The sequence below is a fragment of the Carcharhinus amblyrhynchos genome, chromosome 26 (assembly GCF_965287045.1).
Source record: "Carcharhinus amblyrhynchos chromosome 26, sCarAmb.v2.hapA, whole genome shotgun sequence".
NCBI classification, from domain to species: Eukaryota; Metazoa; Chordata; class Chondrichthyes; order Carcharhiniformes; family Carcharhinidae; genus Carcharhinus; species Carcharhinus amblyrhynchos.
Window position 1 is genome coordinate 29,610,135 of NC_137349.1, and position 107,695 is coordinate 29,717,829.

The following is a 107,695-nucleotide window of genomic DNA, read 5'->3' on the forward strand; positions in this document are numbered from 1 at the left end:
AGGAAACCGGAGCACGTGGAGGAAACCCACGGAGACATGGGGTGAATGTGCAGACTCTGCGCAGACAGTGACCCAAGCCAGGAATTGCACCCATGGTGCTATGAGGCAGCAGTGCTAACCACTGTACCACCATGCCACACTTAATTATTGTTAAATTGCCTTAACTATTAAAATGTATTTTAATAATCCAGGGGTTAAATTCTAGCAATGATTTGATTTGATTTTGATGTAGTATTTGAGTAGATTTATTACTGCAACATTAATATATCTTTCCCAGTGAACTGAAATCTAACAAAACCAGCTGTCTAATAGAAGTGGATGATTCCCTGAACCTGGCAGCAACTCTCAAGGTTAAATTTATAAGTTTAAAAGGATGAAGCTTCTCTGATTCTTTTTACAGAGGCGTTGAAAGTGTGTTCTTTATATTCGCTTGCATGGTCTCCCTATTGAATAACTTAACACTCAAACCCTTGTCCTAAATTACCAATGCTTGGTTGTCCTCTCTCCACTAAACCTCCTCCCATTCTCCGTCCCTCTTTGACGTCCCCACGGCTTGGATATGTCCCTCGCTCCGTAGTCCTCTGAAACTTAGTTTCATCTCTCTGTAAATTTGCTTACTTCTTGGCCCACTTCCTAAATCTTCTGCTGCACACACATCTTTCTAAGCTCTGTGAAGCACCTTGTGACAGTTTATAACATTAACCAGGTCAATAACCAGAGGTCACAGATTTAAAATCATTGGCAAAAGATCTCAAAGGGAGATGAGGAGAAATTCTTTCACTCAGAGAGTTGCCAGGACTTGGAATATTCCACCGGAAAAGCTGCTGGGAGCTGAGCCTGTTGATAATTTTAAAAGGGAGTTGGACCATTCCTTGAAGATGATGGTCACATGGGGTTTCCAACAGCAGACATGTGGGACTGAGCAAAGACACAGTTGGACAAATAGCTTCTTTCTGAGCTGCACATTTCCGCAATATTTTTCTATGCTTGTAAACACATTGGATTTTCAGACTCTGTCATCAATAGGACTGTAATAACTCAGGAAGCCTGACTGGAAAGGAACATAGTTTATTACAGAATGCAAAGTAAAATCACTACTGTGGCGTACTCAAGCTAGTCCCTGTCTGGGATTACAGTTCAGCAGGCCCAGTCCTGGGCCTGCCTTATAAAAAACTCAGGTAATAAGTTCCAGCCTTGCCTGTTACCAGGGAAATTTATATTCAGCTAGCCCTATAGGGAGATCAATCAGTGATCCCCATGGGCCTTGTGGAAGTTGTCACACCCTTTCCCCTCCACTCACCCCAGCTGAATCCGAGGATTCCCCCTCACTCCGATGGCTTTGAGGCCTTCTCCATCTCTTTGCCATCACTTGTAGGATCTAGTCATGGAGTGTATAATGGATAAGTGGACACCTCTTTATGAAGAGTGTCGAAGAGACACTGCAGGGGGCTTGTTCTCAGTGGCAATCTCTGACCGGGTGTCACCACCGCTGTTTCCATGTCCGAGCCAGAATCTTCATCGTCCAAATGACTGGCTCTTTTTTAGCGGGCAGAGTTTATCACCCACAAGCCTGTGCCCATGTCCAGAGAAACAGTTGCATTTGCGAGGGGTCCCTGTGACAGAGGTGATTCCACATGCTTCTTTAAGGTCTCCTCCGTGGTTTTTACTTTATAAGACATAGAACATAGAACATTACAGCGCAGAACAGGCCCTTCAGCCCACGATGTTGCGCCGACCAGTTAAAAAAAAACAATGACTCACTAATCTAAACCAATCCCTTTTCGTCCATAAACCTATCCACGGATCTCTTAAACGCCCCCAAACTAGGCGCATTTACAACCGCAGCAGGCAGGGCATTCCAATCCCTCACCACCCTCTGGGTAAAGAACCTACCCCTGACATCCGTCCTATAACTACCCCCCCTTAATTTAAAGCCATGCCCCCTCGTGCTAGCTTTCTCCATCCGAGGAAAAAGGCTATCACTATCCACCCTATCTAAACCTCTAATCATCTTATATGTTTCAATAAGATCCCCTCTTAGCCGCCTTCTTTCTAGCGAAAACAACCCCAAATCCCTCAGTCTCTCCTCATAGGACCTCCCCTCCATACCAGGCAACATCCTGGTAAACCTCCTCTGCACCCTCTCCAAAGCCTCCACATCCTTCCTGTAATGTGGGGACCAGAACTGCACACAGTACTCCAAGTGCGGCCGCACCAGAGTTGTGTACAGTTGCAACATGGCACTGTGACTCCTAAATTCAATCTCCCTACCAATAAACGCCAAGACACCGTATGCCTTCTTAACAACCTTATCTACTTGATTCCCAGCTTTCAGGGATCTATGTACACATACACCTAGATCCCTCTGTTCATCCACACTATTCAAAGTCCTCCCATTAGCCCTATACTCAACACATCTGTTATTCCTACCAAAGTGAATCACCTCACACTTCTCCGCATTAAACTCCATCCGCCACCTCTCGGCCCAGCTCTGCAACCTGTCTAAGTCTCCCTGCAAACTATGACACCCTTCCTCACAATCTACCACACCTCCGACTTTGGTGTCATCAGCAAATTTACTAATCCACCCAGCTATACCCTCATCCAGATCATTAATAAAAATTACAAACAGCAGTGGCCCCAAAACAGATCTCTGAGGCACACCACTCGTAACTGAACTCCATGACAAATACTTACCATCAACCACCACCCTCTGTCTCCTATGGATCCTATTTTCTTGAGAATAACTCCTGGAATCCATGGAGAGTTTTCGCTGAAGTTCCTCATATGAACCGTATCTCCTGGTTTGAAGTAATGGACATTGACCTGGACATGGGACAACCTCTTGACCTCCCCACAAGATGATGCTAACTTCAGTACTCAACTCCGGATACTTAGAGAGATAAGGTTTCAAGTCTTCTGTAGGACACCCTTATGGTCTACCATCCATCACCTAATATGATGTGACGTAGTTTCACTGATGTAGGGTCCTTTCACTAATGTAGGGTCCATGCCTGGATTTGCTTGGTGGATATTGGCAGAGTGTCCATGAAGTTCAGAGTAATGATGATTTAATCCATCTTTGGAGGAGAAGGTAGGTTGGGGGGTGGCAACAGGCAGCTCAAGACATCTGCATTGGCAATACATCTCCCTGGAAGATGTTCTAAGGTATATTCATAGGCACCTAATAGCAGTGCCCTGTGATAAAACCCAGGTCAGAAACTCCAAGGTGTTTGATGAAGTTAGCCTAGACATTAGGTTTTACATTTGAATTTGACATTGGTGAGTATAAGATGTTTCACTCCAAATATGATTCAAGTGAGCCACTGGGAAGATTTTATCAAACAAAATTTATTTAAGAATAATTAGAATATAACGAAGAATTAGCATAACTTTTACCAGTTACGAAACTTGAATGTGACACAGTATAACGATTATAACTTTGCCACCATGCCACCTAATAATAGGTGGCATAGTGGCACAATGGTTAGTACTGCTGCCTCTCAGTGCCAGGGACCCAGGTTCCGTTCTGGCCTCAGGTCACTGCTTGTATGGACTTTACTCATTCTCTCCGTAGCTGCATGGGTTTCCTCCTGCAGTCTAAAGATGTGCGCGTTAGGTTGATTGGCTATGCTAAATTGACTCTACTGTGAGGGGAATCAGCGGGGTAAATGTGTGGCGTTATGGGAATAGGGACTGGGTGTGATTGTGGTTGGTGCAGACTCAATGGGCTGAATAGCCTCTTCTGCACTGCAGCGTTCTATGATTCTATGAACTCCTAACAGCTAGCTGTCTCTGTTGTTCCAAGGTAAAGCCAGATTCCACCCCCTTCTTCACATTTATGCTCATGTGATGCTGGATTTTCAGCTTTGTAACACCTATGGACAGAAATCCAAGCCAGCTGTTTTCCCAGAAGGATATATCTTCAAAAGAGCCAAACTTTCAAGAGGTAAACTTAAACTAAAATAACCAGACAGAGAACAGAAACTCCAACTCCAGAGAAAGAGGGGAGAAAACATTGCTGTCCCTCTCAGATTTGAAAAATGAAACTAAAAACTGGTCTCTTCTGTGCAGCATAGGGGTTCCTAGCCTCATGATATACCCTATCAATCACCCCCAATCAAGTTCCATTCTACAATCCCGAGGGACCATTAAAATCACAGAACACGCCATTAATTCAGATTAAAACAACCATAATGTTAATTATATGCTTTAGTAACAATAAAGGACATCTGCTACAGACAACACGATGCCAACAAAATTCCCAGGACTGCTAAAACATCCTGCAGAGAAACATGATTAAAATGCATTTCTTAAAGGCACAGTATCGTCACATACTTTCTTGAGGTCCAAATTTGGTTCAGCCAAAAACTTCCTTTTGGGTCACAATATTATTAATTCCACATATTAAACGATCCCTTAACAGTTCCCAAAGTGCAGACCCCATACTCAGTGTTCCGTCAATTTCTGCAGTCTCGCCAAGAATGCAGTGACTGGTTGCCCAGGCAGTCTAGTTGCTGTGTTAAACCAGTGTTACATTATAACAGGCTGTTTAAGGTCACAGTGGTCCGATACTGTGTATACCAATTCATCAAAAGATTTTAAATCCAGGGCTGCAGGCTAGGTTAAACTTTTTATAGTGCTGAAAGTCAGGGGCTCACAAGCGGTCAGGAGGTGAGAAGCACAGGATCACTGAAAACTACAATGCAGAAGGAGACCATTCAGCCCATTGATCCTGCACCGACAACAATCCCATCCAGGCTCTATCCCCCTACCCGCACTTATTTACCCTGCTAACCCTTCCCATAGTATTGGTCAATTTAGCATGGCCAATCCACCTAACCCACACATCTTTGGACTATGGGAGGAAACTAGAACACCCAGAGAAACCCCATGCAGATACAGGGAGAATGTGCAAACTCCACATAGACAGTGACCCAAGGCTGGAAATGAACCCAGGTCCCTGGCGCTGTGAGGCAGCAGTGCTAACCACTGTGCCACCATGCTGCCCACTGCTGGCTTTCTGCCAGTTGTCCCTTTCTATCCCATTTGCATGGAAGAAATACCACATTCTTTCTGCATACTGGAGCCAATCTTTCACACCCACATCATAAGTTTCCAGTTTCCCAAACAGCAGCATTTTCAGTATCTCCCCATCACTGTCTTACCAGGTTCATTGAAACACAAGGCTGTCTGAAACTTGTCTTGTTCCTCGTTGCCAATGTAATGGCTCAGGAAGCCCGACGAGAAAGGAACTTAAGTTTATTACAGAATGCAAAGTTAAACCAATGCTGTGGTGTACACTCATTACCGTTTAGCAGGTCCAGTCCTGGGCCTGCCTTACAAAAAGCTCAGGTAATGAGGTGCAACTGGGCAGGCCCACTGCCTATTACTCATTCTCAATGAGCCCTACAGGGAGATCGATCAACGATTCTCCATGGACCTCATGGGCGTTATCACAGTGATGATAAAGCCCTACCCAAAGTCAACAGACCTTTGGCTGCTCTCGAAATTTTCCAGTCCCACCATGCTGCTTTCCGTCCCTGGGGATGGAAAATCCTGGAATATTTAAATTTACATGAATAATTGGGACCAAATCGATATTAGATTTTACATTGAGCTAATAAATGCCTTGAGTGGAGTAAAAAGAGCAAATAAAGATTAGGTTAGTACAACAACAATGACATGTATTTCAACAGCACCTTCAACAGAATGAAATGTCCCAAGGATCATTATAAAACAAAGTATGGCATTGAGTCAGATAAGACTATATTAGGTCATGTGACTAAAAGTTTGGTTAAAGAGATGGTTTTTAAGAAATGCCTTAAAGACGGATGGCGAGGCAGAGAGGCTCAGGAATGTGGGGAGGATATTCCAGAGGTTGGGACCCTAGAAACTGAGGGACCACCAATAGTGGAGGAATTAAAACTGGGAATGAACAAGAGTGGGGAGGAAATGGTCTCATGTTTTTTCACTAGACTATTAATCCAGAAATGCATTTAATGTTCTGGGGACCCAGCTTTGAATCCCACCGTGGTAGATGTTAGAATTTGAATTCAATAAAAATATCTGGAATCAAGAATCTACTATCATAGAATCCCACAGTCCAGAAGGAGGCCATTCAGCCCATCGAGTCTGCGCTGACCACAATCCCACCCAGACTCCTATTGCCATAACCCCATGCATTTATCCAGCTCGTCCCCTGACACTATGGGGCAATTTAGCATGGCTAATCCCCCTAACCCGCATATCTTTGGATTGTGGGAGGAAACCAGAGCACCCAGAGGAAGCCCACGTAGACAAAGGGAGAATGTGCAAACTCCACACAGACAATGACCTAAGCCCGGCATTGAACCTGGGTCCCTGGTGCTATGAGGCAGCAGTGCTAACCACTGTGCCAACATGCCACCGCAAATGATGACCATAAAACCATGGTCGATTGTCGGATTAACCCATCTGGTTCACTAATGTCCTTTAGGGAAGGAAATCTGCCATCCTTACCTGGTCTGGCCTACCTGTGACTCCAGAGCCACAGCAATGTGGTTGACTCTCAACTGCCCTCCAGCAATAAAAGGGCCAGCGACGCCCATGTCCCACAAATGAATAAAAAGAAGCCCAGAATTAGTGGATTGTGGAGATTTCAGAGCATTGCAGGAGTGGAAGAGATGGCAGAGATAGGGAGGGATGAGGTCATGGAGGGATTTGAAAAGGAGGATGAGAATTTTACATTCAAGATGTCACCTGACTGGAAGCCAATGTAGTTCAGCGAGCACACGGTTGATAGAGAGGTGGGACTTACTGCAACATGGGAGGCAGAGATTTGATTGACCTCATGTTTAAGAGAGGTGAATGTGGAAGAGTTCAGGGGTGCATTGGGATAGTTGAGTCTCGCGGTGACAGAGGCAACGGATGAAATAATGAGAGTTTCAAGGGAATTGGAGACCAGTGCGGAGTTAAGCAGAATGACAGGGATTGTGGAGTGGAGTAGCAGACCTGGGTATAATTGGAGAGGAGTAATACAGGGATTAGACGGAAAGTTAATCATGATTTGAATGTCTGAGATGAATATGAGTGCTGATTGCAATCTAAGCTCTTGTCGCACTAATCCTTGTACATAAAGAATACAAGATTGTTTTCAATGAAAGAACAAAAAGAGCTTATTTGCCTGGCAGCATTATTATTACATGAAGTTACATGGTTGTGGATGAAATTTCCGATATTGTTCCAATTATAGGGCCCTAATCCCAGTTGTCTATCAAAAATAAAACAGTATTTTTATTTAATCCCAGCTCGACTCGGAGGCAGGGGAAGAGGGACCGTTAGATCAGGAAAATGCCGCAGAAGATGAGGTTGCATAGTGGCACAGTGGTTAACACTGCTGCCTCACAGCACCAGGGACCTGGGTTCGATTCCTGGCTTGGGTCACTGCCTGTGCGGACTCCTCACGTTTTCCCCGTGCCTGCGTAGGTTTCCTCCGGATGCTCCGGTTTCCCCCCACAATCCGAAAGATGTGTGGGTTAGATGAATCAGCCAGGCTATATTTTCCTCGGTGTACCCGAACAGGTGCTGGAGTGTGGCGCCTAGGGGATTTCAACACTAACTTCATTGCAGTGTTAATGTAAGCCTAGTAGAGACACTAATAAATAAAAAAAAGTAGAGAAGTTATAGTAATTTATGGCCCAGTTTCCACACAATGAAAATGATCTCAGGTCGCTCTGGGACAGGTGCTATGATATAACAGTTACTGTTATTCCATCTGCTCCTTCCCCACTTCATTCCAGTTTTGTTTTATTTGTTCATACGATGTGGGCGTCACTGGCTGGTCTAGCATTTACTGCCCATCCCTAATTGCCCTTGAACTGACTGGCTTGCTCGACCATTAACAGAAGGCATTTAAGAGTCAGCCACATTGCTGTGGATCTGGAGTCAAATATAGGCCAGACCTGGCAGATTTCCTTCCCTAAAGGACATTAGTGAACCAGTTGGATTTTTAAAGTTTAAAGTTTATTTATTAGTGTCACAAGTAGGCTTACATTAACATGGCAATGAAGTTACTGTAAAAATCGTCTAGTTGCCACACTCTGGCACTTGTTCAGGTACACTGAGGGGGAATTTAGCATGGCCAGTGCACCTAACCAGGATGTCTTTTGGACTGTGGGGGGAAACCGGAGCACCTGGGGGAAACCCACACAGACATGGAGAGAATGTACAAACTCCACACAGACAGTGACCCAAGCCAGGAATCGAACCTGGGTCCTTGGCGCTGTGAGGCAGCAGTGCTAACCACTGCATCACCGTGCCACTCACATGGCAACGATTTCAGATATTTATTGAATTCAAATTTCACCATCTACTCTGGTGGCATCCAAACCCAGATGCGCAGAGCGTTACTCTGGATTTCTAGATTACTAGTCAGTGACAATACCACCACACCACTCTTTCCACTTAGACATTTCAGTCTTGGGCCAATTTCTCTCCCTTTCCTCTTCCAAAGCTCCCTGACTCTCCGTGGGGATACAGGGCCCACAGCGCCCTCTGCTGCCTCACTCAATCATCCATTGTTCAGGTGAGCCCAGTAGGGAAAGGAATTGTTAACCAGAGATTCCAACCCTTGGCCTGTGATTCAAAATCACTGAAACTGACTTCCAAAAAAGAGATATACTGCAACCTTTATGACAATGATGGGCTCTGCAGCCTTTAAATGTGAACCATTTTCAGGGGGGTGTGGTGTTCCCTTCAGTTCTGCATCCAGATTTCAGCATTATCCAGGTTAATCAGCTAAGCCAGCGGAGACAAGGGGGGGAATTCAGGTGAGTTACGCTCAAACCCACTCACACTTTGGTGTTTTCACGAATAGCAAAGGTGCCAGTACTGAGCCCTGCGGCACACCACTAGTCACAGACCTCCACCTAGAAAAAGACTCTTCCATTACGACCCTCTGTCTCCTGTTCTCAATCCATCTAGCTACCTGTCCTTGTATCCCAAGGTAAGTCCATTCAAAAGTCTGACAGCAGCAGGGAAGAAGCTGTTCTTGAGTCAGTTGGTATGTGACTTCAGACTTTTGTATCTTTTTCCTGAAGGAAGAAGGTGGAAGAGAGAATGTCATGGCGTCCTTAATAAGGCTGGCTGCTTTGCCGAGGCAGTGGGAAGTATAGACAAAGTCAATGGATTGGAGGCTGGTTTGCGTGATGGATTGGGCTACATTCACACCTTTTGTAGTTTCTTGCAGTCTTGAGCAGAGCAGGAGCCGTACCAAGCCGTGATGCAACCAGAAAGAATGCTATTTATGGTGCATCTGTAAAAGTTGGTGAGAGTCATAGCTGACATGCCAAGTTTCCTTAGTCTTCTAAGAAAGTAGAGGAGTTGGTGGGCTTTCTTAATTATAGTGTCAGCATGGAGGGACCAGGACAGGTTGTTGGTGATCTGAACATCTAAAAACTTGAAGCTCTTGACCTTTTTACTTCGTTCCTATTTATGTAGACAAGGGCAAGTTCTTCTTTACATTTTCTGAAGTCAATGACAATATCCTTTGTTTTATTGACATTGAGGGAGAGATTATTGTTGCCACACCAGCTCACCAGATTCCTCTATCTCACTCTGTCTCATCATTGTTTGAGATCCGACCCACTATGGTGGTGTCGTTAGCAAACTTGAAAATCGAATTGGATGGGAATTTGGCTGCACAATCATAGGTGTATAAGGAGTATAGCAGGGGGCTGAGAACACTGCCTTGTGGGGCACTGGTGTTGTGATGATTGTGGAGGAGGTGGTGTTGCCTATCCTTACTAACTGTGGTCTGTGAGTTAGGAAGTTTAGGATCCAGTCACAGAGGGAGGTGCCGAGACCCAGATCATGGAGTTTGGAGATGAATTTTGTGGGAATAATAGTGTAGAAGGCTGAGCTGCAATCAATGAATAGGAGTCTGACATTGGTGTCCTTGTTACCTAAGTGATCCAGGGTGAGTGCAGGGCCAGAGAAATGGCGTCTGCTGTGGACCTGTTGCAGCAGTAGGCAAACTGTCGTGGATCCAGGTAGTCCGGGAAGCTGGAGTTGATTCGTGCCATGACTAACCTTTCGAAGCACTTCATAATAATGGATGTCAGAGCCACCGATTGATAGCCATTAAGGCACTCTGCTTGGTTTTTCTTAGGTACCAAGATGATGGTCACCTTCTTGAAGCAGATAGGGACCCCAGATTGTTGTAAAGAGAGGTTGAAGATGTCTGTGAGTACCTCTGCCAGCTGATCCGCGCAGGATCTGAGCGCTCATCCAGCTACCCCTCCAGGCCAGTTGCTTTCCGTGGGTTGACCTTCAAGAAAGCTGCTCTGACATCTGCAATGGTGACCCGAGATACAGGTTCATCCAGGGCTTCTAGGATGGAGAGCATGCTCTCGCTGACCTCTTGTTCAAAACAGGCGTAGAATGCATTGAACTTATCCGGGAGGGATGCGTTGGAGCTGGTGATTTTACATGCCTTCATCTTGTAGCCTGTTACGTCTTGCAGACCTTGCCATAGTCAGCAGGGGTCAGTGTGGCTAGCCTGGGACTCTAGCTTGGTCTGGTATTGTCTTTTGGCAGATCTCATTGAGACGTATAAGATGATGAATGGGGTGGATAGGATAGAGGTGGAGAGACTCTTCCCACTCAGAAAGGACAGTAGGACAAGGGGGCACAGCCTCAAGATAAAGGGGGGGCAGTTTAGAACGGAGTTGAGGAGGAACTTCTTCACTCAAAGGGTGGTGAATCTCTGGAATTCTCTGCCCGTTGAAGTGGTGGAGGCTACCTCGCTAAATGTTTTAAAGACGCGGGTTGATGGGTTTTTGATAAGAGAGGGGATTAAGGGTTATGGGGAGAGGGCGCGAATGTGGAGCTGAGCCACAACAGATCAGCCATGATCTTATTGAATGGCGGGGCAGGCTCGAGGGGCCAGATGGCCTACTCCTGCTCCTATTTCTTATGTTCTTATGTATCTAAGGCAACACGATAGCTCAATGACTATCACTGTTTGCTGTGCAGATACATGGACCCAGGTTGGATCTCCAACTTGGGTTGGTGTCTGTGGGAGTTTGCACATTCTCCCCGTGCTTGCGTGGGTTTTCTCCGGGTGCTCCGGTTTCCTCCCACACCCCAAAAATGTGCTTTTAGGCTGATCGGTGTTAACAAATTGTCCCTAAATTAGACCTCCCTTAATCTGACACACATATAATTCTCTAAATTTGCACACCTTTATTGTGGAGTCCAAGAGACATAGACAAAAGTCACAGGTAGAAGAAGGATTGGAATGAGGCACTCACTGAATGTTAAAATGGCGGTGCGGGCTTATTGGGCCGAAGGGCCTGTTTCCTGTGCTGTGTTGTTCTTTGTTCTTTGTTCTTTGTATCTGGATTTCCTGTGTAGGTCAGTGTCACCTGTCTTGAACGCCTCAGACCTGGTCTTCAGCAGGCAGTGGATATCCCTGTTCATCCATGGTTTCCGATTGGAAACACACGGATTTGCTTCTTTGACACACAGTCTTCTACACAATTACTAATGAAGTTACTGTAGTGGCGAACTCACTCAGGCAGTGGTGATTTAAATACTGTTATGCCCAGGAAGTCTATTTGGTCCTTATGTATTGTTGTTTTGATTGGTGGTGGTTGTTTAGTGTGTTGTGAAGTTCTCCATTTCTGCCTCGGTGTGTGTCCATACTCCCCAGATATCGTCTAGCTATCTGTAACAATGTAACAGTGTTTTGGGGCATTTCTTAAATGCACTGTTCTCCCATTCTGCTATGTAGATGTTTGTATATGTTGATGCAAACTTTTACCCTTGGCTGTCCTCTTGACCTGTAGGAGTACTTGTTATTGAATTCAAAATCATTTCTAGTCAGTCCCAAGTGCAGTATTTGAATCATTATCTCATCGGCTCTGTCTCCCTGGGGGATCCTTTTCTTACTGCCCCAATTCCCCTATCTGTCTCTATGTTTGTGTCAAGACTCTCAATGTCCATTGTGAACAAAAGGCTGTTTAACTGGGTTGTCAGAGAGTTTACTAAAGTGGAAGGTGTCTTTGATGTAACTTGGGTGTTTCCTTGATATTGGATTCAGGAGGTAGTTGATATATTCTGTAAGACTCACTGCCACAGTCTGATACTATGGGTCTGCCCGCAATACTGTTCTATGTACCATCCATGTGTCTGGGTATTTGTGCATTTTTGGGAGCATGTAGAAGACCCTGGGGCATGGCTGCTGGCCTGCTAGATATTTCCTTTGTCTTTTGTTGATTTTTTTGTCTGCTAATAGTTGATTGAGGATGTTCCCTCTGATTTGCCTGGTTTTGGGATAGATAGACCTGTTTAGTTGGTCACAGTGTTCCCTGTTGTACAGTTGCTTATGTGCCTCCAGTAGATATTGCTGTCTGTCTATATTGACAATGTTGCTACCTTTGTCTGCCAGTTTTATTATTATGTTCCTGTTCTCTCTGTGTTCCCTTATGGCCTTTCTGTTTTAGTGAGATTTGGTTTATTTTTCAATTCATAGAATCATACAGTGCAGAAAGTGGCCATTTGGCCCATCGAGTCTGCACTGACCACAATCCCACCCAGGCCCTATTCCCATAACCCCTTGCATTTACCCTAGCTAGTCCTCCTTACACTAAAGGTCAATTTAACATGGCCAATCCACCTAACCTGCACAACTTTGGAGTCTGGGAAGAAACCGAAATACCTGGAGGAAACCCACGCAGACACAGGGAGAACGTGCAAACTCCACACAGACAGTGAACCAAGCGGGAATCGAACCCGGGTTCCTGATGCTGTGAGGCAGTAGTGTTAACCACTGCGCCATCGGGCCACTCTTGTGGGATCCTTGCTGTTTTCACCGATGTTGCTGCAATGAATTCTAGTGTCTCCATACTTGTCCTTGGGGGGGGGGTTTCCATGTGGATTTTGGTGTGAATAGGGATCTGTCCAACTCTTCCCCTTCAAAATAGCCTGCTAGTTTTATTTTTCTGTAGAAATCTTTGAGATCTCCCTCCATTTGACTGGGTTTCAGCTTTGCTGTGGGTACATAGGAAAGACCCTTCTCTAAGGTCCTTCTTTGTGCTTCTGTCAGCTGGAAGATGGTGCTCAGATTTATGACTGTCTTGCCTTGCTGAGGGGATGTGTTATCCTTGGTTGCATGTTCCTCTGCTCGGCCTTCTATGTGCTTTAGTTTAAAGCCTTCAACGATCTTGAGATCGTGTGTTGGGCTGTGGCTTCTGTCCAGTGTGTGTTATCCCACCCCACCATAAAGAGTTTATTGCTGAGTGTTGCTATGTGGTCCTGTGTATTTATGAATTTATTTATCTCTAGTGTGATTGCGTCCTCTTTAGGAAGGTCCCTACTGTAGTTCAAGGCTACTGGTAAAATACGGGCATTGAGGAATCTTACCTGGGCCATTCTTAGGAATGTTTGTAGCTGTTTTGTTGCTGTTGAACCCTTTTGGCTCCTGTTGTTGATACATACTGATATGATGAGTGTTTTCACATGTGATTGGGGATGGAGTTTCTCCAGGATTGCCTGGGCATGTGTGAATTTTGCCTCCGGGAAGCTGTCTATTTGTGTTGCCCCACTGGGGCAATGGTCAACCCTGCTCAGGTTTGAGTCTCCTGTGACTATTATGGGTTTTATTGGCGTGAGGATTCAGTCTCTGTTTTGTGTTTGGGTGTCTTGTTATTACTGCCTAGTGAGTTCTGAGCATTCTTGTTTGGTTGCATGTTGGTGTTCCCTCTATATGCTGTTCCTGTGGGGAGGAGGGGGGCCGTCAAGTGTGTTTTCCCCCTAGCCCTGTATTGTTTGTCCCCCTTTTGTCCTCCCCTTGCTGGGGTGAGCTGGTGTGGTTATCTTCTGTCGTCTCCACCTGGTCCCTTCCCTGGGAGTCCTCCTTGGAGGGTGTTGGGCTGCTGCCTGCCCCCGGGGTTGTGTTATTCTGTTTTTCCATGTCTCTAGAATCCTCCCTGCTGCTTTGTAGATTTGGAGTTGTGGGTGTTGTATTTTGCGTTACACTCCTGTACCAACTAGTTTTTGTTCTCCATTGTGTTTTGGGTCTGGTATCCGTGCTCCTGTTTATGGTGTCGCATGTGTCCCTGTTTTCTCTTCTGGGGGTCAGTGTGTTGCTGTTTGGTTTTGGTCCGGTTGGATTGATTTCCTGTGTGTTGTTGTGTGATGGGGTGGGGATATTCCTGTTACCCTGTTTTGGCTCCGGAGTGTTGGATTGCCATCTATCTGTTCCTTTCCCCCTTTCCTGTTCCTCCTCTGTCCAGTCATCTGTTTCCTTTATCTCTGCCCTTCCCTTGGTTCTAAATTGTCAGTAGTTTTTTTTAAATCATCACTTTAAATAGTTCATCCCTGGTGACATTTGGGGCTTCCTTTTCTCATTGGGTCGCCTCTCTTTCCCCCTCTGGAGTTTGGGTTTCCTGGATATCTGCTGTTTCCCTTGTGGGTTCCTGTAATTTTGGCCTCTAACTTGGTTATGTTTCTGTCTGTTTTTCTGTTCTACCCAGGGTCTTTATTCGGGAGATTGAGGGTTGTGGTTGTTTCTCTGGAGGCTAGGTGGGGTGGGTTCTGTGTTTTCCCAGCCCCGTGTTGTTGTCCTCTGTTTGTTTTTGCACAATGGGCTGTTGGGGTGTTCTTGTTTTGGTGGATGGTCAATGATGCCATATTTTCATCCCCACTGTCTGTTTCATCCATATACCTGTTTTGCCATGTTCCTCATGTTTCCCTGGTTGGTGTTCCATTTTGTTGGTGTGACTCGGTGTTGTGTCACTCCCCGTGTTAACCATGATTTGTATGTCCATGCTGCACCCCGTTCTACTGTTGTTAATGGCCGTCTCCTTGTGTATTGTGTTGCTTCCTGTGCCCCCCCACCCCCCACTTCCATTGTGCCTCTTTGTGTTGTGCTGCCCCAATCTTTATTTCTTTTACCCGTATCTGTTGGATGTGTCCCCCGATTCTCTGTAGTGTTGTGTGTGTGTGTGGCCCCGTTCCCCATATTTCACCTAATTCTGTGTTTAAGACCTCTTCTGTGGGGTCTGTCCTTACTGTCCCTTCCCATTCTTTGCTCCATCTTTCTAGATTATTTTCATATTGGGACTTTAGGATCTCCATGATGCATCTTGTCCAATTTTCTGCATTTATTTTTAAATGTTTCTCTGTGTCCTTTGTTATGTCTGCTAGCTTAATCACTGTCATTAGGTATTTTGTTATTTTTCTGATTCCCCTGGGGCTCTCTGGTTCTGTTTCAAGGTGTACTAGGTGGCGTGCTACCTGGGTCATTTTGTGCACTATTTTTACTCCTGTTTCAAACTCATCTTTGCCCCGTTTTGTTTCTTGTGTTCCTTCCCTGTAACCTGTGCTGGTTTGGCTTCTACTGGGGTTTGTGTTTGTCCATGTTGGGGTCTCGCTCTGTGTTGAGCTGTACAGGTTCCATGGTCTATCCATTAAGTTTTCCTGGAGGTCTGTATTTTATTCCCATGGAGCTTATGTTCATGTTTCCCCAAAGTTCCGGGTTGCCTAATAGGGTGTCCCACGTCCCTTTGTTCATCGTGTAGAGATGCCAGCATTGGACAAGGGTAAACACAGTAAGAAGCCTCACAACACCAGGTTAGAGTCCAAGCAGTTTATTTGATAGTAATCTTACAAGCTTTCGGAAACGGTGTTCCTTCGTCAGGTGTGTGGAAGATTCTGATCAGATTACTATCAAATAAACTGGTTGGACTCTAACCTGGTGTTGTGAGACTTCTTCCTTTGTTCATCCCCTTACTTTTCGATGTTCTTCTGCCCATTTCCGGGTTGTTCCCTATTGTGTTCCCTGAATTCCGATATATTGAATAAGCCCCATTCCCCCTCACTTCCTTCCCCTGTGTCTCCCATGTTTTGGTGTTCCCTTGTCCCTGTGTGGTTGGGTTGTTGCTGCCTCTTCCATCTACGCTTCCCCTGGAATCCCCTGTATTCATCCTGATGATGCTATCTTTGGTGTACAGGTTGGGATCCCCCTGTCCTGAGCTATTGTCCTTGTATTTCTTATCTTCTGTTCCTCCACTAGTCCTCCAACGTTCTATCCTGTCATCTCTGTACTAGAACATAAGAACATAAGAAATGGGAGCAGGAGGAGGCCATCTAGCCCTTCGAGCCTGCCACGCCATTCAATAAGATCATGGCTGATCTGAAGTGGATCAGTTCCACTTCCCCGTTTTCTCCCCATAACCCTTAATTCCCCTGTCTGTCAAAAACCTATCTACCTGTGACTTAAATATATTCAGCGAGGCAGCCTCCATCATTTCAATGGGCAGAGAATTCCAGAGACTCACCACCCTCTGAGTGAAGAAGTTCCTCCTCAACTCTGTTCTAAACTGCACCCCCCCCCCCTCCTTATTTTGAGGCTGTGCCCTCTAGTTCTGCTATCCTTTCTAAGCGGGAAGAATCTCTCTATCTCTACCCTATCTAGCCCCTTCACTATCTTGTAAGTCTCTATAAGATCCCCTCTCAGCCTTCTAAACTCCAACGAGTACAGACCCAGTCTATTTAATCTCTCTCCATAAGCTAATCCCCTCATGTCCGGTATCAGCCTGGTGAACCTTCTCTGTACTCTCTCCAAGGCCAATATATCCTTTCGCAAATACAGGGACCAAAACTGCACACAGTACTCCAGCTGCGGCCTTACCAGTGCCCTGTACAGTTGCAGCAAGACCTCCCTGCTTTTATATTCTATCCCCCTCACTATAAAGGCCAGCATCCCATTCGCCTTCTTGATTACCTGCTGCACCTGCAGGCTGGGTTTGGTTCCACCCATTAGTCTCCCATGTCCATTTCGGGGAATAGTTTGGTGTACTGGGCTCTTGTTCTACCCCTCTGTAGCCTTATCCCTTCTTCTGCAGTCCCTCCCTGGTGCCCAGGTCTGTTTTTGCTGTTGGTTTGATATGGTGGGACGGTACCATATTTATTATGTCCCATATATATTGGTGTATCTTGTTGTGAGAGGGTTGGATGCGGGTACAGAAGAGGGAGGAAGAAAGAAATTAGGATTACTTATTGGGGGGGGGGGTGTTTAAATCCAATGTTGAGTGTTTTGGAGTTCATTTTGAGGGAGGAGAAAAGAAAGGATGGTCAGACATTTAGATTTCGTTAGACCAGATTCTGTTTGCTAGTTATGATGAATTCCCCTTTTGATAAGGGTCTCTTGATCGTAAACCTTGGATTATTTGCTGCAGGCGTTTACATTGCCCGAAACCTATCCAACATTGATTTGATGGCACCCCAGCCAGTGGCGTGAGTGAAATTAAGATGCTGGGAATCTAATAATAGCTGGGAGTCCACCATCATCACTGCTATGCTGTAACTTTCTATACTACAATCAAAACCACTGCACCATAGTTGTATGCCAGCTGTGTCTTACAGAAACAGAAAGCGAATTGATGTACAGAATTAACTGGCTTAGCTCATTGTTCTCCGGAGCATTGAACCTGGTGGCTGTGGCTGTGGTGAGTGGCTGATTTAAAGTGAAAACCGCTTTTTTCCTGTACTTCCGGTTCTCGGGGCTTGTTAGAGTGTAGTTTACTTCCGTACCGGAAGTTAGGCCAGGGGATTGTCGTTAAGGGGGAGCGGGGGGTATAAAAAAGGGGTAGCAGTATAGAGCGGGCAGCGTCGGGAGCGGGCAGCGGAGTGAGTGGGAACTGAGTGAGAAGGGCTTTGGCTTGCTGGGCTTAGGCTACTGCAGGCTTGGAGAAGGTGAGTGACAGATTCCTACCTTGGGCACTTACAGGAGGTTGGGACATGGTAGGGAATATAGGGAGGAATGTAAGTTGCGTCCGGTGCCACATGTGGGAGTTCCTGGTGGTGTCACGGGTCCCCAAGGTACACATCTGCAGTAAATGTTTAGAACTGCAGCGATTGAGGGCCCGGATCAGGCAACTCGAGGGGCGCCTGGAAGATGCGTTTCTAGTTAGGGAGAATGAGGAGATAATGGCTGGGAAACATGAGCAGGAGGAGGTCTCAAGGGCGGAAGAGAAGGGAGGATGGACGACTGTTAGGAGGGGAAAGAGGAAGAAGAAGAGTAGTCAGGGTCCCCCGGCCTCCCCGGAGGCCCCCCAAGGTTCGTCGGCAGGGGCACAGAAAAATAGGAAGGAAGGGGAGACTGATTTAGAGGGACGGAAAGGGTCTGGTAAGGTGATAGTGGTAGGGGATGGGAGGGTCCGAGGGATTGATAGGAGGTTCTGTGGGCAAGGGCGCGACTCCAGGATGGTGGTCTGCCTCCCTGGAGCAGGGGTAAAAGATATAATGGAAAGGGTAGAGGGAATTTTGAAAGGGGAGGGGACCCAGGCAGAGGTCATAGTACACGTAGGGGAAGGGGATATAGGAAGGAGGAGTAGGGGAGAGGTCCGTAGGCAATTTAGGGAGTTGGGGGCCAAACTAAAGGGCAGGACCTCTAGGGTGGCACTGTCTGGGTTGCTGCCCAGTATGAGCAGGGCTAAGAATGACGAGATCATGCAGTTGAATGCATGGTTGAGGGACTGGTGTAGGGTAGAGGGGTTTACTTATGTAGATCATTGGGAGGTGTTTAGGAGAGAAAGGCAACTGTACAGGAGGGGTGGGGAGGATTTGAACGGGAGGGGGACTAGTGTCTTAGCAGGGAGGTTAGCTGGGGTGTTCAGGAATGATTTAAACTAATAGGGAGGGGGGGTGGGGAGGTGGCTGGGAGAGAGACGGGTGAAAGGAAAATTATAAGGGAGAAGGTGGTTCCGAGGGACATTTGTGGGTTGAACTGTGTCTGTTTCAATGCTAGGAGTGTGGCAGGGAAAACGGATGAGCTTAGGGCCTTGATGTTTCTGAGGCAGTTGGATGTGGTGGCTGTAACGGAGACGTGGTTACGGGAAGGGCAGGACTGGCAGCTGAATGTTCCTGGGTACAGGTGTTTTAGGTGTGACAGAGGAGGGTTGAAGAGAGGTGGAGGGGTGGCACTGTTAGTCAAGGAAAACATCACAATAGTGCAGAGGGAGGGCGATATGGAAGAGATAGGGATTGAGTCGCTGTGGGTGGAGTTGAGGAATAAAAAGGGAGAGATCACACTGCTAGGGGTGTACTATAGGCCACCCAACAGCCCAAAGTCAGTGGAGGAGGGAATTTGCAGGGGCATTTTGGACAGGTGCAGAAAGAATAGAGTGGTTGTAGTGGGTGATTTTAATTTTCCCGGAGTGAATTGGAGGGGGCCTAGAGCTGGGGGTACGGAGGGAGAGGAGTTTGTGAAATGTGTTATGGAAGGGTCGCTAGAACAGTATGTAACTTGCCCGACTAGGGGAGGGGCTATACTGGATTTAGTGTTGGGAAACGAGCCAGGGCAGGTGGGTGAGGTAGAGGTAGGCGAACATGTGGCGAACAGTGACCACAAGTCCGTCTACTTTAGGATAAAAATGGAAAGGGACGAGTGCCGTCCAAGCGGGAGTGTGCTGAACTGGGGAAAGGCGAGCTATGGCAGGATTAGGAGGGAGCTGCAGCAAACTGACTGGGAGGGACTGTTAGCTGGCAAGTCCACGGTTGGCAAGTGGGAGGCTTTTAGGGACAAAATGAAATGGTTGCAGGGGAGGTTTGTTCCGGTTAAGCGAAAGGATGGGAAAGGTAGGATTAGAGAGCCGTGGATTACGGGGGATATTGAAGACTTGGTTAGGAAGAAGAGGGAGGCGTATGATAGGTCAAAACAAATGGGTACGGAGTGTGCGCTGGAGGAATATAGAGAGAGTAGGAGGGAGCTAAAAAGGGGAATTAGAAGGGCGAAGAGAGGGCATGAGATGGCTTTGGCCGGTAGGATTAAGGATAATCCTAAGGCATTTTATTCCTATATTAGAGGCAAGAGAGTAGTTAGAGGGAAAATTGGTCCTCTTAGGGACAAGAGTGGAGAGTTGTGTATTGAGTCGGAGGGAATGGGGGAGCTCCTGAATGAATACTTTGCGTCGGTATTCACGAAGGAGAGGGGTTCGGAATCGTGCGGTCTCTTGGAGGGAGCGGAGGTTCAGTTGCAGGATATAGTTATTACGAGAGAGGAAGTGCTAGGGCTTTTAGGTAGCGTAAGGACGGATAAAGCTCCGGGGCCTGATGGTATTTATCCCAGGCTGCTTAGGGAGGCGAAAGATGAAATTGCTGGGCCTCTGGCGCACATCTTTGTCTCTTCTTTGGACACAGGTGAGGTCCCAGAAGACTGGAGGGTAGCAAATGTGGTCCCGTTGTTCAAAAAAGGTAGTAGGGATAACCCTGGGAATTATAGGCCAGTGAGTTTGACGTCGGTGGTAGGGAAGTTAATGGAAAAAATACTTAGGGGTAGGATGTATGAGCATTTGGAGCGTTGCGATCTGATTAGGGATACGCAACATGGCTTTGTTAGAGGGAGGTCTTGCCTTACGAATCTGGTGGAATTCTTTGAGGAGGTGACAAGAACGGTTGACGATGGGAGAGCCGTTGATGTCATCTACATGGATTTCAGTAAGGCGTTTGACAAAGTCCCTCACGGTAGGCTGGTAGAAAAGGTTAAGGCGCATGGGATACGAGGCCAGGCAGTTAGGTGGATTGAGAACTGGTTGGGAAATAGGAGACAGAGGGTAGTTGTGGAGGGTACCTTGTCGGGCTGGAGGCCAGTGACCAGTGGTGTGCCGCAGGGCTCGGTACTGGGACCTCTCCTCTTTGTAGTCTACATAAATGACTTAGAAGAGGGAGTAGGTGGTGTGATCAGCAAGTTTGCTGATGACACCAAGATGGCAGGGTTGGCGGGTACAGAACTGGATTGTCAGGTGATACAACAGGATATAGATAGGTTGGTGCAGTGGGCAGATAGGTGGCAGATGGCATTTAATCCTGACAAATGCGAGGTGATGCATTTTGGAAGGAATAATGCAGAGAGGAGTTATGTGATAAAAGGTAGGCCGATTAGGAGTATAGGTGTACAGAGAGACCTGGGAGTGCAGGTCCACAAATCCATGAAGGTTGTGTCACAAGTGGATAACGTTGTTAGGAAGGCTTATGGGATGTTAGCCTTTATAGGAAGGGGCTTAGAGTATAAAAGCTGCCGTCTAATGCTTCAGTTATACAGAACGTTGGTTAGACCGCATTTGGAGTACTGCGTCCAGTTCTGGTCACCTTATTACCGGAAGGACGTGGAGTCTCTGGAAAGGGTGCAGAGGAGGTTTACCAGGATGTTGCCTGGCATGGGGGGACTGGGTTACGAGGAGAGACTGAAGAGACTGGGGCTATTCTCCTTGGAAAGAAGGAGATTGAGAGGGGACATGATAGAGGTATATAAGATACTGAAGGGAATAGATAGAGTTAATAGTGAGAGACTGCTCCCTAGACTGGGTACGAACACAAGAGGTCATCAATTAAGGGTGAGGGGGGGGAGGTATAATTTGGAGGTAAGAGGAAGGTTCTTTACACAGAGAGTTGTGGGGGTCTGGAATGCGCTACCGAGTAGGGTGGTGGAGGCAGGCACGTTGGACTCGTTTAAGATGCAGTTAGATAGGCATATGAGTGAAACGGGAATGGAGGGATATGGTAGGGGCTATTAAATAGGGTAAACCTCGGGAGACACCGGAAGGGCAGGCTGTATAACTAATATGTTTTGTCTTTATTCCACAGGTGGAGGTCCACCTCGTGTCAAGCGAGGGGCATGCACACGGCGGGTTGTGCGTGGGCTGCTCTTGGAAGTCCAGGAGTGGCCTAGTACTTCATGTCGGTGTGTGTGCTTGAACAAGCGCCAAGCTTGATCCTGGACCGATAGACGGGCTCCACAACAGCTCAGTGACTAGCACTGCTAGCTGTGCAGATACATGGATTTGGGCCTGTGTCTGTGGGAGTTTGCGCATTCTCCCTGTGGTTGCGTGGGTTTCCTCCGGGCGCTCCGGTTTCCTCCCACACCCCAAAGATGTGCTCTTAGGCTAATTGGTTTCCACCAAATTGACACTATTTCTTCCCTGAATCTGACTGAGTAGGGTCCCATTCGTAGACATGCAGGGTAGAATAGGTGTAGGGCGATGCGGCGGCGCGGGCTCGTTGGGCCGAAGGGCCTGTTTCCCGTGCTGGGTTGTTCTTTGTTCTTTGTTCTTATCCTCTTTAAAATAATCACCTTTCTTGGGAGGGGGGGGGGTTCTTTTTTTTAACCTGACAATGAGTCACCTTGTGTCCAGAGTTCTTTCCGTAACTCAAAATGATTCAGGGAATCTGGAAATGACCAATTTTTAGGCAGCCCCTTTTGTTAGTTGTAACGAGTCAATCTCTGTCCAGGTTTCTCCCATTTTTCTCACACCAATCTTTGAGCCTCATTAGTCATCTCTCTAATGTTATGCCAATTGGCAAATGGCCCAGGTTATTTTTGATTTGGTTTGATTTATTATTGTCACATTAGCATACAGTTGAAAGTATTGTTTCTTGCGCAGTATACAAAGCATACCGTCCATAGAGAAGGAAAGGCGAGGGTGCAGAATGTTGTGTTACAGTCATAGCTAGGGTGTAGAGAAAGATTAACTTAATGCAAGGTAAGTCCATTCAAAAGTCTGACAGCAGCAGTGAAGCTGTTCTTGAGTTGGTTGGTGGGTGACCTCGGACTTTAGTATCTTTTTCCAGACTGAAGAAAGTGGAAGAGAGAATATCTGGGGTTCTTAATTATGCTGGCTGTTTTTCCGAGACAGCAGGAAGTGTAGGCAGAGTCAATGGATGGGAGGCTGGTTTGCGTGATGGACTGGGCTACATTCACAACTTTTTGTAGTTTCTTATGCCTCTGGATTATGTCTTTATCAAGTTATAACATCTTAATAGAAAAAGCTTTAATTTATTGCAAACACAGGGTTACTCAATTACATCAGCATTTAACAAAATACTGAGAAGGCATGTTTACAGCAAGTGTCCACAGAGGTACAAATCTGCTCCCAAAGTACAATGCAGAGAAGAACCATCATGCTTTCATATATCACCTCATGACCTCATATTGTTCAAACTACTTTGCAGTCAATTTCAATAATGTTGAAGTGCAGCCCCCATTGTAAGACAAGAAATAGAAAGTACTGAATGAGAAAAGGCCATACAGTCCTTCAGGACCTTCTCACCTCAGAGCCCAGTTACAGTCCATCACATCAGAGTCTCTACCACCTTAGTTTCAAGTCCAAAATGAAAGCTATCTATCAAAAGTTTCGAATCCCTTGTTTCTTGTGAGGGTTAGTATGATATTGACTGTGATTGTGTGACAGTGACTGTGATTGTGTGACAGTGACTGTGATTGTGTGATATTGAACTGTGACAGGCAGTGTGATATTGACTGTGATAGTGTGATATTGAACTGTGAGAGACAATGTGATATTGACTGTGACGTGATTGTGATATGTTGTTTTAATGCTGTTTGTAACATGCTCTTGATTCAGTGTAGTAACAGCAACTTCTAGTCTCATCCAGTAATATGTAGAATTCAGCTCTATTGTGATATGAAGAGTGACTGGACAGATGAATGGAATGTGTTGAACCTGGCTGGGAAGCGTCAGACTGTGAATAGTGGAATCCAACAAGAAACAAGGGGTTTTCTTTTTATTCTTTGATATATAATTTGTAATTCTTCACTGGGTGCTGCTGTTAACCTCAAGCATAAAATCCCAGAGATGATTCATCTCAAAATGTTATTTCAAGAGGAGGCACAGAGGCCACTTGAACCAATTCAAACCATCTTTGCTTCATGCATATTCTGATTTCCTTCCTTCCTTATCCAGTTTGTCCTTGAGTTTTTTAAATGTGGGACGCTTCCCAGGATCATATTCCCAGCAGGATTTCATCATGTTGTACACCGAGATGGGACACTTCTCTGGACAGTCCATCCGATATCCTTTCTCTACCTTGTCTGACAGGTCCGTCAGTGACTGCAAACAAACAGGCAGAGGGGTAAGCATTGGCACTTCAACAATAGTGCATATCTGGAAAACTAGACTCGCAAAAGACGTTTTAAAGTCAGGATTGCCACCAAGGGTTCAGCGCGTCATGAGATTGATCTACCAGTTAAAGTCAATTGATAATGTAAGAATATTTATGACGATAAAGAGCCATTACAGTGAACAGTGAAATCCAGAATTCTTGGGCCAGGGACACCAAGATCAGTGGAAGGCTCTCCCAATCCCCATCCAGTTAGCACTGCTGCCTCACAGCGCCGTGGACCTGGGTTCAATTCCCAGCTTGGGTCACTATCTATGCAGAGTCTGCACAGTCTCCCCATGTCTGCATGGTTTCCTCCAGCTGTTCCAGTTTCCTCCCACAGTCTGAAAGAAACCTGGTTACGTGCAACCGGCCATGCTAAATTCTCCCTCAGTGTACCCGAACAGGCGCCGGAGTGTAGTGACTAGGCGGTTTTCACAGTAACTTCGTTGCCGTATTAACGTACGCCTACTCGTGACAATAATAAATAAACTTTAACTCTAAAACAATTCCATCACAACTAAAGTATAAATGTGCAATAAGATGCTTGAAGAAATAGGCCCGTCAATTTTTATACACATTAGTAATAAAGCAAATCCAAATGCAATGAACTGTGCTTAAATTAAACAGCTGATTTTTTTTTGAGTAGAATTACATTGAACATACAACAGAGAAACAGGTCATTCAACCTAACTACTTTATGACAGTCTTTATCCTTCATTCTAGCCTCCTTCCATCCTTACTCATCCAGCTTTACCAGCTCATTCCCTCGCATCCTTATTTAAGTTCCTCTTAAAGACACACAAAGAAGCAACATACTGCGTGCAGATGGCATCTGAAACAGGAACACAGGATGCTGTTAAAAAGCAGCAGTGTCCGTTTGGCTCCATGTTCTGATCAGGGGCCAAATGGATTCGGTTTTCTCTCCCTACAGATACTGCCAGACCTGCTGTGTTTTTCCAGCATTCTTTGTTCCCCTTAAATTCATCTGTTTTCTTTCTCTCAACCATTCTTTGTGGTAGTGAGTTCCACATTGTCGCCACTCTTTTGGGCAAAGAAGTTTCTTCTGAATTCCCTATTGGATTTCTTGGTGACTATTTTATATTGATGACACCTAGTTTTGCTCTTCCCTACTGGTAGAAACATTCTCTTCTCTGTGCCTGATCTATAAAAATCTTTCAGAATTTTAAATACCTCTATTAGCTCTTTCTCTTTTCATGAAAAAAGATGCAACCTGTTCACCCTTTCTTGGTTGGTATAACCTTGCAGTCATCACCTGTTAATAAATCTTTTTTGCACACACTCCAGCGTCTCTACACTGATCAAAATCGCACACAAAACTTCAAAGGATGCCTGAAATAAAGTTTCGTGCAAGATTAGCATTACTTCCCTACGTTTCAATTTTAGCTGTTTCGAACCAAACCCCAATGATTTTTGATTTGCTTTATTATTGTCACATGTATTGGGATATAGTGAAAGGTGTTATTTCTTGCGTACTCTCCAGATAAAGCACACCATTTGTGGAGAAAATAGGGGAGAAGGAAAGATTCATAGAATCCCTACAGTGCAGAAGGAGACCATTCAGCTCATCGAGTCTGCACCAACCACAAACCCACCCAAATCCTACTCCTGTAACCCCACATATTCACCTGCTAATTCCGACACTAGGGTCAATTTAGCATGGCCAATCAACCTGACCCGCACATCTTTGAACAGGGTGCAGAATGTAGTGTTACAGTCATAGCTAGGATGTAGAGAAAAATTGGCTTAATATATGGTAGGTCCATTCAAAAGTATGATGGCAGCAGAGAAGAAGCTGTTCTTGAGTCAGTTGGTACATGATCTCAGATCATTTTGTATCTTTTTCCTGACAGAAGAAGGTGAAAGAGAAAATGTCCGGGTTGCGTGGACTCCTTGATTATGTTGGCTGCTTTGCAAGGCAGCAGGAAGCGTGGACAGAGTCAATGGATGGGAGGCTGGACTATGTTCATGACCTTTTGTAGTTCCTTGCGGTCTTAGTCAGAGCAGGAGCCATTTCAAGCTGTGATACAACAAGGATGCTTTCTATGTTGCATCTGTAAAAGTTGTTGAGTCATAGCAGACATGCCAAATTTCCTTAGCCTCCTAAGAAAGCATTTGTTCATGTCTTATTGACATGTGTCACTATTTTAATGATTTGGGTATTGGTAGTCCCAAGTCCATTTGTTCCATTACCCCACTTAGATTCTTATTTTCAAAATAAAGTGACACCTTATTTTTCTTACTCAATATCTCACACTTATCCACGTTGAAATTTGTTTGTCAACAACAAAATAAAACCGCTCGCTACCTGACTGGAAAATCTGCAATAGCCATCACCTGTTATATCACAGCAAGGATGTACTAATTAATTCTAATTCTCAACAAACTATTTCAACTGCAGTCTTTTCTGTGTAGAACAGTCAGCCGATATATCAGCCCAGTGCACCATGTCATGAAGTGACAATGATAATAACTTGTTCGTTATCAGATACTTATGTCGACTCCTCGAATTTAACAGAGGAAGATTTTATTTGAGGGAGGAACCAGTCACGGTGTCATTGGGCTTGCATTAATGTACACCAGAATGGGAGGTGCCAATCAGAATGCCTTCAGTTTTAAAGATTCTTTGCACTAAGTGCAGCACTAAGTGTGGGGGTGAGGGGGTGGCACAGCTTCCTGTAGAAACTCAGCCCTTCCAGCGTGACCACATCTGCATAACGTGTTAACCTCTAGTTATGACTCTGGAAAGAGCTATTCCAATTTAGCAAGTAATTAAGTGTCACATGAGGATAAAGCGAGGAGGGGATAATGGAGGATTATGGGCAGGAAGTTTTATTTCCACGGCAACAGTGTTGCCAAGGGCGTCTCGAGACGAGGGCAGGCAGTGTGAGAGCCAGTAAGGATCGAGCACATTTGGCACTGGTTTTTAACCCTTTAGTGGCTACTGGGGTCATTAGCAACATTCACCATTCCAACACACAGTATGTGCTCGGGGATGGACATGGCTGTGAGGGAATTGGGTGTGAAATGTCTTTGACTGAGATGGAATTATAGGGAATTGGGTTCTTATCTGAAAAGGAAGATTGTGCAGGGTTACCAAGGGGAGGTGGGAGAAAGGCATTATTTGATGAGCCGGGGCAGTCATGATGGGCCAAATGGCCTCCTTCTGCACTGTAATAATGTTGACAGGAGCTTTTGCCTGCCTGATTCTTTTTCTTCCGGTTGAAGTGGAGAAGCAAACAGAGCGTAAGTGATTAAAAATCCAGAATGAAAGAGAACTTGCTGGGATTGTGCACCAGGTCAGAGAGCAACTGAAATAAAAACGGAGGTCGGAATATCAAATGGAGATCCTTCAGTAAAGGGGATGAACCTCATTTCCATCATTCCAGTCTCATATACTCTTGGTACACAAGGAGTTGGAGAAAGGATGCAGTCCAGTTAGAAAGAAAGGCAAGTTACAGACCATATCCCTCAAATCTCTGTAAACATTTAAAGTACAAGACAGATTGGGTTTATAAAGAGCAGCATCAGAGTGAGTGTCCTCCAGATAGAATGGACAGCCTGAGTGTTTCTCTAATGAACTGCCTCTCCCAAAGCCCTGATTCTAATTTGACCCACCCAGGAGGAACAGGGCATGTTTGGGTTGAACTCCACTCCCTCTTATGCTGTTTTGACATCAATGCAGTATTAAAATGGGACTGGGTGTAAAATGGAACAAGTCAATAAAGGTAGGAAAAAAAATGCAGCAAGTACTCAGCAGGTCAGACTGCAGAGAGAAAAACAGTTAATATCAGAACTGCAGCCTTGTCTGTTTCTGTCACAAATCTGCAACACCCCCAATATTTTACTTACTTTTATATTCTATATTCCTGCCAATGAAGGAGAGCATTCCATATGCCTTCTTTACAACCTTGACTACTTAAACTGTGTACTTGCAGGTCAAGATCTCTCACTTCATCTACCCATTTTAGTATAATCCCATTTATTATGTATTCTCTACAACTGTTTGGCCTCCCTAAGTGCACTACCTCACACTTGTTGGTGTTCAAATCCACCTGCCATTCCATCAACCCATCAATATTTTTTTGAGATTATAACTATCCAGTACTCGGCTAATCTTTGCGTCATCTGCAAATTTCTCAATCGTGACCCCACATGTTCACATCGTAATTGTTCATATATAACACAAACAGTAAGGGTCCCAACACCAAGCCATGTGGAAAACAAAACAACTTTCCATTCGCTAGGGCGTCCATTGACCTTTAACTCTTTGTTTCCTGTTTTTAAACCAACTTTTTATCCAGTTTGCCACATTACCCCGACATCCCATGGGCATGTGGGACCTTGTCAAACACCTTGCTAAAATCCATATACACAACATCTACTGCATTACCTTCATCAACCCTCCTTGTCACTTCCTCAAAGAATTCAATCAAATTTGTGAGGCAAGACCTTTCTTTAACAGATCCATGCTGACCATCCCCGACAAGTCTGTGCCTTTCTATGTGTCAGTTAATTCTATCTTTCAGGATTGATTCTCCTAACTTGTCCACGGTCGATGTAAGGATAACTGGCCTATAATTGTTTGCCATTTCTTCGACCCCCTTTTAAAACAATAGAACTACATTAGCATTTACAAGGCCACGCCAGCCATTGTTTATACTTTTATAAATAAGAACGATTTATACACTTGATTTGCTTTGAATGAGTCCCATAAAGTCACGAAACCTCTTATTTCCGAAACACTGGGCCTCTTTGCGCCATTCACTCACCAGCTGAAACTCCGACCCGGAACGTTGCTATGGGGAACAGTTGCTACGGCCCACCGGCAGCACACGGCGCATCCGAGCTAATATCCAGAAACCGGAAAGCTGTTATTGAAAGCCTGATGATGAGGCTGCAATTTGCCGGTGAGAATGCTGTCAGGCCCCGCAGGCTAAACTCCCAGTGATTATAATGGAATCTTTCGAGCTCGTGGCCTGAATCCTTTTTGCTTGGCCAGCGAGGGGGAACAGGCGCTGTGGAGCACCGGCAGAGGTCGGAGTGCATCTGGATGAACGTCTAAACTCTTGGGAAAGGAGTCGCGATTTGCCGGTAAAAATGCCACCTGGTCCCACTGCCGGAAGCAATCCCCCCTTTTAACGTTGGTCCCATGGGGAAATCAGATCTGGCTGATGACTAGGGGTGGCACAGTGGTTAGCACTGCTGACTCACAGTGCCAGGGACCCAGGTTCGATTCCCAGCTCGGGTCACTGTCTGTGCGAAGTCTGCACGTTCTCCCCGTGTCTGCATGAGTTTCCTCCGGGTACTCCAGTTTCCTCCCACAGTCCGTGGTTAGGTGCATCGGCCATGCTAAATTCTCCCTCAGTGTCCCTGCACAGGTGCCGGAGTGTGGTGACTAGGGGGATTTGCACAGTAACTTCATTGCAGTGTTAATGTAAGCCTACTTGTGACACTAATAAATAAACTTTATGTTTCGATTTACGATGTGGCTTCCGGGAACCAATTGCGCCGTAAGTCCGAGCGAGGACTGCCATGACTTGATTCACGATTAGACTTTGCACTGATTTGGTTTGCGAATTAATAGAAACTCTGTTTGGTCCCAAGAATGTAACAAATAATTGTCGCAGGAAGTCGAGGGGGACCGGGATTGAACAGCGGAAGACACTGAGACTGAGGTCTATCGCATCCCAGGCAGCCTGCGGGCCGAGGACTCGGTTATAGTTTCAATGAGAATCATGTCAACAGTAAACAAAATCTGAAGAGTGATTGACTGTTCAAAACGCACTCACCAGTTTTGGATAGGGAGCTCGGCCATAAGAAAACAGCTCCCACAGCAGAATTCCATAACTCCAGACATCTGATTTGGTGGAGAATTTCTGTCAGAAGGAATAAGGAAACTTGTTATAGACATTCCCGCCTGGGTAATTACACGTGTAATAAGCTTAACACATTGGGAAAAGACAGGCCAGTGGGCCCTTCACTCTCTCTCTCTCTCTCCCTCAATGGGGTGGCGACAGACTGACACTTTAGTAATAAGGCCTACAGGGTTTTAAATGGCCAATTCAATCAGAGGGTGAGATAGAGTTACCAAAGTCCCTGGTAGCTGTCACACCAATGGCTCTGTGACAGCCTAAACCAAACCTGTCCACACACAATAGTTCAATGGAATAGGAGAGGCACAGGGGAAGAGTTAGGATATCTCACATCTGACTGTAATTTAGAGGAAATCCTAGATTAAGTCAGTTGAAAAGGTTTGAACAGATTGAAGTGTAATGACAGTGAATTTAAGTGCCAGTATTGTGCCCCACTCCCCCACCCCCCAAGCTGCTGAGCAAACAGGGGACTCTCAGTGACTATTTCCAATGCTCTTAAAGTCACTAAACAAGTTTCTCCAGCTCGAGCTAAGGTGCAACTCAGTCATTCGCTGAAGCTGGAATGATAATTGGCTCTGGTTCTCTCCTGAGGGCACTGAAATGTGCTGGAGTGGGTAGACTTACCTCAACACTGGCTACCTGTTTGCATCTTGCCCAGCTGGGTTGGAAAGTGCCTCTGTGTTTGTGTGTGCATATGTGTGTGTGTGAGACTGAGTGAGAGAGTGAGTGATTGAGTGTGTGTGTGAGCATGTGTGTGTGTGAGCATGTGTGCAAGTGTGTGCGTGTGAGCATGTGTGCAAGTGTGTGCGTGTGAGCATGTGTGCAAGTGTGTGCATGTGAGCATGTGTGCAAGTGTGTGCGTGTGAGCATGTGTGCAAGTGTGTGCGTGTGAGCATGTGTGCAAGTGTGTGCGTGTGAGCATGTGTGCAAGTGTGTGCGTGTGAGCATGTGTGCAAATGTGTGCAAGTGTGCACGTGTGTGCATGTGTGCATGTGTGCATGTGTGCATGTGTGCATGTGTGCATGTGTGCATGTGTGCATGTGTGCATGTGTGCAAGTGTGCAAGTGTGCAAGTGTGCACGTGTGTGCATGTGTGCAAGTGTGCACGTGTGTGCGTGCATGCATGTGTGCAAGTGTTGGAGTGTGCGTGTGCATGTGTATCCATGTGCATGTGTGTGTATGTTGTATGTGTGTGAAACAGCTATGAGGTGGCACAAGTTCAAATGAAGCTAAAATGCTTCTCAACGGCCCAATATTCTGATAACACTCACTTTCCGGGTATAGAGTGGTGAGTGAGGTGAGGTACCAGAGAGTGGTCCGTGTAAGGAATGGTGTCCCCCCCCCCCAGAAGAAGTTGGACAGATTTTAATTTTCATGGGATGTGGCCATCATTGGCAAGGCCAGCATTCGTTCCCATCCCTAATTGCCCCTGAAATATGTAAGGGTAGCTGTCCTTCCTCAGTGTCTTGTCTGAGTAGCTTATTGAACTGTTTTAAGATGTCTGCCTCCAGAGGCAGCTTCACAGCACAGTCACAACTAGAGAAAGCCAGATGTGACAATCAACCTGGTGACATCTCAAAACCCAAATATCCCCCATTTCATTTCAAATAAGATATACAAACAAACCCCATTACTGTGTGTCCAGAGACATATGTAAGCCCGATAGAATGTTCCAATATTTGATGGGAGCTTCCTGGTCACCTTTACTGAGACTAACTTTCAATTCTGGTTTTATTCGTTCATTAAATTCACGTTCCACCACCAACCAGGGTAGTATTTGAACCCCTGGGCAGAATTTTCCAACCTCACCCCAAAACTGGAAAATCCAGCCTGAGGTCAACGGACCTCCCCCACCTAACCCACCCCCTCTCCTGCTACGATTCCCATGGGAGGCAGGATAGGAAAATTGCATTCCTTATCTCCAGAGCATCAGTCTAGGCCTCTGGATTGCTAGTCCACTACGTCACTGTTTACATGAGGGAGATGTTCCTTTACTGGCCAGGTGACAGCTAACTACCAGTCCTATTACGGGGGCGTGTAATGGGTAGTTTGGATGAATCTTACTGTTCAATCCGCACTCCAGCACTTACGTGATGTTTCAGTGCCTCAGGTGCTGTCCATTTCACTGGCAGTTTAGCCTGGTCTCGAGCACTGGACACCCCTTTAGCCAGACCAAAGTCGCTCACTTTGGCGACGCAGTCGTCTGCGATCAGAATGTTCCGGGCTGCCAAGTCTCGATGAACAAGCTTCTTCGATTCCAGGTACTCCATCCCCTCACAGATGTCGCTACAGTAACAAACAGCAGAGAAATGTGAGCCACTGCGAGAAGGGCAAAGACTAATATCTGACATTCCCCTCATGGTGCTGTTGATGGAAAGCATTCCTGGTGGAGTTTAGCAGTGGGGGGGGAAAACAGCAGGCTGGTTCTCTTTCTGGTGCTTGCTGGTTGACTTCAGCCAGGACTGAGTTAGAGGTGCTACAATTGGCCTCAGTGCCCCTAGTTTAAAGGAGGAGACTGGGAGATGGAAGCAGGATGAGAGAGAGTTAGCCAATTCTCCCATTCTGAGACTGTGGGAGTGGTTATGAAAGCTGAGCTGTGGGAGGCAGAATGAAGCTGTGATTCCCCCCATGGTTAACCAGCTTAGAGTCCAGGCTCCCACAACTGGACCCTCTGTGAACTATGGAATATTGAGCTGCAGCCGATCTTCACCTATTCTCCACTGAAGTTCACAACCGTCTGGAGCAAGGAGCAACTCAGGAAATGACATTTATCACTGTGGGCCAGCTGACCTTTGATCTCTGTGGGATGACCCTTGACCTCTGTGGGCTGACCCTTGACCTTTGTGAGCTGAGCCTGACCTCTGTGGGCTAGCGAGAGGATTTACCAATCCTCTGCTGTGGAGTTTCCATGATTTATAGATTAAATTGCTTACAGTTGCAGTATTAAAGAAATGCAGTGCTTTTCATTCGTGTTTTCTGGCTACTTTCCTTCATTAGTTATAAAGATATTGCAGATATCTGCTGTTGGGGTGCTTAGAGATGGGAGGTCATGTGACAAAGCCTCCCAGGAATATGTCCAGCTGAGCTGACCTTTGCCCTGACTCCTGACCTCTACCTTGGGATAACCCTCAGGCCTTTAATAACAGGCCCACACAGCAGGCCTTTATCCTGAGCTGTCCTCCCAGGTCATTGGGTCAGAAATAAAAGCCAAAGCCACGACATTGAGCTGTGAAATGAAATATTAGTGATGCAGAAGATGCTGGAAATTTCCAGCAAATCAGGATAGCATAACTGTAAAGAAAGGAAACATTTTTATACCTCGGGCCCTTACAGATCTGGCTGTTCTACGTGTTCAGCTTTGGGCCTGGGACAAGCCTCACAAACTATAAACTCAACATGAGTTTGGAGGAAGGATGGGCAGTTTAGAAAAACACTTTCAAATAAAGCTGGAGAAGGTTGGTGAGCATTACGGTGTCTCCTTAAGTTGGATCTCTTCAAATACCAAGTCCTAGTTCACAAAACGGATTGCGACAAAACAATTATTAATCATTAGTGGTAATTAGCTGGAACAAGCACTGGGCAGAGTAAACCGAGTAACATCTGGCATTGGGCTGATGTGTAGATTGGAGTCCATTCACCCTCACAATTTAGACACGTTTAGGTGTTGCTAAATGCTAGTTGATGAGTTATAGGATCCTGTAAATGTGGGGCTACCTGAATTTGAATATCCCAGAGATGGAGGACAGTACAAAAGTTTCTTGTGTGAACACAGTACAGACCATCCACAGGAGGTTCCCTATAGGCCCGGAACATCTGTTCCTCAGAGGGTGCATACCAGGGACTACCCCACAGGAAACAGCAAAGGACCTCCACCCACTCATTCCCACCCCCACCCCCACCCCGCATTCCCCCCCCCCCCCCAGAAGTCTGCATGCAAGGACAGCATGGGAATTATCAAAGAAAATAGAAGCAGAAATAGGCAATTCAGCCCTTCGAGCCTGCTCTGCCATTCATTTTGATCATGGCTGATCATCAAATTCAATATCCTGATAACCCCCCCAAATCCCTTGATCCCTTTAGCCCCAAGAGCTATATCTAATTTCTTTTTAAAATCACACAACGTTTTGGCCTCAACTACTTTCTGTGGAAGTGAATTCCACACATTCACCACCCTCTGGGTGAAGAAATTTCACCTCACCTCCGTCCTAAAAGGTTTACCCCTTATCCTCAAACGATGGCCCCTAGTTCTGGACTCCCCCCCCGACTATCAGGAACATTCTTTCTGAATCTACCCTGCCTAATCCTGTTAGAATTCTTATAAGTTCGATCCTCTCTCACTCTTCTAAATTCCAGTGAATACAATCCTAACCAACTTAGTTAGAATGTTTAAACTTCCAATCGGCAGTTACCCTGCACCAAGAACCTCTAAATATTCTGATTTAAATCAGAGATTTTGATTGCTTTTGATTCTTCTGAAGATTCTTTTGAAGATTCTTTTGAATCTCTGGAATTCTCTGCCCGTTGAAGTGGTGGAGGCTGCCTCGCTAAATATTTTTAAGACGCGGGTTGATGGGTTTTTGATGAGAGAGGGGATTAAGGGTTATGGGGAGAGGGCGGGAATGTGGAACTGAGCCACGACAGATCAGCCATGATCTTATTGAATGGCGGGGCAGGCTCGAAGGGCTAGTTGGCCTACTCCTGCTCCTATTTCTTATGTTCTTATGTTCCACTCTCACTGGCAGCAGTGGCAGGCCGTGAATGACTGGAGAATTCTGGCCAGTTTCTCTGTCTGGGCAAGGGTCTTATTTCCACATGATGGTGGCCTACACAGGCATTGTTCAAATCAGGAGCTCACCCATGTCCGATCACTCTTGTTGGCTCTACAGCCGGCTAGTGAGATCCCCGTTTCCTCTGCAGCCTCTCAAGCCTTTTGTTTTACAGCTGAGATGTTAAACTGAGGCCATATTGGCCTTCTCGGGTAGAGTTAACTACCTCAGATGGCACCATTTTATAGAGGAAAGGAGTTCTTGCTAAAGTCCAGATTAATATTTATCCCTCAGTCAGCATCACTACAAACAGGAGACCTGGTCATGATTACACAGCAGTTACACTTTCTAAGTGTCATTGGCCGTCAAGTGCTTTGGGATATTCTGTGGCTGTGAAAGGTGCTATATAAACGCAAGTCTTTCTTTTTAGAAAATTTCAGTGAATCCTTTCCATGACTATATATCATTGCTGTTACAACAAGCTCTGATCTGTGCGCACACACACTCCATGCTGGGTGGATGCACTGGGGACTGGGGCATTTTATCGATCCCTTTCATCACATTTTGTTTTGTTGTTTTAAGTTACGTTTGAGATTCTGTTTGCTTTGATGCAGCAATGGGCAACAGGGTAGCACAGTGGTTAGCACTGCTGCCTCACAGCACCAGGGAGCTGGGTTCGATTCCTGGCTTGGGTCATTGTCAGTGTGGAGTCTGCATATTCTCCCCATGTCTGCATGGGCTTCCCCCGGGTGCTCCAGTTTCCTCCCAGAAAGATGTGCTGGTTAGATGCATTGTCCATGCTAAATTCTCCCTCAGTGTAGAGGGAGCGTTACTCTGTATCTAACCCCTGTGCTGCTCCTGTCCTGTGAATGTTTGATGGGGACAGTGTAGAGGGAGCTCCACTCTGTATCTAACCCCGTGCTGTACCTGTCCTGGGTGTATTTGATGGGGAACAGTGTAGAGGGAGCTTTACTCTGTATCTAACCCCATGCCGTATCTGTCCTGGGAGTGTTTGATTGGGGACAGTGTAGAGGGAGCTTTACTCTGTATCTAACCCCGTGCTGTACCTGTCCTGGGAGTGTTTGATTGGGGACAGTGTAGAGGGAGCTTTACTCTGTATCTAACCCCGTGGTGTACCTGTCCTGGGAGTGTTTGATTGGGGACAGTGTAGAGGGAGCTTTACTCTGTATCTAACCCCGTGCTGTACCTGTCCTGGGAGTGTTTGATTGGGGACAGTGTAGAGGGAGCTTTACTCTGTATCTAACCCCGTGCTGTACCTGTCCTGGGAGTGTTTGATTGGGGACAGTGTAGAGGGAGCTTTACTCTGTATCTAACCCCGTGCTGTACCTGTCCTGGGAGTGTTTGATTGGGGACAGTGTAGAGGGAGCTTTACTCTGTATCTAACCCCGTGGTGTACCTGTCCTGGGAGTGTTTGATTGGGGACAGTGTAGAGGGAGCTTTACTCTGTATCTAACCCCGTGCTGTACCTGTCCTGGGAGTGTTTGATTGGGGACAGTGTAGAGGGAGCTTTACTCCGTATCTAACCCCATGCTGTACCTGTCCTGGGAGTGTTTGATTGGGGACAGTGTAGAGGGAGCTTTACTCTGTATCTAACCCCGTGCTGTACCTGTCCTGGGAGTGTTTGATTGGGGACAGTGTAGAGGGAGCTTTACTCTGGCTGGAGTGTGGCGATTAGGGGATTCCCAAAGTAACTTCATTGTGATGTTAATGTAAGTCTACTTGTGACACATGTTTATTAATAAATAAACTTTTAAAAACTTATCCCTTTAAGGAGCTGCATTTTAGTTTATCCCACATTATTTAGTTCACGAAAAGCACACTCCAGCTGTAAGCCAGCTAACGTCCTGTATAAATTCTGTGCCTCTGTATTGAAAGGAGCTTTACTGTCTTCCCCAATGTCTTGCTATTTCAGTCTGACAGACGCTGACCAATACCACACAGAGTAGGACCGAGACTTGGCTCTATCCCTGCTCCCTGGGGCGCAGACGAGGAACCCATGGGTGCTGAGTACTGACAGCTGTACCTAGGCAGGAGCCAGTGCCCTCTTCAATGGGGAGAACATAATAAGAACATAAGAAATAGGAGCAGGAGTAGGCCATCTAGCCCTTCGAGCCTGCCCCGCCATTCAATAAGATCATGGCTGATCTGTAGTGGATCAGTTCCACTTTCTGGAACTGAAGCATCTTATGCTTACCCTAACCAAATTAAAAGTGCAAAACTTATGATCAGGTGGGCTTCATGGACAACAGTGGTTCAAGAAAGTGGCTCACTGTTACCTACCGAGGCAAATTAGAATGGCCAACAAATGCTGGCCTTGACACTGCCGTGACAGAGCAGATTTACACTGTACCAAACTTTTTGATAGCTCCAGATGCTCAAAAGGATCATTTTATTCTACAATCATTCTATTTTAACTGAAAATAAAATTCAGATTTCTTATTCCTGACTCTCATCACAGGGATTCACAATGAACTGATTCTTCACATTAAGTTGCACACATTGATGTTTTTGTGCAACTCTGATGCTCATTTGTAGGTCTCCGAATACAGTTTAAAAAGATGAGATTTTAAGACACATCAACTCAGAGAGATGCTTTATGATGATATCTGTTGCATAATATCATTTTGAAGTAATTATACCAGAGAAGTCCTTTTATTGGTCCTCAAGTGGCTTAAATGGGATTTGTTTATTTTTACTTTGGCATCTTTTATGACTCTGCATTGTTAGAAGGAAGACCGGTTGGTAGGTCATTGGTTCTGGCTGAACATTTTAGACCTATTTGTTTAGGGCTACACATTATTATAGTTGTTTTGTTTTTGTTTGTAATTGACTGGTTTGGTTTCAAGAATGCTTTTGATAAATCTAATGGCAGTCACTCTGGTATATCGCAAGATAGAATGGCATCCCAGCGCGGTAACATCTTCAAAGCTTTGTACACAGAACACAACATCTTTTTAATATGTTAAATATTTTCCTTATTACCTTTAATCTGAAAGGAATTTAGAATGGGTAGAACTGAGGAGCAGAAAAAGAGTTGGGACTCACAGGCCAAACTGGATCAGCTGCTTCAGCGTGACGACTGACCTTCCTCGTGTTCTCAAATAGTTGACGAGGTTACCCTGGAAAGCAGAATGTTTGCAGAAGGTGAAACTTTCTGACCAGCCTTTTATCTTATTCCAGAACCTTGCTGGACACAAACTTGCTGCCTCATTTCCTTAGGGCGGCACAGTGGTTAGCACTGCTGCCTCAAAGGGACCTGGGTTTGAAACCAGTTTGGGTCACTGTCTGTGTGGCATTTGCACATTCACCCTGTGTCTGTGAGGGTTTCCTCCGGGTGGCCGGTGGATGTGGTCTTTCTTGATTTTCAGAAGGTGTTTGACAAGGTACCTCACAAGAGGTTATTGCAGAAGGTCAGGGGACATGGAGTTGGGGGTAGGGTGTTAGCGTGGATAGAGGATTGGTTGTCAAATAGGAGGCAGAGAGTGGGGGTCAACGGGTGCTATTCGGATTGGTGGATGGTGACTAGTGGAGTGCTCCAGGGGTCGGTGCTGGGGCCTCAGCTATTTACCATTTATATAGATGATCTGGAGGAGGGAACCGAGTATAGGGTGTCGAAATTTGCTGACGACACCAAGATTGGTGGAACGGCAAATTGTGCGGAGGGTGTGGAGAGTCTACAGAAGGATCTAGATAGGCTGGGCGAATGGGCCAGGAACTGGCAAATGGAATTTAATGTTGGCAAGTGTGAGGTGGTCCACTTTGGTAGGAATAATGGTAGGAAGGATTATTACTTACATGGCGAAAAATTGCAGCAGGCGACGGTGCAGAGGGACCTCGGGGTCCTTGTGCATGAGTCGCAAAAACCCAGCTTGCAGGTGCAGCAGGTGGTCAGGAAGGCGAATGGGATGCTGGCCTTCATAGCGAGGGGGATTGAATATAAACGTAGGGAGGTCTTGCTGCAGCTGTATAGGGCATTGGTGAGGCCGCAGCTGGAGTACTGTGTGCAGTTTTGGGCGCCGTACTTACGCAAGGATATTTTGGCCTTGGAGGGAGTGCAGAGGAGGTTTACTAGGCTGATGCCGGAGTTGAGGGGGTTGAGCTATGAGGAGAGGCTGAATAAATTAGGCTTGTACTCGTTAGAGTTTAGAAGAATGAGGGGAGATCTCATTGAGACGTATAAGATGATGAATGGGATGGATAGGATAGAGGTGGAGAGGCTCTTCCTGCTCAGAAAGGACAGTAGGACTAGGGGGCACAGCCTCAAGATAAAGGGGGGGGCGGTTTAAAACGGAGTTGAGGAGGAACTTCTTCACTCAAAGGGTGGTGAATCTCTGGAATTCTCTGCCCGTTGAAGTGGTGGAGGCTGCCTCGCTAAATATTTTTAAGACGCGGGTTGATGGGTTTTTGATAAGAGAGGGGATTAAGGGTTATGGGGAGAGGGTGGGAATGTGGAACTGAGCCACGACAGATCAGCCATGATCTTATTGAATGCCGGGGCAGGCTCGAAGGGCTAGATGGCCTACTCCTGCTCCTATTTCTTATGTTCTTATGTTCCTCCCACAGTCCAAAGATGTGCGGGTTAGTTGGATTGGCCACGCTAAATTGCCCCTTAGTGTCAGGAGGATTAGGTAGGGTAAATGCATGGGGTTATGGGGATTGTGGTCAGTGTAGACTTGATGGGCTGAATTGCCTCCTTCTGCACTGTAGGATTCCATGATTCTTATGTTACAATATTTCAGTGGCTCTGAAGCACTTTTGGACATGAGAAAAGTGATGAAAATATAAGTTTTCTCTTTGCTGGGAATTCTAGGAAGTTTTTTTTCCCCTGGTTCTGGATAACAGTTTTGGGGAGAGGCCTGTGGGGAGCTCCTGGTAATGTTGTCATTAGGTTGTAGAGTGCAGAACACACATCAGAAATGGAGCCGTTAGTGTGAGAGAGTACTCCCGTTCACTACAAGTGCTTTAATTGGCCAATGCTTGAAACTTGGACCAAGATTTATCAGCCCCTCCCACCCAACCAGATATTCCAATCCAGCCGAAGAAAACGGCAATTTAAATGGCCCACTGTGGCGGGGGGGGGGGGGGGGGCGACTGTGATGTAAAATCCTGGGGGAGAGTTTTCCTGTCCCGCCCACCACGGGAGTGGGCGTGGGGCAGGGGCAGGGGCAGACCAGGCAAAGGTCAGTTGATCTTGGGCAGGGTTGTCCAGTTTTGGGGTGACAGTCCCGCCCCGCAGGTGTACTAAGCACATGCCACCCATTCGAAGAGGGAATTCAAAAAAGGATTCAGATAAGATGCCATTAGATTGAAAAATAACAAATATAACTCCTTTATTCAAAACGGGAGGGAGGTAGAATTCAGGAATCTATAGGCCAGTTAGTTTAATATCTGACATCAGGAAAACATTCAAAGCTATTATTAAAGGTATTTTAGCAGGGCATTTAGAAAAATTCACAGAAGTCAGGCAGAGTCAACATGGCTTTGTGAAAGAGAAATCATGTTTAACCAATTTATTGGAGCTCTTTAAGGGGGTAACATGTGGTTAAAGGGGAATCAGTGGATGTACAGTATTTAGATTTCCAGAAGGCCTTTGATGAATTATCTCATTAATGATTATGGCAGAGAGTAAAAGATCATCGTGTAGGGGCTAATATTTTGGCATAAGTGGGAAGATTGGTTAGTTAATGGGAAACCTGCCCTCCTGTCCCCACCATGGTGATCACCCGTTCAGTCCCAATTGGTCCCTGAAGCCAGATGACCCTCTTAGTCTGTGTCATCCTTAAAGGGACAATCACCACAGATGGTTTGTCACTCTGAGTGTGACTGTATTTCAAAAGTATTTCCTTGGCTGTGAAGTACATAGGGATGTCCTGAGATTACAAAAGGCGCCAAATTAATAAACATATTCATAACCAAGGCTCCATCTGCCTGCTCAGGTTGATACGAAAGATCATACAATCCCTACAATGCAGAAGGAGGCCATTCAGCCCATCGAGCCTGCATCGATGACAATTGTATCCAGGCCCTATCCCCGTAACCCCTGACACTGAGGATAATTTAGCACAGCCAATCAACCTAACCAGCACATTTTTGAACTGTGGGAGGAAACCGGAGCGACCCACACAGACACGGGGAGAATGTACAAACTCCAGACAAACAGTGGCAAAATTGAACTCATGTCCCTGGCGTTGTAAGGCACAGTGCTAGCCACTGTGCCACCATGCTCCCCCCCTGCCCCCCAGCAATATTTTGAAGAAGGGGAGGGAGTAATCCCCAATGTCCTGTGAAATATGCATCCCTCAATCGGCATCACATTCATCTGGTCGTTATCCCACTGCTGTTTTTGGGAGGGATTTTTTTTGCACACATTTTATTGCTATGTTTCCAACATTTCAACATTGATTGGTCGTTAAAGCACTTTGTGTCATCTGGTAGTGGTAAAAGCCGCTACATAAATGCAAGTCTTTAATCCGGGCATCACTGGCCAAGGCCTGTATTTATTGCCCATCCCTAATTGCCCTTAACCTGAGTGGCTTGTGAGGCCATTTCAGAGCCAACCACATCGCTGCGGCTCCAGAATCACATGTAGGCCAGACCTGGACAAGACAGCAGATTTCCTCCCCTAAAGAATCAGATGGGTTGTTATAACAATGGCTTCATGGTCACCATTATACATTGAATACCAGATTTTTATTGAATTTAAATTTCACCATCTGCCCTGGATTCGAACTCAGGTTCCTGGATCTTTACTCTGGGCCTCTGGATTACTAGTCCAGTGACAATGCCAGTACTCCACTGACTCCCCAACAGAAAACAGGACAAGTAGGGTGAAACTTTTTAAGATTTGTTTTTAATTCCTTCCCAGAATAGTCCTTTATGTTTTGGTTATTTGGGGTGACCATTAATTCCTTTCTGATGTTTTGTTGGAGATGTTACTATGCTGGGTCACAGTGGCAGAGTACAGTGCCACAGAGAATCGAACACAGGGCCCAGTGTACAAATCACAAGGCTTATAAGGATTTCGAGGCAGGCGACGAGAGAAATACAGAGCAAGAGAATGAACGCTTTACAATAAATACGGTCATACCTTGGCCATGAACTCAGTTACAATGTACAATCCATTATCCACCACAACACCCAACAATCTCACCAGGTTCCTGTGTTGTAGTTTCCTGCATTTAAAAAAAGAAATGAACTAAGACAGTGAAATCCATCCATGTGAAGTCAGTCCACTCTCTGGCAATTTCATTTTTTTTTTTACACACCCAGTTTACCCTCCTCCTTCTCTTACTTAACCCCCTCAGTTGGCCTCACTGGGGTTTGGCTGCATGGATGCCAGGCTCTCTCCAGCGCCTCACCCAGATAGCCATCCTTCCTCTGTCTGCGCTGGAACAGAGTTAGCGGGAGGTTTGATCTTGAAATGAAAACGAAATACTGCGGATGCTGAAGATTTGAATTAAAAGCAGAAAGTGCTGGGCGCACAACTGAGAAGTGGGTATCACACACATGCACATGCACACACATATACACACACACAAGCCATGTACATACACATGTACACACACAAATAAGTCATGCACACGCACATGTATATGCACACATACATACATGCTTATGCATACACACGCAAGCAAGCCATGTACATGCCCATGTACATGCACACACACATATGTACATGCACATGTACACATATGCACACGCACACGCTTAATGCATACACAGTTGAATATACGCACTCACCCAGTGCGATATTAAACCATGTAGACCAGGAAGGTTCCGGATTCAAATTCTAGTCTGTGCTGAGTTAACTGGTCTTAGCTTGGAAACTACAATTGGTTTCTGTGTAAGAGAAGGGCAGGAAGTGAGTCAAGGGCCAGCATCCTCCGATGGAAGTAACAGCGAATGTTCATGTGTTTGCCATCATTGTGCGCCAGCACCCAGAGGAAACCCCAATGTGACACCCATGGGGTAATTAGGCTGGAATTTCAAAATTCCAGGTAACGAAGTGACATGCTCCCTCCCAGAATCCTTCTGATCCCACAATATTCACCCGGCCACCGGAGACTTGGGCGGGAAACCCTGGACTTGCTCAGAAATTTCCACCATCCTGCCTAGAAGTGGTGCAGGCTTGGAGGGCCGAAGGGCCTGTTCCTGTGCTGTACCGTTCTTTGTCCTTTAGAACTTTAAATAACAGATGTGAGGTGATTTGCTTCACAACAGGGAGAGTCTTTCTCTTTACAGAATGTATTTAAAAGCATTCTTTACTAATTCTTCCAGGACTGAAGGCATCAGATGAAACATTCCTGCCCTTCGTTACTGGAAAATAGGCTTTTAAAATATTATTTATTCAATTAAAACCAACAGGTTAGCTTCAAGATCAGAGCCCCGTGAGGATGTGGAGGCTGGTTTCAAAAAGCTCGGATAATGGGGGTGGGGAGGGGGAGAAGGGAGAGGCCAGATTCCGGGGCAGATATAAACCCACCAGAGTGCCAACACTATTTGGCAAGGTCAGGAATCCCGGAGCTCTGCAACCGAGCATGTTTCATGCCAACCGTATGTCCTCAATGGGTTGTACTGTATATTATTGGGAAAATACTGTACAATATGGGACTGTCCTCCTCAGAGAGAAGGCGGCTAAGAGAGAGGAGTTCAAATCACGATGGGACTGGCTGGAATAGATAGGAAGAAACTATATTTACTTGTACAAGGATTGGGAATGGAACGGCACAGATTTGAAGTGGTTTGCAAAAGAAGCAGATGAGATGTGAGAAAAAGCATTGAGATTGGGCTGGTGAAAGGTCAGGGTTGAACTTGGTTACGGTTCTCCCAGAGTTCTTCCTGCGATCGTTCGCCATCTCCACCCAGATAGAATGGCCTCTCAGATAGAAACCCCGTGTCTGAGCTCGATGCACCTTCCCACGCTCCACCCCTCGCCCACTCCGATTCCCATGGCGGGTGAGTCGGTAAAATTCTGGCCAGTGCATTCACCCGGGTACTGGTGGGAAGCCCAGGGAAACCCCTCTGTCAGCAATAAAGCAAAATACTGCAGATACTGGGGATCAGGAATAAAGGCAGAAAGCGCTGGAATATTTCAACAGGTCTGAGAGCAATCCGTGGCGAGAGATGTTTCAGATTCATTTGCAGCACTGAACTTCGAAACCTTGCTTGGGCGGCACAGTGATTAGCACTGCTGCCTCACAACGCCAGGGACCCAGGTTCGATTCCCGGCTTGAGCCTGTGTGAAGTCTGCACATTCTCCCCATATCTGCGCAGGTTTCCACCCACAATCCAAAAGACGTGCTGGTTAGGTTCATTGGCCATGCTAAATTCTCCCTCAGCGTACCCAAACAGGCACCAGAGTGTAGCAACTAATGGATTTTCACAGTAACTTATTCGCAGTGTTAATGCAAACCTACTTGAGTCACTAATAAATAAACTTATAACTTACCACCTGAGGAAACTTTTTAAATACAGGGACTATTGCTCCACCTGGTGGCCACATTACAAAACTGCAAACTCACATAGTGACCTCCAAAAATCTCAAAAAAGGCTTGCATTTCTACAGCACTTTTCCTGACTGCAGGACGTCTCAAAGAGCTTTGCAGGCAATTAAGTACTTTTGAGGTGTTGCAATTCAGGAACTACAGCAGCCAAGTTGCACACCACAAACAACAACATGATCACGACCAGCTGACCTGCTGTTCAGGGAAAAAATATTGTTTGTGACCCTGGGGATAGCTCCCCTGCACTTCTCTGAGAGAGTGCCATGGGATCTTTTACCCAAGCAGGGTGGCATACGGCAGTGGTGGAGGGGGGGGTGGGTCTAAATTTTAATGCGAAAGACACCACTCACCGTAAAAGTTGCTCTCCCCTTTGAGGGGGAGAGCTGACTGGTGGCGATTTAATCTGAGGACCACCACACCTCAGCCTGCACGGGAATTGAACCCACGCTGTTGGTCATCAATCTGCATCACGAATTAACCGTCCAGCCAACTGAGCTAACCGACTCCCCAGTGCTGTACTGGAGCATCAGTCTCTGCAGTGAGATCTCAACTCAGAAGTAAAAGTGCTGTCAAATTGGCCAGGGGTTGAGTACAACAGGAATAACTCGTGTCTACGTTGCACATTTAACTTAATAAAGTCTTGCAGGACATCTAACTGGAGGGTTGTGAATCAGAAGTCAAATAAGGAGATATTAGGTCAGTGTAATGACCTCATCGAGGCCCGTGAGGTGGGCCTCTTGGAGTACGAGCTCCCTGATTGAGGTAATGACGGTGTGTCTAATCAGGGAGCCTCACCTGTACACATAACGGGGGGGCGGGGGCGTCAGGGTTACTGCCATTCCGGATTCTGGCTTTGTACCTGAAGCACTCTTGGGAGTGGAGTTAAATTTGTAAATAAAGAGTACCTGGTGAAGGGCCACCGGCCTCTGAGGAGTTATTTCAGTCAGGTATTCAAAAGCTGGGTCAAAGAGGTAAGTTTTAAGGAGAGTCCAACAGGAGAAAAGAGGCAGGTGGAGAGGTTTACTGGAGGAATCACATCTTAAAGCTTTGGGAGTTAAAGGCACAGTGGCCTTGACACATGGGCCAAGAACCTGCCTCTTTCTGTGCTGTAAAACCCTATGACAATTGTGGACCAAAATTGGGCATATTTAAGAGACCAAATTTAGAGGAGCAATGATATCGTGGAGGAGTGTGGGCCTGTAGGAGATTACAGGGCCAGAGAGGGGGGCCTTACTCAGCTGGGATCAGCGAGCACAGGGATGAAGGATGAATAGGATTTTGTGAAAACAAACTCCTGGGAAGCAGAGTTTGGGATGAGCTCAGGCTTATTGAGGGGAGCATGAAGCGGCTGACATTGGAATAGTCATATCTGGAGGTAACAAAGAAGGAATGAGAGTTTCAGATGGAGATGAATTGAGGCAAGGGTAGGGTCAGGCGATATTAAGAAGGCGGAGGTAGGCAGTCTTAGTGATGGTGCGAATCTGTGGTGAGTCCAGCTTAGATATTCGGGCCAGCACTTTCCAGTCCCGAATTCCCACCTGCAGTCAGTGGACATTCAGCTCGCCCTTCAAATTTTCCAACCCTCCCACGACAATTCCTGACTGGAAAATCCCAGCCCTAGTCTGTGCTGAGTTAACTGATCTCATCCAGAGTATGGGGCAAAACTAGGGGCACCAGGGCCCAGGGGATTGAGATGGGCTCTCCCGCCCGATTGCAATGCAATAACCCACCTCTGGAAAGGTTGGGGCGCAGAAAGGGGAAATAATTGGATAAAAGTTGTGGCTCACGCATGTCGATAACACCCGGAGAACTACACTTACGTCATCACGGAGGTCTCCTCTAGGAAAGACTGAGCCATGACATCACATTTAATGTTCTTCACGGCCACTTTCTGCCCCATGTATTCAGCACAAAACACAGCTACAAAAAACACAAAACTCTGATTAGTTTGGGCTCCGCTGAGCTGCGTTGCACCCAAAAATTACCGCAGAGTTTTGACTTACGACATCAAAAGAGCGAGGAAATTGAGAAGAAACAGCAGACAGTAAACAGGACGCAGAGCTGTTACCCAGAGCAGCAAAAGCTTGCTTTTATGTGGTGACTCCCATGCAGAACAATGTTGCAAAACACTTCACAGCGGCTTAAAGGAAAGTAGATGTTAAACTCAAGGAAAGATGACTAAATAGTTGGTCGATGTGATGGGTACTAAGGAGTTTGTTAAAGGAGGAGTGAGATGGGCAGCACAGTGGTTAGCACTGCTGCCTCACGGTGCCAGGGACCCAGGTTGAATCCCCGGCTTGGGTCACTGTCTGTGTGGAGTCCACATGTTCTGCTCGCGTCCACATGGTTTCCTCCGGGTGCTCTGATTTCCTCCCACGCTCCGAAACACGTCCTGGTTACCTGCATTGGCTATGCTAAATTCTCTCTCAGTATACCCAAACAAGCGCCGGAGTGTGGTGACTAGAGGATTATCACAGTAACTTCATTGCAGTGTTACTATGAACCTATTTCTAATTTAAAAAAACTTCTTTAAACAGAGATGTTTCGGAACTAATTTCAGAGATTGAGAAAGGATATTAGCTGTGACGATTGGAATCTGTATGGGTGGAGCTAAGGAACACCAAGGGGCAAAAACATTACTAGGGGTTGTATATCGATGCCCCAAACTGTACTGGTGATGATAGGGATGGCATTTAACACGACATTGGAGATGCATGAGATAAAGGAACATCTGTATATAGACTGGACAAATCAAATGAGTCACAATAGTACAGTGAATGTCTATGGGATGGTTTTCTGGATCAATGTATTGAGGAATCAACTGGAGAACAAGCCATTCTAGACTGGGTGTTGTGTAATGAGAAAGGAATAATTGGCAACCTAGTTGTGCAAGGCCCGTTGGGGATGAGTGATCATAACATCGTAGAATTCTCTATTAAGACAGAGAGTGACATCATTGATTCTGAGATTAAGGTCTGAATCTTAATGAAGGAAACTACGAAGATATGAGGCACAAGTTGGCTATGAAGGATTGAGGAACATTACTTTGAGAGATGATGGTGGATAGGCGATGGCAAACTTTCAAAGAGCGCATGGGTGAAATGCAACAATTGTTTATTCCTGTCAGTCGCAAATATAAAATTGGAAAAGGTGGCCAGGCCATGGCTGATGAAGGAAATTAGAGATAGTATTAGATCCCAGGCAGAGGCATACAAATTGGCCAGAAAAAACAGCAGATCTGAGGATTGGGAGCACTTTAGATTCAGCAAAGGAGGACCAAGGGTTTGATCAAGGAGGGGAAAATAGAATATGGGAATGAGCTTGCGGGAACATAGAAACTGACTGCTGTAGGAATGTGAAGAGGAAAAGATTGATTAGAACGGAGTTGAGGAGGAACTTCTTCACTCAAAGGGTGGTGAATCTCTGGAATTCTCTGCCCGTTGAAGTGGTGGAGGCTGCCTCGCTAAATATTTTTAAGAAGCGGGTTGATGGGTTTTTGATAAGAGAGGGGATTAAGGGTTATGGGGAGAGGGCGGGAAAGTGGAACTGAGCCACGACAGATCAGCCATGATCTTATTGAATGGCGGGGCAGGCTCGAAGGGCCAGATGGCCTACTCCTGCTCCTATTTCTTATGTTCTTATGTTCTTATGTAAGTTCCTTACAGTCAGAAACAGGGGAATGTACAACAGGGAACAAAGAAATGGCAGATCAATTAAATATATACTTTGATTCTATTTTCACAACGGAGCACACAAATAACATCCCAGAAGTGTGAGAGAACTACCACTGTGCTCATATCATGACTACTACGGTGGCACAGTAGTTAGCACTGCATCCTGTTTACTGGGCGGCACTGCTGCTTCACAGCTCCAGGGACCTGGGTTCGATTCCCAGCTTGGGTCACCATCTGTGTGAAGTTTGCACATTCTCCTCGTGTCTGCATGGGTTTCCTCCGGTTTTCTCCCACAGTCCAAAGATGTGCGGGATAGATTGATTGGCCGTGCTAAAATTACTCCTTAGTGTCCTGAGATGCGTAGGTTAGAGGGATTAGCGGATAAATATGTAGGGACATGGGGGTAGGGCCTGGGTGGGATTGTGGTCGGTGCAGACTCAATAGGCCAAATGGCCTCTTTCTGCACTGTAGGGTTTTTATGAGAATACAGGGTTTAGTGAGAGGGAGGAACTGAAGGAAATCGGTAGGAGGAGAGAAATGGTGTTGGAGCAATTGATGGGATTGAAGGCTGATAAATCCCCAGATCCTATTAACCTAAATTATCAGGGGTGGCACACTGGTTAGCACTGCTGCCTCACAATGCCAAGGACCAGGGTTCGATTCCTGGCTTGGGTCACTGTGTGGAGTTTGCATGTTCTCCTGTGTCGGCATGGATTTTCTCTGGGTGCTCCGCTCTCCTCACACATTCTGAAAGACGTGCCGGTTAGGGTGCATTGACCCGAACGGATGCTCGAGTGTGGTGACGAGGGGATTTTCACAGTAACTTCATTGCAGTGTTAATGTAAGCCTTACTTGTGACTAATAAATAAACTTTAACCTAAAACACCAGAGTACTTAAGGAAGTGGCCCTACAAATAGTGGATACATCGATGGTCACTTTCAAAGACTCTGGGGGAAGTTTTCCCGTCCCACCAGCCACAGGAGTCGTAGCAGGCAAGGGGGCAGACCATGCGAAGCTCCGTTGACTTTAGGCAGGATTTTCTGGTTTTAGGGTGAGCACAGCCAGAAAATCCCGCCCTCTATAGACTCTAGAACAGTTCCCGCAGATTGGAGGGTAACAAACATAACCAAACTATTTCAAAAGGAAGGTAATGTGAAAACAGGGAATTATAGACCAGTCGGCCTGACATCAGTAGAGAAAATGCTAGAATTCATTACAAAAGAATTAGTAGCAGAAAACAGTGGCAGGATTGGACTGAGTCAGAACGGATTTACGAAAGGGAAATCATGCTTGACAAATCTACTAAATCTTTCGAGGATGCAACTAGTGGAACTGATACGGTGGAGCAGTGGATGTGGTTTATTCGAACTCTCAGAAGGATTTCAACAAGGTCCATGTAAGAGATTAGCGTGTAAAATCAAAGCGCGTGGAGTCGGGGATATTGTATTGAGATGGATGGAAAACTGGTTGGCAAACAGGGAACAAAAAATAAGCAGGTCATTTTCCGAATGGCAGGAGTCACTATTGGGGTTCTGCAGGGATCAGTGCTAGGATCTAACTATTCACAATATTCGGGAATGATTTAAGATGAGGGAACTAAATCTCCAAATTTGCAGTTGACACAAAGCTGGGTGGAAGGGTGAGCTGTGAGGAGGATGCAGAGATACTTCAGTGTGATTTGGACAGGTTGAGTGAGTGGGCAAATGCACGGCAGATGCAGTTTAATGTGAATAATTGTGAGGTTATCCACTTTGGCAGCAAAAATAGGAACGAAGGTTATTATCTGAATGCTTGTAGATTGAGAGAGGGGAATGTGCAGTGAGACCTGAGTGTCCTTGTACACCAGTCCGTGAAAGTAAGCATGCAGGTGCAGCAGGCAGTAAAGAAGACAAATGGTACGTTGGCCTTCATGGCAAGAGGATTGGGTACAGAAGTAGGGATGTCTTGCTGCAATTATACAGGACCTTGGGGAGGCCACACCTGGAATGTTGTGTGCAGTTTTAGTCTCCTTATCTGAGGAAGGATGCTCTTGCAATGGAGAGAGTGCAGCGGAGGTTTACCAGCCTAATTCCTGGGATGGTGGGACTGACGTATGGGGAGAAATTGAGTCGCTTAGGATTGTATTTGCTGGAGTTCAGAAGAATGAAGGGAGATCTCGTAGAAACCTATAAAACTTCAACAGGACTATACAGGATAGATGCAGGAAGGATGTTCCCGCTGGTATGGGAGCCCAGAACCAGGGGTCACAGTCTGACGATATGGGGTAGACTGTTTAGGAATGAAATGAGGAGAGATTTCTTCATCCAGAGAGTGATGAGCCTGTGAAATTCTTTAGCACAGAAAAGTAGCTGAGGCCAAAACAGTACGTTTTCAAGAAGTTAGACATAGTTCTTCGGGCTAAAGGAATCAAAGCACATTTGGTGGGGGGGGGTGGGGGGGAACGCAGAGGAGAGCAGGAACAAGTTACTGAGTTGGATGATCAGCCATGATTAGAATGAATGGTGGAGCACCTCACAGGGCCGAATGGCCTCTTCCTGGTCCTACTTTGTTATGTTTCTATGAGCCTGAGCCAGGTAAAAGTGATTTCCAATTGCTGGACAAAGAGGTGTGCAAGAAGTAGGAGTAGCGAAGAGTTCTGAGGGAACCTTTGTTGGTTGGTCAATGGCAAAGATAGGGAAGAACAAGTCATGATAATAAAGAGAAAGAGCAAACTTTAAATATAGGATATAGGATAGCAGGCAACACAGGGAGAGTGAGGATAACACCATGTGCAAATGGAACTTGGAGCTGGATTTTATGTGGTGGGGGGGCAGGGGCATACGGCTTGTCCTCATAACTCCCTCAAAACTGGAAGGAAAGTCAGTTCCAAACTGACCGACTAAATAAGATCACCCACAACCACAACACGCACCAGACAGCCGAAACAAACTCAGGGTCGGCCTTATGTTCTGCAGCTCAGTGAGAGTAAGTCCAACCCTCTCAGACTGGCATCTAGTCTGATTGGCTGGCTCCTCCTGCTGTCCCAGCTGCACCAGAGCTCAATAGTGGTCAAGGGTGGAACTGCAAGGAGGCCCACAGAGATCAAAGATGGACAGCAGACCCAGGAAAGTCCTAGGGTGGGGTTGAATTGGGCACCGTGAGGAGGGTGGGGAGAGGAGGATGGGGGGAGCAGGGGATCTGATTTTGAAGGGCAGGCAGGGAGGTACAATGAAGGAGTAACATTTTGGGAACTGCACACAGGACATACTCCAAATGATGTGTTCACAGTTCCTTTCCACCTTCTTCTCAAGCAACTGGAGTACTGCATGCAGTTCAGGCCACCACATTATGGGAAGGATGTGATTGAACTGGAGAGGGTTCAGAGGAGATTCACCAGGATGCCTGGGCTGGAGGGACTATGAGGAGAGATTGGATAGGCTGGAAATGTTGTCCTTGAAGCAGCTAAGTTGAGAGGGGACCTGATACAGATGGATAAGATTATGAGGAGCATAGAAAAGGTGGATATGAAGGCAGAATTTCCTTTTGTACAGGAGTCAATAACCAGGGGCAGAGACGTAAGGTAAGAGTGACAAGCTCAGGGAAGAAACCTACTGCATTGAATAGGAACCCAGAAATAAGTTTGCTTATGCAGGAACAGACCTGAAAATGAGGCAATTCCTGCAAGCCTATTGACCTACGTTTAGAAACTTCAATAAATTCTCTTGTGAATAAATGGTTGGTGTTGTCCTGTTGGAGGTTGGTGGTGGGGATGGAACTAGATAGTTGCACACTCACTGTCATCACAGCAAACTGGACTCTGAATCAGTGTGGACTGCTGTATTGTAATCATGGAGAGGTTTCTAGTGGATATAGTGGGTGGCATGGTGGCACAGTGGTTAGCACTGCTGCCTCACGACTCCAAGAGTCCGGGTTCGGTTCCTGGCTTGGGTCATTGTCTGTGCAGAATTTACACATTCTCTGTGTCAGCACGGGTTTCCTCCAGTTTGCTCCCACAGTCCAAAGATGTACAGGTTAGGTGCATTGGCCGTGTTAAGTTACCCCTTAGTGTCCAAGGATGCATAGATGAGAGGGATTAGCAGAGTAAATATGTGGGATTACGGGGATAGGGCCTGGGTGGAATTGTGGTCGGTGCAGACCTGATAACCTCCTTCTGCGCTGTAGGGTTTCTATGTTTCTGTATAGACCCATGACAGAAAACTGCCTTCTGTTTGCCATTAACTCCCGATATAATTTAAACTGCCCCACAGAGGCCCAGGGACAACGGGTGTGGAAAATGGGTAACTTAAATGGACACTCTTGTGATTGGGGTGAAGAGTGTTGATGCATCAGTGCAGAGGATGCTTCACCCTATTTTTAAACCACGCTGTGCCCGCAATGGGAGTGAAACACCGTGGGGTGGTCTTTACTCTGCATCTAACCAATCACTGGGTGTAGTCAATGGGGAATGCATTCCCACCGTGAATGGAAATGACCAACGGGGCAGTGTGGAGGCAGTTTTACTGTGCATCTAACCCACGCTGTGACATCGGTTCCCTGAAATGAGGCTATGTCTTGTTTCCCAGCTCCAACACCCTCTGTCTGAATGAGAGTAAAACCCATCCACAAACAGACAATTAAAAGATTGGAAATGAACGGATTCAACACTCACCTCCGAATTCCCCTTCCCCTATCTTATCTCCTAATGTTAGTTGCTGCATGTTAAGCAGCCAGCCCGCTGAAAGAAAACAAGGAACAACATCAACAGCGGAGAATGTTTGTCTAACCCACCGTTACTGCAAAGCAGAACATAGAACCTGGTCTCGTGCATTTGTGATGGTGAATCATACTGAACAGATGAGTCCCATCTTAAATCCTGATCATTGCTGTTAGCCGATCTCAGCTGGTTTGTCAAGGGGACATTAACAGCTGACTTCATCACCCCGGGATTTAAAATGGAAACAAAACAAAAATAAAAGTGGCTCCGTGGTTAACACTGCTGCCTCACAGCGCCAGGAACCCGGCTTCAATTCCGGCCTCGGGTCACTGTCTGTGTGGAGTTTGCACATTCTCCCCGTGCCTGCATGGGCTTCCTCCAGGTGCTCCAGTTCCCTCCCACAGACCAAAGATGTGTGGGTTAGGTGGATTGGCCATGCTTAATTGCCCTTAGCGTCAGGGGAATTAGCAGGGTAAATACATGTGGTTACAGAGATAGAGCTTGGGTGGGATTGTTGTCACTTTGGATCGATGCGGGCAGCGCAGTGGCACAGTGGTACAGTGGTTAACACAACTGCTTCACAGTGCCAGGGCACGGGGTTCGATTCCCAGCTTGGGTCACTGTATGGCATTTTCCCTGTGTCTATCTGGGTTTCCTCTGGTTCCTCCCACAGTCCAAGGATATGCGGGTTAGATGGATTGGCTGTGCTAATCTGCCCCTTAGCGTCAAGGGAATTAGCTAGGATAAATGCATGGCATTATGGGAATATGGCCTGGGTAGGATTGTGGTCAGTGCAGACTCAATGGGCCAAATGGCCTCCTTGTGCACTGTTAGGGATATTCTATGAAGTCAGTGGTTGATAAAGTAACTCTAAGTCATTATGCAGTGAGGTATGCTGCATAGTGCTTGTGCTTTTTATTCATTGATGGGATGTGGGTGTGGGCTAGGCCAGCATTTATTGCCCATTCATAACTGACCTTGAGAATGTGATGGTACTCTGCCTTCTTAAACCGCTGCAGTCGGTGCATTGCAGTGCTGTTAGGGAGGGGGATCCGGGATTGGGACCGAATGACAGTGAAGGAACAGCAATTTATTTTCAAGTAAGCCTGGTGAGCGGCTTGGAGGGAATCTTCCTGGTGTTGGTATTCCCATGTGTCTGCTGGCCTTGTCCTTCTAGATGGCTGTGGTCATGGATTTGGGAGGTGCAATTATAAGTGATCAAAAGGCAGCTGGTAACAGTGGTACTGTTGTCCAGTTGTAGTATGGCCTGGGTTTTCACAGAGTTATGGAGAATCTGTGCGGGGTGCGGGGACAATGGATCTCAAAGTCCTGTTCCTGTTATCAACTGATCCTATTTTCATCGGTAGGAGAATGGCAGGGGGAGCATGACTCACACATGGGGAAGTCAGAACCCGACAAGGCCATTTGAACTTGGTGCTGAATTCAAACAGACTCCATTTTCACTGGGGTTAGGACCTTATCATACAGTGTATCATGTCTGTTTTTTTTAAAGACTACAAGTGCTCAGAAAACATGGATATAATATTGGAACGGTAAAGTTGTCAAGTTATTTAAATCCCCTGCCCTTTACATTTTGGAAAGAAACACAGCCTCCCTGTGTCTCTAAGCTGAAAAATATCAGTGATTTGAGTTTCAATCGATGCTTATTGACATAATTGCTATCATCATGGTATTATTACTGCTTGCTGCTTGGTATTACTGCTTGGGATTTTAAGGTTTTGGGATGAACGAGGCCACAAGATCCCTCCCAAGCTCAATGGATCTTTCCATGCTCCACCCCTTGCCCGCTCTGATTGTCGTGGCGGACAGGACAGTAAAATTCTGGCCTTTGACTGCTTCCACAGCCTATCATTTTCATAGTGAGGGAGCTGTATATTTACAGTTTGATTGACAGCCCCAAGAGATTATTAAAGGATTAGTTGTTTGATATGGGCTTATGAATACAAATGTTTGTTTTATAATATAGTGAATGTGTTTTTATCAACTGGAGTATTTTTTTTCATATAGTGAAGCCTATAATAGAGATTTAGAACTTTATTTATTACACCTCAGTGTGGCTCCTGAGGTTTGCCGTGATAGATGTTGGGTGATTTGAGAGTGTAAGGGCAAAAGGTGGTGGGTGGGGAAATGGAACAGAACAGAGCGGAGACTCACTCATTCTGTAACTTCCAGACTAAGCCAAAGAGCTACACCTTTACGGAAATGGAATGGAATAAAACATCCTGTAAGTGTGAAGGACCCCATGCAGGTATGTGTGTCAGTGTGCTCACTTTCAATTGCTTACATTTTGAGAGCTCTTCTGCAGCTGACTTTGTGCCTTCCTTAAGTTTGGGTTTTGTTAATCTGGTGATAAGTCCACATGCATCTTTCGTGTAATGCTAAAAAAGAGGGCAAAAAAGAGCAAATTAAAATTTGGGGCTCTTTAATAAATGGGCTGTGCAGCCGTTTTGTTGAGATATTCAACCCGTACAGATAAGCAGTCACAATGATGAGTACCACCCAGTATACCAAGACCACGATGTGTACAAAGCAGTGGCACCTGTATGCGCCTCATTTATCATTATTTATTTTGTTCTTTGAAAGCAAAAGATGATGTATGTTCATTAAAAGTTCAAAATCAGTTATCTCGAAATGCAGAATGAGAGGCCATTCAGCCCATCATGATTATGAATCTATGCCTGTTATGGACTGAGGACAAACAGTACGTTCCCTGCAGCCTGGATCTAACTCATGGCGGTGGGGGGGAGGGAGGGGTTTATCCCACTTTGCTGCACCTGGTGTGGTTGGCACCAATCTGGGAAAATAGTGCAGGCCTAAAAATCAACTTTCTGCCCGGAACAAACAGTCTGCAATTGTCCTGTTCTTCCCTACTGAAGTGAATTGATGGGTGTGAGGTTGATTAGCATGTCCTCACAGATCCGGATAATGCAAGTACCCCATCCCTTGAACGTACAATCTTGCCGGAGGCTAGGATTCAGCTGTCCCCAAGCCAGCTGCCGGGCCTTGGGATTTGATCATCCCAAGGCTGGTGGAGATGCATCAGGAAACCCGGGGATCTGTGGATGGGCTCTCAGCAACCATGCTACAACTGCAAGGCTGTTTAGGGGAGTCAAACAGAGTGCAGTTGCAGGAAGTGGTGCCGACACAGCATGCGAACTAGGCCAACACTGCAAGGGTGACAACCACAGTGGAAAGTCTGCCTCAGGGATCTGTCCTAGTGAGTGACAGGGTTCAGGCCATCCTGGAGACACTGTGGGTCACAGGCGAGGGTGTTGCTGGCAGCCAGGGGGCACAGCTTTCAATGGCCACGGGTGTCGGGTGCTGTGGGAGACACTGCTTACCATGGCTGGGAGTCTCGCCTGCCCTCTGGAGACACAGCAGGCCATGGCTGTGAGCCTCAACAATCTAGCTGAGGGATTCCAGAGCCTGGCTCACTCACAGAACGCTGTAGCAGAGGGGCTCCAGAGTCTCAGAGGCACAGGGCCGAGGGATCACAGACCATGGGGCAAAGGCGTGTGGGCCTCGAGGACTGGCATAGCCAGGTGATGCCAGAGCTTCTGGAGCTCAGTTCAGTCGCCCTGGCATCCCATGGAGTGTCCTTGGGGCCTCTGGGCACCACAGGGGAAGAGGAAGGGCTCGAGCCCATGCTGGGGTCTTCCAACCAGGAGATCCCAGATATCCCGAAACCTTCCAATTCCCTCCTTCCTCACACCGGGGCATCTCAGGGCCAGCAAGATGCAGAGGGGCACCGAAACAGTACCATCCTCAAGTCAACCAGGCCCCTCAATTGCCCCACAAACGTGTGTCCCCAACCCTTACAGCTACATGGGCCACACCTGCAGGACACTCTGAGGCCTACGCTAATGAGAGATCCATGAACCATTTTCCATTTGTTTCCTTTTCTCTTATATTTCATTTCTGCCTTGCACTTAAACAAAATCTGGCATAACATATGGCCAGGCATCTTGATTTATTTTCAGTTTGACACCTGGATGTAAAAGTGGAATTGAAATTAGACAGTTTCTATAATGGCTGGCTGGCCACAACATCAGCTTATGACCGGGTGCTGAACTGAGAATTTATCACATTGTCTTCTTTCCTCTTTGCGACAAGATGAATTGCTGTGCACCAACCAACTTGACCCTTTAGTTCTAGAACCAGCAGTAATGAATATCCCACTTTCTACAAACTAACTAACTGTGTCCGGTAAAATGTACAAAACAGCCCAATCAGGTTGTTCCTACCAGAGGGATGTAAGAGCCAAAAGCTACAATATAGTAGCTTTACTAAGGGAGGATTGTGCTCAGTGATAGACCCCTTGTGCACAGTGCTTGGGCTCACACCTGAAGAAGGGCCTTGAAATTCTAGCCCAGCTGGAGACTTCAGAAAATTGGAAGGAAAGTTGCCCAGAGCATAAAATACCCAATAGCCAACTTCCAGTCTAAATTTAAACAACAACAACAACAATGTCAACACTCTATTAAGTTCAGTTTATTTATTATTAGTCACAAGTAGGTTTACATGAATATTACAATGAAGTTACTGTGAAAATCCCCTAGTCGCCACACTCCAGCGTCAGTTTGAGTACACTGAGGGAGACTTCAGCGTGGCTAGTGCACCAAACCAGCAGTCTTTTGGACTATGGGAGAAAACTGGAGCACCCGGAGGAAACCCACGCATACATAGAGAGACCGTGCAAACTCCACACAGACAGTGACCCAAGCCAGGAATCGAACCCAGGTCCCTGGAGCTGTGAGGCAGCAGTGCTAACCACTGTGCTACTGTGCCACTCAACAGTTTGATACAGAGGCTGTAAATATAGCAAGCACAGCCGAAATTAATACATTTTCAGCATTTTTCCCAGGCAAAAATTTTTTTGTTCTACCACATCAACTTTAAAAAGTCTCCTGGAAAACAAGTTAACTTCCTTTTTTCACATCCCAGTGCGCCTCCTGCGCCAATATCAATTCACAATAGAGCTCAGGGCTATTTTTGAACTTCCTCTGTGTTACTTTGTTTAACGATAATGTTGAAATACTTCCCATTTCTTTACACCCTGAGACCAGTAAAGTTTCCATTACCCTCAAGGTGCCAAAAGCAGATATACCAAATTTGGAGATGGGGAATTGGCACAACTAATTAATCCTGCAACATTATTTGTCTTAAAGTTTGAGTTGTAGCAAAAATTGTAAATATGCAGTTTACCCTTCTTAGGGTTTATAAACTGAGGTTCTGGACCCTGTAATTTGCACATTTTCATATTTACCACAATAGTTTGATACAGAGGCTGTAAACATTATTTACCGTAAGAAGTCTCACAACACCAAAGCCCAACAGGTTTATTTGGAGCAAACACCACTAGCTTTCGGAAGTGGTTGTTCCTTTGTCAGGTGGGTGGGAGCTCTTATCACAAACAGGGCATTCAAAGACACAGATTCAATTTACATGAATAATGATTGGAATGTGAGTCTTTGCAGCTAATCAAGTCTTAAAGGTACAGACAATGTGAGTGGAGAGAGCATTAAGCACAGGTTAATGAGATGTGTATCATTTCCAGATAGGAAAGTTAGTGAGATTTTCCAAGTCCAGGCAAATCAGGGGGTTACAGATAGTGTGACATGAACCCAAGATGCCGGTTGAGGCCGTCCTCATGTGTGCAGAACTTGGCTATCAGTCTCTGCTCAGAGACTCTGCGCTGTCGTGTATCGTGAAGCCCACCTTGGACTACGCTTACCCGAAGATCAGAGGCCAAATGCCTGTGACCGCTGAAGTGTTCATCACCAGAAAGAGAAGTCTTGCCTGGTGATTGTATGGTACGTTAGGGAGACTATGCAGACGCTACAACAACAGATGGATGAACACTGCTCGACAATCACCAGGCAAGACTGTTCTCTTCCTGTTGGGGAACACTTCAGCGGTCACAGGCATTCGGCCTCTGATCTTTGGGTAAGTGTTCCCCAAGGCGGCCTTCACAACACACAACAGCGCAGAGTCGCTGAGCAGAGACTGATAGCCAAGTTCCGCACACATAAGGACGGCCTCAACCGGGATCTTGGGTTCATGTCACACTATCTGTAACCCCCCAAAACTTGTCTGGACTTGGAAAATCTCACTAACTTTCCTATCTGGCAATGATACACATCTCATTAACCTGTGCATAATACTCTCTACACTCACATTGTCTGTACCTTTAAGACTTGATTAGCTGCAAAGACTCACATTCCAATCATTATTCACATAAATTGAGTTTGTGTGATTTAACTGTGATTATCTTTGGCATTCTAGGTCACAGTGAGTTGAAGCCTGGCCGATGGTCCTGCAGGGTATGCAGAACCTTAGTCTGGCAGAAGATTGTTCTGCAAGGAATTCAACTAGCTGAGAATCGCCATTATTCTGTACCGGAAGTCCCTTAGGGGAGCGTAAGAAACTTTGACTTTGTGATATGCACTCGGCCGAGCATGCATTCACACCTATCAAGGTACAGAAAACCCACCGAGACCTCAAGCCCAGGCGATTGGCTAGGAGGTGAGACAAATTAATTTACCGTACCTGGTGCAAGGCATCGGATGGTTGATGGTGCCGCGACCCGCTCCTGATGTCTCTTGCCCAGATGATGACTATTTGAAATAAATGGCCGGTTTGTGTCTTTAAATTTAAATTTAAATTTGTGTCTTTGTGCCCTGTTTGTGATCAGAACTCCCACTCACCTGATGAAGGAACAGCCTGGTCCGAAAGCTAGAGGCGTTTGCTACAAATAAACCTGTTGGACTTTAACCTGGTGTTGTGAGACTTCTTACTGTGTTTACCCCAGTCCAACGTCGGCATCTCCACATCATAACATTATTTAGCACCAGGGCCACTGGGTTCAATTGTGGCCTTGGGTCAATGTCTGTGCAGAATCTGCAATTTCCCCCACTGCCTGTGTGGATTTCCTCCGGGTGCTCTGGTTTCCTCCCACAGCCCAAAGACGTATGGGTTAGGTGGACTGGCCATGCTAAATTGACCGTTAGTGTCAGGGGGATTAGCAGAGTAAATGCATGGGGTAATGGGGATAGGGTCTGGGTGGCATTATTGGCAGTGCAGACTCGGTGGGCCAAGTGGCCTCCTTCTGCACTGTAGGGATTCTTTCCTCCAATTGCCGTACATCTGGTTTTGTGTCTAAACCAAATGGGGTTTAATTTTGATTTTGGACAACAATATGTTGGATGTTTCCATGGCTGGCCCACTTGGCACTTCTGACTGAAGATGGTTGTAAATGCTTTTGGCTTTGTTTTTTGCACTGATGTGCTGGGCTCCCCCATCATTTGGAAAGGGTATATTTGTGGAACACCCTTCCTCCCATTTGTTGCATAATTGTCCATCACTAATCACGACTATATGTGGCAGGGCTGTAGAGATTTGAACTGATTTATTGGTTATGTGAATGAAATATAGATACTACCTTTGAATCATTACAAAATTAGCAATTGTTCATTGAATATAATCTTCAAATTTTATTTTTTCACAGGATGTGTCAAATCCATCGTTTGTTGCCTGTCCTAACTTACCCTTGAACTGAATATGTCAGAGGGTAATTAAGAGTCAAGCATAGGTGTCCTATGTAAGTCAGAGCTGATTAAAGTGGCAGCTTTCCTTCCCTAAAAAAAATTACTGAATTAGATGGGTCTTTACAACAATCGATGATAGTTTCATGGTTACCATTACTGAGACTAGTTTTAAATTCTAGATTTGCTAATTGAATTACATTCCACCAACTGCTCTGGTGGGACTTGAACCCATGTGGGATTATTAATCCAGTGACATTACCATTATACCATCATTGCCACTATCTGCACTATCAGAGGGAAAATCAGAGTGCTGGTCCGTGCTATTCTGCGATAATGAATTTACTTGAAGGTTCAATTCTGGTTGCCACACTACCATAGAAGGATATGGAGACCTTGGAGAGGGTGCAGAAAAGATTTACCAGGGTTTTGTCTGGTCTGGAGGGCATTAGCTATGAAGAAAGGTTGGAGAAACGTGATTTGTTCTCCTAGAATGTTGAGGGGTGACCTGATAGAAGTCTACAAGACTATGAGGGGCATGGACAGAGTGGATAGTCAGAAGCTTTTTTCCCAGCATGGAAAGGTCAATGACCACAGGGCATAGGTTTAAGGGGCAAGGTTTAAAGGAAATGTACGAGGCAAGTTTATTTTTTAGAAAGGGAATGGTGGGTGCCTGGAACTTGCTGCTGGGGGAGGTATTGGAAGCAGATACGATAGTGGCTTTTAAGGGGAGTCTTGATAAATGCATGAATAGAATGAGAATAGAAGGATATGGTCCCTAGAAAAGTAGGGGGTTTTAGTTCAGTTGAGCAACATGGTCGGTGCAGGCTTGGAGGGCTGAAGGGCCTGTTCCTGCGCTATAATTTTCTTTGTTCTTTGTTCTCTCTTTCCATCATGGCAACTTTAACAAAGGTTTAATGGAAAATTCCAAATTCGCACCTTACATCTTTGATCCAAAGGTTTCACTATTTCAAGTCTGCCAAAAGTAATTTTGCCAATGTCTTTTGAAAGAATATTGTCAGGAGTTCCCCTAGGTTTCGGTTGGTTAGGAAGCCTGGCACTGAGATTATAGATCAGGGAAGTCCTAGTTTACTCTCTGTTGTTGAGTTAGCTGATCACAGGAATGGAGTGGGAGCTGCTACATCTGGCACCATCATCTCGAGATTAGACAGGAGACATAAGGTGAAGGTTGGATCAGCATTGGCTGTAATGCCTTCCCTTGTTGATCTGCCCATCAAAATGCACTGTTTAAGTTTATAAGACCATAAGAAATAGGAACAGGAGTAGGCTGCTCAGCCCCTTGAGCCTGCTCCGGCATTCAATTAGAATCATGGCTAATCTGATATTCCTCATGTCCATTTTCCTGCCATTTTCCTGATTAAGAATCTATCTCAGCCTTAAATGTACACAAGGACTTCACCCTCACAGTCCTCTATGGCAAGGAGTTCTAAAGACTCACAACACTCAGAGAATAAATTCCTCCTCATCTCAGCCTTGAGTTAGCACCCCTTTATTCTGAGACTATGCCCTCTGGTCCTAGACTCTCCCAAGAAGGGAAACTGTCTCTTAGCATTTATCCTGTCAAGGCCCCTTAAGAATCCTGTATGTTTCAATTAGATCACTTCTCATTCTTCTTAAATTCCAATGAGTAGAGTCCCAACTTGCTTAACTTTTGCTCATAGGACAATCCCTCTATACCTGGGGTCATTCAAATGAACCTTCTCTGAACTGCCTGCAATTAAATATCTTCCCTTAAATAAGGGGACCAAAGCATGGTGGCACAATGGTTAGCACTGCTGCCTCACAGCGCCAGGGGTCCAGGTTCAATTCCTGGCTTGGGTCATTGTCTGTGTGGAGTTTGCATGTTCTCCACGTGTCTGCGTGGGTTGCCTCTGGATGCTCCTGTTTCGTCTCAGTCCAGAAAATATGCTGGTTAGATGCATTGGCTGTACTAAATTCTCCCTAAATTCACCAAAACAGGTGCCAGAGTGTGGCAACTAAGGGATTTTCACAGTAACTTCATTGCAATGTTAATGTAAGACTACTTGTGACACTAATAAATAAAACTGCTCCCAGTACTCCAGATGTGGCCTCATCAGTACCTTGTACAGTCGCAGCAAGATTTCCCTACTCTTATACTCCAATGCCATTGAATTAAGGGCCAACATTCTATTAGCCTTCCAGTTTACCTGCTGTACCTGTGTGCTAGCTTTCTGTGCTTTGTGCACAAGTACCCCAAGTGCCTTTGTGTTGCAATTTTCTGCAGGTGGACTTATGCATAAAGAAGATCTACTTGGACAAGGTTGCAGGTAGTCATGCAATTCTTCCCACCACAGGTCCATATAAGGAGAGGGAAAAATGGTATTTTTGTACCCTTTGATTTCAGACCACCTGCTTTCCATAACTTTTCACTGTGCGATGAACAGAAACTGAATAGCTCACCTCAATGAGTTCGATAAGGTTGTAAAAATAGTTTTCTTCATCGATGGTTAGCTTATTGTCTTTGTAAATGACGCGATAGTGACTGATTTCCTCTTGTGAGCTGACGCACAATACATAATCACCAGGATGTCGAACGGATTCACGCACCAGGAAAAGACCATCTTCCGTGGGCTGGAGTACCCTTACTGCATCTTCACCACTGATCTTCCCGTGGAACCACCTCGCAAATCAAGTGAAGACCAATGTTGGTGAAATATTCAAGATATTTCCAAGGTCCCCTCTCCCCTTGGGCAATGCTTTCAATTCCCCACAACCCCAGTAAAGCTAACAACTTTTCAAAACTTCCCCAATTCTTCTCAACTTCATCCCTAGGTGTTTATCTTTTTTGCCTGTTTTGTGTGCCCTTCTCCTGAAGGCTTTGACGCAGGGATGTTCCACAAGGCCAGCAATACTTGAATGCCCCACTCAAATGACTATTCTTCATGTATAAACCCAAACCAAGAGTGCTAACAAGCTATTCAACCATGGGGAGATGGGGAGGTGAGGGGACCTTGGCAGATGCACAACATGCAGGTAGATCTTGGTTTTGTGTGATAATGTGAAATGGCAGATAGCAAATCAGCAACATGTTTTAATCTCTTCCAACTTTTATATTCATAGGTTTATTTCCACTATTTTCACACAAAGAAAAGATCTACCTCATGTACTGTCCTGCAGGAATCACTGGAAAACAATAAAGTGTAGGAATTGTTGATGCATTTCCTCTGCAACCATAGATCCTTGAGGTCAATTATAGTACGCTATTGGGCCCGACTTTAATATAAAATCAATATAATGCAGAATGAGATCATTCAGCCCATCAAGTCTGCACCAACCACAACCCTACGCAGCCCCTATCCCCATAGCACCATGTATTTATCATGCTATCCCCCTGATACTAAGGGCAGTTTAGCATGGCCAATCAACCTAACCCACGCAAGTTGGACTGTGGGACGAAACTGGACCACCCAAATGAAACCCACGCAGACACAGGGAGAACGTGTAAACTCCACACAGACTGTGACCCAAGCTGAGAATTGAACCCAGGTCCCTGGTGCGGTGAGGCAGCAGTGCTAAATCAATGCAAACTTTTAGGTTTTACAAGATGTCTGCTGAAGCATTCCAACAGGGTGAGAAGGTACATTTGATATTGGGAAACAGAGAAGATGACTTCCATTTCCTATGTGTGTCAGTGGGGTTTGGGGGGGGATGCAGGAAGGAGGTAGGGCTGTCTGAAGTCCATTCAATGCAGTTGGAGAGAAGTCTGATCAATGTTTGAAGACAGGCTTCAACTACATTGACTCGGCCATCTGTTAATGCTAATCATGGGTTCAGCCTTAGCTCAGGTGAGACAGTCTTACCCGTGAGTCAGAAAATCATGGTTCCAAGACTCGAGCACATAACCTAAGCTAACACTTGAATGCTGATGGAATGCTACACTGGTGGAGACGGCACCTTCAAACTGATGGCCTGGTGGACACCCCATAGGAGATTAGCAGAGGGATCTTCCTGACCAACATTCATCTCTCCGACAAGAACAGAAGATGCTGGAAAATCACGGCAGGTTAGAGCTGCTCTGACAAAGGGCCATCCAGACTCGAAACGTTGGCTCTATTCCCTCCTCACTGATGCTTTGACCTGCTGAGATTTTCCAGCATTTTCTGTTTTTGTTTCAGATTCCAGCATCCACAGTATTTTGCGTTTATCTCCGAAACTGGGAAAGATACTTACGGCATCAGACTGAGTTTAGGGTCAATACGAATGGCCTCACGCTCACGGAGATTACTTCTGGATATCAGACCTTCCTCCTCGGTCTTGTTGTTTTTTGCTCTGTACCAACCCTTATTCTGCGTGCAACAGAAGAGATTGAGCTTGAAAACCAATGGACCTTGATCCTTCCCTACCTCCTGTCGCCTCACAACTGTCCCCATTCACTCCTACCCATTGCTTTTGTTTCTCTATCTGGTTATCAGGTACAGATAAAGTGGAGTGGATGCTTCCTCTTGTAGGGCATTCAAGGATGAGCGGTCATAGTCCTAGGATAAGGGGTAGCAAATTTAAAACAGAGTTGAGGAGAAACTACTTTTCCCAAAGGGTTGTGAATCTGTGGAATTTGCTACTCAGAAGTGTGGTGGATGCTGGGACAGTGAGTAAATTTAAGGAGGAGTTAGGCAGATTTTTAATTAGTAACAGGTTGAAGGGTTATGGGGAGAAGTAATACATCAGCCATGATCGAATGGTGGAGCAGACTCGATGGGCTGAATGGCCTAATTCTACTCCTACATCTTATGAACTTAACACTACCTTGGTCAACTCTCAACTTTTCCCTTACTCCTGCAAATTTCCCAATTCTTCTTCCCACACAGTCTTCCTCCACCCTGCTCCCCATCACCATCATCCTTGCAATTTGAAAATTAACTTATCCCACCAAGCAGGGCACATGTGAATAGAAGATGAGGGGGTAAGAATGGGGACAGTTAGAATCGTATCATCCCTACAGTGCAAAAGGAGGCCATTTGGCCCATTGAGTCTGCGCCTACAAAACTCCCACCCAGACCCAATCCCCATAACCGCACCTATTTACCCAGCTAATCCCCCTGACACTAAGGGACAGTTCAACATGGTCAGTCAGCTTAACCTGCACATCTTTGGAGTGTGGGAGGAACCCGGAGCACCTGAAGGCAGCCCACCCAGACATGAGAAAACGCCATGCAGACATTGACCCGAAACCAGATTTGAACCTGGATCCCTGACGCTGTGAGGCAGCAGTGCTAACCATTCTTCTGCCCAATAAGAGAGTTGGCACATGGGTAATTGATGAGTTGATTAAGATGCCGTTTGGAATCTGTGCCATATGAAGGAGGGGGATGGGGAAAGACAGAGAATTTATAAGGCAGGAAACTATGTGTTCCTCAGTCATTAAATTTTTCTAGAATAGTGTTCTTGAAAAGAGCAAAGTTTAAGAGTGAAACATCCACTCGCATGGCGACAAGGTGGCATGTCACATTCTTCGCATGCCAAATAATGAAATAACTCCCTCCTGAACAGGGAACAAGACATGAGCGGATAACACAAACATACTCACGTTAACAACCTCAATAATGGTCAGGATATCTCCCTTGTGAAATGATAGTTCATCTTTCTTTGATGTTTTGTGGTCACACTTAGCTATACATTGTGTTCCAGGATTCCAACCTTTCTGCAGAAACAAAATAAGAAAGTAATTTGGAACAACAGAATTACTAAATGTAATTGAAGAAGTGAATAAGAGAAACTCGTTCACACTGTGACGTGTGGGAAGGAAATGGCCTCTTGCCAACTTATTTGTCAGAGGTCAGCATTTTCCATTGAAAGGTTCACCACCATGTCCAGAGCAAGCAATGTTCAATGAATTTAAGGTCAGTACTTGGCTGATCATAAAATCCTTACATTGCAGAAGAAAGCCATTCGGCCCATCAAGTCTGCACCAACCATAATCCCACCCAGGCCCTATCCCCGAAACACCATGCATTTACCCTAGCTAGTCCTCCTCATAGTAAGGGGCAATTTAGCACAGACAATCCATCTAACCGCACATCTTTGGACTGTGGGAGGAAACCAGAGCACCTGGGGGAAACCCATACAGACACAGTGGAGGGTGCTGCTGATCCCAGCAGAACCCCTCACCCCACCTCCCCACAAATGGACCTTGGTTACAAAAGGAAGAAAATAAATCAGCCCGGGTCCCCGCTGATGATTGCTCTCCAGTGACCCCTTAAACAAAATGAAAGTGTGTGGACATCTTCTGTGATGCAACCTGCTTCTGAATAGCTTGTCAACACTCAAGACTAATACATAAATAGCGGCTGAAGTGCTGGAGGCACTTCTGACACCATGTGCTAAAGAAGGAATCAACAGGAATGGGGTTGGGCAGTGAGGCATGGGAGTGATCCAAACATCCAGTGGTCTCATCCAAAACTGTACATCAGTATTTACAATTCAGAAAGATATAGATGTGAGGGAACTTGGGGAAATAAATATTGATGTCTTGAAGAGTGTATATATTACAGAGAAGGAGGTGCCTGAAGTCTTAAAGTGCATCAAGGTAGATAAATCCCCAAGATCCAATGAAGTGTATCCCAGGAGACTGTGGGAAGCTAGGGAGGAAATTGCAGATCCCCTAGCAGAGATACTTGAATCATCGGTAGTCACGGGGAGGTGCCTGAAGATTAGAGGGTGGCAAATGTTGTGTCTTTGTTTAAGAAGGGCTGCAGGAAAAAGCCTGGGAACTACAGGCCAGTGAGCCTAATGTCTGTAGTGGGTAAGTTGTTAGAAGGTATTCTGAGAAACAGGCTCTACGGCATTTAGAGAGGTAAGGACTGATTAGAGACAGTCAGCATAGCTTTGTGAGTGGAAAATCATGTCTCACAAATTTGACTGACGTCTTTGAAGGGGTAACCAAGAAGGTAGATGAGGCCAGTGCAGTCATGTTGTCTACATGGACTTTTGCAAACCTTTGACAAAGTATCACATGCTAAGTTTTTGCATCAGGTTCGATATCATGGGATCCAGGGTGAGGTAGCCAATAGGATACAAAATTGGTTTGATGACAGAAGCCAGAGGGTGGTTGTAGAAGGTTGTTTTTCAGATTGGAGGCCTGTGACTAGTGGTGTGCCTCAGCGATTTATATTAATGATTTGGATGAGAATTTGGGAGGCAATGGTTACTAAGTTTGCAGATGAGCCAAGATTGGTGGCATAGTGGACAGTGAAGAAGGTTGTCTAGGATTGCAACAGGATCTTGATCCTTTGGGCCAGTGAATAGCAGATGGAGTTTAATTTAGATAAGTGCAAGGTGATGCATTTTGGTAGAATGAATCAGAGCAGGACTTATTATAGAAAGGATATTAATAAACTAGAAAGAGTCCAGAAAAGAATTTCTAGGATGGTACTGGGTCTTGATGGTTTGAGATATAAGGTGAGGCCGAATAGACTGGGACTTTTTTCCCTGGAGCATAGGAGGCTTGGGGTGATCTTTTAGAGGTCTACAAAATAATGAGGGACATAGATAAAGTAGATAATCTACCTTTTCCCAAAGGTAGGGGAGTCTAAAACTATAGGGCATAGGTTTAAGATGAGAGGGGAGAGATACAAAAGGGTTCAGAAGGGCAATTTTTCACACAGAGGGTGGTGAATGTCTGGAACGAGCTGCCAGAGGTAGTAATAGTAGAGGTGAGTACAATTTTGTCTTTTAAAAAGCATTTAGAGAGTTACATGGGTAAGACGGCTACAGAGTGATATGGGCCAAATGCGGGCAATTGGTACAAGCCTAATGGTAAACACTGGGTGGCATGGAAAAGTTGGGCCGAACGGCCTGTTTCCATGCTGTAAACTTCTAGGACTCTCTGACTCCATTCACTAATCTCAACATCAGAAGCCGCTGTCAATAAATGGGGCCATGAAGCTTTCGGATTGTGGTACAAAATGCAATTGATTTACTAACATTCTGCAGGAATGAAATCTTGTCATTCTCACCCTGTCCGACCTAGATCTGACCTCAATCACACACAAATCCACTGGGTCTTAGCCGTCCTGTTAAGTGGCTGAGTTAGCCACATGTTCGTATCAAATGACTCCGTGCAGTGGTTCAAGAGGCACCACCAGCTCTTTCTCAGGGTGACACATGAGCAATAAACTCTGTCCTTTCCAATGGTGCTAATATACAAACTGTCTTGGAAACGAAAACACTGTTAAATCTCACTGGGAGATGTGGGGGAGGGGATTGGAAATGGGGAAGTAGAAAAGTGGAGGGGGGGGTGGAGTTGAATGGGGGGGTGGAAAGGGAGGGGGAAGTGGGGAATGGGGGGATGGAATAGGGCAGTGGCTAGAGGCACAATTCCAGTCAGTTCCCTCTGTCCAGTTTTCAGAGCTGCAGGAGGTATTGGAGATCGGGCGTGTACCTTTCCCCCTCTCACTAGCCCTGGGTCACTGAGGATGATTTGTAATCGGCCAAACTCCATCACTGCTGATGTCTATGGGAGCAAACCAGGAACCGTGTTGATCTATGTTAGCCGACGCCCTGAGCAGGAAATAAAACTACAGAATACTGGAAATACTCAGCAAGTTTGCAGAGAGAGTACAGAATTAATGAGTTAGTGACTTTACTACAGAACTGGGAGTGCTTCAAAATGTAATTTTTTAAAACCAGTCAGGGAACTGTGGAGGGTAGGGGTGTGTAGGACATGGGGGGAGGGTTAGGGGCATGGGGGCGGCATAATGGAAGGGACAGGGAGGGCATAGGGCATGGGAGGGGTGTGATGGAGGGAACGGGGGGGCCGGCGTATGGCATGGGGGTAATGTGAGGTATAGGGGGTGGAGGGGACAGGGATGGGGGGTATGATGGAGGGGACGGGTGTGTAGGGCATGGGGGAGTACTGTGGTGGCAGGGCCAGGGGGTGATAGAGCATGGGAGGGGTTGATGGAGGGAACCGGGGGGGGCGGCGTATGGCATGGGGGTAATGTGAGGTATAGGGGGTGGAGGGGACGGGGATGGATGGGGATGGGGGGTATGATGGAGGGGACGGGTGTGTAGGGCATGGGGGAGTACCGTGGCGGAGGGGCCGGGGGGTGATAGAGGATGGGAGGGGTTGATGGATGGGAGGAAGGGTGTAGTGTACGGAGGGGGTGATGGAGGGGACAGGGTGTAGGGCATGGGTGGGCCCTGGTGGAGGAGACAGGGAGAGTGTAGGGCATGTGGGGGGGATGATGGAGGGGACAGGGGGGGTGTAGGACATGGAGAGGGGCCATGATGGAGGGATGGGGGTTGTAGTGCATGTGGGGGGTTGATGGAGGGGACAGGGGAGTGCAGGGCATGGGGGAGGTTGATGGAGGAGACAGGGAGGATGTAGGGCATGGGGGTGTGTGGTGGTGGGGACAAAGGGTAAATACTGTGGTGGAAAGCAGAGAAATTACATGACAAATACTGGAAAGCAAGAAGCAAATAGAGCAAGCGAGGAAACAAAAGATGGCTTTCAGGGGCATATCCATGGGTGGCACGGTAGCACAGTGGTTAGCGCTGCTGCTTCACAGCTCCAGGGTCCTGGGTTCGATTCCCGGCTCGAGTCACTGTCTGTGTGGAGTTTGCACATTCTCCTCGTGTCTGCGTGGGTTTCCTCCGGGTACTCCGGTTTCCTCCCACAGTCCAAAAATGTGCGGGTTAGGTTGATTGGCCATGCTAAGAAATTGCCCCTTAGTGTTTAGGGATGCATAGGTTAGAGGGATTAGTGGGTATAATATGTAGGGATATGGGGGTACAGCCTGGGTGGGATTGTGTCCAGTGCAGACTTGATGGGCTGAAGGGCCTCTTTCTGCACTGTAGGGTACTATGAACTATAAATGGGAGAGCAGAATCAAGACCAACAGTTGCTATCCAAAAATAAAGAAGGGGCTGGGCTTACAAACTGAAATTGCTGAAATTTGGTGGCACAGTGGCTAGCGCTGACCCTTCACAGCGCCAGGGACCTAGGTTCAATTCCAGCATCAGGTCACTGTCTACTTGGAGTTTGCACATTCTCCTCGTGTCTGCATGGGTTTCCTCCGGGTGCTCCGGTTTCCTCCCACAGTCCAAAGATGTGCGGGTTAGGTGGATTGGCCATTCTAACGTGCCCCTTAGTGTCAGGGGATAACAGGACAAATACATGGGGTTCAGGAGATTGGGTGGAATTGTTGTCAGTGCAGACTCAATGGGCCAAATGGTCTCCTTCTGCATCGTATGATTCTAAGCGTTGAGTTTGGGAGGCAGTACAGTGCCTAATGGAATTGCGAGGTGTTGGTCTTTCAGGTTCTCTGAACTTCATTGGAACAATGCAGCAGGCCAAGGATAGAGAGGTCAGCGTGAGAATAAAATGGAGAACCGAAATGAAATGATAGGTGTTCAGGGGGTTCCAAGTCACTCTTCAGAACTGAACGAAGGTAGTTTGCAAAGTGGACACTCAATCTATGTTTGGCTCCCCCACTATGCAGGAAACTACAGCGTGAGCAACATTTACAGTAATCTAGCTGGAAGGAAGTATAAATTAAACACTCTTTAAATATACCAAATTACAAGAAATTCTCTTCTTAAGTCCAAAGTATCTCCATAGTACAGGAGAGGTAGAGGGACAATGTGAAGTTGCTGTGAAAATCCCCCCAGTCGCCACACTCCGGTGCCTGTTCCGGCACACTGAGGGAGAATTTAACATGGCCTAATGAAGCCATACACCTAATCAGCGTGTCTTTCAGCCTGTGGGAGGGAACTGGAGCACCAGGAGGAATCCCACGCAGACACGGGGAGAATGTGCAGACTGCACACAGACAGTGACCCAAGCTGGGAATGAGCCCAGGTTCCTCATGCTGTGAGGCAGCAATGCTAGGCACTGTGCCACCCAGTAGATGGGAATGAATTTAAGTGCTGACACCTTACATCGATAACCAGTTTATGTAAATGGCTGCATTCCCATGATAATTTGTTGAAGTTAAACGAACATTGCAAGAATGTGTGAGGGGAGGCCACTTTATTCAGAACTCAAATCCTCTTCCTCCCCCAGATTTCACATGCACATATTCCAGAAAACATTGCAAATGATCCTCCTCTCTTCCTGCTCACAGGTTTGCTGTGTCCCTCAACACTGAAGACGCTGCAAAATTCTTAACCGCAACTCACCAATGCCATTTCAGGTCGCCCGTCTCCTCATGGACCTGCTCGAAGTGCTGAAGAATGATTTTTTCCTGATGGAACAAAGAAGATTGCAGTGAGGGAGCAGAGGATCATCAGTTCTTAACAACAGTCAGGACATCTCCTCCTTACAAGATTTGCACTAATTGCCATTATGAGGTGGACCAAGTACCAGCCACACAATGTGGCACTGTGCAACCACACATAGAAAACAGCAGACCAGACAATGCAAGCCATGGGAGCTAAGGTCAAATGGCTTACAGATGGCACCCAAGCAGCTCTGGTGGCACAGGTGATAAATGCACTGATTTGTGTGATACTTCGTCAGTCAGGCAAGGAGGGGGGGGGGGGGGCGGTCTTCAGTCTGAACCCCGTGTTGGCTGATTTCACCCAAGACTGCATGAGGGTCTCCAAGTATTTGCCCTAAACTGGCTGGAACTTGCCTGTTTCAGTTAATATCATTCATTCTGAAGCTTTCTGTGCCAATGTATTTGAGCCATGTTTGTAGCGGGGAAATAGGTTTCCGCCCTCATAAACATTTTTCCGTCTGCACTGAGCAGATAAAGAAAAGATGCATTGAGCTGCCACCTTATCAAAACCATGTCAAGAACGAGAACACAAGAAATAGGAGCAGGAGAAGACCACATGGATCATCAAGCCCGTTCTGCCATTCAACACACCCCGGGACGATCTGGGACCTCAGCTCCGTGTGCCCGCCTGCTCCAAAACTCCCTGAGAGACCTAAAATCTGTCAGAGTTTAATGTGAAGCACCCACAACCCTTTGGGGTAGAGAACTCCAAAGATTCACAACCCTTTGAGTGAAATAATTTTTTCTCATCTCGGTCCTAAATAATTGGCCCTTTATCCCGAGACTGTGCCTCCCGCTACTTTTTTTTAATTGATTTGTGGGATATGGGGACTGCTGGCTAGGTCAGTATTTACAGACCATCTCTAACTTCCTTGAGAAGGTGGTCATGGTGAGCAGCGTTCCTGAACCGCTGCAGGCCCTGTGGTCTAGATACACCCACACTGCTGTTAGGATTCCCCAATCAGTGTCCACCACATCAAACCCCTTCAGAGTTTTGTAGATTTCGATGAGACTATCTCTCATTCATCTAAACCCCATAGAATATAAATCCAGTTTACTCAGTCCCTGATCCTAGGGATTAATCTAGTGAGCCTTTGCTGTACTGCCTCCAAAGCAAGTATATCCTTTCGTAAGCGTGGAGACTAAAACTGCACACAGCATTCCAGATGTGATCCCATCAAAACCCTGTACAATTCGAGCAAGACTTCTTTATTCATGCATTCCAATCCCCTAACAGTAAATATTTGCATGCTGCACCTGCCCGCTAACACACTCTGTTCCTTGTTCAAGCAAAGCAAGTCTCTGTGAAACTGAACATTTACAAAGTTTCACAATTTAAAAAAAAACTACTTTGTATTCTGTCAAGGTGTGTAGTATCATAGAATCCCTACAATGCAGAAGGAAGCCATTCGGCCCATCAAATCCGCACTGACACTCTGACAGAGTATCCCATCCAGGCCCTCTCCACCACTCCATCCCTGTAACCCCCATACATTTCCCATGGCTAACCTACTCTAACCTACTCATTTTGGAACTTTAAGGGGCAATTTACCATGGCCAATCTACCTAATGTGCACATTTTTGGAGTGTGGGAGGAAACCGGAACACCCAGAGGAAACCCATGCAGGCACAGGGAGAATGTGCAAACTCCACACAAACAGTGACCCAAGCCAGAATTGAATCCAGGTCCCTGGGGCTGTGAGGCAGCAGTGCTAGCCACTGTGTCATCATATAATGTGGCATTACTTTGAAGCAGATTGGACAGTTGTATATGGGCAAAATCAGCAACTATTTTGTACTCATCAAATTGCAAAAGATATTATTGGGGCAAATGATCATGTTGGTTTTTAGAAGGAATATTGGCTGGGCCCTTGGGAGAACTCCCCGCTCTTTCTTGAATCGTGCCATAAGATCTTTTACATCTACATGGCCAACTTAAACTTTGGGTTTTGCTTTACTGCCCTAGTTATTGCCTTAACTGAAGAATAGTGTCTACATTGGAGTACCCAACTAGATGATGTACTCAAGTTAAATAAAGCAAAGTTAAAATGTCTATTTCTTAGTCACAAGTAGGCTTACATTCATGCTGCAATGAAGTTACTGTGAAAATCCCCTACTCACCACATCCTGGCACCTGTTTGGCTACTGAGGGAGAATTTAGCATGGCCAATGCATGTAACCTGCACACCTTTTGGGCTGAGGGAGGAAACCGGAGCACCCAGAGGAAACCCACGCAGACACAGGGAGAACGTGAAAGGTAATGTCGCCATAATCCCAAATGATCATAGGCTGCTTTCCCCTTTGAGAAGGAGAGCTGATTGGTGGTGATTTAACCTTAACGTCACCATACCTCAGGCAGGGGGCAGGGCTAAGAAGGGTCATGAATTACTTCAGCCAGCATGGGAATGAACCCACACTGTTGGTATCACTCTGCATCACGAACCAGCTGTCCAGCCAACTGAACTAACCAACCGCCAAGTGCTAATCAACACTGAACTTGAGGTGAGGGAACTTCCAATGAGGGCGTTGCTATGGTGCAATCTGTAAGAATACAGATATGTTTTTTTCATTAATCTAATACTAAACAGGTACAGAAGAGTTCATGTTACAGAACTGGGTTGAAATGTAATGCTTTCAAATCCTGTCCTTTCCCCTCAAAGACACTAATAACATTGAAAAGGATGAATTTAAGGGCTGGAGTCATTGTCCTGAAAGGATAGGCACAGATATGTTATTCAATAAATAAGTTAGTTTCAGCTAAAAGGGGTTGAAGTTAAAAACACACAGGAAAGGATTGTAGAAATAATTTAGATGCTGAAGAGGTGGCTATAGGCATAAGATGAAATGTAGACTGTTGCCTATGAAGCTTTGAGATGAATATTTTGAAACAATAATAAATAAAGTTAATTATCAGATGTGTTAATTGTAGAAACGCTGGGTTTCCAAACACTGACAAGGACTTGTAACAAACAATACTTCATTCACAGGCTGAGCAATAACTCCAAGATTACTCTGCCCACAATCTCAGGGAGAATCATAGAATCTACAGTGCAGAAGGAGGCCATTTGGCCCATCAATGACAACAATCCCACTCAGCTGCTTCCTATTCCCGTAACCCCACATATTTACCCTTCTAATCCCCCTGACACTAAGGGGTAATTTAACACTGCCAATCAACCTAACCCACACATCTTTGGTCTATGGGAGGAAACTGGAGTACCCACAGGAAACCCACGCAGATATGGGGAGAAGGTGCAAACTCCACACAGACATGACCCGAGGCCGGAACTGAACTACAGGTATGATTCTACAGTCCCTGGTGCTATGAGGCAGCAGTGCTAACCACTGTGCTGCCCCTTAGAACACCCTCACCCCTGCCACATGACCCTTTCTTGTAGCCTCCTCGTCATATCATCACATGACCACTCACTCTGCAATAAAGTTTCCAGCTTTATGAGTCTAGTGAAATGATAAGGAAAGAATTATCTGAACAAAAGTATTTTTCAACAAAAGAGTATGCTTTAAATCAGACGTACAGTTGACAGAAAGTGGGTTCTCTCCAATGGAGCATGTGTCATCGTGAAATGTGTTCCCCCTGGGTATTTTGAAAAACTGATATTTAATTTGTGGAATCAATGAATCTGTGCCCACCTCTGTAACTTATACCTTTCTTTATATTGTTAGGGACCAGATCAGAAACTCCAAAAGTATATTATGAAGTTAGCCTAGACCCCAACTTTATTTATCTTGGCACTGATGCCAGCATAAGATGCTTCACTCCAGGTGTAATTCTACTGAGCCACTAGATAAGTTTTTATTTAATCAAACTTCATTTAAGAACACAGAATGCTACGAAAAGAATTTGCATGACTTTTACCAATTAAAATACTCAAATATGACAAAGTATAATTCTTAACAGCTAACTATCTCTATAGTTCCAATAAAAGCAATATTCCCATAGACGTAAATCCTACTTAAGAACCAGTTAGCACCAAAAAGAGATATGCTCATATCGATGCTAGTTTTCTAGCCTTTTAACCCCTCTGGACAGACACAGAAAGACACCTGCCTTCTGATTCCCATAAAGCAATTTCCAGAGAAGATATATCCTCCAACAGCAGAACTTCAGATAAATAAATCTAGTTTCTAGCAGATCCCAATCTCCTGACTCCAGGGAGAGGAAGAGTTACTTCTCTATGCAGTCTCCAAGGAGCAACTGACTTGATTTCTCTGTGTAAATCCAGTCCTACCCAGTCATTAGACTTCACTTGTCAATCAACCTAATCAAATCCCACTCTGAAAAGCCCCAGGGAAAACACTAAAATAACAACACTGCATTATATCAGATTCAAACAAATATTTTAGCAATTATGACCAATTATGCTGCTGCAGTAACAACAGAGCTGTTGAATGTAAACAAAATGGAACTGATGATAAAACAAACTGCTAAAACAGGTCCTGCGCAAGAAACATAACCCAAATGCATTTTTAAAGGCACAGTTTCATCACAATATACAATTACCTAGAAATATTAGCACATATACAGACTATTTGGCCCAACTGCTCGTGGCTGGAGTTTATGCTTCTCACAAGCCTCTGCTCACATTATTTCATTTCACCCTATCAAAGTATAATTCTGAATAGCTCTCTATCTCGATAGTTCCAATTTAAGCAATATTCCCACAGACATAAAACATACTTCAGAACCAATTAGCATCAAAAAGAGATATGCTCACCAGGATGCTGGTTTTCTAGCCGTTTATCACTTTTTTTTCTTATGAGGAAGGGTTAAGATGCAGGACATCACCAATAGCAGAACAAGAGAGACGTGGTCAGACAATGCCAAGCTTAGGTTTAAAATATTGATAAGGAAAGGAAGTTAAGAGGCCCGTGGGTTTGAGGTATTCTGAAATCATTAACTAGAACAGGGAACCACAGGCTGAGTCTATATTTCACAAGAAATGAGGATTAGAGCACTTAGAGCTTGGGAGAAATAAGAACAAAAAAGCCACGAGGAGGTCTGACCTCACTAGTGTTGAGACTAACTACATGTGAGAGAGATCTAATTATTTAATCAGTCCAACAAACAACATGACTTCAAATAAATCGGAAATAATAATTGCAAGAAAAACTTCTAAGTAAACCATGGGAGGGCAAAGAAGGTTGAAATAACAAAACTAATTACTTCCCTTATTTCAGTATAATGGAGCTCTAATCTTTCCTGCACTCTATGAGAATGACATACATATACACAGGGAGAAGCGCAACACCAGCCTGGAATGTGCTTCCAACAGGAAATGTTATCTCGCCACAGAAGGCAGACACAAAGGCTTCTGGCAGATGCTTCTTTGGAACACAATTAGCATCAAAACCTGGCCACAAGTCACGTAGCATCCAGAGCTGTGCCACTGAATGCCAGAGCACATGACTTCCGAGCATGTCTTAAAAAAACGTAGGTCTGCAATAAGGTACAGAAAGCGCTAGGCATCGGAAATTAAACACAGAAAATGCACAGCAGGACAAGGGGATAAAGGTGTATGGACCCCATACTGTTGAAAATACAACCCTGCCTGCCCAGCCAGCCTTGCCCAACTCCAGTTACTGACCTAGTTTATGCTGTATTCTCAGCTTCTCCCTTTCTTTCCTCCTGCGCAGGGGATTTAGTGGAAGTAGAGTGTGGTGATTGACCCTTTCAGGGCAACACAGCAGAGTAATGGTCACAAGGCCCTGTGTGACTAATGGGGACTCTGGGTGTGGACTCATCCCATGGAGAAAGGTTCCTAGGCAGAGAAACATTTTGGGAGCTAGCTACAGCCACGAGGCTGCTGTACAGTGCTTATTAATAGATACATTCTCTGTTCTCTAATGAAAGGGTATTTTTACATAGAATTGGAGAAAGTTAGTTTCAATGCTATGAAGCTGTTGCTGTGGGTGGGACAGGTTTGTCTCGAGGGAGAGGTGGAGAGAATTTGACTGAACTATTCCCTTTCTAAGCTGCAATTATCACTACCCACCCTGTACCATCAACACCCACCTGCCCTCCAGCCCCACGTCCTCACATCTTGTTTTTCTTTTCCTAAGACCCCAGAATTGGAGAAACCCTCACCTCCTTCAGCTTTTCACTCCTCTTACAATCAATACACAGACTCTTAAATTTCAATTCAGAAGCCAGGAAACCACAGCTTCCTGGCTCAAATCAGCGATGTGTGCGTCAATGCAGCAAAATATCAGAAGTTGATCAATTGTTTCAAAAGAGCAACCATTTCATAACTGCCTTGGACGAACGCAAAAGAGAACTGAGTGGGCTGAACTGAAGGTCAATTGGAAGTGCAGTTATAGCACAGGATGACTATCATTTATATTAGAGAGGAAAGGTGGAAAGAAAGAACGTCCAATTGTATAGCACCTTTCCGAATATCCCAAAGTGCTCCATAGCCAGTTAAATGCTTTGGAAATGTTGTGTCATAATCATCATTGGCTGGCCCTCATTTGGAGGGTGACATCTACCCAGGGTCATGTGTTTCTGCCTTGGATCGTCACATGACTCATCAGGCTGATCCTTGACATGCAAATCTTCGGGCATATGGGGCAGCATGTCGCAAGTGGTAGTGGAATCCAGATGCAGGATTTGGCTCCTTTTCTCTGCCACCATTCTTTCTCATCATTGTGAGATTGTTGCTCGTTAATTTTTTTTGTTTATTTATTAGTGTCACAAGTAATGGGGCAGCATGGTGGCACAGTGGTTAGCACTGCTGTCTCACAGCGTGGGTTTGTGCGGGTTAGGTTGATTCATAGAGTCATTGAGAGTAACAGCATGGAAACAGGCCGTTTGGCCCACCTTGTCCATGCTGCCGTTTTTTTTTAAACCCCTAAGCTAATCTCAATTGCCCGCATTTGGCCCATATCCCTCTGTACCCAGTTTACCTATGTAACTGTCTAAATGCTTTTTAAAAAACAAAATTGTACCATCTTTACAACTACCTCTGGCAGCTTGTTCCACACACCCACCACACTGTGTGTGAAAAAATTGCCCCTCTGGACACTTTTGTACCTCTCCCCTCTCATCTTAAACCTATGCCCTCTAGTTTTAGACTCTTCTACCTTTGGGAAAAGATATTGACTATCAAGCTGATCTATGCCCCTCATTATTTTATAGACCTCTATAAGATCACCCCTCAGCGTTCTATGCTCCAGAGAAAAAAGTCCCAGTCTATCCAACCTCTCCATATAACTCAAACCATCAAATCCGGGTAGAACATACAGCACAAACAGACTCTTCGGCCTACAAGTTGCGCTGATCATATCCCTACCTACTAGGCCTACCTATAACCCTCAATCCAATTAAATCCCATGTACTCATCCAGAAGTCTCTTAAAACGCCCCAGCGAGTTTGCCTCCACCACCACCGACAGCAGCCAATTCCACTCACCCACCACCGTCTGAGTGAAGGTAGCATCCTAGTAAATCTTTTCTGCACTCTTTCTAGTTTAAAAATATCCTTTCTATAATAGAGTGAACTGAACTATACACAGTATTCCAAAATGTGGCCATACCAATGTCTTGTACAACTTCAACAAGGCGTCCCAACTCCTATATTCAATGTTTGGCCAATGATTGGCCATGCTAAATTTACCCTTGTGTCGGGGGGTTAGCAGAGTAAATGAAGATTGCGGGAATAGGGCCTGGTAGGATTGTAGTTAATACAGACTCCTTCTGTACTGCAGGGATTCTATTCTATTCCATTCTAAGTAGAATTACATTAACACTGCAATGAAGTTACTGTGAAAATCTCCTGGTTGCCACACTCCAGCGCCTGTTTGGCTACACAGAGAGAATTCAGCACAGATAATCCACTTAACCAGCACGTCTTTTGGGCTGAGAGGGGAAACTGGAGGAAACCCATGCGACATGGGGAGAATGTGCAGACACCTCACAGATAGTGACCGGGAATCGAACCTGGGTCCCTGGCACTATAAGGCAGCAGTGCTAACTACTGTGCCACCATGCCACCTGTTGCATGTTCCTTTCAGCCATTAACATCAAGGCTGTGTGCTTCGAGGGAGATTCAGAGTGTCTTTGAATTGTTCTCTTTTGCCTTGCCAGGTATGCTGACCATTAGAGAATTAAGCAAACAGCATTTAACAAGGGAAGTGGTCAACTGACCACAAGGACACAGAGTCCTGTCCAAAGTCATTTTGCAAGACTTTCACCAGAACGCTTTGTGGAGTTGGCTTCATGAGGGACACTGGATTTGTTCGATGGTCCTCCCATTGACTCCAGAGGAAATGGCAGAGACGTTGATGATACGATTTCTCTTGTGATTTTATGTGTTGCTGAAACTCAGTCCGGGCCTCAGTGTGGCACAAGAGCAGTGACAACAACTGCTCTGTACATTAGGACTTCCACTGAGTTGTGGAGGTCTTTGTTGTTGAGCACGCACTCCCAGAGTTTGAAGAAGGCTGGATTGTCGTGTTGGATCTCTTCGATCATGGTAGGCCTTTTGAGACGTGCCTGCTAAGGGTAGGAAATGGTCCAGATATTCCAGATTCTCCCCCTCAATATAAATGGAAGGCGGAATATTTGGCTGACCAGATATGTGTTAATATTTGAGTTTTGTTTTGGCAACACATTGGGTCCGATTGTCTGTGTGCAGAATTAGAGAGATTGGGAGTGGCTTACAAATCTGGTGCAGAGTGGGCAATGACACCATGAATCACATAATCACGTACGTCTCTTGTGGTCACTTTAGTGGGTAGAGGAGACTGAGGTTAAAGAGTTTTCTGGAAGGTGCTTATTACTCCACCAGAGGACAGCTGAACTTTGATGAAGTAGCCACCGTCAGCTAGATTGTAAATAGCATGGCGGCTTTCACGCAACATCTCTTGACTCCGATCTGCATCTGGAAGGTTTGCTTCAGATCTGCCACTCAAGACAGTTGTAGTCATGAAATAATTGCAGCTTTGAGATGAAGCTTTTTAGACTTCCAAATCGCTGAACCTCATGATTTACTGAATCAAATGGTTTGGTTGGGTCAATGAAAGTTTATTTATTAGCGTCACAAGTAGGCTTACATTATTAACACTGCAATGAAGTTACTGTGAACATCCCCAAGTCACCACCCTCTGGCGCCTGTTCAGGTACACTGTGGGAGAATTTAGCATGGCCAACACACCTAACCAGCACGTCTTTTGCACCGTGAGAGGAAACCAGAGGACCTGGAGGAAGCCCACGCAGACATGCGAAAACATGCAGACTCCGCACAGACAGCGACCCAAGCCAGGGATTGAACCCAAGTCCTTGGCGCTGCAGGATAGCAGTGCTAATCACTGTGCCACTATGCTGCCCAATGCAATGAAGAATTCCTGATGTTGCTCTCAATATTTTTCTTGGATTTGTCTGGCAATAAAGACCACATCAAAGGTTCCTCAGGAAGGCGTTAAGCCAAACTGTGTCTCTGGGAGAATTTCTTCAGCCGCAGGAAGTAGACAATTCAGGAGAAGGTGTGACAGGACTTTTCCTGCTAAGAAATACCTCAAAAGTTTCCACAACAAGATTTCTCTTCCCACGATAGTTACAAATGTCGCATCCCTGAAGTTGTTGGAATGTGGATGGGAAAAAAGAAGAAAATTATTTTTCCTCTGAATCTGAAGGGCAGGAGCATGGAGACTTGAGGTGAGCAAATGTCTGTCCTTTTTGAAGAGCTGGGATACCTTCAGGGCCACAGACTTTGTTGTTTTTCACCTGTTTGATTACCTGTTGCAGCTCTCCCACCATGTGGTACAGGGGATTAAGCTGGAGGGAAGAAGTTAGTGCTCTGGATGCATGGTTGAGGAGTTGCTTAAAGTCTTCTTTTCAGTGGTGACAGATGGCACTGCTATCCTTAACAAAAGTACCACCCTCTGAGCAAAGAGGATTCTGCCCAGTTGACCCAGGTCTTTAGATAGTCCTCGTGGCTTCAAAACAGTTTTGCATGTCCTGATGGTCAGCATTTTGCTAGATCTCTCCGACTTTCTCTTCCCACCGCCCCCGTCCTTTCTCATCTTTGCCTTTGGTCGTCAGCCTTGATTTTTTTGGAGTGCTGCCTTCTTGATTTGCGACCTTGGGGGGTTGTTCTGCAGGGAAGGCTATTTATTCTGGTCCAGGAAGTCACATATTTAAGAAGAAGGAACTTTGAAGACAACCTCAGTTGGATCCCCGGGATCATAATGGAAAAAAAAAACAGGGCCTGTGTCTTATAAAGTCCGTGTGCAGAGCAAAATAGTCAGAAATACTTGGACTGTCTCAGGAGTAAGGAGCCCATGTCAGTGCAGGCCTCATCACCATGGGGAGTGACAATTGTCAGTATCAATCCACAACTGGAAGCTGACCCCACGCCTGTCCCTCCGAGTAATGAGGACACAGAAGCGGAAGATAGCAGCGCCCAACTATAGTGAGACCTCAAGAGAGCTGGGGTTGATGGCTTTATAATGCTCCTTTCGGAAGCGAAGGTCTTCAATCTGCTTCACAACCTCTGATCCTGTCTCCACTCAACCCCAGACCAATTGCCAGGTGGCAGAGAAGCTCCCCACCCACCACCATCTCCCCTGCCAGGACTATGGAGGAAGAAATGAACTTGAAGGGGGAGGGATGTTCTGATAGCCATGGGGGATCATCAACAGATCTCCCTCTGGGTCTTGTTAAATATGAAATTCCCTGTGAGGTGAGGGGGGGCTTGTCCATTAGGGAAGGAGCTGCGCAGGGGGTTTATAGCTTGCTGGCTCCACTCAAGCCAGCAGTTGATAGACTCACGGCTGACCTGTACACTGTAACCATTGAACAGCACTTGACTACCATTATAAATAAATGGTGATTGGTGATTGAGGACTGGCCTCAGTAGGATTATTATGAAAATGCAACAGTCATTTGTGTAGTTTCCAGTTTCCACAACAGAAAATTATTTATATTGCCAGCTAATCAGTTTGAGTGATGCTGGTTGAGGGATAGTTAACCAAGAAATCTTCTTTCCCTTTTCAAATGATACTATGGAATTTTTCACATCTGCCACAGAGAGCAAATAGAGGTTATTTAAATGTCACCCCAAAAGCTGCAGCCCTGATAGTGCTGCACTCCCTCAGAGTGAGTCAGTCCCTCTATAATGCCTACTGGCCTTTTCAGCCTGAATTCTGTCCAATGCCTATCTATGTGGAGTTTGCACATTCTCCCCATGTCTGCATGGGTTTCCTCTGGGTGCTCCGGTTTCCTCCCACACGCTGTGTCCCGATGAATGGGTGGATGATGCTAAGTAAATTGCTCTGTGTGAAATCTGAATCATTCTTTCGGGGTTGCAACGATTTTCATCCACAAGGCTGTAAAGTTCTGATCATCCACTTCTCCATTTGCCTCACTGTGGAGAACATGTGTTTATTTTTACAGTTAACCTCTGCAGTTTCATGTCCCTCTGACGCATCTTCACTCCTCTCACTTCAACCTCCTGATCCAAATTTAATTCCCCTCCCACTGTTGGCTATGCCTTTAGCTGCTTGGGCCCCAAGCTCTGGGATTCCCCTCGCTCATGTTCTCCGCCTCTTGGTATTCCATCTTTCAGGCACTTCCGAACGCCAAGTGCTCAGTCATTTGCCCTAATACATGGCTTGATGTTATATTTCAATTGGGATTTTCCAGCTTGATCTGCCGCTGCAATCAGAGATTCCCGCCTGAAGTCAACAGTCCTTTTGGCGGTCTGTCAAACTTTCCACCTTGCCCGCGATGATTCCCACAGCAGGCAGGACCAGCCTTTGCCAGTGCCTCCCGTGAAGAGCCTTAGGATGCTTTGTTACATTGAAGGTGCTACGTAAGTGGAAGCTGTTGTTCTTGTTATGGTGCCTTTTAAATACAAGTTGTTGCTATTGTGGGAAGCAGAGTGTTGGCAAATTGTATTACAGAATCACAACTTAGTGACCACAAAACGCTGAAGCAGCTGATCAGAGGTGTCTGATTGCACATTTTAGTTTTTGATCCTAACCGTTTCATTGTAAAAATAATGAACAGTTGTACAGAAACTGTTTAAACTTTTCAGATCCTATTGTGCCAAGGTGGCAGGTGCACGTTACAGCTCACACAAGGAGTTTGAGTCACTGTGCTCTTTTTACCTGCACATTGTAGTCTGGAGCTGCAGTGGTTGTGTCACCAACATTATTTCCATCGCATGGCTGACTAGGCATCACTTTTGCTTTTACCGTGGTTAGCACTGCTGCCTCACAGTGCCAGGGACTCAGTTTCGATTCCTGGCTTGGGTCACTGTCTATATGGAATTTGCATGTTCTCCCCATGTCTGCGTGGGTTTCTTCCGGGTGCTCCAATTTCCTCCCACAGTCCAAATGACATGCTGGTTAGATAGATGCACTGGCCATGCTAAATTCTCCCTCAGTGTACTGGAACAGGCGCCAGATTGTGGTGACTAGGCGATTTTCACAGTAACTTCATTGCAGTGTTAATGTAAGCCTACTTGTGACACTAATAAATCAATTTTAAAACTTTAACTTGTTTTGGAAGGATTTGCACGTTGATAGTCAAACTGTTTGGCCCTGTCATGCACATACCTTCCTTGGCCTTCATATCCTGAAATGGGACTTAAACCCACAATTTCTGACTCAGAGGCAGCGATACCACCCACTGCATCACAAGACCTCCTCTTAGCGTGCCTTCACATCAGCAGGAATTTCCCTCAGGCAGATCCTCTGAATGTCACGTCAAGAGAATCAATGGAATCTCCGTTTCTGGTTTGTCTCGGGAACTTTGATCATCGTCAGTCAAAGTTATGGCAAACTCTGTGCCTTGTCTGAAAACTCACAACCTCTGCCATCTAGAAGGACAAAGACAATGAAAATCCACCTCCTGGAGGTTCTCCTCCAAGTCACTCACCATCCTGACTTGAAAATATATCACCGTTCCTTCACTGTCACTGGGTTAAAATCCTGTAAATATAACAGCAGTATAGGTCTACCTACATCACAGGGACTGCAGCTTTTCACCACCATCTACTAATGGGCTATTAGGAATGGGCAATAAATGCTGGCCTAGCCAGCAACACCCACATCCCACAAGTGAATTTAAAAAAGTAAAAATTAACATGAACGGAAGGGGAAAAGAATGCTTCATTCTAAAAGTTACCTTTTACTGTGAATTCTCTTCCAGATATTTGTACACAGCAATCTCCCACAAGCAGCAAATGTAAATGAGACTAGCCAATCGGTTTTTGTGGTGTTAGTGGAGGGATGAACATTGGCCAGTTCACCAGGGGAGCTCAAAATAGGCTCCTAAATTGAGACAAATGAAATTAAAATTTTGAAAATGTTCCTTGGTACATTTTAAAAATGAAACGGACTGCCGCTGATAATATACAACAGCCAGGATTTGTCTTGGGAGAGATCACATTTTGATGTGTGATCTATTTGTTTTAAATTGGGACTTAGGTTTGTACTTGCACTTATCCCTAGTACCGAAGAAAAAAAACACAAGGGGGATGTTTGGTTTTCAAGTGTGACTTTGAATCAAGTATTCAGAGATCACAGGTCAGATTGATCCACAGATTACAGATCAAACTGATCTACTAATCACAGGCCTGACTGAACGACTGACCACAGGTCTAACTGATCCACTGACCACAGGTGTAACTGATCCACTGATCATGTATCGAACTGATCTATCGATCAGAGGTTTAACTGATCCACTCACGGATCATTTATCAAACTGATCTATCAATCACAGGTTGAACTGATCCACTGATCACAGGTGAATGTGAGCCACTGATCACAGGTCTAACTAATGCATTGGCCATTGGAACTGGCGGTAACAAAGCTTTGTGGAGCTGCATTCCACGAAGATGTTGGGAAGTTTAAACCCTGCACTGGTTTTTCTGTTGCTGACAACTGAATGTGAGCTGAGTGTGTGTCGCCACACACTTTCAGAACTTCCCCCATTTCCCACACTATCAGCTGCTGCGATCGAAGGAAAGGGAAAACTAAAGGAGGTGAGGAATTCCACATTTTAATGATAAAACACAGCCAGAGGCAATGGCTACTGCTGAAGAGTTATACTGGTGATCACTATTAGACTGGATTAGCCACACCTAAATGTTGATTCATAGAATCCTACAGTGCAGAAGGAGGCCATTTGGCCCATCAAGCCTGCACCAATAACAATCCCAGCCGCGCCCTATCCCCCTAATTTCACATATCTACACCGCTAATTCTCTAACCTAAGCATACTGGGACACTTAGGGGCAATTTAGCATGGCCAATGTGCCTAATTTGCAATATGTGAGTTAGATTGATTGGCCATGCTAAATTGACCCTAGTGTCAGGGTACGCACGTGGGGTTAAAAGAATAGGGCCTGGATGGGATTGTGGTTGGTGCAGACTCAATGGGCTGAATGGCCTCCATTTGCACTGTAGGAATTCTATGGATTCTATCCATAGGAGGGAAACTGAAGCACCCAGAAGAAACACACGCAGACACGGGGAGAACGTACAAACTCTACACAGTGACCCAAGCCAGGAATCGAACCCAGGTCTTTGGAGCTGTGAGGCAGCAGTGCTAACCACTGTGTCACCATCCCGCCCTGATTGTGGGAAGCCCAAAGTGGAAAAATGTTGGTGACTCATCGAGTAGCACAACAAACCAGCAAAATAAGTAAAAGGCTGGGCCAGATCACTGTGGGAGTGACAGGAGATTGTGAGAACCAGAAATGATTGCATGAAGTTCCACAGAGAGCAAAACCACCACCTCCCCAAATGTTGATCCTGTATCTTTATCACCCTACAGTGTTCCTGTATCTCCACATTGCCCTCATTATCCTCAGTATCTGCTGTTCTAACCCATTGAGCAAGCCCTTCCAGTCCTGCCGAAGATGATCCCCTCCCCCCAACCCACGGCAGGCTCCCCGGTGATGAAACAGGCGGGTCACCAAAAATGCCGTAGACGTCGGTGGGACCAGTGGCTAATGTTGAGTTGTCTTCGCTGCCAGCAGACATGCTGAGGGGTGAGGGATTGTGAGGTGGGGGGGGGGAGGCACGGTGTGTGTGAGGGGGTGGAATCCAACCCATTGTTTCTGTGGAATTCCTCATCTCCTTCAGCTTTCCCACCTTATATAATTGCATGGGCTTCTTAAAATCTAACTGCTGCGGTTCCTCTTCCCGTACCTATGGAACATGTAGCTGATAAATTAAGATTACAAAGGGTTATCAATAAACTACGTGAATGGGCAAAACTGTGCCACATGGATTTCAATCTAAAAACAAGAGTGAGGTTATTCATTTTGGACCAAAAAAGGATCGATCAGGGTATTTTCTTGATGTTATGATGTTAAATACAGTAGCTGTCCGAAGCGCCATGGACGTTCAGGTGCATAGATTTTTAAAACGGGGAGGCGATGGCCTAGTGGTATTATCGCTAGCCTATTAATCCAAAAACTCAACTAATGTTCTGGGGACCCGGGTTCGAATCCTGCTACAGCAGACGGCGGAATTTGAATTCAATTAAAAAATATCTGGAATTAAGGACCTGCTGATGATCATGAAGCCATTGTTGATTGTCAGAAAACCCATCTAGTTCACTAATGTCCTTTAGGTGAGGAAATCTGCCATCCTTACCTGGTCTGGCCCACATATGACTCACAGCAATGTGGTTGAATCTCAACTGCTCTTGGGCAATTAGGGATGGGCAATAAATGCTGATGAGCCAGTGACGCCCATGCCCCACGAATGAATACAAGTGCGAAAAATAATCAAGAAGGCAAATGAGATGCTGATCTTTATATCGAGAGGACTGGAGTATAAGAATGCAGAGGTTATGCTGCAGCTATACAAAACCCTGGTTAGACTCCACTTGGAGTTACTGTGAGCACATCGGGGCACCACACCATAGGAAGGATATATTGGCCTTGGAGGGAGTGCAGCGTAGATTTACAAGGATGATACCTGGACATCAGGGGTTTAATTATGAGGAGAGATTATACAAATTAGGCCTGTTTTTCTGGAATTTAGAAGGTTAAGGGGTGATCTCTTATTCAAGGCACTAACAGGAAAAGACAGAACATAAGAACATAAGAAATAGGAGCAGGAGTAGGCCATCCAGCCCCTCGAGCCTGCCCCGCCATTCAATAAGATCATGGCTGATCTGTCGTGGCTCAGTTCCACATTCCCGCCCTCTCCCCATAACCCTTAATCCCCTCGCTTATCAAAAACCCATCAACCCGCTTCTTAAAAATATTTAGCGAGGCAGCCTCCACCACTTCAACGGGCAGAGAATTCCAGAGATTCACCACCCTTTGAGTGAAGAAGTTCCTCCTCAACTCTGTTCTAAACCACCCCCCCTTTATCTTGAGGCTGTGCCCCCTAGTCCTACTGTCCTTTCTGAGCAGGAAGAGCCTCTCCACCTCTATCCTATCCATCCCATTCAACATCTTATACATCTCAATGAGATCTCCCCTCATTCTTCTAAACTCTAACGAGTACAAGCCTAGTTCATTCAGCCTCTCCTCATAGCTCAACCCCCTCAACTCCGGAATCAGCCTAGTAAACCTCCTCTGCACTCCCTCCAAGGCCAAAATATCCTTGCATAAGTGCTGCGACCAAAACTGCACACAGTACTCCAGCTGCGGCCTCACCAGCGCCCTATACAGCTGCAGCAAGACCTCCCTACTTTTATATTCAATCCCCCTCGCTATGAAGGCCAGCATCCCATTCGCCTCCCTGACCACCTGCTGCACCTGCAGGCTGGGTTTTTGTGACTCCTGCACAAGGACCCCAAGGTCCCTCTGCACCGTCACATGCTGCAATTTTTCGCCACGTAAGTAATAGTCCTTCCTACCACTATTCTAGGGTAGATAGAGACAGGATATTTCCAGGAGATTCTAGAACTAGAGGGTACAGTCTAAACGTTATGGCCAAAATGTTCAGAAGAGATGTTTGGAAGCACTCCTGCACGCAAAGCATGCAGATAAATTTGTGTGAAGCAAAGAAAGGTATTAAGGGACATGGACCAAAGGCAGGTATATGGAGTTAGGCCACAGCTCAGCCATGATCTCACTGGGGGGAATGGTGTAACAGGTTCGTTGGGCTGAATGGCCTATTCTTGTTCCTATGTACCCAGTGGTGCACAAGGCAAATTTTGATCTGTTCCCATGGTGAGGCTTTTCCAGCAACAGGTTGCTAGCCTGTTGTCAGAGTCTTATAGCTTGAGAGGCACAACCCTACATCCAGCATGGCCGACAACGAGACTCTCCCTCTCATACCACCTGCCATTGGCACGTGTTGGAAGCATTTTGCAGGCTGATATTCAACCTATTAGGATCGTACCTTCCTTCACCATCAGGTCCTGGGGTGGGACTTGAATCCAGAGCTTCTTGTTCAGAGGCAAGGACATTACCCACTGCACCACAAAGACCTCCTTAACAGAATCATGGAATCCCTACAGTGCAGGAGGCGGCCATTTGGCCGATCGAGTGTGCACTGCCCACAATCTCACCCAGGCCCTAACCTCATAACCCCATGCATTTACCCTACCTAGTCCCTCTGATACTAAGGATGCCCAATCCAGCTACCCCGCATATCTTCGCACTGTGGGAGGAAACTGGAGCGCCCTGAAGAAACTCACGCAGACACGGGGAAAATGTGCAGACTCCACACAGACAGTGACCTAAACCGGGAATTGAAATCTGGGTCCGTGACGCTGTGAGGGCAGCAGCGCTAACCGCTGTGCCAGCGTGCCACCTGTAAATCCAACAACAGTCTATCTAAAATCATTGCTTCCTGATTTGGCTCCTCTATCATTGTGTAGCAATATCCTGCATTAATGAGCTTTTGGCCCCTGTTCAATGAGCAGAAACGCTTCTCACTTGAGACAAGTAAATAAAATTATGTTTACTTAGGGAGCAGGGACAGGGAGGTACTGGATGGCAGCAAAATTACTGAGGAAAAGGACAAGACAAAACATAGAAAAGGGAAAACCAAGGCTGGCAACACTTCAGGTAAAAATAACGCTTGTGAAAAATTAACTTGGACAGAGAAGGCGAGCATCTCAAATGAGGGCATTACAAAGTTGAAGAGATTCTTCTAATGGGAGGAGCTGAGTCCCTTCCAATAAGGAAGGCACTGATCCGTTGGGACTGTGCGGAGCAGGATTAGATTTGTAAAGTTGACTGTAAACACACAATTAGGAGTCTTCACTGTTTAGTCATGCTGTTGAAACTCAGACATTGCAGAATTTGTTCTGGAAATAGAATATTTATAGAAACCCATAATTAGCAGTGGTAGAAATGATCAGCAAGCAGTTGAATCCAGGCTGAACAAGCCAAGGTACTGTGCAAAATGGTATGTTTAAGAAGCAAGTTGTGTACAAAGGTGCCTAAAATCAAGTTGCGATTTTCACCCTTCTCTTACTGTCAGATTAGATTATTGAGAATCTAAGAGCACCATTTCCTTTCCTAATTGCTTGTTGTGCCTGTCTATTAATTAGCTGTGATTTGTAGACGGAGACACGCAGGACCCTGGGAATAGTAACAATTCCCAGTCCCTTACCCTTTTAACAACATTCTGCTGTTCTGTTTTACCTAGCAGGGTGGCTAACTTCACACTTCTCCACCTTGTATTCCATCTACTACAGTCTTACCCATTCAGTTGACCGGTCTCTATCTCTGGTCTGCACTCCAGGACATTGGTGAGGACACACCTCGAGTATTATGTACAGTGTCAGTGTCCTTATCTGAGGAAGGATGTCCTTACCATAGAGGAAGTGCAGCGAAGATTTGCCAGGCTAATTCCTGAGATGGCAGGTCTGTCATTTGCGGACTGACTAAATTGGTTAGGATTATGTTCATTGGAGTTTAGAAGAGTTAGCGGGGACCTCATAGAAACTTATAAAATTCTAACAGGGCTTGGCAGGGTAGACTCAGAAAGAATTTCCCAATGGTGGGGGAGTCCAGAACTAAGGGTCATAGTTTGAGGATAGGGGTAAACCTTTTAGAACTGTGGTGAGGAGAAGTTTTTTCACCCAGAGGGTGGTGGATCTGTGGAATTCACTACCACAAAGTATTAACACCAAAATATGGCATGATTTCAAGAAGAAATTAGATACAGCTTTGCGGCTAAAGGGATCAAAGGATATGGGGGGAAAGGGAGATCTGGATATTGAATTTGATGATCAGCCATGATCAAAATGAATGGCGGTGCAGGCTAAAAGAGCTGAATGGCCTACTCTTGTTCCTATTTTCTGCTTCTTGACCATTGCAGCCTTTTTATGTCCCCTTCACATCTTACTTTCTCAAGAAAATTCTGAGTTCAAACGCCACTGACTGATAGCCTCTGACTCTCCCAATCTGATGCTGAGGGAATGCTGCACTATCAGAAATGCTGGGTGGGATATCTAACATGAGGGAGATGATGGCATTGTGGTATTGTCACTGGACAAGTAATCCAAAGACCCAGGATAATTCTCTGGAGACCTGGGTTCGAACCCCACCATGGCAGATGGTAAAATTTGAATTCAATGAAAATCTGGAATTAAAAGTCTAATAATGACCATGAAACCATTGTCGATTATCATAAAAACCCATCTGGTTCACTAATTCCCTTTAAGGAAGGAAATCTGTCATCCTTACCCAATCTGACCAACGTATGACTTCAGAGCCACAGCAATGTGACTGACATTTCGTTGTTATAGTTAACCTCGCCTCTCAGTTCAAGAGCAATTAGGGATAGACAATAAATGCTGGCCCAGCCAGCAATGCCCACATCCCATGAATAAATTAACAATAAATTTATCCCTCTACGAACATTACTAAAGAAAAACTAAATGACTTGGTCATTATTTCTGCTGTTTACAGCACTGTGCTTTGCACATTCCCCTTTCTTACTTTACATTAGTAAATACTTCTCGCAAGTCTTCCTTTATTCTTTAACAATGACAAAAGTCATGAATGCATTATTTAGGGACATCACAGACCCATATTCCCACAAATCAATTCCTGCCTCCCAGATGACCTGGATCCACTACAGTTTGCCTACTGTCGCAACAGGTCCACAGCAGACGCTATTTCCCTGGCCCTGCATTCAACCCTGGAATACCTAGATAACAAGGACATCTATGTCAGACTCCTATTTATTGACTACAGCTCAACCTTCAACACTATTATTCCCACAAAACTCATCTCCAAACTCCGTGGCCTGGGCCTCAGCACCTCCCTATGCGACTGGATCCTGAACTTCCTAATGCACAGACCACAATCAGCAAAAATAGGCAACAACACCTCCTTTACGATCGTCCTCAACATCGGTGCCCCACAAGGTTGTGTTCTCAGATCCCGAATATACTCCTTATATACCTATGTGTGGCCAAATTCCCCTCCAGTTCAATTTTCAAGTTTGCTGACGACACCACCATAGTGGGTCAGGTCTCAAACAATGACAAGACAGAGTACAGGAATGAGATAGAGAATCTGGTGAACTGGTGCGGCAACAATAATCTCTGTCTCTCAATGTCAACAAAATGAAAGAGATTGTCATCAACTTCAGGAAGCATAAAGGAGAATATGCCCCTGTCTACATCAATGGGGATGAAGTAGAAAGGGTCAAGAGCTTCAAGTTTTTAGGTATCTAGATCATCAACAGTCTGTCCTGGTCCCCCCATGCCGACACATTAATTAAGGAAAGCCCACCAACGCCTCCACTTTCTCAGAAGACCGAGGAAACTTGGCCTGTCAGCTCCGACTCTCACCAACTTTTACAGATGCACCATAGAAAGCATTCTTTCTGGTTGTATCACAGCTTGGTATGGCTCCTGCTCTGCCCAAGATGGCAAGGAACTACAAAAGGTCGTGAATGTAGCCCAATTCATCACGTAAACCATCCCATCCATTGGCTCTGTCTACAGTTCCTGCTGCCTCGAAAAAGCAGCCAGCACAATTAAGGACCGCATGCACCCCGGACATTCTCTCTTCCACCTTCTTCCTTCAGGAAAAAGATACAAAAATCTGAGGTCATGTATCAACCGACTCAAGAATAGCTTCTTCCCTGCTGCTGTCAGACTTTTGAGTGGACTTACCTTGCATTAAGTTGACCTTTCTCTACACCCTAGCTATGACTGTAACACTACATTCTGTACTCTCTCGTTTCCTTCTCAATGAACGATATGCTTTGTCCGTATAGCACGCAAGAAACAATACTTTTCACTGTATGTTAACACATGTGACAATAATAAATCAAACCAAATCAAAACAAAATCAAATCATATTCCATTAAGAGTGGGAGAAGGGGGAAAATTTCAGAACTGGGTTTCAACTACAGAATGCACAGAATCAGATCACTGATCTGGTTTCAAATTATTTGCTTTGAAGAATGGTTGAATTTTCAGAAGGAAGTGACTGCAAAAACAAGTACAGAGAATTTCCCTTACTTGTGGTTTTGAACACAACTGTTTCTTGCTAACTTCTGAGCTTTATGTTCTATCCTTTACCTCTTGTCTGTCAAAATATGAAAATAGAAAACAGGACTTACAAGCTGCAAGAAGGTAACGGCTGGAGGATTTTACAGCAATGCAGCAATGTGCTAATTTCACACATACCACGTGAGCATCCACAAACCTTCCTGCTGGTCCGCCTCAGCTTGAAGTATGCAAGTCAGGAGGTCAGTCACAAAGCAGGAAGTACTCAGAAGTGAGCTGAATAGAGGCTTATCAACTCATATTCATAATATACTCAAAATCTCTCTCACACATGTGCGCACACACACACACATGCGTGTCCATACGTATGTCCATATGCACAATTGTCTGCACACAGACACCCTCACACAGACATTCATATGTACATACCAACATGCATACACACACGTATGCACACACAGACAGAAAATCAGAAGAAATAGGAGCAGAAGTAGACCTTCAGCCCGAGCAGATATAGGCCATTCAGCCCACTGATCTTGCTGTGCCGGTCAATAAGATCATGTTGCGATCTTACAGCTCGCCATGCCAGTCAATTGGTGTGGCAAGCCAGTAAACTAGGTCAAGAAAAATTAGGTTCATGCCAGCTTTCTCACCTCGCAATATTGCCAGCCCTGTTTTGCTAGCGAAACCAGCCTCATGCCCAGGAAGGACATGAGGCTGATTGAAGTATTAATGGCATGTTTTACATGTTCTTTTGAGCTACAATGAGCTTCGACTCAACTTGCTCAATCTTTCCTCATAAAACAATGCCTTCATCCCAGAAATCAGCCCAAATGCTGGAAAATCTCAGCAGGTCTGGTAGCATCTGCAAAGAGAAGGGAGCTGACATTTCAAGTCCAGGTGACCCTTTGTCAAAGCTGAAAGGCATAGAAAGTGGGAAATATTTATTCTGCAGGGTGAGGGAATGAAAGATGAGTCACAGCCACAGCAACCAGGGGAAAGGCTGCTAATGGCAGCCCACAGAAAGAATAAAGGGTGTGAATGGCCCAATGACAGAGAAGCTGAAATCAGAGGGTAAACTGTGACAGATGAAGATGTGGGGGTGGGCGGGGGTGGAATGGGTGGAAAAGAGATGAAATGGAGAAAAAGGGGAAGCAAAGATAGAGAAAGGGTAAGGGAAGGGGAATAAAATAGGGGTGAAGAGTGGGAGAGAAAGAAAAATAGAGAAAGACAGTAAAGAAGTAAAAGGTAGAAAAACAGTTAAAAATAAAATAAAATTTTAACTGTTCCCTACCTTTTACTTCTTTATTGTTTTTCTTTATTTTTCTTTCCCCCAGCCCACTTACTTACTCTATTTTATTCCCCCCTTTCCTTACCTTTTCTCCTCTTTTTCTCCATTTTATTTCTCTCTCACCCAGCTCTCCCCGCACTCCCCCCCACCCCCGCTTCCTCCCAAATCTTCATTTTACAACACCGGAGAATTCCAACCCACAACTTTAGGACAACGCCGGTTACTAAGACGCAAGGAGCCATTCGTGAACTGGAGGCCATACAAAGGCGAGCCATACGATTTTGTCACTGGTATCCCTATGTCTTGAATTATGGGAAAGATTTCAGTCTTGACGGCATCTCAAGGGTGATCTTTTGGAGATACAAAAGATACTGTACCAAAAGGCAAAATTTGGGACAATAATCTAACATTAAGTTGCAAGGGTAGAACAAGGAGCCACAAGCTCAAACTAATAAAAGACAAACAAAAGTCCTTCATACAAAAGTGTGATCAGCACATGACTAGTTATTTTCTTGTAACAGATGACATTCTGGAGATGGGGAGCAAGTCAGCTTCTTCCCAGCTGATAACCCGCTCCACAAGAAATAAATAGAATGCTGGCGTAGCCAAGGCTTCTTATCCTGTGAAAGGGTGAGCATGATAGAGTGATAAATACACTGTGGCAATGTTGTTCTTGCTCGACTCTGAGGAACAGCTTTTCCTGTGTTACAGGGGAAAGTTATTGAATGCAAACCCGGATCTCCAGGAAGCAAGTGTAGAAAACAAAATTCTTAAGGAATTGCCGTTGGTAATTTGCTCAGAACGTCTCATGCTCTAAGACCATAAAGTCTGGTGAAAATTCCACTTAAAAACACCAGCAGGATTTCTGCCAAAGTCATAAGGGGCAGAGTTGAAGCAAACCGCCAAGAAAATTCCTGGGAAAGTAATTTTGCCACAAAACAGTACCAGAAATAAGCAAATGTCTCCAAACCCGTGGATAAAGATCTACAGGTTTAACTATGGATGCTATGGATTCCTCCCACAGTCCAAAAGGACATTCAAATGGTCATTGGATAGGCATACAGATAATGTTGGAATAGTTTAGGTTAGAGGGTCATTAGATTGGTTCCACTGGTCGGTGCAACATCAAGGGCCGTAGGGCCTGTACTGTGCTGTAATGTTCTATGTTCTAAAAGATGTGTTGGTTAGGTGCATTGGCCATGCTACGTTCTCCCTCAGAGTACCTGAACAGGCGCCAGAGTGTGGCGACTAGGGGATTTTCACAATAACTTCACTGCAGAGTTCATGTAAGTCGACTTGAGACTAATAAATGAACTTTAAAACTTGATCTCATTGATTAAATGAGATCTGAACTTATCCAACACTAATGAGTTGTGTTCTTTTTGTGGGCTGCGGGAATGCCTAATTCACCCCTTCTCAATCCAGAACTTCCCGCCATCCTCATCCATCCAATCGTTGTCAGGTACATGTACAAAATTCCTCCAGGAAGCTTGATTTTGAGTCTTGTTTTACATTTGAAAATTATCATAAGCTTTAATTTTGTTCCATGCAGGCTAGTTACACCAGGAATCTTGTCTTTTCGTGTCTTGTGGTTGCCACTAGCAGTATTTTCGAACATCTGACAAGTTATAAATGCTACAATTTTTTTTAGCTTAAAACCAGCATTTTTTTTTGCAGGAGGACCCATTTCCATTCACCGGCCACCATGCGTGGTCTGCCTGCTGCCAGTATGTATTAACCTTCCCCCACAGTCTCTTGGCCACATAACATGCTATTTTTATAATCATGAAAAAGGACTTTAAAAAGCCCAAGCTCAAATCGTCTACCTGAATCCACGTACTGACCGAAGCATGTATTTCCCTGCTGAAACACTGTGGCCAGCAAATAGCACAAATATATCCATAAACATGCAGTTATTACCTGAAAAATTGTGGGGGTGGGGGAGAGGGTAGGGGGTAGGATCAACCTATATGCCAAGTATAAGCCTGAACATGGATTTTGACAGTGCAAATATGAGGTTAGCTGATATACTTTATACAGCTTATACAGGCTGACTGAAACACAATGATCTTGGTTGATTTGTATCTGGACTCCCTTAACCACCTCGGTTTTATATCTCCTCATATATCCTGATGAAACAAAAGTGCACTCGCCACTGTTCTGATATTTTAATTTCACTTCAACAGCCATTATCAGGAGAGAATTCCAGATTTTCATGATGCTTTATGTAAAGAAATGCTTCCTGACATCAGCCCAGAATGGTTCACCCCTTATTCTGTCTCATTTGTTCTGGGTTCCCCACAAAAGGAAATAGTTTCTCTTCCTTTCATTGCTTCATATTAGAATAATTAGATTAATCCTGAACCTTCTCTACACAAGCCTAGTCTACGCAATTCGTTCTCATAGCTTGGCCTTTTCGACAATATAGCTAAATTTAAACTGGTTAAAATCTAATGGGCGTTCCTGCACATGATGTTGCTTTACAGGTGCTGTCAGCAGGAATTGGGCTACCAGATTCCCAGGAGTTGGCAGTGGAATGGCCTTTCACAGGATCAATTGCCCACTAAGTGCTAAAGGCAGAGAATACAATCAAGCTTCTTTTACATGGTTCGATGCTGGGTTACCCAAACGCTGCTAAGGCTTCCTGAAGCCCAGTGTTGATGATCATTAAAAATAAAATGGCGTGCACAGGTTAAAGCTACGGTTCCCAACATATAGTGGATAAACAATGGATACACCAACCTACTGAGCCAACTGAAGTAGCGAGACACCATAGTGAGAAAGGCTGACAGCTTCTGCTCAAGCCAGTGTTGCAGACTCCACTTCCAAAAGAGGTGCAGGAAAAGCTATCTTAGAGGAATCTGGCCATAGCAATCAATGTGGCTCTGGAGATGAACAAAACCCACCCAGTGCCTGGTGAGAGCCCAGCAGAGTTTTGGGGACTCCTCCTTTTGATCTAGAATTCTTTTTTCAATTCATTCATTGGAAATTGGCATCGCTGGTTGCCCAGCATTTATTGCCCATCCCTAGTTGCCCGAGGGCAATTGAGAGTCACCCACATTGCTGTGGCTCTGGAGACACACATGGGTCAGAGCAGGTAAGATTTCTTTCCCTAAAGGACATTAATGAACCAGAAGGGATTTTTTCCCAACAATTGACAATGGTTTCATGGTCATCAGTAGATTCTTAATTCCAGATAGTTTTTTTATTAAATTTAAATTCCACCATCTGACATTGTGGGATTTGAACCCCGGTCCCTAGAACAAAAGCTGAATTTCTGGATTAATGATCTACCAATAATACCACCAGGCCATTGCTTCCCCTTAATGCTAGAATTCCTGCTCCCAGAATGCCTTTGCTTTGAATCCAGGAATATCCACGCACATTGAACACAAGGTGTTCATATATTCTTACTCTGGTTTAGCTGGTTCGACCAACTGGACAACTGACCTTTTGTAGAGAGTGGCTGGAAGGGGCTGATGCAGGAAAGTCACTCATCAGGGCTCAGGGGGTCACGTAAGACTCAAAGAGAGCTGTCCAGGAAGACCAGCTGATGGCAGGGTGGTAGGGACGGGGGGTGGGGTCCTCATCTGCTGACACTCAGAATCTGCAGTAATTTGTTTTTATCTATTTAGTCTTGTTTACTTTGGCCAGTGAAGTTTTTATGTCACAATAACATCCTGAAGAAGGGAGGTATGTTTCATGCCCTGCCTGTATTGCGAAATATTTTGCCAACTTGCAGTCAAACTGTCACTATTTATTTAAAGGATGCCAAACATCAGGAAAAAAATTGACATTCTACAATGGTATTCAGATCTCAAAGACTTGCAATCTGCAGAGACACTTTGACAACAAATGTAACATTGTCTCTTAATTAGTTTCTACTGGGATGGTCAGTGCTCTGTCTGCACTGGGATGGTCAGTGCTCTGTCTGCACTGGGATGGTGATTACATGCTCTGATACAGGAAGATGTTTCCAATACAATAACAGTAGTTATATTTTGTGTTCTGTTGTGAGGGGTGTTACTGCTGTACAGTCAAACATTTCTCAAATCAGTGCCAATATTAATTAGGATGTGGAGATGCCGGCATTGGACTTGGTTGGGCACAGTGAGAAGTCTCACAACACCAGGTTAAAGTCCAGTAGGTTTATTTGGAATCACGAGATTTCAAAGCCCTCGCCTGATGAAGAAGGAGCAGTGCTCCGAAAGCTTGTGATTCCAAATAAACCTGTTAGGCTTTAACCTGGTGTTGTGAGACTTCTTAATATGAATTAGCCCCAGGTGAGAAATGTTATTGGTTAGATAGAAGGAAGAAAGCTTCTTGTATTATATTCTCCCATTAACAGTCTCAGATCCTGAAAAATACAAGTTAGATATAGCTGAAAACAGCCTCTGCATTGGCCCATCAAACACTCCCAAGTTCAGTGCAGCACATTTTAGATAGAGAGTAAATCAATCTCCCTCTACACTGGACCATCTAACACTCTCTGATCAAGCACAGCATAGGGTTAGATACTAGCCTTCTTGAGTTTGGGATTAGTTTTGTGTTGTGAGACTGTACTGATCCGATACCCAATCACATTTACTCCAGCACTCTGGAGTAAAACATAGAATCATTGAGGTATACAAGCACAGGAAAAAACCCTTTGGCCCATCGCATCTGTGCCAGTCAAAGACAAACCACCCAACTACTCTAATCCCATTTTTCAGCAATTGGCCCCTAGCCTTGGTTGCCTTGACATGGTAAAGGCGTATCTAAATACTTCTTAAATGTTATGAGGGCCTCTGCCTCCATCACCTTTTCAGGCAGTGAGTCCCAGACTCCCACCACCCTTTGGGTGAAAATGTTTGACCTCAAATCCCCTCTAAACTTCCTGCTCTTACCTTAAATCTATGCCCCCGATCAATGATCTATCCAGAGGGGACTACAGGAACAGGAGATGGTCATCCAGAAAATTACTGACTATCTTATCAATTCTCATCCCCTCTGCTGGGGCTGATTTTCAGATGAAGCCACAGTGTAAACTCTTTGTATTAATCCACTGCATCATCCCGACTCCCTCAGCATGTACAGGCTGATATAGGGAAATCAATTCCAGTAAACCATAAAGTCGCAGTCATTGAATAATTGTCACAAGGCTGGATGCTAGGCTGCTATCCAAAAACACATGGCAAGTTGATCAGTTTCCTTCTGAAACGACTTAGTACCTCAGTACACATACTAGATTCTAAAAAAAGTTGATGTGTAACTATGTAAAGGGAAAAATTACATCCATGTTGAACAACTGTTTTGTTCATATTTAGAACAAGTATACAGTTACTCAGCTTAGATCTATTGAACAAAGACATGTGGTTACACCTACTAACATAAGCCCCCTGGTTAATAAAACTTACTTGGCATACGGAGGGTGGGATTTTCCAGCTGCACCTGCCCTAAAATCCCATCCAAAGTCAACAGACCTTTGCATAGTTCACCCCCCTGCCCGCTATGATCCCGTGTGATGGTCCAAATGTGATTTTATTTCCAACCTCTTGCTGCAACATTAGGGGCCATTTAGTTGGGTTAGTGTGTGGATCAGATTAACATCTCTAGTGTAGGTTCAATCCTTGGTTTGATTGAAGTAGATTTGGAGCCTCCACCACCAACAGCTCCCCCCACCCAGCCCCCCGCCCTGTCCCAAGAGTGGAAGGCAATGGCTAAACACACTTGACAAAAACTGACCGAAAACTAGCTCAGGGTGAAGCACCAGCAGACAGTGAGCCAATGAACCTTCAGACAGACGATCCATGACATGGCATGACTCCAGTGTTTCTCTCTGAAGACATTGGAGTACAAATTCACCATGGACAATATTGTGTTGGCCACTATTGCAGTCAATGTGATGCCATTGTGCATTAAACAGGGAGACAAATTTCTGATTTTATCTGGTGCTGTCCCTCAGTGGTGTCCAGTTCCTCATGGGTGAGTCTAGATCAGAAAGCTACTGCCCTCCGTATGGCTGAGGAGCTGCTGATGATCTCTGCCCCAACCTTGCTAAAGAACCGATGGAGGGCACCTCATTAGCATCCAGTTGGTGGCTACCCATGCCATTAGTGCCTTAGTTGCCTGTTGGGAGGAGGTAGGTCACAAGAAATGTGAACAAAATGAATGAGATAGTCATCGAATATCAGGAAGCGTAGAGGAGGACATGCCCCTGTCTACATCAATGGGAACGAAGTAGAAATCGTTAAGAGTTTCAAGTTTTTAGGTATCCAGATCACCAACAACCTGTCCTGGACCCCTATGCCGACAGTATAGTTAAGAAAACCCACCAAATGCCTCTACTTTCTCAGAATCCTAAGGAAATTTGGCATGTCTGCTACAACTCTTATGAACCTTTACAGGTGCCCTATAGAAAGCATTCTTTCTGATTATATCACAGTCTAGTAGGCTCTGCCCAAGACTGTAAGAAACCACAAAAGGGTTGTGAACAAAGCCCATTCCCTCACACAAACCAGCCTCCCACTCATTGATGCTATCTACACTTCCTGCTGCCTTGGAAAAGCAACCAGCATAATTAAGGACCCTATGCACCCCGGACGTACTCTGCTCTACCTTCTTTCATCGAGAAAAGGATACAAAACTCTGAGGTCACGTACCGACCGATTTAACAGCAGCTTCTTCCCTGTTGCCATCAGATTTTTGAATAGACCTACCTCACAATAAGTTGATCTTTCCCTATACCCTAGCTGTGACTGTAACACCATATTCTGCGTTCTTTCCTTTCCTTCTCAATGTTCAGTATGTTTTGTCTGTAGTGCGTAAGAAACAATAATTTTCACTGTATACTAATACATGTGATAATAATAAATCAAATCAAATCAAACCCACGTCGAGCATTTTTTTCTATTCTTTCATGGGGTGTGAACTTGATAGAATCATAAAATCCTGGCAATGCAGAAGGAGGCCATTCAGCCCATTGAGCCTGCACCAACAACAGTCACACCCAGGTCCCATCTGTAACCTCACATATTTACTCCGTCAGTCCCTGCTAGATGATCTTGCTTCCAATATCATCACTTGTTGCCTATCCCTGATTGCCCTTGAGAAAGTGTTGGTGAGCCACCTTCCTGAACTGTTACAATCCACACTGTGGTTTATTCAGCGACTTCAGAGGGCAGTAAAGAGTCAATCAGGTTGCTATGTGTCTGAATTCATACATAGGCCAGACCAGGTAAGAATGGCAGATTTTCTCTCCTGGAATGACCCAGTTGGGCTTATATGACAATCGAAGGTAGTTTCATGCCCATCTTCACTGTCAGGGTTCCTTCAAGGCGGCTCACCACCACTTTCTCAAGGGCAGCATGGTGGCAGTGGTTAGCATTGCTGCCCCACAGTGCCAGGGACCCGAGTTTGATTCCCAGACTGGGTCACTGTCTGTGTGGAGTTTGCACATTCTCCCCATGTCTGCATGGATTTCCTCCGAGTGCTCCTGTTTTCTCCCATAGTCCAAAGATGTGCGGGTTAGGTTGATTGGCCATGCTAAATTGCCCCTCAGTGTCAGGGGTGCTAGCTAGGGTAAATGTACGAGGATAGGGCCTGGGTTTGATTGTGCAGATTTAATAGGCTGAATGGCTTCCTTCTGCACTTCCTTCTACGGATTCTATGGTTCTAATTAGGGGCAGACAATAAATGGCGGCCAAGCCAAAGACACCCACATCCCGCAAAAGAATGAGATAAAAATTACTGAGATTAGCTTTCATTTCCAAATTTATAAATTGCGTTTAAATTCCACCAGCTGCTATAGTGAGATTTGAACCTGTGTCCCCAGAACATTAGCCTACTGGATTACTACTCCAATGACATTATCACTTTACCATTATCTTATTTTAACAGTCCTGCTATTTTTCTCTCAGGTTGCTCTCAGCGGTGTCTGGGAGATTCGGATGTAGATTCCTCTGGGCTCTACACTAATTCAGGGATGGTTGGCAACTCAGTCCTCAACTGTACTCAATATGGCCCAAAACATCAGGTTAATGGATCGGAAACCTCACAACCTGTAAATAATACTGTCATATTTTCCAAAGCTGATGCTGATGTTAATCCATGATTCATGTGCTTGATATAAAGTTTAATTTTTGTTTGTTAGTGTCACAAGTAGGCTTACATTAACACTGCAATCAAGTTATTGTGAAATCGAACTCAGATCTCTGGCACTGTGAGGCAGCAGCGCTAACCACTGTGCCAATCACTGACCAACATGCTCACTTCTGTTCCCTCACTGTTGCCCAATGATCAATAAGTGCCAGTCTCATCATTCCAGATCTGCTTGTAAAAAGTCTGTGCTACTCCTGCTCTCTACAAAATCCCACATCCCTGAAAATATTGCTTCTACTGGAAATGGTACTTCACACTCCCCAAGTACCAGTACTCAGGGTTGCCATCCAAGCAGAACATAGAATCTCTATAGTGCAGAAGGAAGCCATTTGGCCCAGCAAGCCTGTACCGACAACAGTCCCACCTAGGCCCTATCCCCATAACCCCACATATTTACCTTCCTAGTCCTCCTGACACTAAGGGTCAATTTTGCATGGCAATCCACCCAACCCACACATCTTTGGACTGTGGGAGGAAACCAGAGCACCTGGAGGAAGCCCGCGTAGACATGGGGAGAATGTGCAAACTCCACTGTACAGTGATCCAAGCCAGGAATTGAATCCAGGTCTGTGGAGCTGTGAGGCAGCAGTGCTAACCACTGTGCCACCTGTCAGTTATATCCAAAGAATTGGCCCATAAAGCCGTGAGATGACCATATTGGTGATTGTGGGCCTGATTTTTTTTTAAAAACAAATTACTGCAAAGGGCATGATTTGTAAATTCTGTGTTAATATTTCTTAAAGTTTGAAAATTCTGATCTGGTTGATAAACTGCACAAAAACAGTGCCCCTTTTGATTGGGGTAAATTTTCTGTGGTAAATTGTGCAACTTCCTGCGAAGCAAAAGACAAGTTCATTTTTGATTTGTTTTTAAAATAAAAGATCAAAAATAAAAGCAGATCCTTTTAACTGGCTTGTGAAATTAGAGCACTGGCTCGCAGTGAGCTGAATTCTGTAACAGTGAACAATTAAAACCATAGAACATTACAGCACAGAAACAGGCCTTTTGGCCCTTCTTGGCTGTTCCGAACCATTTTTCTGCCTAGTCCCACTGACCCACACCTGGACCATATCTCTCCACACCCCTCTCATCCATGTATCTGTCCAAGCTTTTCTTAAATGTTAAAAGTGAGCCCGCATTTACCACTTCATTTGGCAGCTCATTCCACACTCCCACCACTCTCTGTGTGAAGAAGCCGCCCCTAATATTCCCATTAAACTTCTCCCCTTTCACCCTTAACCCATGTCCTCTAGTTTTTTTTCTCCCCTAGCCTCAGTGGAAAAAACCTGCGTGCATTCATTCTATCTATACCCATCATAATTTTATACACCTCTATCAAATCACCCCTCATTCTTCTACGCTCCAGGGAATAAAGTCCTAACCTATTCAACCTTTCTCTGTAACTCAGTTTCTCAAGTCCTGGCAACATCCTTGTAAACCTTTCCTGCACTCTTTCAACCTTATTAATATCCTTCCTGTAATTAGGTGACCAAAACTGCACACAATACTCTAAATTTGGCCTCACCAATGTCTTATACAACCTCACCATAACATTCCAACTCTTATACTCAATACTTTGATTTATAACGGCCAATGTTCCAAAAGCACTCTTTATGACCCTATCTACCTGTGACACCACTTTTAGGGAATTATGTATCTGTATTCCCAGATCTCGCTGTTCTACACTCTTCAGTGTCCTACCATTTATCTTGTATGTTCCACCTTGATTTGTCCTTCCAAAGTGCAATACCTCACACTTGTCTGCATTAAACTCCATCTGCCATTTTTCAGTCCATTTTTCTAGCTGGTCCAAATCTCTCTGCAAGCTTTGAAAACCTTCCTCACTGTCCACTACACCTCCAATCTTTGCATTAACAGCAAATTTGCTGATCCAATTTACCACATTATCATCCAGATCATTGATATAGATGACAAACAACAATGGACCCAGCACTGATTCCTGTGGCACACCACTAGTCACAGGCTTCCACTCAGAGAAGCAATCCTCCACAAACACTCTCTGGCTTCTTCCATTGAGCCAATATCTAATCCAATTTACTACCTTTCCATGTATACCTAGTAACTGAACCTTCCTAACTAACCTCCCATGTGAGACCTTGTCAAAGGCCTTACTGAAGTCCATGTAGACAACATCCACTTTCCTGGTAACCTCCTCAAAAAACTCTAATAGATTGGTTAAACATGACCTACCCCGCACAAAGCAATGTTGACTATCCCTAATTAGTCCCTGTCCATCCAAGTATTTGTAGATCCTATCTTTTAGTACTTCTTCCAATAATTTACCTACTACTGACGTCAAACTTACCGGCCTATAATTTCCCGGATTACTTTTTGAGACTTTTTTAAACAACAGAACAAAATGAGCTATCCTCCAATCATCTGGCACCTCACCCGTGGATACCAACATTTTAAATACATCTGCCATGGCCCCTGCAATTTCAATACTAGTCTCCTTCAGGGTCCGAGAGAATACCCTGTCCGGTCCTGGGGATTTATCTACTCTGATTTGCCTCAAAACAGCAAGCACCTCCTCCCCTTCAATCTGTATAGGTTCCATGACCTCCTGACTTGTTTGCCTTATTGCCATAGATTCCATGTCAGTTTCCTTAGTAAATACAGATGCAAAAAAACCCCATTTAATGTCTCCCCCATTTCTTTTGATTCTATACAAAGCCAACCACTTTGATCTTCAAGAGGACCAATTTTATCCCTTACTATCCTTTTGCTCTTAATATATATACCTGTAGATGCTCTTAGGATCATCCTTTACCTTGACTGCCAAAGCAACCTCATGTCTTCGTTCAGCCCTCCTGATTTCCTTCTCAAGTAGTTTCTTGCACTTTTTATACTCCTCAAGCATCTTCTTTGTTTCCTGTTGCCTATACATGTCATATCTCTCTCTCTTTTTTATCAGAGTTGCAATATCTCTCAAGAACCAAGGTTCCTTATTCTTATTCACTTTGCCTTTAATGCTGACAGGAACATACTGACTCTGCACTCTCAAAATTTCTCTTTTGAAGGTCTCCCACTTACCAATCACATCCTTGCCAGAGAACAGCCTGTACCAATCCACGCTTTTTAGATCCTTTCTCATTTCTTCAAATTTGGCCTTTTTTCAGTTTAGAACCTCAACCCGAGGACCAGATCTGTCTTTATCCATGATCAAGTTGAAACTAATGGTGTTATGATCACTGGAACCAAAGTGTTCCCCTACACACACTTCCGTCACTTGTCCTAACTCATTTCCTAATAGATCTAATGTTGCATCCTCTCTAGTTGGTACCTCTATATATTGATTTAGAAAATTTTCCTGAACACATTTTACAAACTCCACCCTGTCTAAACCTTTAACAGTATGGGAGTGCCAATCTATATGTGGAAAATTAAAATCCCCTACTATCACAACTTTATATGTTTCCGGCAGTTGTCTCTATCTCTCTGCAGATTTGCTCCTCCAATTCTCGCTCACTGTTGGGTGGTCTATAACACAATTCCATTAATTGCATTATTAATTAAATCTTTCCTGTTTCTCAGCTCCACCCATATGGCCTCTAATCTGTCCTGCCTGAGCACTGCTGCAAAATTTTCCCTAACTAGCAATGCCACACCCCACCCTTCATCCCTCTGCCTCTATCAGGTCTGAAACATTGGAACCCTGGAACGTTGAGCTGCCAGTCCTGTCCTTCCTGTAGCCAAATTTCATTAATGGCTATAATGTCGTAATTCCATGTGTCAATCCACGCCCTCAACTCGAATGCCTTCCCCACAATACTCCTGGCATTGAGATAGACATACCTCAGAAGATTATTACCACCACACACAACCCTTCCATTTTGCATGAACTATTAACATTCTTTATTTTCACCCCTGCTCCACGATCTGCTCTGGCACTCTGGTTCCCATCCCCCTGCAAATCTAGTTTAAACCCTAGCAAACCTCCCTGCAAGTATATTGGTCACCATATGGAGAATTTTGAGTGATTTGAGAGACTATCCCACAGAATGGGACGTTATTTCCTGCTGTCCCATTGCAGGACTTTAAACCTACCCAACTGCTAACCCTCTCGAGTCAACCCCTCCCTTAAACTACTGACTTTAAACTCACGTTTTCACAACAATCTTACCTTGTCTTCAGTTTAACAATTTTTGCAGCCCTTTTGCACAATAGAACTTGTCCTTTTGTTCCTCAGTAATATTTTCGTTCAAAAAGCCACTTGCTTCTCCTCCGAATGTCAATGACAATCATGCCACGAGAGAAGCAGAGGTAAAAATCCTCATTCCAACTGCTCCAGCAAAAAGGACAAGCTGGTAAAAGATATATGGTTACGGTTAATTGCAAGGCAACCTGCCCTTAATGAGCTCCCCACACAACATAGAGCAGAGATTACAATCAGCGAGCAGATATGAGTGAGGTTACTTACCGTACAGGGCTTTGCAGGGGAATCAGTGATTCGTTTCAGAGCTTTCGTTTCCTGGTGCTAGTAGCAAGTCTGCAGCCAATTGCCTGTACGGGGGTGATACTAAGTCACTGCCAACAAAACAGGATTCTCCCTGCTGCTCTTCACTCTGACACCAACAGCGAAGATGTTGCAAGACAATTCACACCAATAGTTTCACAGAGACACACAGCAGCCGGTTCATGCGTCGACACAAGGGCTCTTCCTGTGGGTTCATCAGCTGGATAACTTTCTTTTCTGATCCAAGTCGAGAATATCACTGAAACTTTTTGCTTTCTTTGGTTAGAGGTGTGTGGGGGCTAACAACGTAAGGAGTCGTTTCTGGCACTGTGGTAGAGGAAGCTACTACCTGAGGTCGCCGCAGTTGCCGAAATCAAGGGCTGGGATTGATTGCAGGAATTGTGAAAGAATGTTCATCATCAGGGTAATAGGTTTATGTTCCCCGCGCTTGCAGATTAGGTGGATTGACAAGTCCCTCAGTGTACCCGAACAGTCGCCAGAGTGTGGCGGATTTTCACGGTAACTACATTGCAGTGTTAATGTAAGCCTTACTTGTGACTAATAAATAAACTTTAAAAGTTGGCAATCTATCACCATTCAGCCCTAGGGTGTGAGAAATTGGAGTCTCACAATAATTCTGTGTCTGGGAACCACAATCGCATGTTGCCAAATTTCTCCACAAGTCAATGTGAAGCTCAGTCATGCAGGATATCTTCGCTATAAAAGGTGGAAGTCATTATTGCTGCTGTTGAAACTTTTGTGTCTTGAACCAGGCTGGTATCTTAAATAAACTACAAAGGAGATGAGTTATTGCCACAAGTAGGCTTGCATTGACATTGCAACAAAATTACAGTGAAAATCCCCTAGTCGCCACACTCCAGTACCTGTTCAGGTACACTGAGGGAGAATTTATTACGGCCAATGCACCTTACCAGCGCGGCTTTCAGACTGTGGGAGGAAACTCAGAGGAGAGATACGGGAAAACATGCAGACTGTGCAAAGACAGCGACTCATGCCAGGAATTGAACCAGATTCCCTGGCGCTGTGAGGC

The 107,695-nt window shown here is 45.3% G+C and overlaps 1 protein-coding gene across 3 annotated transcripts; it reads right to left on the reverse strand.

Moving 5' to 3' along the window:
- Positions 1-22,779: 22,779 nt before the first annotated feature.
- On the reverse strand, positions 22,780-107,028 carry matk (megakaryocyte-associated tyrosine kinase). Of its 3 annotated transcripts, XM_080213242.1 has the most exons (14): positions 106,609-107,028; positions 106,312-106,492; positions 71,220-71,284; positions 65,626-65,739; positions 64,272-64,387; positions 62,502-62,721; positions 54,800-54,893; positions 52,450-52,515; positions 45,947-46,046; positions 41,711-41,795; positions 37,669-37,742; positions 31,927-32,122; positions 29,754-29,840; positions 22,780-23,891 (listed from the first exon to the last, which is right to left on the reverse strand). In XM_080213242.1, the coding sequence occupies exons 3-14, from the start codon at positions 71,226-71,228 to the stop codon at positions 23,709-23,711; spliced, it is 1,344 nt and encodes a 447-aa protein (XP_080069368.1). In that variant the 5' UTR covers positions 71,229-71,284; positions 106,312-106,492; positions 106,609-107,028; the 3' UTR covers positions 22,780-23,708. The 3 variants fall into 3 exon arrangements, with proteins under 3 accessions (XP_080069368.1, XP_080069366.1, XP_080069367.1); XM_080213240.1 differs by lacking the exons at positions 22,780-23,891; positions 106,312-106,492; positions 106,609-107,028 and adding an exon at positions 92,851-92,914 and having other exon boundaries at positions 29,613-29,840; XM_080213241.1 differs by lacking the exons at positions 22,780-23,891; positions 106,312-106,492; positions 106,609-107,028 and adding an exon at positions 92,013-92,070 and having other exon boundaries at positions 29,613-29,840.
- Positions 107,029-107,695: the final 667 nt, after the last annotated feature.

Coding starts and splice junctions, on each gene's coding strand:
- matk (XM_080213242.1), bottom strand. Junction 62,722..64,271: donor CCTAAACTCAGTCTGATGCC/GTAAGTATCTTT, acceptor TTGATTTGCGAG/GTGGTTCCACGGGAAGATCA. Junction 46,047..52,449: donor AGGGGAAGGGGAATTCGGAG/GTGAGTGTTGAA, acceptor TGTTTTTTGTAG/CTGTGTTTTGTGCTGAATAC.